Source organism: Mirounga angustirostris, unplaced genomic scaffold, assembly GCF_029215605.1.
Source record: "Mirounga angustirostris isolate CCGP_5_RB_7025 unplaced genomic scaffold, mMirAng1.0.hap1 SCAF_15, whole genome shotgun sequence".
In the NCBI taxonomy this organism is placed as follows: Eukaryota; Metazoa; Chordata; class Mammalia; order Carnivora; family Phocidae; genus Mirounga; species Mirounga angustirostris.
In genome coordinates, this window is record NW_026991723.1 from 23,725,947 (window position 1) to 23,870,125 (window position 144,179).

Below are 144,179 nucleotides of genomic sequence, written 5' to 3' on the forward strand. Positions count from 1 at the left end.
GCCCAGCTCAGTGCTTGCTCATTCTCTCTCTCTCTCTTTCTCTCTCTTTCAGTGGAGGCTCAATTAGTAAGAGGATGATTGACCCCAAACTCTGTGCTCCCAGACATTATTCTATACTGCCATTCATGTGACCTGCTCCTCCATCCTTGCTGAGCCAGCCTGAGCTAATGGCCACCTCCAGTAGAGTGGTGCAGATAATTCAGGGTCCTTGCTCAAATGCACCATAACCTAGGACTCTCTCTGATCCTGTCATACACAGCAGGAGACACAGAAAGCTGCTTGTCATGAATGTTCAACATTTCGTTGTATTCAGGATTATCTTCCCCTTGAATGGAATCAAATTTTCATAGTTGCCAGCAACTGTGGCCCTCTAAAATATGTTCTTTCATGATGAAATCACCTTTAACCACTTAGACCTGCCCTTCCCACATATACTAAATGCAATCCAATTTAATGAGAACATGTCTAGCCAATCCAGGTCATAAATGAATAAGTCTTTACTCTGGGTGCATTTGACATAATAGAAATTATTCTCAGAGGAGGGTTATCAATTTAAAATATACAATTTGGGTAGATATGCCACCGATTTTACTGCTGCGCTGTTCTTTCCAACACAGTCAAATGTGTCTTTTCAAAAAGCAGGGCTTCACATTGCAGTCAGGGCGTGGATAGATGAGGTCCTAGAATAATCAGAAAGCCACCCGGTTATGCAGGTTTTCATTCTCTCATTCGGTCATTGTCTTCCCTTCAGCCTTTCAGAAGAAGAAAAATATTATTCCCCATGGCAACGTCTAAAAAAATTACATTGGGCCCATTTACACAGGAGTTCCAGAATGAAAGCAGTATTTTTTTTTTTTTTTAAGTAGTGGCAAGATAACTCTGAAGTGCTCTGTCATGGAAAAAATTTAAGGGTAGAAAGAGTTGTAGGCTTAAGGTTTACAAGAGACAAATTGTTATCATCCCTTCCTACCCATCCCATTATCCTCACCACCTTTTTGTCTACTGTTTATTCTTTTTACCCTTTGTTTCTTCATTTATTCCTTCCTTTCATAAACTTTTGCTGTGTATCTCCTATATTCTAGACCCTAAGGAGATGGGCATACACCCCCACCTTCACATGGGACTGCATGTAGGAAACACAGACCATTGTAGGATAGAAAAGGGAGAGTGGGGAGGCTCCAGGGCAGTGGTTCTCAACCACGGCTGTAATTAGAATCACCTGGAAACTTTAAAAAACAAAAAACAGAACAAAACAAACAAACAAAAACAATGCTAGGGATGCACCCCAGAACATCTGAATCAGAATTTCTGGAGAATGGTGGATGGTTTTTTTTTCAGGATTCAGAACTATTGCTTTCTATGGAGAATACAAAAGGAAAGAGGAGTTCAGTAAGTAGGGTTAGGGAGCCATTTGATGTCTTTAACTTGCCTATGTTTTATGCAGGTAGCCTAATAGCCCCTGGCAGATCAAGAGAAGTTAGCCACACAAATATCAGTGGCTTTCCTAAAATTAACAAGAAAAAATACCTTTAATTCTTCTACCAATTGACACTGTGGTGATTACAAAGCAATCTACCGACCTTTGGAATTGTTTACAGTCCCTGAGCTTGCTGACTTCTACTATGGTGGCTGTCCTCTAGATGAGGAAGCAAGGCTCACCCGACATCTCCTCTCAATTTGGGCAGCCCACTTGCTTTACAGAACCCCAACTTTTGCTTTATGAAGTTCAAATTGTAAGGAGTGAGCCTTATAGAGAAAAGCAAAGGGAATTGAGGGAAGAGCACGTTTCCCTTCTATGGATAATGGAACTTCAGGTATTAGTCAGAAAATATTGCCACGACAAAGAGTATCCAGCCCATTTTGTGGTGGAGGAAATCGAAGCAGAGTTTAAGTGACTTACAGTACTCCCACTGTTCTTGTCTAAGACTTCCCAAAACTCAGTTCTCTAGGTTCCATGTCCCTATTTCAGTGCCATGATGCATACTTATGGAACAAACTATGTTTTGAATAAATGACCAGTATCAATCATGAAAATAAAGAAGGAAATCTCTCCATGAACAAGAAAAACCATATTTATGGAGTAAAGACACTATTAATAATAGGCCCTCAAGCTGAAGGCATGAATTTGGAGTCAGGGAAGCAGAATATTTGCTTGGCATCCCTGCCCCCAGCCCAAAAGAAAAGAAAGAAAAGGGGGAAAAAAGCAATAGTAGTAGTATTGTGGACTGTCAACAACCCCAAGGTGGTTTTGTGGAGCTATGTTTTTTGTGAAAATGACCACAGGTCTCAAATCACAGCATGGCAAATGCCAGCACAGTAGAGCCATGTTTACACATGAACCACAGATACCATTCCTCACAGGATACATGAGGTGTTAGCTGAGAAACTCTGCACTTCATTCAATAATAGAAATTGTTGGATATGGCTGAGCTGGAGTCAAGACCATGAAATTTCCTTGCTATTTTGGGGCAGGGCAGTGGGAGGAAAGGGAAGGGAGGAGATGTGAAAGAGTGGCTAATGTGGACAACTATCTCTTGGCTCCTATAAATTTATAGTGCTAGTTTTTGTGGAGTTGGTTTTGTTCTTTGTTGAGCAGATAATTACAGGAGATGAGGCAGGTAAGCATTGGAGGAAGATGCTGCTGATGTGATTTTTATGTCTTGCTTGGAAGGCAGACTGTTTAAATGTTTTGGATTTCTAGCCTGACTTGGGTTGCTCTTGTGATATTTAAGATAAAATAATCTGGAACATATTGGTGTTGAACTGCATTGGTCTATGTCAATGTCTTAGTGGGGCTATAAAGCAAGACCCCACTTCATTTGGCACAGGTAGAGTTTTACGTCATGGGAATGGTCAATCATTATTGTCAGTCAACTGGGAATAGATCATTACAGGGCCAGGAATACGGCCTGGAATAAGTCCTTAATCTAACAAAGAAAGATACTCTTCCCCTCTCTGGAATATGACATGGATGGTCTTGGACTCTAAAGCCTAGGTACTCAAAATATTCCTGCTGAAATGGGTGAACTGATCTCTACTGGGTGGGAAGAAATTATAGACTAGAAAGGAAGTGACCTTCTGGATGAACCAGAATATTTCCTTTCCATCATCCTTGCTGTTTAATGAAATCATTTAAAATCTTACAATCTGGATTTAAAGATACTCTGGAGAATTAAGGAAAGAGCATGCTTTATACATCAGACAATGAAGGCAGATGGAGGTTTGCAGCACCCCCTCTAAAGATACAGTGGTGTAGCAGAAACAGACACTCTTAAGGATGTCAATATCCAGCATAGGGGTGGTCCTGTCACAAGGGGACAGTGAGAGCAGAATTAGAGGACATAAGCCAAAGGACATGAGAGTCCTGATTCTGAATATCAAAGAAGCAGCAGTGGTAACTCAGAGAGAACTGGTAGACAATGTGCAAGTGGGGGCTCTGAGTAAATTACAATTTGGAGATATAAATAAATGGATAATATAACTTCAATTAGAGCTAAATTGGTGACGTTTGTACTCTGACTGGCAAATATCCTTAAGAGATGCAAGAGAAGCAAGTATTGTGAATACATTGCCAAACATTGTCATCTGTTGTCCTTACAAGCCAAGCCTGATAGTAAAAACTGCTAACAAACCTGTATTACATGTTTCTTCTGTGTCACATACAGTGCTAATACTTTAAAATTCTTAGGATAACATTTTGAGTTTCATATCACAAGCTTTCTTTTGTCAGTGAGGAATCTGTGGCTTTAAAAGTTTAAATAAATTGCCCCAAATCAACAGCTAGTAAATGGTGGAGGTGGGAATCAAAAAGAGATCACTTCTTCCAAAGCCTGAGCTCTTGACCACCACACTATGCTATCCATTAGGAACCAAAGATGAAGGCATGGGAGTGGTGGGGATGGGAGGAGCAAGATGGATGGAACTAATATAATTACACAATTTTAGGATATATCAATATAATCAGTTTTTCAGGAAAAGAAAGAATAAAACATTTAAACTGTGTCAATTATAAGATACTCTTGCTTTCAGAAATATTGAAGTAAGAAAAACAAATATTATGCAATATGGGAAATATGGTACATCAAGTGCTTCCCATGTTCTAAGGCTCTTGTGTATTATCTTATTTAATGTTCATAATGATCCTCAGAGAAGTAAATGACTTGTTCAAAGTTAAATAATGGGTCAGCAACAGCACCAGAATTTAAACCCATACCTGCCTGCATATCAACTCAATATTTAGAGAGTACAAAGCTTCAGTTCCTAATTTTTCCTCCCAAGACAGGATCCCACAATTCCACACTTGAAAGAATGGCCTTAGATGTGGTTTCCATAATTGCTGCTCCTGAAAGCAATGTAGGTGAGAGTTCTACAATCACCTTCAGCCATTTTGGATGCATTAGAGAAAATGGTAATGGCTTTTGCACTCTACCTAGTAACCACCACTTTCAGGAGCTCTACTTTAGAGCCAAGTTACTTATGTGATTTTGAGCCAGTTTACTTTGGAATCTAACACTGAGGTGGTTCAAGGCATCATACATGAAGGGTTATTATTATTTCTTACCTAGAAAAATATAAATATATTCCAGTGCGTCAGTTTCTTTCAGTGTGCAATAGTCTTTGTGCTGTATACACATTTGGAAACTGCAACAAATGCTTTTGGAAAAATTAATTTAAGCTGATATTTATTACCCTTCTCGTTAAATGAATTAAATATAAATTCCTAAAAGTTTCCTGCTTATAATTGAAGACAATACAAGGAGCATTTGTCTCACTGAGTAACAGAATTCTGAAAAATTCAATTACCACAGAAGAGTACTTACAATAGGAAGTCCAACTGGATTGTTGGAGATTGACTATATCATCATACACACACACACACGCACACACACACACACGAGTATGTCTCCATGTACATGGATGTGTACACTACCCACATATACATATGCCCTTGGAGGAATCATTTGACCTCTAAAAAAGGTAATGGATATAAAAATATCTCTAGATAAATACATTCACACATCTCAGGCATAAACACACATACTCGAATGTATACATGTGCATATACACGCACTCCTCATTGAAGATAGTCCTGAAAAATTGTGAATTGAATTTTTCTTTAAATAGATTTTAATTAACTTGATGAGCCAATATTTAACTGAATGCTTTTCAATAAAATTTGTTCTTGCTCTCTCTTTTGTTTTATATATTTAAATTTTTAATTTGCATTTATTTTAATTTTTAAATTGAGGTGTAATTGACAAAATGACTTCTTTTTTAAAAGTGAAAATTCCTGGGCGCCTGGGTGGCTCAGTTGGTTAAGCGACTGCCTTCGGCTCAGGTCATGATCCCGGAGTCCCGGGATCGAGTCCCGCATCGGGCTCCCTGCTCGGCGGGGAGTCTGCTTCTCCCTCTGACCCTCCTCCCTCTCATGCTCTCTGTCTCTCATTCTCTCTCTCTCAAATAAATAAATAAAATCTTTAAAAAAAAATGAAAATTCCTTAGGCGGTTTATATGATTTACAAAAGAGAAGTATACACTCTTCTCAAACAAGTTGTCCATATTTTAAATATATACATATATTGCATTTGTTCCATCAATGTCAGTCCACTCAATGCACCTACTGTGAACATAGCATTCTGCCAGGTGCTGAAGAAGCCATGTATTATGTGTGTGCGCAACACACACACACAATTAACGTATGAATTTGTAACCAGAAACTTATTGAAATAATAAAAATTCTTTGGTCTCCCCCGCAGTCTACTGGTCCTTGGGAAGCTATTAACTGCATATGGAACCGAGCTCTCCTGGGCACTATTAGCAACACAGTCTGTCCTTAATCTCAGTCTTTTAGTCTAGACCAGACATTTACACTTGATTCCCATATGCAAATCCAAGCCCACAGCCAGATAGTCCAATATATTCATTTTAAAGTCCATTCTACAACTTCAAAGTCAACAACAGATTGAGAACATTAGTCCAAGCAGAAAAATACACATTCAGATCCTTAAACTCTTCACTGCTTGTAGGCTGTGTGGGAAAGCAAAGGGTAGCTGAAGCAAGGACACCTGATGGGGAGAGCATTTCGGTGTAGTTCAGCAACCGTTTGTGAGTCCAGGTTGGTGTGCTGTTGAAAATCCTTCAACAGTTATGTAATACCAAGAAATTGGCCCCCTCAAGCAATAAATTGCTTTTATATTCACCACAACACAACAACAAACTGGCTGTCAAGTTTGGCAACCATTTGAAAAGAGGCGGACCTCCTCTCTGAACTCTGAATGGAAATATTATTTTTCCTCCACTAGAAGCCATCATCACTCTTTCACCATAAGGAAGGTCACCCCATCTTTCACAAAAGATTTGCCTGCTTGTAATTACTGCCTGCAGCATACAGAAAAATGCAATCTTTTAAAATGCTAACTGTGTTATACTTAGACCCAAGGGAGCCGGGGTACCAATGTAACGCGGCCTTACCAGTTTGTCTTAGCAAGACCGTACAGTGCTGATTGAAAACAGCTGAACTAAATCAACAGTTACCTTGAGCCAGGGGCCTTTGGAGAGCAATTAGAGTCAAGGCTTGGGTTTTGAACCCAATATGCTCTGTCAGTCTCAATGATTTGTGTTTGTTGTACTCAGTCTCATTTCCTGCATGAAATATGAGGCTGTATAAAGAGGAAAAATTCCCAAGATTAAAAAATATTTGACCTCAGTGCATTTGTGAGCATAGAAGTACACATGTCTAAATGACCATTTGGGTTTGTAGTACAAAGTTCTATTGATGTTGGCAGCCTGAGCTTCCCCGTCTCAAAGCCACATGAATGGTTTCGAGTTTCAGCCAAAAAATGTTTTCCACATGCTTTAGTGTGGGCCAATTTACACAGTAGATTTCGTGGAGACTGCGGCCAAGTGCTTCATAAAGGGCTGCCTTCTCTGGGATCAGGGAAACCACAACAGACACATTGCTAATGCAATCTAATTATCTGCTTGAATATTTTTCCAGATGTATCCAATGTCTAAAAATACTGCAATAAAAAAGGTATTATTTGGCTCCCTTGACTGAAACAGTGGCATAAAGAACCTGTTTGTCTAGAGGGAAAGTTATGACATTGTACCTCTCTGACTGCATTTAAATCAGTCAAACAAAACAGTACCCACAGGGTGGGCCATGCTCTCTGTTTGAGTGAGCCTTCCAAACTGAGACCTTCGTATAAGAGATCATTTCTTTGTATAAAGGGGTGACCCTCTCACTTATAAGTTAATTCCTCTCATTTGTGGCTTCCTAATTTGATTGAGGTTGGTTAGTGTAATTCATGACAAAAAGAATCCATGCTTTTTCCACTAAGCTCACGGTACGCCTCACACAACGGGACAGCAGACCATTTCCTTCCTGTCAGGGGAGAAAAATCTTTTGACTAATAAGTTGAGATTTTTACTCTATCCCCATAGAAAAACTGGCTGTTCTGAAGGTCTTAATGTTTCCCTTTTGTTTTCCTTCAGCAGGATTTATTTTTGTATAGCAAGCCCCATACTTCAGCCTAGTTTCCTTTGTGTCCTTTGGATCTCAGCTAGTCCAGCAGATACATGATGTTATGCCAGGTTATTGTTCAAGTTGTTGGCAACAATGCTCATTCCTAACACATCCAACTGCCTAGGAGAATACAAGCGCATTCAGTAGGAATTTGTTGAACTAAATTGAGAGGTCAGTTTTACCAACCTGTGTTTTTACACACGCCTTTAACAAAGACTTTAGAAGGAACTATAAAATTCCAAATAAATAACTAAGGCTAGGCAAAACATACACACACACACATGCACACACACATACACACACAGTCACGTTTTCCCAAGAAACTGAAAAACTTTATGAAAAATCTGTATCTTTGTCTTTTTTTTTTTTTAAGATTTTATTTATTTGCGAGAGAGACAATGAGAGACAGAGAGCATGAGAGGGAGGAGGGTCAGAGGGAGAAGCAGACTCCCCGCTGAGCAGGGAGCCCGATGTGGGACTCGATCCCGGGACTCCAGGATCATGACCTGAGCCAAAGGCAGTCACCTAACCAACTGAGCCACCCAGGCGCCCTGTCTTTTTTTTTTTTTCAATCCTCCTTCAAGCACCAAGGGTGGGAGAGGGATGCATTCTGTATTAAACCTTTCAAGACGTAATAAATCAGAGGCAAGATGTTACCTTCACTATTTTAATTTGTCTCAGTCACTACCACAAAACACTGTGCCAGCTTCTCTGATTTCCATACTGTACCACTAGAGTGAGAGAGATGCCCAACATGGAGATAACTTTAAACAGTTATATACCGAAGTTGTGGCTGAAACTAACAAAAAAAGGAAGCGGCGTGCCAAGGACTGCTGTGAGCTAATGATGAGGAAGGGAGTCCCCCCAGGCCGGGTCATTCCATCTTTCTTAACTGAGCTCTTCTCCTTGCAAGGAACGTTCTTACTGATTGATTTGACTCTATTGTTTCTTGTGAAATCTTGAAACCGTATTTTCATTCTCTCCATTGTTGGTTTGTGTTTTTTTTTTTCCCCTCAGCTGGGATATGGTTTCAAAATCTGTTCATGTTCCCTGAAAGATATCCGTAGGGAGTGAGGTCACCTGGGTTTTCCAATTAGAAAAAAATAAACAGTTAATTCCTCTGGCAATCCTTTTTTATTAGATGACCTCCCCTCCCAGCAATGTATGATTATCCTATTTCCATGTATCATCAAGATATTCTCAGGGAAGTGGGGGCAGACAAGACAACAATGAGATGCTAGTCACTTTGGCAAATAGAGAATATTTTATTTAAAAATTCATTGTGTTTGGTATCATCAGAAAGAATGCCTCGTGATCAAAATAATTAGTGCTAAGTTATGAATAACCTCATAATCATCTCAGGCTATTTGCATTTTAAGGAAGCATGTAAATTAATCCCAAATAATATTTAACTTGTTTATTTCAGGCAATGTGATAAAATTGAAAAAAATCAAAAACTTGGGGAAAACAAGATTTGATATCTGGATCTCAGCTCACAAGCCAGCCTGCCCAGCTTACAGCTTTGCTCTTGATGTAAGTGTTCTGAGTTTTCACATATGATTCTCTCTCTAAAGCTCTAGAGAGAATGCACTCTTTTAGGGATTCCCCCTTTTAAGGAAGCTGGTTCCCTTCACTAACTTCCTTTGTCTGACAGTATTGTTAGTACATAGGATAATTGTAAGCCCAAGAGTTACTGTAGCACAAAATAAAGTGGAGCTCTGAGATCTAAATTTAGGTTTTAGAAAATGCTGTCCATAACCTTCATAATTGTTTTGGACAAATAAAGCCAAAATACATTTTTTTTTTAAACTTGTCAAAGAGCAGGTTAAGAAATGAGCCACTTTGAACTGAATTGCTAGGAATTAGACTTTCATGGCTCCTAAAGTTGGCTACTATGGTTTTGGAAGTTTTGGTTTTGGTTTTCATGGTTTTGAAGATCACAGCATGACATAAAGCAGTGTTTCTCAAAGTGTAGTCCATAAATCATTTGTGTCCTCTGGCAGTTTTTTAGCAGAGTTTAGAACATTCAGAGGAAAAAGAAATTAAAACAAACTTTGTTCCCAGGTATTTAACAAATTTAAAATGTAAGATTAAATTCTCATTGAGGTCTCTGATGTTCTTAAGTCATTAACATCTTAAAGGTAGCCACTCATTGAAAGGACTCTGATGATCAGACATCAGCTTCCAGTCAGTTAATTGGATGCAATGCATTTAGGTTAACTTATTTTCAGATTATTTGCATGTTACTTGTTTGTATTTGTTTACTTTTGCCTTTTTAAAAATTATTATTGAGGTGTATTATTAGATTTCTAATTTTATTAAAGAAGCAATTACGTACACAAGTAGTTTATGCAAACATAAAATGGTTATAAAAGTAGAGACAGAAATACACCACCACCATAATCATTTTTGGTGACCAGTTTCAGAGTGAATGTAGAATGGGATTGCATATATGCTGAAACAAGGGGAAAGCAGCTAGAAGCAGCCAGATATAAAAAGTGAAAATAGGAAATCCAAAAATAAACAATGGAAAATTTTATTTAAGAAGGCTAGCAATCATTTTGACCCTGGTGTGTAGTGTGTGTAGTAAATTGCCTTTCATAAAACTTGGTTAAATAGTGGCATGAAGCCATCAAACTTTGCATGTAAGTACTACGTACCTCTCTGGTTTAAAAAATGATATTTTTCTATAGAAATATTTCCCAGTTTTAAATTGCTGGATTTTATCACTGAAGGAAAGGGAGATATCAAAACTACAGAGGCATAATTCAGAAGTTACATTTCATGTACCAAAAACAGGTATAGGTGCAAGTCATACTTTTTCAACGTAACTGTAAAACTAGCTACAAAGCTAATAACAAATAATGAGCTCAAAGTGAAAGCATAATAAGAATTGGCAAGACTTCCCTATCATATGAAAATTGCATATCATGGAACATTAATGGCATGTAATGTGTGTGGTCTAGGAGATATTTTGCTTTCAGTTGGCGGTGTGTGTGTAAGGTATGAATCAGGTCTTGGCTAATACGTGATATGTGTGCAGAGGAGAAGTGTTTGGTGATTTTTATTTTGTTCCGTTAACCATTCAAAATTTGTGGTGGAGAACATTAGTAATGTCGTTGTGTTTCTGAAGCATGATGTGCATTGGGAAAAGAGTATTGGTACTGTTCCTAACAAGGCATCATGCATGTGCACCACAAGGAACAGGATTGCTACACGATACAATGTGTGACAAAACTGCCAATGTGCATGCATTGCAATTAAGAGTGAATGGCTGGTGATCAACAATATGCCTCCTGATCTTGGTACTGTGTTGAAGGAAATACAGAAATTTGTGGATAATATCAGATGGCAATATATGTCTTGTTAGCATAGTCTGGGAAATGAGATTTTTCTTTTCCATGCTGAAGTATGCTAGCTCCCAAGAGGAAATTTCCATAACTTTTAAAATGATGAACTATAACACACACAGAGGAAAAGGTACAAAACACATAAATGTACAATATAATGAATCATTAGAAATCTTTTTAACTACCACTTAAATAAAGAAATAGAATCTTGTTGACACTGAGGAAGTACCCTTCTCAATCACATTTCGTTCATTCTCTTAGATATGTATAATGATTTCTCCTTTGATACTCTCTGTATTTCTGTTACTCTTGTATGTGCCATAAATAAAATGGCTAATATTGACTGGTTTTAAACTTTATATAAAGGCATAGTTTAAAAGAATTTCTTTCGATAATATGTTTGTAAGATTCAGTTAGGTTGTTGTACAAAGCTCTAGTTGGTTCACTTCAATTATGGCACAAAATTCCAGTATATTAACAAGCATGAGTTATTTATCTATCCTAACATCCTTACTTCCTGATGGATATCACAGTTGTTTTCAGCTGTGACAAAAATTGTTGCCGTGAACTTTTATTTACAGGTTTCCTTACACACATGTGGATGTACTTCTCTAGGTATATACCCAGGAATGGAATTGTTTGCTATTATTTGGTCACAGAATATTGTTTTGTTTTGTCACAGATATGTATGGGAAAAGACAGTATTAAAGTGGTTGAAACAATTTTCACTCGCGTTAGCTCTGTATGAGAGTTTCTTGTTCATTTTTTCACCAGCACTTGGTATGGTCAGACTTTTAAATTTGCCCAAGCTCATGGATGTATAGAAAGACATCCTTATAGTTTTAATTTGCACTTGAAGGAGAGAATTATTTATTGGAATCTTTGACATAATAAATGAAATTTTAAAATATCTTCATAAAATTAGTAATACCAGTAAATTTTTCAGAAAAAGCAGTGATCACACTTACTCCAAAGAACCTTTAAATGGTCTATCAATGGTCAACATTTGATAAACACTGGCATGGTATAAAGTGCCAGTGACTAAGAGCTAATGACAAGGATTCTAGGACTGCCTTGGCATTGCAGCTTTGACAATCTGGAAGAATTATTAATACTTCTGAGTTTCTGTTCCTTCATCTGGAAACTATATCTCATACAGCTGCATTGATTTGCTCATACTGTTTTGTCTAAATGAGATAATATGAAAACATATCTTAAAAACCATTCTGCTGCCAGTTATGATGGGGTAGCTGGTATCAGACTCAGTGAAAAACTTTGGAAGCTAGGTACAATGCAATAACAAAAATGAAAACAAAACAAAAAAAAAGGGGGTTTTGAAGGTACTAGAGAACAACCAAAATAATGAGGATATGAGTGGCTAAGATTCTAGGTGAATTTACATTTTGCAATTTCCCTTCAAGGCATTTTCTGACCACTAATCAGTATTTGAACAGGGAATGGTGCTGAGAAAATAAATATAAAGCAATAACTAAGCTAAGCAGAGATTATCACAGCTTCAGGATTGTCTAAAGAGGAGGGGTTTTAATAAACACCTCAGAACCCTGAACCCTGAACACCTACTCTCCAGGAGTAATAGCAAGACAGAAGTAGACTAGTCTTTACTGAATCAAGGTGATATACCCATATTCTATATGCCTGACAGATGAAACCTAAATCCTCTTTGGAGGAGATAACATTATTCAGCAGCACTAGCTTAATTCATATACATCATTTAGCATTTACTCAGAAATTACCAGTCATGCCAAGAAACATAACCAAAGCTGCAAAAATCAAGAGAAAATAGAAACAAATCCATAAGTGATCCAGCATTAGAACTCGCAGACATGAACTTGAAGATTATTGTGACAAGTTAAAAAAATGGAATGGGGAAAAAATGGAATGGGGCAGGGTAGAAAATTTCATAGCAAATTAAGAAACTATACAAATAACAAAATAGAAATGTTTATAATTAATGCATTTAACAGCTGATTAGATAATTAATAAACTAGAAGATAGCTTAGTAGAAAATGTCTAGATTCAAGCAATGAGAGAGAGAAGAAAAGATAGTTTAAAAAACCATAGGAGATATTTGGGACACAGTGAAAAGATTGAATTTATGTGTAATTGGAGTCCAGAAGAAGTGAGATAGAATGGGATAGAAGCTTTTTTAAAAAATATCATGGCCTGGAATTATCCATAATTGTTGAAAGGCCCATTGATTCAAAAATATCTATAAATCAAAACCAGGGCAAAATCAAAGAACATCACACCTAGACATATCATAGTAAATCTGCTGAAAGCCAAAGACAAAGAGCTAATCCTAAAAGTATCCATAGGATAAAAAGAAATGTTACCTTCAAAGGAACATTAAAGCAATGGCTGAATTTTCAATAGTATGATTTCTTTCTTAAAAGTTTTTAAGAATTCTCCGAAGGATCTCTCTAGGCATAAAATATTCTTTGCAGGAAAGTTTTAAAGTTTTATTTGATTCATTATAGATGTAAGAAAATTACATTTTCTGTTCCTTCTGTTAATTTGGATAGTTTATTTTTAAAAAGGAATTTATTTCTTCTAAATTTTAAAATTATTAGCATAATATTTTTAAATCATATGCTCTTTTTGTTTTTTGAAGTGTACTTTCTAAGAATATCTTCTTTTATTTTCATGCTACTGGTAATTTGTGATTTATTTCTGTTTTTTTTTTTCTTTTTCTATTGCTTTTCCTAAGGGTTTATCAATTTTATTAATACTTTTAAAGAATAAACCTTGGGTTTTGTTTATTTTTCTTTACCACCTTCTGTTTTTTATTTTATTGACCACATCTCAAATATTTTATTTCTTCTACTTCTTTGATTTTATATTGCTGTTTATTTAGATGGTTGCTTACATCTTTGATTTTCAGGCTTTTTTCTTTTCTAATATAGTAATTTTGACCTATAAATTTCCCTCTAAAATTACTTTAACTCATTTTATAATGCCAGCATAATCTTAACACCAGAGGACGATCTAAGAATTTTCCTATGTGTCATAATGGCCAACTTCTCTCATTAAAATAAATGCATTTTTTTCCAAAGGAAATATTAGTAAAATCTACCCAGAAATATAAAAAAGAGTAATATATTATATCCAAGTAGGCTTTCTTCCAGTAATACAAAATTGATTTAACAATAGAAAAAATGGGGCACCTGGGTGGCTCAGTCGTTCAGCGTCTGCCTTCGGCTCAGGTCATGATCCCAGGGTCCTGGGATTGAGCCCCATATCGGACTCCTTGCTCAGGGGGAGTCTGCTTCTCCCTCTCCCACTCCCCCTGCTTGTGTTCCCTCTGTCGTGCTGTCTCTGTCAAATAAATAAATAAATAAAATTTTTAAAAAAATAGAAAAATAAATCAACATTATTCACCACACAAAAATAAACTTTTTAAAAAAGTACAATATGATCATCATAAAACATTTTTTTTAAGAAAGCATTTAGTTAGATTCTACAACCTTCAGGATAAAAACCTTTGGTATCATTAACCTGACCAAAAATGTCTACCAAAAAATCTACAATAAAAATATATTTAATGATGCAATAACTAAAGCTTTCCTCCTGAGACTGGAAGTGACAAGCATGTCCTGCTTTTACCTCATCTTCAATATCATACTGGAGGTTCTACCCAGTGTAATAAAATAAGAAAAAGTAACAAAAAGATATAAGAAACAGAAATGTACAAGTGAAATTGCCATTGTTTATAGATAACATGATTGTGCTAATAGAGAATTATCAAAAGAATCTATATATGAAGCTCTGAAATTAATAAATTTAGTAAAGTAATTGGCTATAAAATCACTATATTAATTATGGTCCTACACACTAACCACAGAAAAAAATTTTAATGAAATTTTAAAACATCATTTACTTTAATAACAAAACAGAAATTATGTAGCAAAAAATACATGAAGAAAGCTATATAAGAGCTCTAAAAATAAAAACCCTAGAAAACATTGCTGTGAGAAATTAAAGCGTAAACAAATGGAGGCTATATCAAGTTCATGGATTAGAAGACTCAAAAGTGAAGAAAGTTATTCTGTAGATTCAATAAATTACAATTAATATGTAGACGATCCCAATGGAAGGAGTAGTGAAAACTGATACACTGATTTTCAAACAGTTTTCACAGAATAAGAACAAAGTGGGAGTACTTATATTTCCAAATATCAAGGCTTATTATGAAGTAACTACAACAGTGGTATTGGTGTCAGAATAGACAAATAGAACACAACAGAGGAGCCAGAGAGAACCATATGTTTATAGTCACCTGGTTCCTCTTTGCAGTATAGTGGGGGGAAAGAATGCTCTTTTCAATAGGTACAGTTGGATCAATTGAATATCTTTTTTTTTTAAAGATTTTATTTATTTATTTGAGAGAGAGAGAATGAGAGACAGAGAGCACGAGAGGGAAGAGGGTCAGAGGGAGAAGCAGACCCCCTGCTGAGCAGGGAGCCCGACGTGGGACTTGATCCTAGGACTCCAGGATCATGACCTGAGCCGAAGGCAGTTGCTTAACCAACTGAGTCACCCAGGCGCCCCTAAAAGAATATCTTCATTGTCTTGGGGGTATGCAAAAAATTCTTTTAAACACTAACCATATAGAAGTACAGAAACAGTAACCATAATACAGAAGATTGATAAATTCTTTTTGATTGAATTTAAGAACTTCTCTTAATAAACTTAACAGATACTACTAAGTAATGAAAATTCAATCACAGAGTAGAATTATGTTCACAATAATAGAGCCAAAAATAAGGAAATCCTGCAAATTAACAAGAAAAAAAACCCAGAAAATATTATGTAAGAAAGACAAATGACAAAGAAAGACAAACTGAGCCTGGGTGGCTCAGTTAAGCATCTGCCTTCAGCTCAGGTCATGACCCCAGGGGCCTGGGATCAAGTCCCATGTGGGGCTCCCTGCTTCACAGGAAGTCTGCTTCTCCCTCTGCCCCCTCCCCACTCGTTCTCTCTCTCTCTTTTAAGTAAATACATAAACTCTTTTAAAAAAATGGACAAACATTTCCTAAACAGGTAATAAGCACATGAAAGGGTAATCAGTATCATTAGCCACTAGGATAATACAAATTAAAACTACAATGAGATATCACTACATGACCACTATAATGTATAAAATTTAAGGGGAAAAAAAGATCAAACCAAGTGTAGAGGAGAATACAGAGCAACAGAAACTCATTCACTGCTAAAGGGAGTATAAACTTCTGTCTGGCAGTCTGACATATGACCATATGATACAGCAATTCCATTTCTAAGTACCAATGAAAAAGCATACATATATGCAGCAAAAGATATGTATAAGAGGGATCATAGCAATATTATCCAACATAAAAATGAAAATCAATCTAAATGCTCAATAATAAAATGAATAATAAATTGTGCTATATTGTACAATAGCATACTAGCAGTAATGAAAAACAACAAGCTACTGCTACATGCAACATGGGTGAACATGACAGGTACAATGTTGAATGATAGAGCAGAGACAAAAGACTACATATTTAATTCTATTTATATAAAATTCTAATACAGGCAAAACTAATACATTGTGATAGAAGTCAAAATAGCAGTTGTATTTGGTGAGAAAGTCATGATTGGGAGGGTGCATGAGAGAGACTTCTGGAAGTTGGTAAATTTGATCTGAGTCATGGTTAACAACTGTGTACATAAGTAAAATTTATTGAGCTGGATTTGTGTATCTTATAGTATGTATGCTATACCTCACTACTAAAGTAAACAAACCAACAAATAAATGAATAACTTAAACAAAAGAGAAAATTGAGGAATGCTTATTCATTCTTCTCCTATCTCAGCTGATGAGATGGAACATCTTGGCTGATTATAGGGACATTACAATTTTATGTCTCATACTTAATGTTTTCATGACGTTCCTAAAATAAGAAAATGAGACTCTCCAATCCAGACCAAAGAGCATGGTGGGGCAAAGGAGAACTCAGTGTGTTGCTAAAGGAGAGAAAATGATCTCTGAGTGGAGCTTACAGAGGGGGATTGTCTCTTACATTATGTTGCATGATCCTTAATGGTAGTGATAGTAAAATACTCATCTCAGCACACCCAAGTGTGTATGTAGCAAAGTACCTAGAACATAGTAATAATTTAAGCTGATATTTATTCAGGGCTTACTCTGTGCTCTGTGCAGGATTCTTATAAGTATGATCTCAATTAATTCTCACAAAAACCTGTGAGGTAGCTAAGATTTTGTCCCCATTTTAAAGCTGATAAAACTGAGACTTATGGTAACTACTTCACATGCCAAATCATCCAGTTTTTGTGAGTGATGCGCCTGGTTGGCTCAGTTGGTTAAGCATCTGCCTTGGGCTCAGTCGTGATCCCAAGGTCCTGGGATCAAGCCCCATATCAGGCTCCCTGCTTAGCGGGAAGTCTGCTTCTCCCCCTCCCTCTGCTGCTCCCTCTGCTTGTGCTCTCTCTCTTAAAAGAATAAATCAAATCTTAAAAATAAACAAACAAATAAATAAATAAATAAGAAAATCCAAGGCATTACAAATCTTGAGACTATGTGTATAACTATCATACTTCTAAGAAAGCAGTTGGGTATATGAGGCAGGAATCTTCTCTATATCTCCCAATTATAGAATTGAAAACAATCCATTTATTTATTAAGTTTAAACTCTGGAATTCCTCCTCCCTAGGCTGTAAGATCCTTGAGGCAGGGATAATATTTTATTCATCAATGAGTCCCCATTTTCTACCACAGTGCGTGGCTCATAATAGATGATGAATCTAATAAAGATTTGTTCAGTGAGGTAGCTCGATTTGCCATGGTTCTAAGGTTACTATAGAATCTATCCATTCCTGTACATGTGTTTGTAAGTAAAATGGAAATTGCCTCTCACAGGGAACTTTACAAGGTAATATGAATATTCACAGAGTCCTGATGCAAATTGTGGGAACTTGATGGTATCTGCTAAATCCAAAATTAACAACTGCTCCAGAAAGAAAAGAAAGAAGAGGAAAGGAGAGAGGAGAGGAGAGGAGAAGAGAGGAGAGGAGAGAGAAGAGGAGAGAGAGAGAAGGAAGGAAGGAAGGAAGGAAGGAAGGACGGAAGGAAGGAAGGAAAAGGAAAGGGAAAAGGAAAGAAGAGAATAGAAGAGAAGAGAAGAGAAGAGAAGAGAAGAGAAGAGAAGAGAAGAGAAGAGAAGAGAAGAGAAGAGAAGTGACCTAGTGATTGCTTGAGAATGTAACTGAAAGTATTTTTATATAGTCTGCGGCGTAAAAGCAAACTTTAAGATTCTGAACAAAATTCCTTCACTCTGTTACCACATTTTCCACTTTCTCATTGGAGTGATGATTTCTTAATGCAGTGTTTTTGTGTTTCCTGGACACTCTTTGTGTTCTGAAGATAAGCTGTCAACACAATCTCAGAGAGTCTTTTGGAAAGGAAAGAATACTTGGGGATACTACCTCTGCCTAGAACCCTGCCAGGAGATACATGCCCTAAAAATGTCTCTTTTCCACCAACTCTGTCCTTGGAGAGGAACCAATTTTTCTTGCTTTTAGAATGCATAAGTTATACAGAGATGCCTGGATGAAGACTTTAGCACATCATCCCAGGAATACCTTGGTCTTTGGTTTGGCAAAACATCATCACTGGAGGTGGTAACAGCTGTGCAACAATTTATGGGCGTGGCATGGGGTCTGGCAGCTGCTTTTATTTTTTCCTATTCTGGAAGCTTGTTTCCTTTGAGTCATTTTTTTATTGTGATGGATTTATTTTCTGTTGTGTATTCATTCCAAAGATCTTGGGCAATCTTTTTTCAAGATTCATGAAAACAAAGATTCATGGTCAGATGAAAAAGGGTGTTTAACATCTGTCAGAACCTATGTTCCTACACATTTTTATGGCACACATTTGGCATTCTAAAAAGTTATGTAATATCTATGATGACACAGAAATCTCTAAATTATAGCATTCAATGGCTGATCCATTCATAGGTAAAATTTTAATGTACTAGAAGATTCAGATTATCCTCTCCTGTATTGGTATGATTATTTAAATGAAACCTGTTACTTCTTCAATATGAAGAAGTACTGCAAAAAAGGGAATATATAACTTAAGGAATAATTATTTATTTTCTAATATTAACAAATATGGAGCATGATTTCAGGTTAAAATTAAAACCTTCCTCATCTCAGGGAACCAGTAAGACTTCAAGATAGGACATGTCCTGTTCACTTCTACCTGTGAGTTATTGTGGGAGAGTCATTTTTTTTTTAATAATAGTTGCTTCTAAGTAGGTTACTGAATTTTTTCTTTTCTGAAATTCTATATAAAAAATTCAAAATATTTTTACCTCGGTAGATCTGTTTATTAATAGCAATTTATAAGAATTAATTCACAGAATTCCTCTCTCTTTATCATGAAAAATGTAGATGTAATGTGAGAAAGGGGCTAGGAAAACGTAGCTAACAACTTACCCCCCGCCACCACCACCACCATGTTGTGAGTTAGGTCAGGTTTGCTTTTGACACTCTTTCATTTTCCCTTTGATTCCCTCAGTAATAGTTAAGTTTTTTAGTTGTAAGCAATAGAGAAGACCCTAACATAAATAGCAAAGAGCTGATTAGGATATAAACATAAGGCATAATGTAAGGGAGTGATACCAAGAAACCCCCATTAGAAGGTTATGAAGAATGGGCAAAGCATGAGGAAGTCTGCTGAACTAGCAAGAAAAGGACAAAAACTAGGTAATTTCAAATAGTCTCTGTATCAGGAACTAAAGAAGAGTGTTTAGGGAACAGCAGACTGCTGAGGCTGAGGGCAGTTCTAGCTATTTATCAGTGGTTTGTGATTTGGGGGAAGAGATATGAGTGGTCTAGATTGGGTCACATGCCACCCATTGATCAGGGTAAGGCAGAAAATCTTGACTGACATAAAGAATCAAACAACTATTACAAGGGAAGCAGACCACTCCAGAATTCAACAGCTTGAAATCGTAGTCATTTATTTCCTCAGGCATCTACAGACAGGCTGGGGGTCAGCTGATCTAAGCTGGGCCTAGCTGTGTGGCTCTGCTTAAAGACTGGGTTAGGTGGCAAAGATAACATCACATATATTCCTTCAGGGGCCCAGATAAGGGGCAGGAGCTATATGGAAGAGGTTCTTCTCACAGGAAAGTACAAAAGTGCAAGTCCTACCATATGAGCAGTGTTGAAGTCTCCACTCACATCATATCTGCTAACATTCCATTGGACAAAGCAAGTCATGTGGCCAAACCCAATGTCAAATGATGGAAAAGTACACTCTGCTTTTTGTGGGAGTGACAGCCAAATCAACTGACAACAGGGATGCAAAAAAAAGGGTGCAAAAAGGAGTCAATAATTAAATTGGGCTAATTACCCAAGAATCAAAAAAATAATTACCATAAAAGAAATCTGTTTTTACCAAAAAAAAAAAAAAAAAAAAAAAAGGATGCTTGATAGCAAAAAGAAATGAGCCCAACAAATGACTAATTCTGAAAGGTCTTGTTTTCACCTGGTTCTTACAAATTGCAGTTTTAGGTGGTTCCTCTCATTTCACCTTCATACACCAATAAGACTCCAAGAACCAACAAAATCGTGGCAGTGATGTGACCAGTACTTTAAGATATAAGTAGAAGTGGTCAAATCACTGCTAGATAATGTGCCTCCTTTCAGGAACAACTTTGCAAGTAATTGTGATTTCAATCAATACATTGTGAAAGTTGCCTAGTTCAGCACTAGCCACTTCTAAAGGATGGCTGGGTAACAATGGGTGTTACTGTTCTGTGCTTTACCTTGCCTGGGGAGTGCTAATGGAACTTGGACATCAGATTTTAGTGAATCAAAGGGTCCCCTAATGCTGGTCCTCAAATCTAGGCTGGGGTGGCTACATCAAATCATATATTCAGATTCTAGGGCTCCATTCCTAATTAAGTATCCTAATTAAGTATGTCTCGTGTTAAAGCCCCTAATATTGATTTTTCTTCTGACATTCCAGAACTCTCTCAAGTGATTTCAAGGTTTATCCAGGTTGAGAATCCACTTAGTCCAATGCTTTAAGTATGAAAAAAACTGATATCGAGTGGATGTCAGTATGACTTTCTTTCCTATGTCATACAAGCTGGTTTGTCTATTGTCAGAACTTAGACTAGTACTTGCTCTACTCTCCTGTCTCCCCGTCCAGTGCTCATTCCTCTACACCCTGCTGTCTCCTTCACGGGAACACCCAGAATACATCATGCTGATCTGAACTTCTGGAGAGTGAACCCCATCCCCTCCCCATTCTCAGGCACATCAATTCCTTTCACTCTGAAGCTCATGTAGATGTAGATATGCTTGCATACTTATGTAGACTTCATTGCTCGTGGTTGCTAGAGAAGTGAGCTAAGACCATTTTTAAATGAAACCTCCAAATCTTTTTTGCCCCATAGGCACAGATTATAAGCTAAAGGTCACTGTGATAAGGGAGACAGCAGCAGGTCCATGGAAAAAACCTCCAGAGCAAAATCATCAACCCTTAATGGAATGTGAATTGAAAGCCAAGAACTGCTAGTGCAAAGAAAGAGATGGAAAGTAGATGAAAGAAGGACAGAGGGGAGTGAGCATGAGGTGACAGTGCAGAGGGCTTGTGGTAGGCCCGGGCAGCCTGTCAGCCAACAGGTCAGGACTCATAGCCTGGCATACAGGATAAGATAGGGGTGAGAGACAGCCACCGCAAAGGAAGAAAGATGGTCTTCAGGAAGGGAAGATATGCTTAAAATTAAACACAGGGGAGGAAAAGGGTGTTTACAGTTTTCTGAGATGAGATTCAAGGCTGAAGTCATCGTTTGGCAGCCAAACCAAAGAAATTTGGTTTCCCTCTGAAAGATTTATGTCTTCTAGGGTTGAGAAATATGTCTGGCTGCCAATATTTCATAAAGCAACATAGAAAGAAATACTACTACTTTAGTGTTTGGTTTGGGACTTTTCACCTTTGTTTGGCAAGATATTTTTCATTTTGAAAGAGAGAGAACAATTCAAGTCAGCTTCCTATGAAGATCTCAATGCTCTGCCTAAATTATCTGGTGGTTCATAATGTTTTACCTACCTACATACAAATATTTTAAATGGTGAATTAAACCTGTTGATGTGCATTCACAGAATCTGTAAAACTCGTAACCTCTCTGTTCCAAAATGCTTTGCGATAATATCACCTTCAAAGAGAATGAAAACAAATGTAACCAAACCCTTTGGGAATTCTGTATAGTAGTTGGGGGAAACAAAACTCAGAGCCAGCTCTGCCATTTGCTATTTGTGTGACCTTGAGCAGTTACTCAACCTCACTGTGCCACAGATTCCTTATCTGGCCAGTGAAAATAATAAAAGAATCTACTTCATAGGGTTGCTGAGGGGATGAAATGACTTCAGCGCTTAGAACAATGCTTGGCACTCAAAAAGGATTCATTGTTATTATTACATATTCTGGAATTTCTGAGAACTCCCAATTTCAAATATTCTCTGTCACTGCAGTCATATATCATGGAAAAATCCTAAAAATGCCAACTAACTACACTTTTAGATTACCTTTTTTGCTTAGTGGCAGACTACTGAAACAATGGGGAGAGGAAAATTTTCTGCAATCTTCTCCAGCCCTAAACCATGTCACCCCCATTGTTGTAATCATTGAACTACAACCAACTCTTTGTATATAGCCACCCGGAGTTTTATATCCCCCTTTTTTTTTCTTCATTCTCAGGGACATTTTTCTCTGGGATAGTCATCTGCATGCTCTAGCTACAATTTCCCCCACAGCCTGTGTCTGCCAGCTTATCTTTCCTTCTTCTGCCTCTTTCTCCCTTCCTTTCCCATCCCCTCTCCCTCTTTCTCTTTCCTTATTTCTTTCCCACCCTTCCTTTCTCTCTCCTCTCCTTCCTTCCAGAAGTCTTTGGGTCCCTGGTCTCCTCTAGGCTCTATTCATTTTCTTTCCAATTCCCCAGTGTTAACCTATATTCAGGTATTATCCAGATAGATGTTAATTTCTCCTCCCCGCCTGCTCTTTAAATATTCCTTCATGCTCTCAATGTCCTTGCCATCCAGCCCTTCTGCTGTGCTCTGCCTCTAGTTCTTTCTCAAAAGTTTTCTCTATTTCCCAGGCAAATAGACAAGTATATGTAGTCAATAGATGGTACTTGAACAACTGACAAGCAATCTAGGTTCTTCTCTTGGTTCTTTTATTTGCCATCTGAGTGACCTTGGCCAAGGCACTTAAACCACCTGTGCTTCATTCTCCACATAGGTTCATTCTGTGCTTTGAGTACTCATGGAGATGCTAAAGGCTCATATGAGGCAGAATAAGTCAAGCAATATGTTCAAGTGCCATATATTATTATTTATCTAATGTCACCATTGTCCCATTCCTCCTGGTAGTCTAGATATCCTATTCACTTGCAACTGATAGAAGTGGTAGTTTCTACTTTTAGCCCTATTATCATTCCTGTTGGTAATGATGGCACCCTGATCTTTTTCCCCCAACCCCAAAACCTGTTTCTTCCCCCACATATTGTTTACACCAATACTTTCAAATCACTCAGTTTGACAAGCTGCTTCTTATTCTTATGTTTATGACCCCTCCTCACGTGCTGTTATTGCTGCTTTCCATCTGTCTGGTGACCATTTATTATACTTCAGAACCCAGCTCAGGTATCTTATGTGAAATCCTCTCTGTGAGTGACATATATCTATTGTCATCTATTTCATTTCAGTTCGAAATTGTTTACCTTCATATCTGTCACTCCTACTAAACTTTGCCCTTCTCAGAAGAGGCCTGTTATCCTGACGTCCCAGCACATTACAGTATGTCTCTCACTTTGTTGAATTGAAGTATAAGTTTAAGTTATCTTTTTCTGATCATGTGAATATGGACTTACACTGGTTTTGGAATTCTACAACTTGGATTCAGGCTCTGGCCAGCCATGGATATTGGCTGCCTGACCATGACCAAGTCATTTAACCATTAAGAAAGCCAGTTTTCTTTTGTGTAAATGGGGACAGTGACACCCCTATTTACTGAACGCTCACCTTTTGCTGGAACTGTGTGTTTGCTCATTTATCTTATCTCATTCAGTTCTTAAAATTGCCCTGTCATGTACCTATTATTGTTCCCATTTTACAAATAAGAAAGCTGAGCCTGGACAACTAAAATAATCACATAACTAGAATCCTTGCTTCCACTCATTGTTCTTCAATATACTTTGTTACAGGGGCACCTGGGTGGCTCAGTTGGTTAAGCGACTGCGTTCGGTTCAGGTCATGATCCTGGAGTCCCAGGATCGAGTCCCACATCAGGCTCCCTGCTCAGCAGGGAGTCTGCTTCTCCCTCTGACCCTCCTCCCTCTCATGCTCTCTGTCTCTCATTCTCTCTCTCTCAAATAAATAAATAAAATCTTAAAAAAAAAATTTTAAAAATATATATATACTTTGTTACAGTATCAAGGGTGATCTTTTAAAATCATCAAATAAATAATGTTACGCTCCTCGCAAAAAAAAAACCCTCCTCTGGCTTAATTGCATTTAGAGAGAAAAAAAAAAAAAGAAATCTAAATGTCCTCCTCTGTTCTGTAAGTCTCACAAATGATCTGGATTCTAATTACCTCTTGGATTTCATGCTCTACTTTCCCCCTCCTTCACAGCACTCAGGACACTGGCTGAGTCACTTTTCCTGGAACAGGGAAGCTCTTTCCCATCATAGAGCGGTTGCATGTGCTGTTTCTCCTGCCCCAGCAGAAGATCTCAGCTCCCTTCCAGTAGATCCTTACATGGCTGACTCCTTCTTCTCAATCAAGTCTTAGCTCAAATGGTACTTCCTTCGAGTAGTTTTTCCTAAAACCCGATCCCATGTAGCCCCACCTCCATTACTCTCCACTTCATTACCCTATTTGATTTTCCTCAGAGCACTCATGCAATCTAAAAATCATCATTAACTTTATTGCCTGCCTCCTGTATTTTCAGTGACTAGCATAGCAGATTCAAAATGTATTTGTTAAAAGAATGAACTGCCCAAAGCCAACTCAGCCAAGAGGGGTGGAACTAGGATTTGAACCCAAGACTGTCTGACTCTGACATTCATATGCTTAACCAGTGTATTCTTTCCCTGCCTCAGCCATAAGGTTATCCAGAAGAAACAGTAGGCTAATATAGGAGACATGCTTTGTAAATTCCAAGGGTTATGCCATTATGAGTGGCAGAGTTGTGGTATTCTGTCCTTCAGTATCTTTTGCTGGATGCCACACATATTCAGACTCTTCATTCTCAAGAGTCATCACCAATGTGAGGAAAAAAGGCTATTGGCTACAAGAAGCCCTTCTACTGATATACCTTTATGAATTGCTGGTGACATATATGGGAATGTCTTTTACTTTTACTTTTCTTTTACTTTCACTCTTGGCCAGACCCTTGCTAATCCTACCCTTGTCTTCTACACTCTTGACCTTGCCTTCCTTTATGCCATTAAGGGAAAATTTACTGAAACACCTTCCATTTATTCTTCAATCCATATCTAACACATTCTATTTTCATAGACATTGTAGGTCTCTGTTCAATCCCTGACTATGCCATATCCCTGCAGAGGGCTTAGAGAAACAAATCAATCCAAGTTAGAGTTAGAATGAACAGTGGGGAGTCCTAATCCTTAAGGCCCCCATCTCCCATTAGAAAACTGAAGCATATAGGTTAGTTCACCTGAAATCAACAACACAGCTAGCTGATGGTGGAGCCAAAATAAAAACCTGGTCCTCAAGAGCTCCTTCGCTGAAACCAGTTTAGTTTATTTATTTATTTTGATAGAATATCATTTTATAAATTTCCATTTTGATTATGATTTATTGAAGAAAAATTATTTTTACATCCAAATTATTATTATAATATATAGTAGCAACCCATATACTTTATCTTTGTATTTATAAAAGCCACCAAATTTCAAAAGCAAATAATTTGTTTTAATATTAGTGGCATGAATTAATGTCCCTTCACTATATTCCTTTGAATTCTTAAGCTACAATAAGTGTCATTTTAGGATTTGCTAAGATCAAAAGTTTTTAGAATAACCTAATACTTAGATACTTGAATAATTCTGTTGTTTTCCAAGCAAAATATGGAGTATGCCTTTTAAAACCTACTAATTGCAAAATGTATATTTTTATTTATTTTGAAGTTGTGAATATTTTTGGAAATAGGCCGTAGCTTCCTCGTGCTTTGAAACTTTGGGCTCTGCCTTGCTAGTGACTGTCTTTAAAGGATGAAAACAGTGGGAAGAAACCAGAGAGGGAGACAACCCATGAGAGACTCTGGACCCCAGGAAACAAACTGCAGGAAGGGGGGTGGGGATGGGGTAACCGGGTGATGGGTATTAAGGAAGGCACGTGCTATGTAGAGCACTGGGTGTTATATGCAACTAATGAATCATTGAACACTACATCAAAAACTAATATGTTGGCTAACTGAACATAATAAAAACAAAAGACGAAAACACTGAAACAAGGATGACATATGTAGTCAAAGCATAAAGTATTACTCTTTAGAAATACAGTTGTTTCAGCAATTAGATCATAGAACTTAAAAATAAAATTTGCGGGGGCCTAGGTGGCTCAGTCTGTTAATCATCTGCCTTAGGTGCAGGTCATGATCTCAGCACCCTGGGATCAAGCCCAGCCTCCTGGGATTGAGCCCCGCATAGGGCTCCCTGCTCAGCGGACAGTGTGCTTCTCCCTCCCCATGCTCTTGTACTCTTGCTCATGCTCTCTCTCTCTCCCTCTCAAATAAATAAATAAAATCTTAAAAAAAAAAAAAAAGATTTGTGAAGGTTTCCTTATCTGAATGTCCAAATCATTTTTCTCTCATTCAGAGAAAACAAGTTCTTGTCCATACAGCAAATATATTGAGTGGTGGAGACTGAAAAAGGGAAAGAAAAAATTCCCTGGCCTTCCAAATCTCCTTTCAAGACATTCCTTTCTGGCATAGGTATACTGTGTTAGTCTGCACACACCCACCAAACTTTCCACAAGTACTGATAAGGAAGTTTTGAACTTCACCAAGCTCTTTCCTTATATTGAAAAAAAATTGTTTTTTATTTTTTTCCCCATCATTTTTAGTCAATGAAACTACTTTCTCCTCTCTATAGGAAGTAGATCATTATGTTTGAGTCATAGATCATTGCTATTACTAATACATAATGTCATTTGGAACATACTCACGGCCTAGAAAGTGTCCAAGTTTATAATGTCTACTTGAATTTTTCCAGAGAACATTTGTCATTTCATTCAAGAGCAGGCCTATGGGTAATCATTTAATCAAAACTACTGCAGTGATTGCTACTTGTGCAGAAAATTATAAAGCTACAGCAGGAGTAAAGCCCAGATTGCCAAGTTTAAATGGGCACTGCTTTTTTGTTAAGTGTTGGGTTAGAATGAATACCACATCCTTAAATTTGGAGGAAACTGAAGAAAGAGAATCATTCTTTGGTCAGAACCACATTTCCTAATTTTCATTTCCTCTATTTTATTTACACAAAAATACATAATGAAAATTCATAGAAGGCACATACAGAGAACATCTAATTTTGATTCATGCATTTAAAGAAAAGTCTTTTTCCAGCCTTGAGGCCTCTGATATATCCTTTTTTTTTAAGCCAAGACGCAAAAAAATTGAAAAACATTGAATGGGATTTTTATGCCTCATTATGATTTCATACATACTAACCATTAAGTGAAAAAAATAAGTTGAGATGATAGTTTATGAGATATTCAATCCTAATATGTGAACAAGAACTTATTGGGTAGCAGATTAGTATGGAAATAATTGCTCTTCTGGAAGGAAGCTTTGTTTTGTGTTAAAAACTCTGTAACTTATGCTTTTATATATATAATTCTTTCATTGTCTCTAATGGACATAAAGTTTAATATATTGTTAACTCAGAGAATAGTTGGTTATATATACTGGAGAAAGTAAACACAGTTCCTTAAAGGGTAATACAGTGAGGTCATACTCTCTAAAGAAACTTTAACAATAACTGTTTGGACCTACTATTTATTTTCTTTTCCAATAGCATTCTTTAAAAAATGAACTCAACTTTTAAGTTAGAAAGTGGCTTTCTCAAATGCTGATCTAAAAAGCACGTCAAGGGATACCTGGGTGGCTCAGTCGGTTAAGCGTCTGCCTTGGGCTCAGGTCATGATCCCGGGGTCCTGGGATGGAGTCCACATTGGGCTCCCTGCTGAGAGGGTAGCCTGCTTCTCCCTCTGCCTGCTGCTCCCCCTGCTTGTGTGTGCACTTGCTCTCTTGCTCTCTGACAAATAAATAAAATCTTTTAAAAAAAATAAATAAAAAGCAGGTCAAAATTGGTACCCACAAAAGAGGAATTCAGCTCTCATTTATGATTAATGAAATGATGGGTGATATATGATTGACACTGGATCTTATAACAGCAACATATATTTTCTGTTTGGAAATAAAGCATGTAAGATTCTACTGCTATCTCACATTGGCAGAAGAGATGGAAGCTTTAAATCTGTGGCATTTCTTGGTGAGTGATGAAAGACGACATGAATGGGTAGATTTTGGAGGAGCTAACCCACTCTGGGATGATGCAAGCATGTTGATAAAACCTCACGGGCCCACTGCACCAAGACTAGCAGTAAACAAGACTTCCCATGGAGCACATTTCACCACCACAAGAAAGGATTTGTTTCTGACAGGAAATCGTCCTAACAAGTTTCTTGTCTAAATTTAAATATAGGTCTTCGGGCTTTAAGGCCATGCTGCTAAAATTTAGTCTGTGTGAATTTCCATACAGCAGTAAAGAAGTTCTCTGTATCCATCATCTGGATGGATATTTGATCTGTGTAGCTCAAAGCTGAAGAAGTAGACTCAAACTTATTCTGACCATGGGCAGCAGGAGAACCAAGCTGATCAGAGGGCAGAGACCTGCAGTTCAGCTAAGTTGAAGACCTATTTGCCAGGAATATAGTTCACTGACACCACAAATTATATCCAGGAGAACAGCTAAATCAGGGAAGAGTAAGCAAGAAATGTGGAGCTAAACAAGCTAGAGGTTAAGTACTTGAAATCAGCAAAAAGAGAAAGGAAAATGGAAGTACCATTGTATGATGGTTGAAAGTCAAACAGAGCTGGATTCAAACTTTAGCCCTGCCTCTCTCTGGCTGAGAGAATTTGGACAACTGTGATTACATTATTTGCTGAAAATATTAGCTGTCCTTCTCTATTAGGTACCCCCTTGTGAGGTCCCTCCTTGTAGGAGGAGTCCCCTCTACACCCACTGATGTCAGGGTTGGCCTTGTGACTTGCTTGGACAATAGAATATGAACAGAAGTGAAGAAAATCATGTCCAAATAGAAGATTTAGGATCAGTTCCATGCTTTTTCTTCACTGTTCTTTTCCCTCTGCCATGAGAAGGGTATGTTGCAGATAGGGTCTGCTCCTTTAGCCTGGATCCCAGAATAAGGATGGCTTGTGGGGAGAGACAGCCAAATCAGAGACCTACAGCTGACATTTATTGTGAATCTGTGCTGTTAGCCACTGAAATTTGAAGTAGCTTGTCACTGTAGCATAACCTGGCAAAAACTGACTAACATAGCAAGTCAGGCAGGGTCCTCATCTGTGAAATCAGGAGATAGTTATTGTGAAGAGAAAATGGGATGATATTTGGATATTTTGTGTTTTCTTGGCAGCATCTCATAAATAGTGGTTGCTATTATTCTAGGAGGCCCAGGCCAGGAATCCGGAACAAAGGATCAGGAATCCAGAAGAACTAGGCAGGAATTGATGAAGACCACAGGTCAAGGATCTACATGAGATGTTGGAATTTAGCTGGAGGCACAAGTAACAGACTCTGGGAGGTGGAGTAGAGGGTTATTGGAGCAGAAAGTATAGCACCTGATGATGAGCCAACTGCCTTCTGAGGCACACACTTTGTAAGGGTTCCATGAAGACCAAAGCCACCTGGAGAGCATAGTCAAATCCAGGCCATCTGGTGGAGACAAATATCAGATAGTAGGCACTTGCTGACGTGAGTTTTACATGAGGCATATCTTTACAAAATAAACTTCTTATTTGTTCCCAAATATGTTTTTTCACTCTTAGTGTTATTTGGTTATATTATGGTTATGTCTGAAGTTCAACAATAACAAAATCCTCTCCTTATGGATTGAATTATCATTTTTATGAAAGCTACATCATTTATATATCTAAAATTATTTTTAAAATAGTAAACAAATTTTAAATCTATTAACACTGAAACTTACATACTTACCGTGATTGATATGGTTGGTTTTGATGGTAATGAAGAAGTATTGTGTTGCTGGTGGATACTGCATCAATCATGCGGGTTTCTTCCCATAAATTATTTAGAGGGGAAAAACTTATCAGCTCTTTCCCCTTGACATAGGACAACTGATACAGGACAATGAGGCTCAACTAGGCCTAATGTGTTTTTTGGGGTAGGGCACATTTTACCACTAGAATGATTTTGTGGAGCCAGAGGGCAAAAGCCAGGAGTCCAAATCAGTCATCCATTGAAAGTGTTTCAGTTGGTTTTCAGTACTGGCCTCACGTTAGAATCACCTGGGGCAATTAAAACTGATACTCAGACTACTCCCAATTAATAAAAAACAAAACCAAAAAACCTCTTGGGGTGGGGACTAGCCATCACAAATACAAAACAAAATTCCCCAGGCGATTCTAATATGCACCCAAGGTTGAGAACCATTGAGTTAGAGGTGGTGAAGTCCAAAGATAGTTGAGAAATAAGGATGTTTAGAGGAAGAGAGAGACAAGACTACTGACTGGTTCTTCCCAAACTTCAACATGCATAAGAATCACCTGGGTGTCTTGTTAAAATGCAGATTCTGATTCAGTAGGACTGAGGTAGGGTCTGAGCATCTGCAGTTCCTAACAAGCAACAAGGAGAAGCTGCCAGCCTCACGACCATACATGGAGTAATAAGAAATTTGAGGAGACAAGTGGGAATTGTTTTGATTGAATCCTAGGCAACTCAAGCATGAGTGACTCCTTCAGGGCTGTATAGGCGAGCTAGTGTTGGGTAAAACATGCTGTCAGGTGCCCAATAGAAAGAATATAGGGATTTCTCATAAATAAAAGGATGGTTGCCATAGCTTGAATTTATTCTAAGAATTTTGTCTGGGGTGCCTGGCTTGCTAAATTGGAAGAGCATGTGACTCGATCTCGGGGTGATGAGTTCGAGCCCCATTTTGGGCGTAAAGATTACTAAAAAAAATAAACTCTCAAAAAAAAAAAGAATTTTGTTGGTAACTTTGTAGCCAATGATGCACATGGAACTAGAAATTAAACATAAATAGGAACCTTGCATACAAGGTAGGTGCTTTATAAAAACCATTCACTCTAAGATTAGCTAAAGTCGAGGAAGCATAGTGGTACTGATAGACAACCATGACAGGAACCAATTCAGAAAGCAAAATTAAATGATTTTAAATGGCATTTCCAAAACACTGATGTTACTGAGGTCATTTTAGCTGGTCAGACTAAAATGATAAAGACATGATGATAAATTATATTGAATCCCAGAGTAATATTATTTCCTTTTTAACTTTCTTTCAATCCTTTTTATTAGCTTCAGGGGGAAAAAGTATTAGTTCAGATTATATATCTTTAGTAATTTTCTCACACCTGCTAATTACCTATTTTAACAAAAGGAGAGCATTTCCCAAGCTCAAAACTATAGCAGGCAAAAAATACAATTGGTTTATTTTTGTTATAATTGTATGGTTACTTTCTACTTTCAGCAAGTGATAGTTTTTGGTTTTGTTTCTGGTAGTGATACATAGTTTTCTTTCAGTATAAATTTTAGTAAATAAAGTTAATTTCTAAAATATTAGTAATACTACAACAGTGTACAGATACGACAAAAATCATGAAGGTGCTATTTAAATAGTTGAAATTTGGAAAAATCTGGCTTGGAATAAAAATGAAACTACATAGAAATCTGTGCTGTTTACAAACTTAGATCCTAACAAAATATTTGCATTGATTTATTTAGCAAAAACTGCACATTGAATAGGCTCATAAAGACAAACCATATTTAATCAACAAATATTTATGGACACAAAAGAGCAAATTTTAAAATTCAAAATGTTTCCCTGATTTTATCTATTTATTTTTTCTGCATATAAACAGTTTTGTGGGTTCAGTTGAATATATCAAACAATTTATTAATTAAAAGATTTAGCAAATATAAGGACTGTTTTCTAAAAGTGGTTTTTTTTTTCTGTTTTGAGGCCCTGTGTACATTTAAAGAAAAAGTAGAAACTTCTTTTTCTTTTTAAGATTTTATTTATTCATTTGAGACAGAGAGATACAGAAAGAGAGAGCATGAGCAAGGGGAGAGGCAGAGGGAGAGGGAGAAGCAGACTCCCCGCTGAGCAGAGAGCCTGACTTGGGGCTCAGTTCCCAGACCCAGAGATCATGACCTGAGCTGGAAGCAGATGCTCAACCATCTGAGCCACGCAGGCACCCCAGAATTTATTTTTCTTTATTATATTATTCAAAATAGTATAGGTACCTCAGTCAGTTAAGCATCTGACTCGATTTCTGCTCAGGTCATGATCTCCACAGTGGGCATGGAGCCTGCTTAAGATTCTTTCTCCCTCTCTCTACCCCTCTCCCCCACCCCCACTCATGCTCATTCTTTCTCTCTCTCAAAAAAAAGATAAAAGGTAATTTTCATCTTAATTATTTTGTGTCTAGCCATCAGGCATTATCACAGTCATTTTCTTGATACACAGGTATGATGTTGGAAATATGCCCCTACCCAGTAACCTAGAAAGCTATGTTTGGTTTCAGGGAACCCACATGGTCTTGATAAAATTAATGCAAATAATTAGATCACAGATTCATGAGACAGAATAGTCCTTAAGAAATGAGTTTCTGCTTATATTCAGTTGGGCTGTTTTTTGTCTGTTTGTTTTTACTTTTAGTTCCCTATTGCCATATATACCACACCACAAAATGCACACAATTAATTATACAGTTTCTCCAACTTCCCAAGCTTTACCTCCTGCTATGATCTGAATGTTTGTGTCGCCTGCAAAATTCATGTGTTGAAATCCTAATTCCTAATGTGATGGTATTAGGCCCCTCATGGATCAGATTAAGGTTCTTATAAAAGAATCCCCACAAAGATCTCTGCCCCTTTCACTGTGTGAGGACACAGTGAGAAATTGGCAGTCAGCACCATGGAAGAGGGCCTTTACCAGACCATGCTAGCACTCTGATTCTGGATTTCCAGCCTCCAGAACTGTGAGAAATAAATTTCTGTTGTTTATAAGCCATTCAGTTTATGGTATTTTTGTAATAGCTGCCTGAATGGACAGACACTTCAGAGTTTCATTCCAGATCATCAGAATTGTATCTGGAGTACTTTGAGAAATGAATCCTCTAGGGCCTCCTTTCCATCCCCTCAACTGATGATAATAAAGATATGGATTAGTAAAGATAGAACTGTAACAAGATGGGAACCTAGTCCCTTAAAGGTTTCTGGAATCTGAAAATGTCTGAACACGTTGGGCAGGCTGGCGCTTGGGCCCATCAGATCCATTTGCATGAGTCAACTCACCTGAAGATGTTCTGATAGGAGTAGAAAAGAGCTGGAGTCAGAGTGCATTGGTTTCCTCTTGTTGCTATAACAATTGTCACAAACTGAGTGGTTTAAAACAAGGCAAATTTATTATTTTATAGTTTTCGAGGTCAGAAGTCTAAAATGGGTCTCACTGGGCTAAAATTAAGGTGATGGCAGTAGTGCATTCTTGCTGGAGGATCTAGAAGAGAATTCATTTCCTTGCCTTTTCCAGTTTCTAGAAGCTGCCCACAGCCCTTGCTTCGTGGCACTCGGCCATCTCCAAAGCCAGCAATTGTATCGCTCAAGTTCTGCTTTCATCCTCATATCTCCTTATCTGATTCTCTTTTCTTTTCTCCTTCCATGTATAACAGCCCATCAAGATAATTCAGGATAATCTCCCTATGTTAAAATGAACTAATCAGCAACCTTCATTCCATTCCCAACCTTAATTTCCCCTTGGCATGTAACATAACATATTCATAGGTTCTGGGAGTTAGGGTGTGGACATTTTGTTTTGTTTTGTTTTGTTTTAAAGATTTCAGTTAGTTATTTGAGAGAGAGAAAGAGATCACTAGCGGGGAGGGGGGGAGGGGGGCGGGGGATGGGTAGAGGGAGAAGCAGACTCCCCGCTGAGCAGAGAGCCTGATGTGGGACATGATCCCAGGACTCTGGGATCATGACCTCAGCCAAAGGCAAATGCTTAACGACGTACTGAGCCACCCAGGTGCCCCAGGGCGTGGACATTTTGGAGGGCTATTATTTTGCCTACCACACAAAGGTAGAGAAAGGATGGGAAGAGACACAGGGTTGGTCTTAGAGTTCATTCTTTTCTTTTCTTTTTTTTTTTTTTAAAGATTTTATTTATTTATTTGAGAGAGCAAGAATGAGAGAGAGAGAGAGAGAGAGAGAGTACATGAGAGGGGGAGGGTCAGAGGGAGAAGCAGGCTTCCCGCTGAGCAGGGAGCCCGACGTGGGACTCGATCCTAGGACTCCAGGATCATGACCTGAGCCGAAGGCAGTTGCTTAACCAACTGAGCCACCCAGGCGCCCCGAGTTCATTCTTTCCTAAGTGGCCATGAGTGACCTCTCAGTGGTCATAAGTGGTAATGGGAAGAAAAGGAAGGCAAAGCACTGTGTTCTGAGATGCATGGATGCAGGAGTAACACTATTTTCATTCCAATCATATAGGAGGACACAAAGTGGGGCAATACACCTTGTTTCTCCTTCTGCAGGGAATATAGTGGGAAGCGTGAAGACCTCCAGAGACTAGATTGCCATCTCTGATTGATGCATCACTGGTATCCACTAGGGGCAGTAGAACAGCAGTGACTGTAGAACAGCCGGCCTCAGAAGCAGTGATAAGCTACTTCACTGGTTTTCACAAGTGCTGGGGAGGCTTAGCCATAGACCCCACCAGAACACACTAGAAAATAAAGCAAGAATACAAATTAGATTTATTTATGAGATACTTCTGGAACCTTCCAGAAATAACTATAAGACTATTTCAGGGAACTCAAAGACAAAGACGAAAACAAAACATTGACAACAACAACAAAAAACAGGCAGCGGGAAACCTGTAAATTTGTACTTATTATATTAATATGGTCCCATTTTTCACAGTATCTTGGGGCATCCCGAGGAAACTTAGATTGCATTCAGGAGGAAGGCTCAAACAGATGGCTGGAGAAAAGAGACATGTTCCATTTCAGCCGAGTCATGCCAGTGGGTGAATCAAGGGCCACGCCTGTTAATCTGTGCCTCTGATTGTGGTTTCATTTTAATTTACTGTCAATTAACTTGACAATTTAACTCTTGCCTCCCTGCCCAGGTGCTTGATTTACTGACTTATATCACTCCTAAAATTTTTTTTTTCCAAAACTGAGGTCTTAAATCTATGGTTCTGTGCTTAAGGCATTTCAAGGAGTTCGGCTATCTTGGTGGGCATTGTTGTGGCTTTCCCAGGTGCCCCCTTCAAGACCATGGCATTCATTTCACCAGTTTCCTGGTTGCCTGCCCTCTGTGGAGAGGATCTGCTTCACCCAAGATTATGTTTCCTCCTTGGAAACAGCCCATATTCACTGACTGGTCACTGTGGAGGTACAAAAGCCTGCTGCCCTGCCCCTGTGAGATCTGTGAAGGGCTATCCCAGCTGCAGAACACCCCTTGGCTCTGGTTGAGGTCTCTGTTGTGACTCTATCTTGGTTCAGCATCTCCCTCTGCCCAGTCCTTATTCCCTCAGAGGGGCTGTTCCTAAGAGCAGGCATTTCCTGCATGTGGATCTCCGTCTCTGAGAATCTGTTTCCTAGAGGACTTAAATTAAGACACTTGATGTGAGAATTGGCCTAAGGAGGCAGATTCTAAAATGAGACTTGGGAGCTGGATCACTTATTGGCCAGCTGGCAGTGAGAACCCGAGGCTGGTCATAGGTGGAGTCCTGGGAGCACTGGCATGGAGTAGTTGTACCAATATTAAACCTTTCACTGGTGATGACCTGAGATAGGATATGAATATAATGAAATGCTCTGGTGGGCTCAGTGTCCTCAGGCATTTGAGAGGTTCAGAGGAAATGATAATTAGAAGGACAATGAAATTGGATGGCTGTCGCTAAGTACCACGTATGCAGCTGGGAAAGACAATGAAAGATGGAGGTGATCAATCACTAATTTAAGGCAAATTGTGAGAAGTTAGAGAGTCTCCATGGCAGCATTTAAAAAGGGCTCTCCTGAAGTTGGAGAGTGGAAAAGGTGAAGTCTGGGCTCAGTATTTAATTGTAAGGATAGCAGACATAATTCCAGGAAAGATTAAATTGCCAGGCCCTGCAAGACTTGAGCACAAAGGTCAGGGCCCTAGTAGAGAAGGAATAGGATTCTAAAGTTTCAGAGGGGACATCTGGGTCAATGCACTAGAAAACCTTGAAACCCCAACCCCTGAACCCTCTGGGCCCACAGAGCAGCCTACTGCTCTGTCTTAAGGTCCAGCACTCCCCTCCCCAGGACTTAGCTCTACTTCCTCTCCTCATCACCAGACATTAGAGTCTTGGAAAGAAACAAACAAGACACATGAACACTAGTAGGTGGGAGATATTCCATATAAAAATACTGTTCATCATGTAAAGTTTGGGGAGATATCAAGTTCTCAAGGGCATGCTGCAACTCTTCCTTCACTGTAAAGGATAAATCATTACATCCTCTACTACTAATGAGGAGGGACCCCCTGCTAGACCCCCTCCAGGTCTGGAGGCAGCATATTTTACATTTAGCAATTACAGTTTTGACTCATGTACTAGGAGACATGAAAGGCTGCCAGTTTTGAGTAGGTCTCAGAGCAGGAAGACCTTTGCAAGAGGTCCATGCTGTGATCCAAGCAGCCCTACTTCTTAGGCCCTAGGACCTGGTAAATCCGATGGAACTAGAAACATTTTTGGTGGAAAAGAAGCTATGTGGAGTTTATGACAAGTCTTGGTGGGAGACTCATAACATAGCTAAGGTTCTGGAACAAGAACATGCCATATGCAACATGGAATTATATGTAATTCAAAAAACAGCTCTTAGGGTTCAATAGGACTCTGGTAGAAATAGAGCATCTGACTCTGAGACATCAAGTAAAAATGTGTCTAAAACTGCTCATTATGAATTGAATTTTGTCAGACCAATAAATTCATAGTATTAGGTATGTCTAGCAGTAATGCTTTGTAAAACAGTATTGTATATCTGAGACGGGGCCACAGTAGGGCTGAGGGGCACAAGTAAGCCACATAAGCAGGTGGTGCATAACCCCATGTAATATACCGGTTTCATTGCTGCCTTTCCGTTAGCTGATATCTATGAGCACATTAGGGGAGGGTCACTTATACATAGTTGTTGGGAGAGGAAAATGGTCAAGACTGTTCTCAGGTGGGTGGTTTTACCAAATGAAAATGAACTGCTTTCATACTCTAGCCCCACTCAGGGGTGGCCCTGAAAGGCAGTGGTGAGAGAAAATCCTCCCAGTGGGCAGAACTTTGAGTGATTTACTGGGTTATCTACTTGGTATTTCCTATTTGAATTGATTTCTACTCATTATTTCTTTCTGTTTGCTTACTTCTGATTTAACTTGCTCATCTTTTCTGATTCTTAGGATGAAAGTGTACATATCATTGATTTGAGAACTTCCTTTTTTAAAATATAAACATCTAATACTAGTTTAAATGTCCCCTTAAGCACTACTTTAGCTGCATCCTACAAATTTTGATATGTATGTTTGTATTTTCATTCAGTTCAAAATTTTGAATTTTCTTTATGATTTCTTTTTTGACCCAGGACTTAAAAGTATGTTGTGTAGTTTCCAAATATTTGGGAACTTTCCAGATATCTTTCTGTTATTGATTGCTAGTTTAACTCACCGTAGACAGATAACATACATTGTATGCTTTCAATTCTCTTAAATTTATTGAGACTTACTTTATGACTCATAGTCTACTTTGATGAATGTTCCATGTATATTCCATTGTTAATGGAATCCTAAATAAATGTTAATTAAGTCATTTTATAATTGTTTAAAGTCTTCTATACTGATCTTATTTCTCCTTGTTCTATCAGTTATGCAAGAGGAGTACTGAAATCTCCAACTATTATTGTGCATTTGTCTATTTTTCCTTTCAATTCTCTTTTGTTTCATGTATTTTGAGAATTGTTAGGTCCTCCTGATAAAGTTATCCTTTTGTCTTTATGCAGTACCCTCTTAAATCTGTCATATTCCTTGCTGTAAAATCTATTTTGTCTAATATTAATATAGCCTCTCCTACTTTCTTTATATTAGCATTAGCATGGAGTATCTTTTTCTATCCCTTACTTTGAACCTGTTTAGGTCTTTATATTTAAAGTGGGTATCTTTTGGGCGTCTGGGTGGCTCAGATGGTTGAGCGTCTGCCTTCGGCTCAGGTCATGATCCCAGAGTCCTGGGATCGAGTCCCGCATCGGGCTCTCTGCTCCTTGGGAGCCTGCTTCTCCCTCTGCCTCTCTTTCTCTCTGTCTCTCATGAATAAATAAATAAAAATCTTTAAAAAAAAAATAAAGTGGGTATCTTTTAGATGGCATGTAGTTGGGTATTGCTTTTTATCCAATATGATAGGTTTTTTCTAAATGATTTTTTTTTTTTTAAGATTTTATTTATCTACTTGACACAGAGAGAGAGATAGCGAGAGCAGGAACGCAAGCAGGGGAAATGGGAGAGGGAGAAGCAGGCTTCCCACTGAGCAGGGAGCCTGATGTGGGACTCGATCCCAGGACTCTGGGATTATGACCTGAGCCGAAGGCAGACGATTAACGACTGAGCCACCCAGGCACCCCTAAATGATGTTTTTAAACTATGTAATTTAATTGTTGATATGGATTGATATAATACTACCATATTGCTATTTGTCTTCAATTATTCTCATCTGCTCTTTGTTCCTTTCTCTCCTTTTCTGACTTATTTTGGATTAGCTGAAATTTTTCTTTAATGATTCTATTTTAGCTCTACTCTTGACTTATTAGTTATCTCTTTGGATTTTATTGTTATTTTAATTTTGTTTTATTTTTACTATGGGTTGCCCTCTTTATCATATTCTACCTTCAAGCTACAGCACATAGAATTTCAGAAAGCTATAACAATAAACTTTCACTCCTCCAATCATCTGTTATTCTGATTATACATTTTACATCTACCTGTATATTAAACCCCACAATTCATTGTTACTACTTTTGCTTTCAACAACTATTATCTTTTAAAATGAGAAAAAAAATATCTCTTATATTTAACCACATATTTACCATTTTTGGCACTTTTCATTTCCTTATCTAAATTTCTATGCAATGTCATTTTCTTCTGCCTAAAGAACTAACCGTTAACATTTTTTGTAGTAAAGATATAACGGCGATGAATTCTTTCAGAATTGTTTGTCTGAGAAAGTATTTTGCCCTCAATTTTGAAGATATTTACAGTGAGTAAAGAATTTCAGATTGACTTTTTTTTTTTTCTTCAGTGCTTATGGATGTCTCTCCACTGTTTTCTGGCTTACATGGTTTCTAATAAGAATATGCTATAATTTTTATCTTCATTTCTCCATATGTAATATATATTTTTAAAGATGCTTTTTTAAATTAACTTTTTAAAAATTAGTTTTAGATATATAGAATAGTTACAAAGATAGGACAGAGAGTTCCCATACACCTTACCCAGTTTCCCTTTATCATTAACATTACTGTGGTACTTCTGTCACAACTAATGAACCAATATTGTTTCATAATTATTAACTAAACTTCATACTTATTCAGATTTGATTAGTTTTTCCCTAATGTCTTATGTTTCAGAATCTATCCATAATACTAATTTATGTACTGTCATCATGTTTCTTTAGCTTTCTCTGGATTGTAACAATTTCATAAACTTTCCTTGTTTTTAGTTATCTTAAGTAGTACTGGTCAGGACCTTTTGTAGAATGTCCCTCAATTTGGGTTTGTCTGATGAGCTTATTATTGTTAGACTGGTGTTATGGGTTTTTGAAAGGAAGACAGCAGAAGTACATGCCATTGTTACTACATCATACCAAGGTTATAGGCTATGAACATGACTTATCCCTAATGATATTAATCTTCATTGTTTGGCTGAAGTACTGTTTGCCTTAGGATATTAATAGTGTTAAGCTACTCCCTCCCTAATACTCTGTTCTTTAGAAGCAAGTTACTAAGCATAGTCAATACTTAAGGGGTGGATAATTAAGCAGCACCCCTTTGTGGGGGCAGTAGCTACGTAAATTATTTGGAATTCTTCTTTATAAGAGATTTGTCTATTCTCCAACATTTATTTATTCAATCACTTATTTATATCAGTAGCAACTCACGGATATTTAATTTATACTTTGGGTTATAATCCAAAACTACATTATTTATTTTTTTGCTCAAATAATTCCAGCTCTGACCTTTGGAAGCTTTTTTCAGTTTGGCCCCCATGTCCCTTTAGCATACATCTATTTTTTTAAATACTTATGACAACCCTCAGCATGATTTCTTTAACTGTTTATTCTTAATGGGGTTTATTAAGATTCTTGGGTCTTTGGGTATATGAATTTCCTAGGACTGCAATAACAAATTACCACAACTTGTGTGTCTTAAAACAACAGAAATTTATTCTCTCACAGTTATGAAGTCTAGAAATCCAGAATCAAGGTGTTGATAGGGCCATGATCTTTCCAAAGGATCTAAGGAAGAATTCTTTCTTGACCCTTCTAGGTTCTGGTGGTGCCAGCAACCCTTAGTGTTCTTTGACTTATAGATGCATCACCCCAATCTCTACTTCTATCTTCACATGGCCTTCCCACCTGTGTCTGTGTACAAATTTCCCTCTTTTTATAGGGACATAAATCATTGGATTAGGCTACATCCTAATCCCGTATGACCTCATCTTGATTACATCTGTAAAGACCTGATTTCCAAATTAGGTCACATTCACAGGTTCTGGGTAGACATGAATTTGGGCATGGTGGTATTGAACACTGTTCAACCCAGTACAGTGGGATTTGTAGTTTTCATCAAGTTTGGAAAATGTTCAGCCATTATTCTTCTAGTATTTTTTTTATTCCCTTTTCCTCCCAAAACTCCAATTATAGAAATGTTAGACTATTTGATATTCTCTCAGTTTACTGAATCTCTGTTCATTTTTTTTGTCCTTTTGTACTCTGTACTTCATTTTATTTTTTCATATCTTTCAGTTAACTGATCTTTTCTTTTATACTGTCTGATCTACTTTTAATCCCATCCAGGTTTTTTGCCCCATATATCAAATATCTTTTATTTTATGATGTCTATTTTTCATCTACCTTCTTAAACACATTGAATATACTTCAAGTGGCTTTTTCAAATGTCTTTATCTCCCAATTCCATCATCTCTGACCCTTTAAGGTCTATTTCTGTTATGTGATTTTTTTTCTTCTGGTTTTGGAATAATTTTCCTCCTTTGAGAAATGGATCATTCTTGATTGGCTGCCAGATATTGTGAATTTTTTATTGCTGTTTGCTAGATTTGGTTGTTTTCTCTTAAATCATGTTGGATTTTATTCTGGCATGAAGTCAAGTTACTTGGGATCAGTTGGATCCTTTCAAGTCTTTGCTTTGAATTTTGTTAGGTCAGGTCCAGAGCAGTCTTAGTTTAGAGCTAATGTTGCTTCAGTACTAAGGCAATATTCTTCTGACTCTACTTGATACCTAAGTATTACAAGACCTTTCATTATGACTGATGGAAACACAAACTATTTACAGCCCCTACTTGAACTCCTAGAACTGTTCTCAAATTACCTATCACCCAGCACTTTAGTATGTTTCATCCTTGACTTTTTTTTTAACACTTATTACTATCTCATAAATTATATACTTATCTAAATTTTATTGTTATTTCTTTCTGTTTTAGAGGAAAGAATTTTATTGTGTTATTCATTGCTGTTTAACTAGCTTCCAGAAAAAGCTTGACTCATTATAGTCACTTGATAAATATTTGCTGTATTAGTGAATTAATCAATGAATTATCTTTTAATTAGACATACTTTTTAATTTTCTATTTCTTCCGGTCCCTAATATCTAATTTAATAAATTACTATTGATAAATAGTGGTAATAGTGTTGCTCATGAGGCTCCTTTCAAGCATGATTATCCCAAGATGAGGACTTCTGGTCTTCATCATGATAGGTTGCAAATAGTACACTGCACAAAACTATATGGTGACATTCATGTTTGTGGCCATCTTAGATTAAGATATTTATTATTCTAATTTTCCAACAGATGGCAGTAAATACCTTGGAGACTAATTTGCCCATTTTTAATAGTGGCAGGTCTGTTACCAATGAGGAAACATTCATATCTTATAAGACCCTCAAACTTCCCTTTCCATTTTTGGTGGGTTTCAGGATATTTCTTATACTTCTGTTTTCTGTTATAACTGTTGTTGAAGAATATTAAAGTAGGCTGAAGAATGTCCATTCACACTTCTGCTTTTGATTCAGTAGCTAGAAGAAGCACTCAATTACAATGATTCAGTAACTAAAGAGTTCCAGAATACCACAGGGCAGGGATTCCCAAAGACCTGTGGAATATGCTGTCTTCTTCACAAAGCCTCCTTCCCTGTAGGGCTACCTTGCACAGACAGTGCCTGAAAATTACGGGCATTTATTGAGTCAGTACACCATAAGCCGAGGGCAGAGTTCAGTTTCCGTTTAGGGAATGGCTTACCAAAAAGATTATGGACTTTGAGGCCAGAAAGACCTAGTTTCAAATCTTGGATCTAATCTATGCTAGCAAATTATATTGCTAGTCATTTATTTAGTAACTCCAATTCTGTTTCTTCATCTGATAAATGAAGATAAGTGCCTCACAGAATTGTTAAGACCTAAATGAAGGAACACAGAGAACATACAACTCTTGATAGGTGCACAGTAAATGCTATTTCCTATTCACCTTCCAGTGTAAGTATACATAGGCTAAATCAACCATCAAAAAGTTGGTAAAGTCATAGAATTATACAGTATAAAAAACTGGTCACATGTATTTGGTCCAATGCAACTTTTGTAATGCTACAGTTTCCTCCACAGCATCCACATCAACTTGCATCCAGTCTCAAGTTAAGCATGCCAATGATAGGAATGCCCCCTCCCTTCTAAGGGAAGTAACCGCTGGAAAATTCTGTTACAGAAAGAAATTGGACATAGTAAGGAAGACTCAACCATTGGTCCTGGCTCTGCTTCCTGTGACCTTATGGAACAATATTAATCCCTCATCTAAAGGGTCCCTCCAGATTTATGCATGAAGCTATTAGGATCCTTTTGAGTCACCTCATTAACACATAGACCATTTATACTCCCTTGACCTGCACATGTGACATAATATTGATCCCTGTTACCATGGTGTTGGAACTCTCCAATCTGTCTTTGGGCTTCCATCATCATTTCTGTATACCCACTGCTGTCTTGTTATTAATTTATTGCCCCTTTATCAAAACTGATCTGTATCATTTCTTATTTCTTCAGTCTCTGAAATATTAGTATTGACACATTTATAAATATTTGTATCTTGGCAATCTTTAGTTTCTTACCTAAGAAAATGAGTAATCTCATTACCTAAGAGAATTTTAGGGACGGTGTAAAAGCCGGTAAGGGAGGCCCTGCTAGCAATGATACTCTTGATATCTGTACCTTTTTTTTTTTTTTTTTGGTGTCTGTATCATAACATGGAGTTCTGTGTGTTCAATTTCAATAAACTGTCCCTGGCTGATAACTATTTCCATGGGCATATCTGTGTGTTTGTGTTGAAGCACAAGCAGGCAAGAGGGAGGCAAAGGTGTGTGCTAAGGAAAGAGAGTTAGGCACCATGATTACTTTTTATTAAAGAGGAGATTTCATATAGGACTGTCTCAGGATATTAATAAAACCGGAAGCCAATGAATATACCTTTATCCTAAAAGCCTATAAACAGGCATTAGCATTAAAATAACTTCCTGAGTTGAGCTAGTGATTGTCATCAACATTTCTTCCAAGGATCAAACTAATATATTGTGGGTTAAATAGCATTGACCTTTAATACTTTTTAATCCCATTGATTTTCCTCATTCTTGCTTTTGAGTTTACATTTTTAAGTGACATTTAAAGATGCATGTACTTAACTGCATTTAATTTTAAAAGAATATCAGGGGACAATTTTATAATAAAATAGTGCCAAAAGTAAAAAATGAAAGGGAAAGGGTGTTTGGTATTTTAAAAGTAAGTGACAATATTATGGTAGAGGGCTGCAGGGGTGGTAGGAGTAGTCTGAACATTAAAGACAGCTTAGGCTTTAAATGAAGAGTACAGACTCATATAGTGAGTCATAGTGATCTTGTGCATTCTAACTGATTTGCCAGCCTGGACACAGTCTTTAGGAGCTGGAGTAGATTGATATTCATCTGCTGTCTACACTGGATCCAAATCACAGGACTAGTATCCATGCTCAGCTAGATGTAAGACATATCAAGATTTAGCTTTGTGCTCCATTTCAGCACACTTTCACCCCAGACCTGCAAGCATCTTGGAAACATTGCTTCATTCATCTCTACAACATTCCGTCTGGGGAGTTAAATTACAAATATTATGAGGCCTGTTCTCCAGTTGAGAAAGCTAAATTACAGGAAGGTTAAGAGGCTTGCTTGAGGTCAGAAATTGGTAATAGAGATCAAGTGTAGGCTGGAGGGGACCCAGCAATAGTTCCCAGGATACCTTGGCTGTGTCACTCTAAAATCCTTTCAGTGATTTCTCTATGTTATTCCCCAGGGCAGCAAATTCACAAGTGTTAATAGAAAGCTTCTGTGAGGCAATTGTATAGGCAGAATTCTTTCTCTAGGAGACAGATACTATGCTGTTACTTTAGACCCTTCTCCTATATTTTCAAAGGCGCAGAATTAATGACTGAATTAGTCTAACACTGGATACACCTCACATTTAAAGTCACAGACACCACCTTGCAATACAGACATCCACAGTTCAGAAAGGCTTCTTGAAGAAATTCATTGCAATGCAAGAAAACTCTTGGGCTTTCCAAAGCCACAGCCTAGATATAGTTTCTTTTCCTTCAAAGAGGAAACTTGAGAGGGAACGTTTAGAATACCTTCACAATCAGTCCTTTCTGTGAACAAGCTTTGGCTTGAAAAACTTCAAAATGTTGTCTTCATTCTGTGCTTATCTTCATCTCCAAGTAAATCTCTAGAGCTGCATATGCAGAGGTTTGAGGCATTTTTGTGGTTTCTTATACTTTGGCTTTATTACTAACTGAAATCCAATGGGTTCACAAGAAGTGGAGGAAATGGGAAGGAAAATTGAAATTGAGTAGTTACTCTCATAGGTGAGGCCCATACCTCTGATGGTGGCCACACTTGCCTTACTGGGGAGTAGCAAGTTTAAGACTTTTGAATATGTTTTCTAGGGTGAAAAGAAGATTAGAAATTATCCCCAGATTTCTGATCCAATAATTTACAATGAAGGTGACACTATTTTCCAATATTTTTAACTTTTGATGTGAGCTAAGTTTTAGGTATATCTTTATAGCCACAACAGGTTTTTTGGATAATATATAGCAAAGCATAAACTTCTTCCCAAAGATAAGAAATATTTTATTTCCTGAATCACTCAAGAATATACATTCTCTTTGGACACTGTGCTGCCTTGAATATTTACAACTTTATGCATATAATAAGAAAATCAACAATAATTACTGTTTATTAAGCAGCATATTGCCTAGCTATACAAGTATATATGTAAAGTATTTATGTATGCATTTACATATATGTACACATATAAAATCTATTCTAATAATTCAACAACCCTTCATTGTAATTACCATCACTTTTGTTTTACCTATGAGGAAAAGGAGACTAAAAAAGACTCATGGTCTCATAACTATATATTGCTGACAGAAATTTTTTACATGAAAGCACGAATTTAATTTAAAACAAACCAAAAATAAGAAAGATGCAAGATGTTATCTATATACTCCTCCATACAATTAAATCTGGAAAGAGAAAAGTACTAGGAAAGAAAATCATTATCTAATTGCACTGTCAGAATAATCTATGTGGTAGGCTAGAGCTATTAGACCCAATTTTCTGATGATGACTGTGAGGCTCCTAAGATTGCAAACTGATGCCTGCGAGTTGTTTAATATCAACCAGGTGTTCAGTAGCACACTCAGAACTGTGGGAATCTGTTCACTAAGTGCTTTTCTTTATTGCTTAAAATTCACATAGAAAATCATCTCATTCTGACCATAGGCCCTAAAATCAGGTTAGAGTTTTCTTAGAATGTGCCATTTGTACTCCCACAATAAGATGGTATAAAACCTATCCAAGTGGATATATACAAGTGGTGGGTCTAGGAGGTGCACAAATATCCACAGAAATCCGAGGAATAGAATCACAGTTGATGGGTCAGAAGTGTCAAACATGTAAATTGTAGCAGTTAAACTCTGCAGAGTTCAGGAAACATTTTCTGCATCCTCAATCCTCAGGGCTTTGGAAATTTGGAGTTTGGATGACTCTTAAGCCAAAATTAGCAACTATATTCCTCCTGATTCCATTACATATTTGGAGTCAGCTTTCGCTGAAACACTCCATTTCCTTTACAGGCTAGTTTGTCTCCCTTGTGTCTACTCACCTGTAGATGGTATGGTAGAGCTGCTGAATATCTTTCTGTATATTAGGTAGATAGGTAGATAGGTAAGGTAAGTAGATAGGTGATAGATAGATACGTAGATAGATGGATAGATAGATCACACTTCTGGATCTGATATTGAGTTGCTATAATATTGATTTTTCTACCCTGATAGACTCTTAGCAGCTAATGCCTTTTCTTACTCTGCTCATTGGTTCTCTCACAGCAAGGCTTCCATAGCAAGAGGGTTTTAGAAATCCCTATTTACCACCATTTGGATTATCTACATTTCACCTGGCTTCTCCACTCAAATGCAGTTTTAGGCCAAGCGCCCAGCAGTGTTATTCTTTTAATTTTATATGCCCACAGAGCTGAAACATTTGAAGTGCAAGCGTGGGACTGTATACTTTTCAATTAGATGTTGGCACATGCAAACCCTAACAGACACTAACTGGCACAGACCAACTACCATTCACTTAACTTAATGGATACTCTACTGGCATGGCCAATGGTAGAGCAATTTTGGAGCCTTGAGAAATCTAGAAGCAGTGGAAATTATAGTCCACAGCATGACAAGAAGTCCTTTATAAAGGTTTTACACAATTAGCTTATTTCAGAAATAAAGAATGCCAATCAGATTAATCTCCCAAATCTTGGCAGGACAATGATACCAATTGCCTTTTGTAACTATTTACTTACTTCTCTGTTTCCTTAGGTATAGGGGACCAGACAAAGTATTGCTCCTTACATTTGTGTTGATGCCTTTTTACTTGAGAAAGCACAGGACAGTGAGTCCTCCTTCACCCTTTCCCTATTGAACCCTATGAATTTTCAAACTTCAAGTCCTTTTTTTTTTTCCCCCACATTTAGTTTCTCATTAAATATTCTGGGTCTATGTTTGGATTGAGATTTCTTTGTTTGTAGCTTATAAATACAAATCAAAATTTTATCTATTAGCATTATTATTATTTGCAAATTTCTAGTAGTCATTTTTATAGTCTACAACTATGGGTGTTATTGTTCCCTATCCATTCTATAATTTCAACTAAATCGAGCAATGAAAATTTTATAGTGCATCCCTAATTGTGCACCAGACTGGAACTGTTCATACAAATTCCAAGCAATTTATAAGGCTTTCTGGGAAACACTGGCAGCAAACACTGGATTAAATGTTTATAACAGCAAGCCAGATGGGAAACAGAGATAAGGAAAATCTCATGGAAACTTATTTTTTTCCCAGACCAAAACACTATTTTAAATTAACCTAGCCAAGGGAAAGCATTTTCACATTGCTGACCAATAAATAGCTTTTGGTAAGTAATAACAGTTAAATTGTGGGAATAATTTTACATGGACATAACTCTTTGTGTCAGCTGTGACTGATGTTACAAACAGATACTAAATAGAGTTGATGACTGAGACTCCAGTGATGTATTAGCTCCAATTTAAATAGTGGATACTTCAAAGTTAAAAAAAAAAATGTGCTTCATATTATATTGAAGGTGGAAGAAAATCACATGGAAATATTTAGCTGTACTTGAAAATATTTGACGTGGAGACTGTGGTGCATATATAGTCAACTTCCTCATGCTAAAAATACTTTTATTGCTTGAGAACTCAGAGTGAAGACTGCCATTTTTGTAGATAAATCTGTCTCTTAATGGAATTGGGCAATAAGCTACTCTCACCAACTTGAACTCATGCTTGCTTCTTCCGATTTGACTAAAATGTTGTGAAAGTTATAAAGGTAGATTTGTAAGGAAACTAATAACACTAAAGGTTCAAGTCCCCTTACTTGCATGGGTACCTTCCCTGGAATGATTCCTAACAATATGTTCACATGCTCATACATTTTTTGAAGTTTGTGAGGGAAGATATTTTAAATGTAATTGGTTAAGACCACTGTCTCTTTCCATTCTGATTTTCCCTCCATCACACTTCCTTTTTGTTAGGCGGCATTGGAGTGGCCATGAGCATTTTCAGATTATGGCTAGGTGAGTGTTAAATTTAGGAGACATTTATTGGGTTTAGTCATATATATTTATGTGAGATGCAGTCAATTCCATGTAGTTAAGTTAGGGCTACTTAGAAGCTTAGACAGAGCTTCTGGGAATAGTTTACTACCCACTATGCCTAGTCACTTGTTATGGAAACATGAAGGTACAGCCCAGAAGAGCTATTAACAGGTCCTACCTCGCCTGACATGCCTAGTGGAGGAGAAATAAGGTTTAAAATGCGTACAGCAAGGAGCTGGTTTATAGAACATTTTTTCAAACAACAAATATGTAAAAGATATTCATACTTAAAACAGGAGTAAAATGACTTAAGAACTCTAGGTTATATTTTCTAGGAATTGGGAAAAGAATACAAACATAAACAAGCCACAAGCATTTATTCAGAAAGTTGTAAGGCTCAAAGACAACCTTTTAACTGCTAGCCGGGAAGATGTTTTAGAGTATTTAAGTGAAACAAATGAGAAATTATGGACTTCTGGTTTGGACATACATATGTGAAGATGTTTTCTTTTGCCACCATTAATTCTATTTATCAAAGGTATTGAGAAAATATTAATATAAAAATTAATGCAATATGAAACATAAGGGATAAAGTGAGTATAATCAATAGAAATTATTCTTAAGAGAATTTGACAAATATTTTTATACCACACTGAAAATAATTTGTTAAGTTGAAGAGAAACATTTTGAGTAGAAGACAAATCAGGCCCTGGGCTTGTTGTGAATCCAATAATGAAAAAAATGAATTATATGAATGCATTTGGGAAACCACTAAAACTTCCTGCTAGATTAATTAGCTTTTGCTGTATAACAAACTTGCCCTAAACTTAATGGCTTACACTATATCATATGGGCCAAATGAGGCCCATGGCTTCTTTTGTTGTTGTTGTTGGTTTGGGTTTTTTTGTTTGTTTTTTAAAGAAGAAGAAGAAATGCCACAGAGACTTTCAAGTGGCCTGCACAAAGCCTAAAATATTTACTACCTGGTTCTTACAGAAAAAAGTCTGCCAAACTCTGGCTTAAAACAACTTACTTAACTTCCTATTCACCACATTAGTGATCTGGGCTGGGCTCAGTTGGGCACTCCTTCTGCTGCTCTGGGCTGACCTCATTCATTGTTTTACAGTATCCAGTAGGTCCCCTAAAGCCTAGTGATCGGCATTTCCTCCCTTCCAGGTTTGGCAGTTGGCTGGCAGTCAACTGGGATGATGGGGCAACAGCCTCTCATTATTTAGCAGACAAGTCAGGGCTTGTTCTTATGGTGGTAGTTGCACTGTTTCCAACAACAGCAAGCCCAAATTCAAATGTTGGTTTGCATCACGTTTGGTAATGTTCCAATAAAGTAAGTCACAAGGCTAAATCTCTAGAGTTATTAAGGGGGAGGGATACTACCAAAAGGCATAGATGAAGAAAAGGGGAAAAATTGTGGGGATACCTTTCCTCAGTAGGTAGAGCATGTGGCTCTTAATCCCAGGGTTGTAAGTTCAAGCCCCATCTTGGCATGGAGCCTACTTAAAAAAAAAAATTATGGCCATTTTCACAATCATCCATACTTGATGTGACATAAAATAATGACAATAACAAAGATAATGTATAACTAATAATATGCCATTACTATGAGGACATTGATGACAAACTCTTAAATAAGTGATGTCATTTCAATAAGTATTTAAGATTAGTAGCTACACAGGAAATTTTAAAAGCTGTGAAATTTTTTTGTTCATATATGAAAGAAATCTGATAGATATTTTCTCCAGTCGACAATAATCCTCAAATTTTACATGGAATTATCAATACAAATTATGAACTTGAATGAATATTTACTAAACTATCAATAATAAAAGCACTTGATTAATCATTAATAGAAACTCAATGATCATTATATTCTTTTTTTTTTGAAAAGATGCAAAATCATTGTCATATGAGTATGAAAGGTATAATCAGCCAAAAAATGTAGGAGATAAGTATTATAGAAAAGCAGCAGGCATTTCACTTAAAAGCATATTTTTCTGGATTTGTGAGGGGTGTGGTATTTTCAGTTTTTTATTCTCATGAATATAGATGCAAAAATCCTCAACAAAATATTAGCAAACCAAATCCAACAATACATTAAAATATCATACACCACAATCAAGTGGGGTTTATTCCCAGGATGCAATAGTGGTTCAATATCTGCAAAACAGTCAATATGATATGTCACATCGATAAGAGAAAGGATAAAAACCATATGATCATTTCAATAGATGCAGAAAAAGCATTTGACAAAGTACAACGTCCATTCATGATAAAAACCCTCTGCAAAGTAGTTCTAGAAGGAACATACCTCAACATAATGAAGGCCTTATATGAAAAACCCACAGCCAACATCATACTCAGTGGTGAAAATATGAGAGCTTTTCCCCTAAGGTCAGGAACAAAACGCAGATGTCCACTCTCACCACTGTTATTTAACATAGTACTAGAAATCCTAGCCACACGCAATTGGAAAACATAAAGAAATAAAAGGTATCCAAATTGATAAAAAGAAGTGAAACTCTATTTGCAGATGACATGGTAGTATATGTAGAAAACCGTAAAGACTACCAAAAAACTACTAAAACTGATAAATGAATTCAGTAAAGTCACAGGATATAAAATCAATATACAGAAATCTGTTGCATTCCTATAGACTAATACTGAAACAGCAGAAAGTGAAATTAAGAAAACAATCCCATTTACAATTGCACCAAAAACAATAAAATATCTAGGAATACACTTAACCAAAGAGGTGAAAGACCTGTACTCTGAAAAACTATAAAACACTGATGAAAGAAATTCAAGGCAACACAAAAAATGGAAAGACATCCCATGCTCATGGGTTGGAAGAACAAATATTGTTAAAATGTCTATACTACATAGCAGTCTACAGATTGAATGCAATCCCTATCAAAATACCAGGAACATTTTTCACAGAACTAGAATAAACAATCCTAAAATTTGTATGGAGCCATAAAAGACCTTGACTAGCCAAAGAAATCTTGAAAAACAAAAATAAATTAGAGGTTTCACAATTCTAGACTTCAGGTTATATTATAAAGTGGTAGTAATTAAAACAGTATGGTACTAGCATAAAAAGCAGACACACTGATTAACGGAATAGAACAGAAAACCCAGAAATAAACCCACAGTTATATGGTCAATTAATCTTCCACAAAGGAAGAATGAATATACAATGGAAAAATACAGTCTCTTCAACAAATCTGTTGGCAAAACTGGACAGCCACACACAAAAGAATGAAACTGGACCAATTTCTTAACATAGGACTACGCATACAGAAGATATGTAGTGGATCATAATTAGGATCAAATAAAGTCTCAGTTTCTATAGATGTATTTCTCATCAATTTAGAGAGGCAGGCCCTATGCATTGGGAGGTTGAAGGCAAGAAAAATGGATGGGAAAAGAATAGTTCTTGGCAACAGATATATATATAATGGAATATTATTTAGCCATAAAAAAGAATGAAATCTTGCCATTTGCAATGACATGGATGGAGCTAGAGAGTATAACACTAAGTGAAATAAGCCAGTCAGAGAAAGACAAATACCATATGATATCACTCATATGTGGAACTGAAGAAACAAAACAAATGAGCAAAGGAAAAAGAAAGAGACAAATCAAGAAACAGACTCTTAACTATAGAGAACAAACTGATGGTTACCAGAGGGGAGGTGGGTGGGGGATGGGATTAAAGAATACACTTATCTTGATGAAATAAAATAAAAATTTTACAATTTGTTAAAATTTCTTATTCTAAAACATACTTTCATGCCTAATTTTAGATACATACTTTTTTTAAAAAAATTCTTTTCCTTCTATAGGACTTCCAAAATGTTCTAGGTTTCAGACCCTGTGAAACCTGGGTCCACGTAGGGAAGGATCAGTTAAGCATTCCTGCTCTGGAGAATTAAGCCTGGGCAGGAAAGCAGCTGGTACAAAGAAACAAGAAAGGAGAGTTCCAGCTTTTGGGGGGGGGGGGGCCGGGGAGGTGGGTAATTTGTAATCCTGAATCTTTTTGTCAGCTCCAATTTTATTTGAAAGCCTTTAATAATTCTTTCTGCTCATAATCAGATGCAATCTATCAACTGCAGGGTGATGAAAACCCCATAGTTTTTAAAGCCTGCTAAGTTGCTATATTAAATACCTGCTCCTCTTTGTTACTCCCATTCCTATTTGCCTGGCAATTTTTACCCTTCTTGAGAGGGTGTTTGACTGACATCAGAAGGGGGTTTCATTTAGGAAATGGAGGGAAAAGCCTCTAAGAGATCAAATAATTTGCCCATGGACATACAGTTCATTGGGGAGCCTAGGATTGCAAACAGTGTATATCTGTTGCCAAGAACTATTCTTTTCCCATCCATCTTTCTTGCCTTCAACCTCCCAATGCATAGGGCCTGCCTCTCTAAATTGATGAGAAATACATCTATAGAAACTGAGACTTTATTTGATCCTAATTATGATCCACTACCTATCTTCTGTATGCATAGTCCTATGTTAAGTGCCAGAAATCCTGGGGAAACAGAGAAAATAAAAAATAGATATATTATAAGGTAGCACATGTTAAGTGTCTAGTAAGTGATATATAATTTGTCATACGTGAAATTCAGGTAGATGGCCTTGAAGGGAATATATGGTATACAAGTAAAGATGCACTGGTAGGGCTAACTAAGAAAGGAAGAAGGAACACTGACTGGCTTTATTCAGGGATATGACTTTATTTAATAGATTACATGATACCTCTCATAAACATAGAGTTGCAGAACCAAAAGTCTTTTAGAAATCATCTAGTACAAATTTTCACCATTTACATCAGAGGTACTTGATTTTCTTTTTTTTTTAAAGATTTTATTTATTTATTTCAGAGAGAGAAAGAGCTCGCGGGGGGGAGGGGCAGAGGGAGAGGGACAAGCAGAGTCCTCGCTTAGTAGGGAGCCCAATGTGGGGCCCTGAGATCATGATCTGAGCCGAAGGCAGCTGCATAATGAGTGAGCCACTCAGGTGCCCCAGTACTTGATTTTCTACAACCTCTACTAACCTAACTGACTTGTCCAGAATTGCCCAGTCAACCCATAGAGCCAGGGTTTTTAGTCATGTTTCCTCAGCATTCTCTTGACTGAACTACCAAGACCAACCATGATATTACTTGAAGCCAATAGGTGTTCTCGAAAGCCATCTCTAGACTAATTCAGATCCTTAAAGTTACTTCTGTTATTTACTGTAGTGTGCCCTGATATTTTTCAGATTTTATTCCAAGGCTGAAGTCTCTGATCTTTATTCTTCATTTCTACTTTGTTGTTTACTTTCATTTTCCCTTTGTATTGTTGGAGTATCCTAGAGAAAGTAATTGAATGCAGAGAATAATTCTTATAATAATGAATTGGATTCTTCCCATTCCAAATTTGAAGGCACTATCAAGGAAACTAGGTAATAAGTCCTTTTATATTTAGGTATGGTCTTCTATAAAAGCAAGTGAATTCCAGGTATCTTATCTTTTTTGTAAGTGTCAAGCATTTGTAAGAAACTTCACATACATTTGATAATATGAATTATAGGATCTCCAGCCAGTGACTCCACACTTCCCTTATAGCTTCTAGTTATCACTATCCTTATTGTTAAATGACTAGATTTTGATCCTGGCTGGATAGAAGCAAGATTGAGGTAAGCTATTTCCAAATGTTTCTTAATGCACTAGGAAAAAAGTAATATTAATAGATTAAACATATTTAGCAATGCAATTTTTTGTCTTTTAAAAATTATCTCAAGTGATCATTCTAAGAACTCAAAGTAAGTAAAATAGCTATTATTACCATTTTATAGTGGAAGAAATTAAGGTACAGAGACATCAAATGATGAGTTCAAGGTTACAGTAAGGGCAGAACTGGGATTAAGCACAGATGCTAACCTAGGTCCCATGGCTCTTTCCTCTCACTATACCATCCATCTTTCTCAACTATGTATCACCATCCTAATACCCTCTTCCACATCTACTCCAGATACAAAGACATAATATTTTTGGTTTCCAATATTGTTCAGTATTTTTTGTTATTCAGTGAATGGCCCAACGCTTCTTTATAATCACTAGACAAGACCACCACACAAAGCCATTCTACATAAAAAGATTTTTTGAGAAATCTTTAAATCAACCTAAACATTTCCCCAAGACTAGAGGGAGAAAGTGGACAAGAGTTGTTCCACCATTCTTGCAACCATTTTCTTTAATTGTGAAATCCATATACTTGGGATCAAAGAGCAAATGCTTGTGGATTCAAGACACAGCCCGTAATTTTAATGATTAAAATATATGTCCAAAAAGTAAAACCTAGGTATTATATTTATTATCTTCTTGGTTAACATGCCCAGAGCCCAATGCCACAGTGGTGAGTCAGAGCTACCACACAATTTATTTTACTTTATATTTCTAGATAAAATAGCAAAATTACACTTATTACAAACACCACATCATTTTAACCTTCAGTTACTTCCCACACCTAGTCTTCCCAGGGTCATTATGTCATCTGACATGAGTCCAGGGCCTCTGAGAAGAAAGCCCACAGCAAGCGTACAGAAGCTGTGAGGAAATCTGGATAAGCACGTAAGCAGGTCTTAATGGCTGTTCTTTGGCCTAGTTTACAAAGTCCTCTTTCTATACTTTAGAATTCAGAGGTTTCAGAAACAAAGTTTAAATGGTGCCACAACCAAATCATAGATGCAAGTCCAAATGCTATATAATTGCTCCATCACCCCTATGAGACATTCTGATTAAAATGAGTCACGTTGACTTTCGATGACATGGCCTTAGGGGCAATTATTCCCCAAGAGACTTAATTAAATGCAATTAGGCCAGTGAGAGTACATTTAACAAGGCCCCTTGCAATACCTATGTTTCCAATTTATTTTTCCAGCAACTTTCACTAATGATTTGATTCACTCAACGTCCATCAATGGATAATGATTGGATACTCACTACTATAAGGTGACAGTAGGATACCTGGATCCCATGATTCAGAAATTAGAAAAGACAGACATGTGACAAATTAAACAGTGTTTTCCAGATTTATCTGATAATTGTGTCCTAGATGTATGGAAAATAGTAGGGACTGACACAGGCCTATACTAGGCCAATATTAATTATAACAAGAGCCTCACATAGGAACAATGATTTCTGGCAATAATATGAGAAGCCGAAAGCATTGTGGAAATGATTCTGGACAAGGGAGGAACAATGTCAAATATGACTCCTAGGCTTAAAGCATGGATGTCAGGAGGCAGCAGGCTGTAGTGGGCGTCAGAGATGGGAACCAGAGTCTAATAAAGCAGAAGGGTCATGAAGACCCTGAGAGGAAAAAGGTGTGGTCTAGGATCAGAGAGTCCTGAGAAGGTCCAGGAGTGCACCGTCAGGAATGAGCTAGGGTCTAGAAAAACAGAAACTGAGGTGAACCTGGGCACTTCAGATCTGAGCAAGGCCATGGCTTGGAATGAGCAGACTACTGGGGGCCAGGAAGGCTCAGACACTGAAAGGAAAGGGGCCGCCTGCCCAGGCCAAGAAATCTGTAATAAACTCTAGTATCATAACCCAGACCAGGAGCCTAAGCAGCAGCAAACAAAGAGAGTCGGATACACAGCATTAAGGAACACTACCAACTGGAGGCCCTGGAAGGCAGATGAACAGTTTTCTTAGGGTGTCTGCAAATCTGGAGAAGCTCTAATAAAGAAAAGAAGAAACAAGTGGAAATTAAATTTTAAAAAAATATATAGATGTAATCATCACAGAAAAAAAAAGAACACTGTAGGATTCCTAACATAATAGTTTTGATTTATGGGGACAGAGAATGTGCATGGAAGTAGAACATGAAGTTGTCAGTGAGGCTAAATATATTTCTCTGGTTCTGCTGAAAACTGAGGAAACTTTTGCTCCAACCAGGAAGTTGCTGAGATGTTTCCTTGTTTGTTAGTTAGGGACTGTCTTACCCCAGAATTGCAGTAGAGGTAAGGTCATGTGCAGTCCTACTTACAGAGAACAGTATGGAAAGGGAGTTTACCCAGATCTGATTTAGTTCTAGAAGAAGAAAAAAGGTGTGTGTAGCGGGGTTAATATCAGGAGAATCAGCTGGTTTCCAGGAGGAATGTTGAGTTGTGCGGATGTGGAGCTCACAGCAGGACATTGCAGGAAAAGTCTCTACTAGCCAGCTGAAGGAAGATTAGAGCTGAAGTGTAGACTTTGGAGTCATACATAGAACTGATAAATGAAGGTGGGTAGGGGAGGCATTGTTGCTTCTCAACAAGTCACATCATCTGTTATTTACATGAAATTATTTTTGTTACCTCCATTTTTTTATTATTTATTTTTTTGATGTAGTGTTTCATGATTCATTATTTGCATATAACACCCAGTGCTCCATGCAGAACATGCCCTCTTTAATACCCATCACCAGGCTAACCCATCCTCCCACCCCCCTCCCCTCTAGAACCCTCAGTTTGTTTTTCAGAGTCCATCGTCTCTCATGGTTCATCTCCCCCTCCGATTTCCCCCCCTTCATTCTTCCCCTCCTGCTATCTTCTTCTTTTTCTTTTTTTTTTTCAACATATAATGTATTATTTGTTTCAGAGGTACAGATCTGTGATTCAACAGTCTTGCACACTTCACAGTGCTCACCATAGCAATACCCTCCCCAATGTCTATCCCCCAGCTGCCCCATCCCTCCCACCCCCCACCACTCCAGCAACCCTCAGTTTGTTTCCTGAGATTAAGAACTCCTCATATCAGTGAGGTCATATGATATATGTCTTTCTCTGATTGACTTATTTCACTCAGCATAACACTCTCCAGTTCTATCCACGTCATTGCAAATGTCAAGATTTCATTCCTTTTGATGGCTGCATAATATTCCATTGTATATATATACCACATCTTTATCCATTCATCTGTCGATGGACATCTTCTGTTACCTCCATTTTTAAGGTGCTGATGCATTTCACATAAACAAGAGTATGACTGGTGTTGTAGACCTTGACCCCAGTTGGACATGATCTTAATTAGATGGACAGCAGTGGAAGTTTGTGAATTGCAAACATATCTGGAGGTGCAGTTTAAAAAGGTATCTGCTGCAAAGAGGTGACAGAGCAGAGCCTAGGGGCTGGCTGATCATCAGCAACCATTGGGCATATGCTTAATAAAGCAGGGTTTATAGTTCCATCAGTCACTTGAGTTAAGACTGGCTCATTTCAGCATTTGAAAAATCATGGGATATGTGCTAAAAAAGACTCTCTTGAGGTTTCAATTATTCTCTGGTTGCTATCATAGCATCCTTATTCTGGCCCTTCACATGGCATCCTGGAACTTCTACCCCTATTCCAGCCTAAACTTCAAAGCCAAAATCAAAATAAAAAGTAAAATAAACCCAAACAAAAATATTCTGTGGGGGAAACTGCTTTTGAATAAAGGTTCTTCCTTATTTATATGCATTGGTGTCTAAAGTATCTTAACTTAGAGTATAGTGGCCAAACACTTCAGGTACTCATTTTTTCACTGAGCCAGCTTTAGTGCCATTAACTATGGGTGAACGTTGGGGTGGGTATGATACTCTATGTGCAGAGACAGGTCAGGGTCCAGTGGCTTGGTGATAGCAAGGACAAGTGTGTTCCATGCCAACTCTATTGAAACACACCCAATTTTGGAACAACAAATGAATATAAGCAGTCAAACATGGACTTAGTCCAACCTTAAATGTCCTACTAAAACTGTGTGATGGCTCATAAAGATAGCTCTGTCTCTAGGAATTTTATGGACCAAAACAATGTGTTGAAGTGATAAATAGCATCCCCAGTACTTCCATTAAGAGCTATGCCTGTATTGCTTTGGACCACCATGCAGCAGAGAAATGTCAAGCAGAGGGGAATTAAGAATGAAGCCTGCATTTTCCTTTTCCTTCTTAAGCTGTACTTATGACTTCGTTTTTTTCTAATCTTCAAAATGGAAAAAAGAAAATTCTAAGTATAACCAACTGAAGGAATACCATGGTGCTCCATTGTTTTGAAAAGACTTCTTCCACTGCGTCATTAATGTCCCTTTTGTAACAATCCATGATCCCAGATACGTTTCTTTCAGAATTTACCACCATGCACACATACTTCTTTAACATCTTTAAATTTAAATGCAAATAATGAGAATTGTATGACACATGGGGTTTCCCTTTTTACACTAGTTGCTAGGGAGCTCAGAGTAAAAATCAGTGCTGAATTTCTTGTCCCAAGCATTTAAATACAATGATTTTCTTCCTTCTTTATCTGCATCCACCCTCTTTTTAAAAATCTCTATTGTAAGTATAGTTTGGCATGTTTTTAATCTCTCAATATTTTGGAGGGGATGCAATTTTGTGGGGGCATAAAATTAAAGAATAGCAAGAAATATAATTAGCTCTTTATTATCCATGCTTTGCATGCTCATTATGACCTGAGATATTTCTCCCAACACAGCCTGGCTTCGTTGAGGGATAATGTTAATGCATATCATATTATCTTGCCACTGAGCTTCCTATGGGATCTTGTTTATTACACTCCAAACTAGGAAGGGTGGACTTAAGATGGAAGGATAGAAGAGATGAGGTGAAGGAGTAGCAAGGGAAGAATACATAATTTCGTGAACAAGTGAGTGAGAATAAAGGTATGTTTGAGTAATTTTTATAAAATACTTTGAAATTCTTTTTCTCTCTGGAATTGTAGATATTTCCCCACCATTAGCATGAATTATTGAGAGGTTATTATAATGGCAGTGCTTTATATGGCATCAACAGAAAGAATGAGTACATGTAAAATTTTGATCATACAGAAGACCCATTGAGATAAATGCCAAAATTTTCCTGTAGAATGTATTAAATGTATTTTGACTTTACATCTGATCTTAGATACTGAAATGTTTTATCCAAATCCTTTTGGCCTTGGCAATTGGAAATCAATATAATGTGTTCTGTGCTATCTTAAGATATCATCAACTCTGAGATTTATAACTGCTAATGAAATCATAGGGTACCCAACAAAATGAACTTCTGGATTGGGCTTTATCTGATAATTTAGGATGCGAATTTCTCAGAGAAATTGTGAATGAATTCATTCAATGAGAGAAAGAAATCTCCAAAATATGCTAATTCTTCTGGATGCCTGAAGACTAAAATCTTATTCATATCCTCAACAAAGTTAGAAAAACCTATATTCTTTGGCTGAAATTAGAAGTGGAAATTGTAGATGTATTAGGATTATTTAATGAGATCTCTTACATAAAATGAACAAGGTGATGGTCAAGAAACTAATTTTTCATTTTGAAATACATGTACACTAGGGACGCCTGGGTGGCTCAGTTGATTAAGTGTCTGCCTTTGGCTCAGGTCATGATCCCAGAGTCCTGGGATCAAGTCCCGCATCAGGCTCCCTGCTTGGTGGGAAGCCTGCTTCTCCCTCTGCCTGCCTCTCCCCCTGCTTGTGCTCTCTCTATCTCTCTGATAAATAAATAAAATCTTAAACATAATATGTGTACACTAAGGAATAACAAGGCACCCACACCTTAACTTAATAGCAACTTCTATTTTTTATTAGACTGATAAGAAAAATTCAGTAGGAAAGATGATAGGATGTTGGTGCTTATGCCAATAGTTGCATTTCTTCTTCATTGAGAGTTTCTTCATCTTTTCACTGCTGGAACACTGTAATCCCCCCTGATTCCTAACACAGACTGAGTCTACATTGGGCTACAGGATCTCTTCATTCTTACTGAATTAACCTTTGAATTTATCAAATAAACAGGCTCTGTTTCTGTTAATTGGCCATTTTATTGACTATACTGATTGATTTAAGCATTTTTTCAGGTCACTTAAAAATGTATACCTGCAGTATACATGATCTCTGTAGATTCAACAGGTCTTATTGAAATCTAATGCTTGAAAACAAAAATGGCCATCTCTAAGGAGCATAGGAAACTGATACAAAGCCAATTCATTTTTAAAATTTCTTTTTAATTCACTTATTCAGCAGAAACTTTTTGAATAGTAATGGGAACTGCCATGCACCAGTCAGACCTATTCTTTCTTTTGTCCCTAGAGCTTATGGCTAGGGATATAGTGTCCTCAGTGCAAAGCTAGGAGTTAGTGCAGGGTGCCATGGGAGAACATGGGCAGGACACATAACCCTGCTGGAGGTGGGGTGGGAGCAGAGAACAGACTAAGCTTCCCAGAGGAAATGACCAAAGCAGCTAAAAGGGGTGATGAGGAGACTGATGCACTAAGAGGCAAGAAATACATGACCTATTTTTCATTGTATCAAAAGAAAAGAAGAAAAAGATGAATGTGGAAAACTTGTGATTTCAATGGCAAGAATCTGCCAGGATTCTCTTTGTGATTTTCTTTGTGAAATGAGACAGGGAGTACAATTATAAGGAAGAAAGAAAGAGGAAGAAAAATCAGGTAGGATAATATAGGCAGGGAGAGTTGTGCAAGGGAGATAGAAGGTTTGAGAAAAGTAAAGAATATAATAGGATTGCCAACAGCATTGAGAGGCCAGTTAAGATGAGTTCATGACTTTTTAGAGACATCATTTCTCATAGTTCTGTGATATCAACCAGCAGGACTCCACTGATCAGGTATAGATACAGAGGAAATGGAGAGATGGATGCCTGAGGGTAATGGTTTTGTTAAGCTGGAGTGTTAGAATAATCACAGACAAAGAGTGAGTTTCAAGACATAAACCGTCCAGTCTCACGTGAATAGGAAAAGCAGTGAAGTGTGGATGAAGCTGATAGAGAGGTTCAAGGTATTAGGAGTCTCAGTGGGTTCAAAGAACAAATCTCAAGAGTGACTCATTAAGAGGGCTCAAAGATAAGGTCAGGGCCAGCACTGGGGGGAGCAGTTCCAGATGATGACACAGTGCAGTGTGTCTCTAAATGAACAGATGGCTGAAGTGAAGTAAAGTTAAAGGTCTCTGGAGGAGAAGCCCTGGGTGACAAGAGAGCATCCATGCAGGTGTGGGAGTTGCATAGGAGGATGTTAGAATATGAGGAATGATGGAAGACTCTGAACCATGTGTTAGGCTCACTAACAAACTGAAAACAGGATAGTGGGCATTTCATAGAAGCAGAGTTTTTAAAAGATCCTGGAGTAGTTCTAGCATGGGGAACAGGATAAACACCAACTAGATAAACTCCTGCCCCAAGCTGGGAAAGTGAGCAGCTTCTCCTAGAGAAGGTGTCAATAACTTTTTGGGAAGAAAGATGAAGAGCTGAGGATTTAGACACAAAGAGATGCCATGACTTGCCCAAAGTCACCAAATAAGAAACTCAGGTTTTATGAATATCCCTTGGTACTTAAGGTTCTAATACTTGCCATAGGCTTCCTACTGCAAGTACTTGCAACTCTCTGCCAAGGGCTTTCTATGGCTGCATAGCAAACAGAATGGGCAGGAGAGGACTTGTGCACCGGGACCAACACTTAACAAATAATGGAAGAAGATGGTGGATACATGCCCAGGTTCCTTTGCGCCCAGATAGGACAACTCTAAGGTATGTTCTATACAGTTTCCCAAAGTCCCCAGAGGGACTAAGCTACAGTTGTCCACACCTGCTCATTAATGCATCCTGCATTGGTCTTTCCTTGTTCGTCTTTTGCCCACCCCCCGCCCATTAGCTTCCTGGGATTGTGTTGCCTAATCAAATGCAGGATGCCCATCTATACTTGAGTTTCATATAAACATTTATTTTATTTTATTATGTTATGTTAATCACCATACATTACATCATTAGTTTTTGATACAGTGTTCCATGATTCATTGTTTGCGTATAACACCCAGTGCTCCATTCAGTATGTGCCCTCTTTAATACCCATCACCAGGCTAACCCATCCCTCCACCCCCTCCCCTCTAGAACCCTCAGTTTGTTTCTCAGAGTCCATAGTCTTTCATGGTTCTAAATAACATTTTTTTAGTGTAAGTATATCCCAAATATTGCATAGGACATAACTTATACTAAAAATTTTTTTGTTGTTTATTTGAACTTCAAGTTTAGCTGAGTTCCTGCATATTTATTTGCTAAATCTGGCAACCCTATTTGGGATTGCCTTTCAAATAATCTATGTGTATTCCTATCCTTGCCTCAAGATCTGCTTCTGATGGAGCTCAAAGTAAGACAGTCAGCAATTATTCCAGAAGGATAAACTTTGAAGAAGAAAACAAACTTGAGAAGCAGCATTCAAATAAGACTGAATTATAAATGACTGTCCTTCTATTGCCAACTCTAAAGTTACTAAACCAGCCTCAGCACATTTAGCTTGATTTGTAAAAGCCATCACCTCATCAGAAAAGCACCTGTTGGGACGCCTGGGTGGCTCAGTTGGTTAAGCGACTGCCTTTGGCTCAGGTCATGATCCTGGAGTCCCGGGATCAAGTCCCACATCGGGCTCTCTGCTCAGCAGGGAGTCTGCTTCTCCCTCTGACCCTCCCCCCTCTCATGCTCTCTCTATCTCATTCTCTCTCTCAAATAAATAAATAAAATCTTAAAAAAAAAAAAAAAGAAAAGAAAAGCACCTGTTATCCAGTCACCTTTGTTAAACTCAATGCCAAGTATCAGTACAACAATGCTATGATGATGTGTATTCATTCCATCACCAAATGTCCTAAATGTCTATCACTGGAGAACAGCCTCTGTTTCAATAAAATAATGTAACTGAATAGGAAAAGGGGAAGCCATGCATCCCTGGTGATCTCCTTGACCCACCACTTCCTAGCAGTAAGTTGGGCTTGATTACATCAACACTGGGGATCCCAGATGCATTATTATTAATGAACTTTCAAACTGAGGCTTGTTTGTTAATAATTTAATTAAAACCCCAAGTGTTTACTTGTTGCTGTTCCTCCCAAGAGATCCCTCTGCAAATTCTGCATAGGAGCTGTTTCACTCATCTACCCCAACAGCATCGCCAACATTTTCCAAGCTGATATTCACTATACCCTAATTCCTTATTTCCATGAAAACATCCAAGCCTTGATGGTGTGTGGTTTCATTTCCCGTCAGTGTAAAACTAGGCCTTTCAGACTATCTGCATTTCCCCAACATGTCTGGTGATTCCTGTGTCTTGAATTTCAATAGCAGAAGTTCAGTTGTTTATCACTTTTGTTCATGTGCAGTGAATACAAATCATTGGTGCTAATGCAAAGTTGTGTTCAATTCAGGTATAAAATTTGTTCAAGTATTGAACAAAATTGTTGGTTTAATGAATATGTGGTAACTTCTCTAAATATTTAAAATGATATCCCATCAGTGCAATTTAATTTGGGCATCCACACTATCATTTATTTCTCTATTTTTTTTTATTTAAACTATTTAAATTAAAATGAAACAAAAAAACTCAGCTCACCCATTTCTCTCAACCTCTCACCCCTGCCTCTGGCAAGCATCAATCTGTTCTGTTCTCTATATCTATGACCTTGTTTTCTTTGTTATAAATTCTACATATAAGAGATAATACAGTATTTGTCTTTCTCTGTCTGACTTATTTCACTTAGCATAATGCTCTTGAGGTTCATATTGTCACAATGGCAAGATTTCCTTGATCATATGGTAGTTCTATTTTTAATTTTTTGAGAAAACTCCATACTGTTTCCCATAGTGGCTGCACCAATTTACATTCGCACAAAGGTTCTCTTTTCTCCACATCCTCGCCAACACTTGTTATTTCTTGCCTTTTTGATACTAGCCATTCTGCCAGGTGCAAGGTGTTATCTCACTGTGGTTTTGATTCGCATTCCATGATGATTAATGCTCCTGAGCATCTTTTCATGTACCTTTTGGCCATCTGTATGTCTTCTTTGGAAAAATGTCTATTTGGATTGCCATTATTTTCATGTAATACTGGGCTCTTTTATCTCACCAATGGATAGTACCAATCTGTGGCAGTGTCAGCAAACCTCAGGGCTGCTAACAGCACTTGAGTCACTGGGGAATGCTAGTGAAGTTCACTTTAAAGAAAATAATTCTCACTTTCATATGCATTCTGCAGACTTCCTTTTGATTTCCATGGTGAGCCAATTGACTTCAAAGTGTCCTTTCGGGATCACTTAGAAGGCCAGAGACTCATCGTGTCCTGATTCATTGACTTTGCTCCATGCTCAGCACTTGTTTGAAATCTGTGGGGTTCTGTCTAAAAGAAGCTCAATAGGCAGCAGAGAGAGGCGAGTGTCTAGTCTCAAACCTCCCTTGTAAAATGATTACAAAACCAAGTGGAGACTGGGGAACTGGGTATCATCTTGACAATGAGTCATCTTCTGAAAATGAGTACTCAGATCCAGCATGGCAGGAGAATGGCTACAAAGGAAGGCACTTTATAAAGGGGCTCACATCTTCCTCCCCTGCCTGTGCAAACTTCACCATTTTGAAATCTCAAGAAGTTGGTCCTACACCAGAGTCTGAAGGCAAATGATCTCCTGATTCACAAATCATTAAATTGTTTGAATATAAATGGAAATCAAGATGGTCGAAGATAACTATCTTCATTTACTTTCATCACACACTCCTAATTGTAGTTCAGGATTTTTCCTATAGAATGAATGAATGGCAGAAAGCCTGCCCAGGAGAATTCTAAGGGTTCCACAACAATGCACAGAATTGCACTGAGCTTCCTCCTATCTGCTTCTTTCTGAGGTCAGCATTGTTCTAATAATAAGGATCAGATGGTTTTTCTATTAATGGCAACTTAGGGCAATATATACTTCATAAGACCAGTCTGAAGAATCATAGTGCTGCTGTCCCCTTTCCTTGCTCCATGTGGTTGATCCTACACGATATTTGAACATGACACAGTAACATAGATCGATTGTGTGGCGGGCATCAATGACCAGGCATCCCAGGCTTTGCACCTCACCCATGACCGAGGGCTCCCCACCCACTCAGACTCTAATTCAACTTTGTAATTTTATTTAACTATTAAACACATTCTGAGTGATTTTTACATCATTTAGTGTCTAGACTATGCTCATATGACATCAGATGAAGTGGCTGCAACATGCAAAAATTCACACAAAGTGGGAATTTATCTTTCTGTGAGATTAAGCCACTTAGCTGTTTCATGGAATTCAACACTTCATTTTTAAAAATGACTTTTCTTTATCACTTGAACTTAGCTGGGCATACCAGTGTTTGCCAAGAAGAAAGCTTTTTCAAAATGCTCATGTCTTCAGACCACACATTTGTATCCTTCATGCTGTCTCACCTTCATAGGAATTTGGAAAGACCGGAGTTGAAAAATCAAAATTCATACGCATCTCCCCCAAAACTTTTTTTTTTTAGCCACTGTTTGTAAAGCACACCTCAGAGTCTTCTGGGAGCCTGTTGTTACTACACAGTTTTCCCAAAGACCCAGGGCAAGGGCCACATCATTTTAATCTGGGAAATGACTCTTTTGAGCAAGTACCAGATAAAGTTAGTGATTTACGAAAGCTTTTATCAGCCTCCTGATGGCTTTTACAGAGTGGAACACTACATGACCCATGTGATTTGTTTTCATTTACAAAGGTGCAGAGGCTTTGAATTTAAAAATGGAACGTTTTCTTCTCGTGCCAAATGTAAACAATTTAACATCCATTTCCCATCCAGCTATTTTACCAGTTCAAAAGAGTTTATATGAATCTTATCTGTATTATATTTCCTGCTGATTGGCAGCACCTCCTACTTCAGCTGGGAAGCCAAATATGTGCTGGCTCAGATTTGAACAGGAAAGGAATAACAAAGAAAACTGGGAAATAAATGTAATGAGTGGTTACAGGGTGCTGAAAACTATACTTATCGTTTCTTATTCTCGCAGAGTTGGTGCTGCCATATTGATTTATGCCTGGGAAGTCTTTTATGGAAACACACAACAAAAGCTTCAGATTATTTTGTCAACAAGAAAACACAGTTTACCTTATCTTCAAAGTCCCCGTCTATTCCTGATTTGAGCAGTTCCATATTCCTTGCTTGCTGAGATCTCTGTGAGCCCCGGAGGAGATCTGCATTGGATACAGTAATTCACCATAAGAGATAAAAGCCCCCAGAATGTCACAGAGCTGGTTTTCTAGGCCACCGGAATAATTCTGGGGGCACCACGAACAGTCTAGAGAACAAAAAGAATTGTGCTCTTCCAGGCCGACTTAGAGTCCGTTTACTGAGCCCCAGAGACCCTTTTTTTTTTTCCTTCCAGAATGCAAAAGACATTTATTTGGCGTATTGTTTGAGGGTCTTAAGTTTCTTTCTCACATTCAAGGCCTGGACAATTGGAAAGGAGAAGAGGGAAAGAACAAAAACAGCCGTCTAGACATTTCCTAGTGGAGTATCATGTCTATAAACCCTTTTCCTTGCCTTGTCCTAACAATACATTATGAACTGAGATAAAATACTAGATCATAAGCGTGGACTCTATTGTAAGGATGACAGGCAAGGGTTATCGTTTTCTTTCCAAAATTGAACTTTTTTTTAAGATCACATGACCAACAATTTTCTATTAAAATTCTTCTACCCACCATCCCAGAAATGTTCTCACTTGCCATTGGCTTCACCACCCCACATTCCCTTACACGCTCTACCCTACCCTCTACGCACAATTTTCACTCCACTCTCAAGCTTCAATTTAATTGGACTTAATAAATACATGGGGGGGTATGTTATTTTTCAATAAATACCCTGCCTTTCCTGTCAATAAACATCATGACTATCACTACTATCTAACAAATGGATGCTCATATTAAAGATAAGACATAATGTAAGGGAACTTTAGGACTAATTAAAGAAGGATAGATGTAGATGTGCTTTCTGAGGCTCTCTAGGCAAGATGTATTTGGCAGACAGTATTATAGGTGTCCCAGGTTCCAGTCCTTGAATAAGACATGTAACCTCTTTGACCCTCTACTTTAATCACCAATTAAATGGGGGTATGGAGCTGGTAACTTGGAAAGTCTCTGATTCCTGAAAGGTTTTTTTTTAAGCTTTTTAAGCTTTGTGTTTCCAGGAAGCTATGTCCTCGAAAACTACTTCCTGGGTATTAGATGTCCTTGCTATGAGGAGCGCAAAGTGTTTTACTAGAATACACATGTACTGATCTTCATATTAACATTTTACATCATTGAGGGCTACTGGCTCACCAAGCGTTCACCCAGCAGATAACTTCTCGTTCGTTAGCCAACACACCGGTGCCATGGGTAACAGTATGAAGTGCCACCGTCAGTACGGGGACATTCTGCGGAGCAAACAGGATGGTGCATATGATGGACAAGTCACTGGTAAACTACGGTTCACCAGCCAGAAGTTGTAACTGACATTTAACAGCAGTTTCCTAGTCTCCTGTTCTTTTCTTCACACCATGATACATGCTTTCTTTTTCTTTCTCCATACAAAGAAATACACTGATTTCCCGTCCCTGTATTTACATATGGTTTTCATTTGAAAGGTCATCGGTTATTTGGACAATGATAACAAGATATTTCATTAAAAAGTAATCTTCAAATATTGAGCAACTCCAGGGATGGAATACTCTCATTAAGTTCATTGGATGATATGCAGTGTATGTATGCAGTTAAAATTGAAGGAGGAGGCATACCATTTCCCCAGCCTCAAAAACCCAGCCTCAGATAGAACACCTTGAAATAAGATTATGTTTCAGGAAAGTACAAGTTCATTTAAAAGATATACCCCAACTCGGGGGCCTGGGGGGCTCAGTTGGTTAAGCATCTGCCTTTGGCTCAGGTCATGATCAGCCCTGCATCAGAGCTCCCCTGCTCAACGGGAGTCTGCTTCTCCCTCTTCTTCTCCCCCTCCCCCCACTCGTGCTCTCTCTCTCTCTTTCTCTCTCTCTCTAATAAATCTTTAAAGAAAAAAAAAAGATATACCCAAACTGTACATTTTGCTTCTTACCAAGACACTAGTCCTTTGAGCAGTAAGTTCAAATTAGATGCTGAGATATTTTTTATATTTAACAGTCTGTTAAAACAATGAATGGGTAAGTGAATAAGTTGTCTCTGTATTAATATACAGTTGACCCTTGAACAACACAGGTTTGAACTGCACAGGTCCACTTATATGTGGATTTTTAATATAGTACAGTACTGTAAGGGTATTTTTTCTTCCCTATGATTTTCCTAATATTTTCTTTTCTCTAGCTCATTTTATTGTCAGAATACAGCATATAGTACATGTGACATACAAATATGTGTTAATCAACTGTTTATGTTATCATAAAGCTTCCAGTCAACAGTGGGCTATTAATAAAGTCTTGGTGCAGTCCAAAATTATACATGGATTTTTGACTGTGAAGGGGGTCGGTGCCGCTAACTTCCTCATTGTTCAAGGGTCAACTGTATATTGCCCTGGTCACTGACTAGCAGGTGGTGGTTATTATGTAGCCTATTTCACCAGAGTTGGAGAAGTAATATTAGTACGTCTCATATGATTTTTTCTCAATGTTTGTTTTCTTCTCCAAGGGGAAACCATTAGGCTTATCAGGTATACACATTATTTAGGCATTTTTGAGATTTAAAACTACACAGAGCTTTCTTAAAGTGCCACTGTGTTAGATAATCTGATGCCTCATTCACACCTGATGGAGACAACTATTAGGTTCATTTATGCCAGTTACTTGCTGGACTAGTGCCATAGAGCTAATTACTTGGTTTTTCTTGATGTAAATGAGGGAATGGGGCCCACGTGATCTCCCGGTTCCCTCATGGCATTAATATCCTGTGGTTCTATGAAAGCGGCAACTGTGCTGACAGAATGGCCTTTGTTCACTGTAATATGTGATGGGGAAAAAAGGATAGCATTTATCCATGGTTACCTTTGAGTAGTGGGATTATCGGTAATGTTTAACTTATTATTTAAATATTTTGGTCAGAACTTTTTTACAGTGAACATTCATGATTTTATAACCAAATGAGACAAACTTTATTTTGTTTCACTTTAAGGAAAAAAAAAAAAACCCTAACTCAAGGAAGAAAAATAAAAGGCAATAATAACAAAATATTAGTTTCCCTATCCAGGTCTAGAGCCACGTTTTTCAGACTTTTGTGGACCCCATCCTGGAGGTTCTGATTCAGTAACTCAGAATGAGGCCTGAGCACTTGCATTTTAGCAAGCTCCAGAATCACACTTTGAGGAGCCTGGGTCTAATAGGGAAGCATCATATGGATATAGTGCTTTGAGTCAATCATACTAAAAATTATTCCTTATCTGTGACTATCAGACATAAGGAAAAATTTCTGCATCAAAAAGTATTTAACTGGGAGCACCTGGGTGGCATAGTCAGTTAAGTTTCTGACTCTTGGTTTCAGCTTAGGTCGTGATCTCAGGGTTGTGAGATCAAGCCCCAAGTCAGGCTCCGTGCTCAGCTCAGAGTCTGCTTGGGATTCTCTCCCTCTCCCTCTGCCCATCCCCACCCCTGTGTTCTTTCTCTCAAATAAATAAATAAATAAAGGCAACCTAAGAATCATCTAGGGCTAAAGAATGATCAAAAGACTCAGATCCACTGGAAAATGGTGGTTCCACCCCAGATGGCACTTAAATAACCCAAAATGGCCAGCTCACTATTCCAGTTTATTCCATTTCGGTCCTGGAGCCCCAACACTAAGAAAACACAGACTGATATTTAAATTCAGAGGTTAGTGGTTTGGAACAGGATCTTTTTCTGGAGCTTTGGTACTAGAACATGCTCTCAGTAACGAAATTATGGGTCATCCCTCAGCAGTGGATTAGCTGGTCAGTGAACTGAAGTGACTGTTTCATCATCAGGTTTCACCTGAAATGACAAGAAAGAAAAACTCACAGGGAAAGAGAGAGAGAAAGGAAATGGCTCCCTAGAGCCCTCAGTATTAACTTATTAAGGGTTAAATTTTGTGTGAAGTATATGCATTAAAAGAATAACAACTGAAAATGAATGCTGACTTAATTATGATTTTGTTGATTTGACCACATTGCTGAGGTCTAAATGACAGAAGAAAAAAAAATGGACCTTCCAGCCACAGAATGCTTTCAGTTTATAAGTCCTCATTTCAGAAGCAGCAAAAATACTAATATTTATTGTTTGTTCAGTACTTAATGATCAGAATGTTTGTGTCTCCCTAAAGCTCATATGTTGAAGCCCTAACTAATCTCCATTGTGATGGTATTTGGAGATGGAACCTTTGGGAGGTAAATAAGGATAGGTGAGGCCATGAGGGTGGAGTCCTCATAATGGGATTAGTGGCCTTAGAAGAAGAGGCAGAGATCAGTCTCTCCCTGCTCAGGCACTGAAGAAAGGCCATGTAAGGACAGAGGGAGAAGGCTCTCAGGAAGAGAGCACTTACCAGGAACCACATCAGAAGACCCCTTGATCTTAGATTTCCCGGTCTCCAGAATGTTGAGAAATAAATTTCTGCTATTTAAGCCACCCGACCTGTGATATTTTGTTATGGCAGCCTGCATGCAGTGGCTGATTTAGTCATCCCCACATGGTCACTTTAAAGAAGAAACCCCAAATCACCAAAATCTTTTACTGTTTTCAGGTCAGTGTCACTTTGGCAACAGTGTTCTTTTATATTTTGCTGTAGGCTAGCAGCTGAAGAATCTTGTTACATATTTTACACTTGTGTATGTGTGTGCCAGTACCCACATGCTTAAATAGGACATGTAAGGGCCTTTGTAAGCACCCATGCCTGCAGTGGGGTGGACGCTGGATCCAATTTATTGAGCCGCTAATTCCCTCCCATTTTCCTCTAAGTTTTCTGTCTCCACATTATTCCCAGAGGGGAAAAAGGAAGGATGCAGGAAGAGGGAGAAAGGAGGAGAAAAGAAAACCAAGAATGAAAAGAGAGGGGCACCTGGGTGGCTCGGTGAGTTAACCATCCAACTCTTGATTTCACCTCAGGTCATGATCCTCAGGGTCATGAGATGGAGCCCCCCACCCAGACTCTACACTCAGCGAGAAGTCTGCTTAAGATTTTCTCTCTCCCTCTCACTCTGCCTCTCCCCACAGCTCACATGCTCTTTCCCTCTCAAAAAAAAAAAGAAAGAAAGAAAGAGGGAGGTAAGAGGCTTTACCCTCTCAAAAAAAAGAGAGAGCGAGAGAGAAGAGAGAAAATGATATGAAAGAACAAATAAGGGAGTGGCATTTAAAAGGAAGAAATGGAGGACTGACTTTGAGGATCCCTCCTTTCCCCCCACCCTACCCTCTGCTCTGTCCCCAAATTCCCAGGCTGCTACCACACCCACACCCACACCTCTTGGATCCATTCCTTAACCCTGGGCTTGCTGAAGATGTGACCTCCCTCTCTGAGTTCTGCCCCCAGCACTCCAGCTAGAATCAGAAATAAAAGAAAATTTCTGTTGCACCAAGAGGCTAATTAAAGAAAACACAAAAACCTACAAGAGATTTCTGACACTTTCCAATTCTTTTAAAACCACAGCTCCTTACAGCCCTTCATGAGGTGGCCCTCCACCACGTCTTCCCTCCCAGCTCTGGAGACCTTCTTAAATCTATGCAGAATGGATACCAGGAGCCCTCTTCAGATTGAATTCCAATCTGCCCATTACACGCCACCCCATTATGCATTCCATTCCTTGCAGGTTTTATTAGGGGGATGTACATCGCTGAGGAAAGAGAGGCCTTTAGGGTACAGCATATTTCAAAACACAATTAAACTCTTGATGTGGAGATGTAAAAGGCATTTGTATTCTATTAAAGCCTTTGGCCTTAACAACTGCAGAGTGCTCCATAACAAGGTCATTAGGAACCAGCCTTACACAATGGGCAACAGGCATCAGCTGCACAAAAACAAACAGGGGCCCCAAACACCACAATAACTTCCCGTACCTGTTCTTGTTTGCTTGCTGAGCCCTCAAACATTGGGAGTTGCTGAAATACATGAAAGCGTAACAGCTTGAGTCAATATTTACCAGCCTAAGTGAGTGATTTTATTTAGCGAGATGACTGAACCCCTTTGAATAAATACACCTTGCAGAGAACAATCCCAGGCAGGCAGTGGAGGAAGGGCTAAGGCAGAACTAGTTCTGTCCTCAGGCTGGGGCTCTGAGACTGTAGAGGGACCTCCTCTGGCCACTCGCCTGCATTTCTCTGCCACCTAGGGCAAGGGGTCCAGTCCAGGGACGAGTTGGGAGAACTCACCCCTCCAGCCTGCCCTGGCATCTGGATTCATGGTTTTCCTCATGTCACCAGACGGCTTCATAAACACTTGTTCCTGGGCCCAGAGTTGCTGATTCAGTAAGTGTGGGGTGGGGCCTGAGGATCTGCATTTCTAACAAGTTCCCAGCTGATGCTGATGCTGCTGGTTCTGGGACCACACCGAGAACCCCTGGTCTAAGCCCAGTTCTGTGTGATAGAAATGTAATGCAAGCCACATGTGTAGTTTGAAATTTTCCAGTAGGCATGTTAAAAAAAAAAAAAGCAAACATAAACAGATGAAATTAAGTTTAATAATATATCCAAAATATAATTAATTCAAAATATAATCAATATAAAGTGACTGAAATATTTTATGCTATTTTTTTTGTACTAAGTCTTCCAATTCCAGTATGTATTTTACACTTGCTCACATCTCAGTTTGGACTAGCCACATTTCAGCAGCTCCATAGCCACATGTGGCTAATGGTTGTTTTATGACACAGCACAGTTCTAGACTATACACTGGGTATACAGAACCTAGGATTTCCTGGACCTACAGCCGTAAGCCTACCTCCAGAGCCTGAGTGTCCCCACAAGTGTGTGTCTTGCTGTTGGACTACAGTGCAGGCTCAAAGTTTGTCTTGGTGCTGGGTATGAGTCGAACAGGTGAAGAGTATTGGAATAAACTTGGACATAAGGGCTGGTGTGTCTATGCATATGAACACGAGACCCTTTGAGGTGTGGGACAGAGTTGAGGGGGTGGAGAAGTGGGGCAAGCTGAGACAGAGGGAGGGAGGGAGAGGGGAGAGAAGAAAAGGCAGAGAGAGAAAGAAAGGGAGACAGGCAGAGAGAGAAGGAGAGAGAACTATGATTCTATTCCAGGCTCCCTTCAGTTACAGAACAATCCGTTCCCGTGACACAGCCTCAGTGAATTTTGCAGAAAGTTCTGGTTACCACTACACCAGCACTGTCTCACCTGTCTTTAGGCCACTTCAGGACTCATAAGAGGAGATACCTCGTATGCCTTCCTGCTGCAGGGCTCCCCTTCCTGGCTTTTGTCCTCTCTTTTACAAATGGCTTGGGGTCTAACTTGAAGGAGTGATCATAAAGAGAGTGATTACTTTTACCCTGGCTGCAATGAGGAGAGGATTCTGTGAGGAGGGATTTATACATGAAAATCAATACCAGCATCAGAAAGCATCCCCTTTTGCCCATATAAGTGCTGCCCACAGGGTCAATAGCTGGAATTAACCTGGATCCTTTTTTTATTATTACTATTTTTAATAAAGCTGCTTTATGATAGACTCTGATGTGAGCTCCCACTCTGCAGCTGCACCAATGTGAAGGGAAAGAGCCAACAGTTTCATTTAAGAATTATCTTTTTTCCCACTGGGTCCCATACCCCACTTCCACCTCCCTCCCCCTCCAAGTCTCTAGAAAGTCGGAAGGAGAATGAAATTAAGCTTTTTATGAGCATAAACTGATACCAACATAAAAGAGAATGAGCTCATTGCCCTGATTTTATAGGTTGTTTAATCTGTGATATACAATAATAAAAATTAGCTTTTGTAGGGACAGCTATACTGACTGCTTACTGTAGGCCAGACTCCATGCTTGGTGCTATATTTACTTCATTAATTTTTTTCAACAATCCTATCAGAAGAAATGAGACCCAGGATGGGCTAATGTCTTAAGGAAGGAATAAGTGGTTGATAGCATTTCTCTTACCAGTCTTTTTGACTCCCCAAACTGTGCCATTTGCTGGATCAGAAAGATTGAATGGCTGAATGCTCCTTATTGGCTAGAAGAGGTGGCAGAAGCCTCATGTATCTGTGTATCTTATTCGGGCAAACGTCTGCCATTCTTTATGTTATAGCGTCCAAAGATGGTGTAGTAGAAATTGCTTTTGTGATAACCCTAGAGTCAGTCCTTGTCCCTCCATCTTTCTCACACCTCACAACCAGTTCATTGGCGAATCCTGTTAGTTCTACATTTAAAAATATATCAGAATCTGGGGGCGCCCGGGTGGCCCAGTCGGTTGAGCATCTGGCTCTTGGTTTTGGCTCAGGTCATGATCTCGGGGTCGTGGGATCAAGCCCCACGTCAGGCAGGGAGTGTGCTTGAGAGTCTCTCTCTCTTCCTCTGCCCTCCCCGCCACGTGCATGTGCCCGTGCTCTCTCTCTAAAATAAATAACCTTTAAAAAAATAAAATAAATCAGACTCTAAGAATGGTTCACTTCCACTAGTTTCACCTCCACTGGTCATTAACTTCCACTCTCATCCCCATATAGACTCCGCTCCACACAGCAGCCAAAGTGAAACTTCAGTAAGTTAGGTCCTACCAGGTCTGTGTTTAAGATCTTCCAGTGGCTTTCCATATTATTCAGAGTAACAACCAAATTCCTTGCAATGGCCTATGAGGCCCTACATGTTCTTCACACACACAAACACACACACTTCTGATTTCATCTTCTTCCACTTCCTTCCTTGCTCACACCCCTCCAGCTACACTGTCTCGATGCAGTTCTACAAAGTCACCAAACACCCTCCAGCATCCGGGCCTTTGCACTGACTATTCCCTCGGCCTAGAACATATTTTCCTTGGTTAATAAAATGGCTCACTCCCTCACTTCTATCTAGTTTCTACCCAAATGTTTTCTTATCAGAGAGAATCCTGCCCTGACTACTGTGTAAGAAATGGCAGTCTCTCATTCCTTATCATCATCTCTGAGCTGCATTTCTCTATAGCACTTTCCACTGCCCGACATTTAAATATTTATTTGTTTCCGGTCTTTGTCTTTCTTATACTCCATCTTTCTCATCAAGATATTAGTTCCATCAAGGTTTATTTGATTCACTACCAAAACAGTTTCTGGAATAGTTTCTAACAGGCAGAAGGTGCTCTGTAAATATTTGCTGGATGAATGAATGACAACCATTTGGGAAAACCAGATACAGGAAAAGGGGCAATAAAATGAATTTTAGGACAACCATTGGGTGCCCAGACAGTAAGAGCCTCCCCCTTAGGAGCCAGTCCTGATAGAATCCCTCAAATGCAAACTCTGGGGGGTTTTCAGCACCACTTCTGATCAGGAGGTCAAGCAACACTTTGTAAGCTTTTGTACGTGGCATCCATGGCATTTGAATAAAGCAAGAGCACTGCAGTTAACAATCCAAATTGTTTCTCATGATCCTTTATATTGCTCAGACCTTAGAGGATAAGTTGGTGTCAGAGTGGGACTTTGGGCATGGGTGGTCATTCCTCTTTCCATTAGCTATGCTGTCTCATCTGTCTGAATCCTTTGGGGGCAAAGATATCAAGAAGAACTATTGGACGTTTGTAAGTTTAACCAAGTTTTTGTACCAAATGGGTCCTTCAAGGTGACTTTCCACACCTTGAGCTGGGTGGGCTCATGGATTGGGCATTGAGGCGTAAAGCAGAGTTGGAGAAAGCTGGTCTGCCACTCAGGGGATAGTCTGAACAGGGTTCAACATATGATTCACCTCCTTCTACTCTGCTATCTGATGTGGACCTAGCAGTCCTAAGGATGATAATGTTGCAGAAAGCCTCGGCCCTTCAAAATGGAACACTGACCAATTCAAATTGACACTTGCCAGCTGGCAAACTAAAAGCAGTGTTTACCTGCACAGACTCAGTCCCAGGCAATGTGGTAATTCCCGTCTCTCTCTTTAATGTTCTCTGGCTTTGGGGATCTTGCCCTCCATGCTGGGCTATCATTATTGGTTCAATTAACCAGTAATTTTTAAACCTCCGTGTCATCTTGTTTGGTGCAGACACAGTCTCACTGCAGGTATGTGTGCCTCGTGGGTCTGAAACAACAGCCTGTATCAGGAAAGCCTAGGAGAAAGGCTCCAGCCTCCCGGCAGTATTGGAGTGTGTCTTTGGCTGCCATAGCAGAAGAATAGTTCACAAAGGTAATATATTCTGGGGTCCTGCTGGAACGCTCAACTGACAAGAGCTCTGTTGAGATGATGTTCATTCCCCCGGGAGCTTTTCTGTTTACATGTGCCTTTACTCATCTTTCAGCTGAATCAGAAAGCTGAATGGAAACTGCACTGTTTGAGAACACAAAATGGATTTTGATGCTTAAAAGGACTTTCATACAGAGAAACCCAGACTTAACAATCTTCACATGTAGTTCTAAAACCCTAGAATTTGGGAGTTGTCTGGGACTATAGAGCGCGCTTCCTATGTAGTCCAATATGGTAGTCACCAGTGGTTTGGCTATTTACATTGCAATTTAAAATAATTTATTTCAAGTGAAATTAAAAATGCAGGAAAAAAGTCTTCAGTCACACCAGCTAGTCACAAGTCACATATAGTTAGTGCCTACCATATTGGACAGCACAAATATAGAACACTTCCATAATCTTAGGCAGCACTAGTTAGACTACTCCCCTCATTTTATAGAAAAGAAAACAAAGGCTTATAATGATCAGGGTCAAGTGTCTTGCTTTCTTATCTTAAAGATAGTAGCTTGGCTGCAATTAGAGAAGATCCAGTTTGTCTTATTCTGTCCTTTCATACAGGCCATCTCCCATCTCTGGTGATAGGATCAAATGTTATTCTAATAACATCCAGCACAAATACAAATGAAGGAAAGCAGGCTGGTGACACAGTTAGCCTATAAATGTCCGAGTATGAGTGATTACAAAGTGAAATTAAAATAGAGTCAGGAAATCCTGTCTTTTCCATGAAACTCTGCAAGACTAATATGAAGAGAAGAGACAGTTTCCCCAATAGCGCTGTGCTTATGCCCACAGCTCACAGGGCTGTGTTGGTTACTACAGGACTGCATTACTTATATAATTAACAAATGCTTTTTATCGTGTTTCTTCGATTGTGTATAATGAATGTCATGGGGGATTTTAATTGCTTAAGTAATTCCAAGAAATCTTCCCTGTACAATATATACAGGGCACATTTAGGAACATTTTGGCCATACCAACCAATAAGCAATAATGTCTACTCTTAGCTTGTATACAGTAGAAACTATTTTCAATTACCCTGTGATTCAAAGTTTGCAGTACAGCCTAAGGTGTCAAAATTGAGTGGGCTGTGGTTCTGTGGTTAATGACTCTCCACACAAAGAAACCTGGAAAATCCTGTGGAGCCTGGATCGTGTCTACATACAAGAATCTCTTTCTAGTCATTTGACTAGATTTCCCTAGGCACCACATTTAGGCCAAAGGATTTCAAGCTAATACTACCTTTTTTAGGATTGATGTAGACTTCAGGAAACTTCTAGAGCTCCTGAGGGTTAGGAACACTATCTTTGTTCATCTATATCACTTAACACTATGCCTGGAACACAGTGTGTGTTCAGCTACTGTCTGGAAGGAAGGAAGGAAGGAAGGAAGGAAGGAAGGAAGGAAGGAAGGAAGGAAGGAAGGAAGGAGAGAAGGAAAAGATGATATCTTTAGAATCCCATCTAGTCTCTCAAGTGGAAGTGGAAATATATCGTGGAGAAACTTAATTGTCCTAATTTGGTCCCCTTTCTTCACATATATGGCCAAAGGCAATAATACTTCTGAAGTGAACACCTCCTGTTTTTGCCTGCTCAACACCCCTCATATTAAGAGAACCTATCTCTTCCTTTAGCCACTATTTCCCTTCAGGCCATATGCTTCAGCTGGAATTGATCCTACTCTTGGCTCCAGGAATGGATACTAGACCTGGGCCTGGCCAAAGAGATTAGTTGATATGTGAGCAAACTACTTAGAATAATCTCCAGAGATATCAAGAAAAATAAACACTCTGCTGGTGTTTTTAAGTTGGAAGAAAGTAATCCTGGAGCTGTTACTAGCCATCTTTGGTCTCTCATTAGCCAACTCAGAGCAAAAAGCAGAGGCAAAAGATGGAGAAGGACAGATGCCTAATGTCATAGCTTGGGCATCTAGACCCAGTCTTGAACTTTTCAGTTACCTGAATTGATAAATTATTCTTTCTTCCCCCCATCCCCCAGCTCTTTTTGAGCCTGTCTTAGTTTGGTTTCTGTTCTTTGGAACAGAAAGAGTAATGATTAATACGAACACCAATTCCCAAAAATCTCTTTTGAAAATCTCTTTTGAAAGATTACTACCATGATTCTTGCAGCTATTAGCCTGAGTGGTGACTTCCTCAGGCTAGAGAATGCTCTGGAAAGTACAGCTTTCCTCACATTTCCAGGCATGTCTGGCTTTCCTGATGGAGATCCATTTCCAAGTAGATGTCCTCTGATCCCCACACGCTATCTCCTCTGCTTTACCCCACTCTCAAGCTCACAAATCACACTTTTATAATTTTCTGTGCAAGCCTTCTGCACTTACATTTCCCAGGCTTTAATTTTCAAACTCATCTCATGAGTCAGCTCAGCCCAGAAGCAAGCAATGGGAAACAAAGATTTATGTGGCACAGTGTATTTTATATTTAATAACTGATCTGTCATGGCATTTATCTACATAAAAAGTTGGCTAATTCATGAGTGGGCTGGCAACCACGGCCTCCAGTGAGTAATGTTTCCTGCCCTACCTCATGAAGATCGACAGCTTGGTAGATACCAACTCTCAGGTGCTCAGAAATCTTCAAATATACTCAATACTTTTCTGTGGAAAAAATCAAAAGTAGCCTTACCAGGCAACAGTGGCCCACAGGAGCACGCCGTATGATGATCACTCAGAAAGTACATATTAGCTGCTTCCTGCCTTGAATAGAGAAAAACAGGAAGGAAGTGTTTTGCCCTCAGGGCTTTCCTGGCAGGATCAGTTCTCCAGAGATGTATGTCAAGTGAAGAAGAGTAGCTTGGAACCCTGGTAGTTCCTTCTACTTCTGAGTCACTCCTACCTCCAAGGGTGATGCAGGGTAACACAGCAAACCATGTTTAACAGAGCTGCAGTCCAAGGAGTAGTTGCTTTTCAACAATAGTGCCCAAAGAGAGAGCACCCTCTGGAGGCTTCCAGATAGAAGTCCAGCATCTTTGCTCTAGCCTTTTTTCCCATGGGTAGCCATATCTGGGAGTAGCTTTAGCTCAAGGATTTCAGCGGTTTCTGGAAGAAAGACATACCTGGGCAAAGCAAGGCAGCCATTATTAAAACAACTTAGGTACTGCATTTGTCACATTCTAAATGGTTCAGGAGGAATTGGCTTGAAGGTCTGTCCAGGCATCTTCACCCTCTCATGAATGAGGAACAGGAAGCTGCAGGCAGTAGTTTTACTTCTTGAGAGCAAGTCCACGGTCTGGAATTTCTACAGTCCTATGTTTTCCCACTTAACAGAGGATGCTGTTCCTTAATCCAACCAGAAGATTAGTTATCCTGCTGTCAGAATATTTGTTGCACTTGCCTTGGGGGTACATTTTACAAGCAAGCTGTTTGTCAGGATAAGGAGCAGGAATACCAGTAAGCTTCCGAGAAATGGATATGTGACTGCTCTTGTACCCACTTGCTAATGAATTATGGAAGTATGACAGAATTCCTTCTTAGGACTTGATTTTGTTGATAAATACAATCTGTGAGGAGACATTAGTCCCATCTATCTATAACAGAAGCCACTGATGAATACCAAAATAACTAAAAAATGCTGAATGGGCAAACTGGCTTAAATCAAGTCTGCAATACCACCCACCCCCATTTTTTAACCCTAAATATGAGTTCAGCTTACTGGCTCTGTAATTACGATCAAGTTGCTTAATACTATCTGAGCCCATTTATAAACTCATTCATTTATCCATTTAGCTTTTCTTCATTCACCAAGTATTTATTGAAAACCTACTATGTGTTAGTAACTGCATTAGGTGTTATAAAAGGGCTAGTGATACAACTTCACATAGCAATTTCAAAGGTTAAGTGAGACAAGTTAGAAAAGCTCCTAGCACAGAGGGATAGTGAATAAACTTCAACCATATACAAATTTGAAAACAAAAAATATTAGAGGGTTAGGGAGAGAAAAGCCTATTCAAGCTCCAGCTAGGTACTTAAAGCTCATGTATTATTGCTAAAGACTTTGAAGGTGTATTTTTTTCCCTCAAGCATGGAGATATTAGTCTGTAATTGCCCAAAGGCCTGATAAAATGAAGTTTAAGATCAGTATCTACCCATGCACAAGTATTTCCCTACTTTTCTCTGGAACCCAGTGCATTATATGAATTATATTATGGTAGAACCTTCTTATAAGGAAGGCTAGCCTTTAGGGAGCATGCTGAGAGGTGCTGTAACCTCAGGTTAACAAGAGGGCTTCCCAGGCAACCTCTCTGTAACAGTCCTGAGTGATTGTGCACACCCAGCATTCTGTGTACACCCCGCTCCACAAAGGCTCCCTTCCTACTTCTCCCCAGTCGGTAGTTCAGTTTAGACCAAATGGATGGTCCAGCAGTGCTGTTGGGTTAGTTCAAGAAATTATTTATTTCTGTGCTGTCTGTACTCTGAAAACTTAAGAGTACAACTGGGATAAAAATTTTCAAAATACCAAAAAGTGGGTGGATATCCTAGGGTCACAATGAAAAGCCCAAAATTTCTTACTGGTTGTTTTGCTTGGTGAATCAATGGGGGTTAATTAAATGTCCTACTGAGAATGGGGAATCTGGTATGTTTTATAAGGCTGAATAATCCTTCAGTAGGGCAAAGTGAAGGTTTGTCTTATAGGAAGCTGCTGACTAATGTGAGGTGAGTGAACTCTTTGGAAAAGCCCTGAGCAAATGCAGCTGGTATGCAAGTGAGGAGCCATTTATTAACCAGCACCCTAGGTGCCCTGGTGAGGGCAGATAAATTTAGGGCAACTATGCATTTTTCTTACTCTGCTCCCCCAAGAGTAAGGCCTTGCAGCATTGTTGAAAATAGAAGTGTTAGAGAATTCTGTATTGTAATCAGATGCACATAATCCTGCATTGTGCCAAAATAGAAACAGTATTCTCTTTTTAAAAGTTTTTATTTTAGTTAGTTAACATACAGTGTTATATTAGTATCAGGTGTACAATATAGTGATTCAACAATTTCATACATCACCAAGTGCTCATCACAAGTGCACTCCCCATCACCTATTTAACCCATCCCCATCCCCTTGTCTCAGGGACTCCCTCCCTCCTAAAGCAAGAGTGAGTAAGAATGGTTACTAAATAACCATCAGTTTGTTCTCTAAAATTAAGAGTCTATTTCTTGATTGAGACAATATTCTATAAATGAAAAGCTTTGTGTTCTTTTTTGACCTCATAGTGAATCTTCAGAAATATATCCCCCACTCTGCTATTTGCCTCATCTGGCCTGTTTGCATGACCTTGTGAACATAGATAGTTTTAGATCTTTGCTTTTTCTTCTTCAATAGAACTTGGCTTCCCAAAAAGATAAAGGGGGATGCTTCCAGGACCATGACTCTTCTTATCATTTCTTTTTGTCTTTGAACAATGGCTTGAAAGAAAGATACTTTATTAAATGCAAAGCAAAGGAAAATTTCTTGATCAAATTCAGCAGTTTTTATTTTTCCTTTTAGAAGTCAAATACATAAAATTCTGCAAAAGATCTTTGGAAGACATTTTCAAGGAGAGTGAATTATGGAAACATTTGTTTAGAACTCATTTTTAGAAAGGTTAAGAAGAATTTGGCTCCATCCAGGGTTTGGGAAGGATAGAATAAAGTCATCTTCATTCATTTAGAAAAATATAATCAAAGATAGTCAAACAATAATAGGACAGAAGTTCCAAAATTCACCAATTTTAAAAGTTAGTAATACGTCTAAAGTCAGTCTCCAGGTTTACTATGAGTGCAGTGGGGCTATAATTATGAAGTAATTAGTAGCAAGTTAAATGCTGATAAGAATTATAATGCTAGAAAGCTACTGTGGCTCATGTTTGCTCTAAAAAAAGAGAAGCGTTAGCAAATCCAAATAAGGAACTGTCATTCCAATACATTCATTTTTTTTTTTATTTTGAAAACCATTTTTGAACCAGTTTTAAAAGTCTAAAAATTTGGAATTTACTTTTAGAAATAATAATTCATGTGGTCTACATGCAATAGACAAGATCAGTTCCAAAAGCAGCTTCTTAAAATAGAGCTACAGACTTCTTGGGGCACCCAGACAGCTCAGTTGGTTAAGCATTTGACTCTTGATTTCAGCTCATGTCATGATCTCGGAGTCATAGGATTGAGCCTGTGTTGGGCTCCATGCTCAGTGTGGCATCTACTTGTCCCTCTCCCTCTGTTCCTCTCCCTTCTCTCCCTCTCTCTCTCTTTCTCGCTCTCTTAAATAAATAAATAAATAAATAAATAAATAAATAAATAAATAATAGCACTTCAGACTTCTCAAGTGATACTAGCAAAATGGTGAACTAGGAATTTCCAAACTCTTATTCCCTGACTATAATATTGAAAAAAAAGAAGAAGGAAAAAAACAAGCAGAAATATCTGAACTAACCTTACCAGAACTGTGGAAAACAAAGGCTTATAGCTACCAAACCAATACCTATCAAAAAAAAAAAAAAATCGAAAAGAAGAAAAAGAAAAAACCATCTTGAGAAGGGTAAGAAAGTAATTTTGTGGGGGCGCCTGGGTGGCTCAGTCGTTAAGCGTCTGCCTTCAGCTCAGGTCATGGTCCCAGGGTCCTGGGATCGAGCCCCGCATCGGGCTCCCAGCTCGGCGGGAGGCCGCTTCTCCCTGTCCCACCCCCCTGCTTGTGTTCCCTCTCTTGCTGTGTCTCTCTCTGTCAAATAAATAAATAAAATCTTTAAAAAAAAAAAGTAGTTTTGTGGCATTCTTACTCACTCTTGCCTTAGGAGGGAGGGAGTCCCTGGCATAGCAGTGGTTTGGGTCTTCATGCAGTAGTATTTTGATTCTCAGCTCCCTACAGCAAGCCTCAAAGCAGAATTTATTTGTAAATTATTGTGTATGTTTGTTCGAACCTTTCTGAGAGATATCTGAAGGACTGATACAATGTGCTTGTCTCTGTTTTGCCCACACTGGAACTTGGGCAGGAAAAGTGACAAGCTCTGCTCATAAAAGCTACAATGTAACTATAGACCTGCAGATGGCTGGGGCATGGGATTATAGGTGGAAACATACAGAAGACTACCTAAGGGCTGGAGGAGAGGCTGGGGTGAGACTGTTTGTGGGGAATTAACACACTGAAGGCATATGAGGGAATTTAAAGCTACACACATATCCAGCCAAGATGCATGCTCAAAAAATACCTGAGAAGACCTTAAAGCTTAACCTCAGGATTATCCCTAGACTTAGAACAAGCCTAGCTAAATTTTGACAGATTATCCCAGAACTGACCCAATCTGCAAAGACTGGGAGACTTCTTGGCATTCAAGGAAATCTCTCAAAACATTTGCTGAATGCAGAGACTTAAGTGATCACACATGACAAAGAATAGGGTTTGCTTATAAAATAGTTTGGGAAAGTCTCAAAAAAAAAAAGTATTACAGCCTTCAACAATTTAAACAAACAAAAAACCTGGGGCAAGGGAGAAACTGATTTCCAGAGTTTTACATACTATAATATCCAAATGCCCAATTTGCAACAACAACAACAAAAAGAACAAAGAACAAAACAAATTGACAGAAAATGTCTCTGAGGAAACCCAGATACCAAACTCACTAGATAGACTTTTAAAAAGCTGCATTAAATATGTACAAAAAGCTAAAGGAAAACATGAGCAAAAGCTAAATGAAATCAAGAAAACAATGTATAAACAAAATAAGAATATCAACAAGGAACAAAACAAAAATTCTGGAGCTGAAAAGTATAATAACTAAAATGAAAAATTCACTAGAGGGGCTCAACAGCAGATTTGAATAGGCAGAAGAAGTAATCAGCTAACTTGAAGATAGGAAAATTGAAATTACTGAGTCTGAGAAACAAAAATAAAAAGAATAAAAAGATGTGAACAGAGCCTAAGGGACTTATACGTCAATATCAAGTGTGGGCCAACATACATGTTATGGGAGTCCCAGAAGGAGAAGAGAGAGAGAGAACAGAGCAGAAAGAAGATTTCAAGAAATAACGAGCAAACCTTATGAAGTTGGATGATATACATGAATCTATAAATCCAGAAGCTATAATTTTAAGTATGATAAACTCAGAGACCCACAATGAAACAATTATAATCAACCTTTCAAAACCAAAAGGCAAAAAAGAAAACCCTGATAGCAGGAGACTGTTATGAGACACTTATTAATGAAGAGGTCAATTAATTAAGAAGATATCACAATTATAAACATATATACCAAACAGCAGAGCTCCAAAATATGTGAAGGAAACATTAACAGAATCAAAGGGAGAAGTATACAATGCCACATTTCCCCCAATTCATACTTTTATGTTGTCCACTCCCATCCTGTTCTGGTCTGGCCATGTATAACCAACAGAATGATACAGAGGTGACTCCACATGATTTCTGAGTCCAGGTCATGAGAAATCATGCACCTCCACTTTAATAGCTTGAACTGCCTGCTTCAGTGCCACCGACCCTGTAGGAAATTTGACTACCATTAGGACCTCCAATCTCTGAGAAGGCCCAAGATTGCCACATGGAAAGCTCATGAGGAGAGAGGGATGTGGAAAGACCAGTCCCAGATGTTCTAACCATCCTCTCCTGGATGCCAGTGTAAGAACTATCTTAGACATTTTAGTCCCATAAGATGCTGTATGGAAAAGAACCAAGACCCCAGACATATGGCCTCAAGCATGTGATCTACCCAGGTAAGGCCCAGGTATCATGTTAGAGACAAGCCATCCCCACTGTGCCCTGTCCAAATTCCTGATGGATAAAATTGGCAGCATAAGAAAATGGTTGTGTTTTATGCCACTAAAATTTGGGGAGGTTTATTATATTCTCAGAGCAATACTATTAAGTGTTTGAAAACAGTCTTGTTATTTTATGATCAGAAATTCACCAAGGTGTGTATTTATGGAGCACCTAAAAAAGTTTTGCCTTGCAGTTCTGCCACATAGGAAACGCATGTGATTCTTTTATCCTCCATTTTTATTGTATGTGAAATGGGATAATGGATAATGTCTAAATTACAAGGTGTTCGTGAACATAAAATAAAATACTACATGTGAAAACAGTAAACTCTGAACTACTATACAAAATTTCTAGTTGCAGTGGTGATATGGGGTTATATATGCAATGATGATGGCAGTGATTTTGGTTAAAAATTAACCACGTGTCAGTCATTGCTGTCTGAACAAACTACATCTACAAGGACATTCTTGGGTCTTGGGATTGAAAAGTGCTCTGTGAGGTACAGAAGTATGTGACAGCCCTTACCCTTAAAAAAAAATGACAATATCATTGGGAAGATAGTATTTAGCTGCATTAAACATTAATATATATTTAATAAAACAATAAAATTTTAAAAATTAGATCCTTAGAGTGTAAACCTCAATTTGCTCTGGGAGTTCAGAGTTGAGAAAAATCCATATAGCATTATAGAAGAAGTAGGTTTTTCCCTGGAAATGGGATGGATACTCTCACTATTGTCCTGGTTGCAGGGAAGAGGGGGGCTCTCAGAGGAAATGGGAGATGCATAAATAAGGGAGACACTAAAGTGAGGATTTGGGAGCAGATATGCTTCAAGTTCCATCCAACTGAAAGCGAGAGTGTTACCAGGGACACTGCATGTTCCAGGGTCAACTGCCTGCTCTGCATAGCATTCATGTGGAACCCTCTTTGATTTGGTTCCAGAGACTCAGTTGGCCCTGTGTCTGAAACAAAGCAACAGACACCAGTCATCTTTCTATACTCAGGTGGGCAGAATTAACTATCATCTTTCTGAGAAGGGCTTCCATTCCAGAAATTCATTTTTTGATCAGTAGGGAAATTAAAAAATGGAGAAGTCAGAAAATGCCCCCCAACCCCCAAAAAAGCATTACAAATAGTGCTTGCATTTCTAGGCTTCCTTCATGGAAATTGTACAGAATCCAGCCAATATGGCTTATCACTGGTGATTTGGGGGGAAATAACTTACAGATTCTATTTAGAATGTTTGTGTCCTTTCTCTTCCCAGGTCAGGAGAAGGGATGATAGCAGCAGAACTCTCCATATTCCTCCTGATCAGCCTATCCTCACCACTGACCTTGCTGATTCTTCTCCATTTAATGACAGTTGTCAGAGAATTTTAGGAGCCCCTAGCCCAAGTACATTTAACGAGACCTCAAGTAAGAGAGACTTCTGGGTCATCCCTTTCCTTTTTCACTCACTTCTAGAGAGTTGTCCTGCTGGTCTCTCTTTCAACCCGACTGTTCATGATTTCAGATCATAACCGACTCTCTCAGACCAGGCAGGGCCTGCTTCTCCCTCTCCTCACTTCTCTGAAAATGATACACAGCCTTTCTATGGTTTTCTAAGAGTTTCTATTCCTACCACAAGGGAAAGCAGAAGGAAGGGGCCAGAAAACAGGAAGATGAAGCAGTCTCAACAAGTCACTTAAGCACTGTCTTTTCTAATTATGGGGTCATAAATAAAGCCTGCCCTTTTTATTCACTAGGTTTCAGCCCCACCTGTGCTGGACATGCCAGAAAGATTCACCACTTTCTCTTTTTCCTAGAAAGAACTCTGGGTTCCATTTATACTAAAATGCTGTGTCTGCATTACCTCTGACTCATTCCTCTTTGCATTTTCTCTGTCCTCCAAGTGACACAGAGAAGGACTCTGCCTTAAAGCTACCTCCAAGGAAGAGTTGGCAATAATCATAATCAGAGCTGCCATTGGCTGATTGAGTGTCTACTATGCTGGGAACTATACTAGGTTTAAACTTATTAAAACAGGTGATGTCTCATTTAATAGTCCAACAACCCCTAATGTAGAAATGCTCATTCCTACTCTGCATGTGAGGCAACTGAAGGTCAGAGAGTAAGTGGCTTGTCCAAAATTCCATGGGACCCAGCCTCTCTGAGACCAAGACCCATCCTTTCTCCTCCAGGTACAGTGGGAGCCCTTTCAAGCCTGATGCTCTGCTCTTTCCCAGGAAGTTCTCTCAAAGAAGGCATGGCATCACAGCTCTGTCCCCACGGTAACAGTTAATTCTTCCTTCCTTTCTCCCTGCCCCAGACCATCACAGGGATATGCCCCTCTCCCTGCCAAACACAGACATGAAGATTGGGAGAAGTGCAGGTCCAGGCTCTGTTGGGGGTGGGGTTTCTCAGGTTACAGATGGGTCTTAGTAATTGGTGAAGAGGATAAAAAGAAGAGGAGGATATTTTCTGTTGGTAGATTAGAAGATGGGCATGTCACGGTGCTCTGACTGCCATGGAAAGAGTCATCAAGAAGAACAAATAAGATAATAGGTGTGGAAAGCTTTTTAAATTCTCAAGCGACATAGAGGCATAATAATACCATATATACCATATTTCCTCAACTTTAAAATGTTTTTCATATTTTAAATTTCTGAAAACAAAATGCATCTTACAATTAATAAATGCATTAACTGTAGTGAGATATTTCCTCCCACACCACCCAAAGGTGCTGCTAATTCAGAGGTGGATTTTATGGTAGACAGCTTTTTAGAATCCAGGACATTCCACATAGGTTAGTTTGACATCTGCAATTCAGGGACTGAAGATGAGATTAAGGGGTGTTTTTTTTGCTCAAGGAGCCCCTCTCCCAACCTCTTCTCACTCCAGCTCAGTCCTGTAAAGGAAAACTCTTCACATGTATATATGCACCCACACTGTACCCACTTGTCTCCAGTAGTCATCATTTAGCCACGCCTCTAGCCTAAGTGTGCTATACCACTGGCATGGTCTACCCTTGAAGAGCTCTGATGAAGGGGTTCACACAGGCTCTGAACGCATGCTCAGGGCCCTTTGGGTAGAGAACTCCAGAATCCCAGTACTTGAAGCATAGTTTAGAGGCCAAACCATAGAACAGGGGGTAATATGGGCATATCCCCCACACCCTGAGAGTTTAGAGAGCACAGTCCAGATGATTGCCTTTATTTCTGACACCAAGTGTAAGTTCATGGGTCTTGAAGACACCCTCAGTATTTTAATAATTTACTAGAACCACTCTTAGAACTCACTGAAAGCTGTTATGGTTATGGTTTATTACAGAGGAAGGATACAGATTAAAATCATCGAAGGGGAAGAGAGGCATGGGGCAGGGTCTAGGAGTTTTCCAAATGCAGAGTTTTCAGTCTCCCAGGGGAATCATAGGCACCATCAACTCCTCTTCATCCAATGTGTGAAAATATGCATAGAGTAATTGCCATCCAGGGAAGCTACTCCAAGCTCTGGTGTCCAGAGTTTTTACTGGGGCTCAATCACGTTTATGGTTGAGTTCCCACATGACTGAGTTTAGTGTCAAGTTCCTCCAGAGTTCAAACTGATGCCTTTAGCCTCCATACCCTCTGGTGATAGAGCAGATAGCATATGGCCCAAATATCTCTTCATAAATCACTGTCTAATGTGATTAGACTATCTAATGTGTGGTCCAGGACCCCCAGATAAACAGTGACACTCTTCCTAGAGATCACTTCCCAGGATACATGGCAAAGGCCAAGCATTTCACTGAGTAAGATTAATTCTTTGTTATACAGCCCCATATTTTTGGGTCATGAGGAGCAGGATTACCAGAAAAGACATAGGGCACCCAGTTAAATTTGACTTTGGGATAAACAATGGATAATTTTTAGTATATGTATGCCCCATAGAATATTTGGGACACACATATACCAAAAAGTTATTCATTGTTTATCTGAAATTAGAACTTAACTGGGTATCTTATATTTTCATTAGCCAAATCTGGCAACCCCAGTGGGCAGGGACAAGGCTAGGGCCAGAATAGTACCTTCTAAAGAAAGCATGGGCCTCTGAGTAGGGCCCAGTTGTCTGGACTTAAGGGCTAGAGTAGGCAGCATACCACATCCTCCCCGCAAGCCTAAATCGGACATGAGGATACACAGGGGTCATTACTAGGGTGTCTAGCCAGAGATGACAATTCAGAGAAGGAAGAGTTAAGAACATATCTGTGGCCAAAATTAGCACCTTGACAAGGAGAAAAGGACCGCAGGACCAGAGTGGGATTGATCACTCCAGACACAGCACGCTGCCAGAAGTCTGTTACCATGAGTCAGTTTTGGATATCCCAGGCTCACCCTTGCCAACAAACCTCTGCCTGAGTCTGACTCTGTGGACTCAGGCATATTTGGTTTTCATCCCAGTTTTACTAATTAGCTGCTGTCCTTGGGGAGGTTATTTTATTCCTTTGAAACTGCAGTTTCCTCTTCTATAAATTGAGAATACAACATGTTTCACAATTCTTAACTTCCTGAAAATGTTTTAAAATAATGCAGAACAATTATATATAGCAATGGCCTTAGAAATTTAAACCCTTCAAACATTTAACTCTTTAGCATTAATATGCACAAATGCTATTACAGAGGACAGGGAGGGGGTGGAAAAAGGCAGATTACAGTCTCCACAGAGATTAGAGTTTCAACAGTGTTACTTACAAATTATATTCCATCAATTTTATTTACTGATCTAGGCAGACAGAGGATGGAAGGATATATGATGTGGAGTAAACACATTCATACTGGGATGAGGAGTGCTGGCATGAGATAATTTATATAAGCTTAATTTATATAAAACATCTTGCATGTAATAGTTGCTCAAGAAAATTTACTTCCATTTACTCCATTTTTTTTTCTGGAGTAAACATTTATTTTATTATAAAGATCTCCAACTTTAAGACTCCATCAAGAGAAACTAAGTGGTGAAATGGACTGAAATTTTTTTGTTATTTTTTATTTTTTTACTAAGGGAATCAAACACTAGTTGCTTATATTCTCCATCTCAGTTCCAAGTCCTCTAATTTGCAGCCTCTATGGGCTTGAAAGGGAACACTCACAAGCATAGAGAAAACCATATCCATATGAAAAAAAGTCATCAACATCCCACATGTAATTGTGTTTCTTAGAAACCACTCCCCAAAACACCAACCATTTAATATTGTTTGCACTGTGGCCTTTGTTCCCAAGCAAGAAATGAATTCTAAAAGTTCACATGTTCTTCATCAAGAGTAATCTTCAGGCCCAAAGGGAAAGATCTCAAAAGCACTTGAGTTAATACATTCCCCTTGCTAAGGTAACCAAAATATTCCGATGTTTTCCCTTAATACTCTCAATTTACAACTAGCAGACAGATGCTTCTTCTCAAAGGCCTTCATAAATCTTCCCATATGAGATGAAAATGAAGGATTTATTTTTGCCCATCTTTTAATTTTACTCAACATTCAATGAGTTATTCTTACAGCTGACATTTCAAATGTATTAGTAGAATTTATCACTCAAAGGCTTATGCAAGGACTAAATTACACTAATGAATTGACTATGAATGTGAAGCCTAACATGAGGCCAAATATTTTCTGGCTTCATTTCTGTATCTCAGCAAATGGCTTAATTTGCTCCCTACTTATCCATTACTGCTAAATTGTCTCGCTATTATTATAGTAAATGGCTGCAAACCCTGGCTTGCCCTAAGGCTCAGGCTGAGTGGAGTGGAATGAGGACATTTACTGTAGACAGGAAAGGTAAAAACCTGCCATCCACTCATTTTTGCTGAGCTCGAGGAGGGAGGACGGAATCATGGTCCAACCCACCTTTTCCAGTACCTCTCACAGTCACAGACTATGCTTAACAGTTGGTATTTCCAATGTATTAATGGAATTTATCATTGAAAGACATATGGAAAGGTTAAATTACACTAATGAACTGACTTTGCATTTGAAGTTGAACATGAAGCCAAATATGTTCTGGCTAAGGGTTTTTTTGTTTGTTTGTTTTTTGGTTTTTTGTTTTTTTGTATCTTAGCAAACTACTTAATTTTCTTCCTACTCACCCATTATCACTAAATTGTCTTGCTATTATAACAATGCCTGCTAACAGTGTTATAGTTAAGAGTCTGCATGTTTTCATTACAAGTGCGTATTTTCTGAGATTCCAACTATATAGGGAACTACGGAAATCTCACAGGGTTCTCAAACTTTGCTGGAATTGCTCCAGCCTTAGAATTTTCCTTTTGTGCACATCAACAATCAGGCCTTTTGAGGGAGAGGGACCAGGATTTTCCAAAACAGTTGAATTTTTGCCCACTTCCAATTGTGTGCGAGCGTAATTTTAGATGGCAATTTTGTGGATGTTTATTTTAGCATCTTTCCACGTTCTTTCTCATTTTCATTGCTCTTTTGTATTTTAGTGAAGACTCTTGTACCTCATATATGAATGTGAAGATTTTGTTCCCTGATAATCAGTCACTGAACAAGATTTAATTACTAAAAGGGGGAGGAGATTTTTTTTTTAAGTTTCCATCTGTGACATGAATGAACAAGTGAAACTTATATAAAGCGTTCTGTACTTTTGTGGGAAACGCAACTGTTTCTGATGGACATGTAAAGGAGTTGAATCAAATGATCAACGACAATCCCTTAAATTATATAACATATGCAGTGAAAAGATTAAAATCCTTGGAATTCAGATTTAAGTTTGGGAGGGAGGAGAGAACCAGGAAAAAAAAAAGAGAGAGAGAGAGAGAGAACCCATTGCCTTTGCTCAAACTTCCAGAAGTTTCAATGCTCTGTGAATCTCTATTCCTGTATTCTCACCTTTCATGCCATAGTGGGCCTCATAGAGTCCTCAGTGCTGCTAATCTTCCATCTGGACATAAGGGGCACCTATTTCTGTCCCCTTTCTCCACAAGGCAAGCTCAGCCAGAGATCCCCAGATATGGCCTAAACCCAGGTCTTCCTCAGCTGCTACAGAACAACTTTCCCAAGCAAAAGGCTGAAAGATGGAGGTTGCATCTTCACAGATTCCCCTCACTGGGAGATTCTGAAGCTTGGATCCAGTGTCTCACCCCTATGACTCAACTCTCACAGGAGTTGTATTTTTGTGGGGTGTTTTCAAAGTATTTCCTAACCCTCTGGGTCAAACACATTTTCTTGAACTTTCTACCACATGCAGTAGAACACATTCAGGCACTTCTTCCTCCTGCTAATTGGCCCTTATTCAACCATCTGGCCATTTACCCCCTCAAAAAAACCTCACATACAAGCCATATTTCTTTCTTGTAATTTATACTCTGTGTTGTGAATAGTTAAGGAGGAATGAGAAAATCAATTATCCTATGACATCCAGAGGTTCTCTTCATGTAATGCCAAGGGTCTAGTTGTGCTGGATGGGAAGCAAGATCTTCTCCATGGTGCCCGAACCACTCTGTAGTTGCATGTGATGCTCTTGGCTTCCACTGATTTCTCTCTGAACACTCCCCAAGACACTGAAAATTATTCTGTTTAGGATTCACCAGCATTTACCCATGAATCTACCCAGCCAATTGGTTTTCCTTTTGATAACCTTGACTCTCAGACTAACCTCACAATTCCAGTTGCTCCAGGATCCCAGCCCAGGGATCTTTCTAATTCCCAGATATCAGGTGCTGCTTCATCTTCACCTTTAGCTGAGAGACCTACCCAGCAGCATTCACAGCAGCTTCACCTTGCGTATGAGGACAATGGAAGGTTCTATCCATTTACTTTGCTCTATACTCACATCTTTTGTTTTGCCTTTTTTTTTTTTTACATATGAGGGGAAGAATAACTTTTCTTCTGTTAGGGTAAATTAAACAGATGGCATAGTGTGCCCATCTCAAGTACAAAACGATTCCACATTTACATGTACCAAGAACGAAAGGCAAATGCAAGCATGTCTACAGAGTCCTCTGGAACCAGGAGAAAGCTCCCAAACTCATGATTTCTCAGAGGTGCTGGCTGAGTAGAGGCATTCGTAGTAAAACTAAGCTAAGGAAGCCCCAAAGGCCCTCTTTTTTAAAAAATTCTAAGTTTATTTTAAAATTGTAATTCCTTGCTAGAGCCTACCTATGTCTGGAATATTTTCTTTCTTTCTTTTTTTTTTAAAGATTTTATTTATTTGTTTGACAGAGAGATAGAGAGAGAACACAAGTAGGCAGAGGGAGAGGGAGAAGCAGGCTCCCCGCAGAGCAGGGAGCCCAATGCGGGACTCGATCCCAGGACGCTGGGATCATGACCTGAGCCGAAGGCAGCCGCTTAACCGACTAAGCCACCCAGGCGCCCGTCTGGAATATTTTCAAGGTGAAAGACCAACTGTGTTCTTTGGGTCTGTTTAATTCTCATAATTTGTCTCCTTACTTTTTTTGAGAAACAGAATCGTGCCATCTGATCCTGACCCGTATGGCAGTTGGATAAAACTCCAAAGGTATACGCAGCAGGGAAGAGCCAGAGGGTCAGAGGTGATAAACTATAACCAGTGAACTCTCCTTTAAACGCGAGCTGGGTTTTTTTTTTTTTTTCAAGGCAAGTTAACTCAGCAATTTGAAGATGTATTAGAGAGAAAAGCTGCCAACTGTCATTCTTTTTAGCCACTTATACAAAGATTAAAAAATAATATTTTTGCATTCCCATTCAATGAAATGGCATCCCCTAATTCCAATGGCACCCTATGCCAAGGTACACAAGGTACCAAGCCATGCTCATGCAAAAGACATAATGCCACAACAGACCAACATAAAACATACATTTGAGGTATAGATTAATCCAAAGGGAAGCTAACATTCAAACTTTGTTTTTCGGGTTTTTGCTTCTTTCTTCAGTGGGCTCGAGTTCATTCCCTGGGATATCATTGCCACACTGCATATGCATTGATAGCAAAATATTCTGGACCACACACCAGCAAAAGTGAACCTTCCTGCTTTAGTTCTTCTCCAGACAAATGTGTTAACCATCCAAATTGTACACACACACACACACACACACACACGGTTGCCAGTATGACTGAGCAACTGAGAGGTTTTGCTTGATAGATGATTGGTGAACAGTTCAGGATGCTACACTCAGAGGAATTAAATGAGATGGGAGGCATTCCTGCAGAGATAACCGTGTCCAGATTTCCTATGCAAGACCCTAAAATTCCTGACCTCATACCTTTGTTCCTACTCTCTCTTCTTCCTAGATTTCTCTTCCCCCTTCTCCCTTTATACCAGTCTTGCAGAACACAGACCCAGTGCTACTTTTTAATCCTCCATCCTCTCCTAAGTCTAAAGTATCTGATCCTCTACTGAATATTCATAGCATCTACACATATAAAGAGACATTGGAAAAGAGTAAAAGTATGGTGATTGTGAGCAGAGGCTCTTAAGACCTAAACATCCGAGCTTAAGTTCTCTTTCTCACTATTACAGCTGTGTAACCCCTGGAAAATTCTTTAGTCTCTATAAGCCTTGATTTTCTCCTCTGTAAAACAGGAAATAATTTGAATATCGTGATGGTGTTAAGATGGTAACGTGAGATAATACATGTAAAGCATTTAACCATGTTAAATTTCCAGCCAAAGGGAATATGCAAAAAATGCTGACTGTTGGTATTATATCAAAGCAACTGCCACTTCTTCCTAAACTCTATATGTAGCTGTATATCCATCTGAGCCACCACCACCACCACCCCCCACCCCAACACTAGATTCTTAATTGGCCCAGACTGGGAATCAGGTCTCCTGCACCTGTGTCTTTTCCAGAGATCCTAGGACAATGCTTTGCACTAGATACATTTGTTAAACGAATGCTGGAGATTTTGAGCTAACAACTTGTATTTGGCTCTTAAAAGCCCGATCTCTTCAGAATATCCTGGTAAGGCTTATGGGAAATAGGCATCATGTTTCAAAATGCCTATGAGGAGACCGAAGAACTGCAGTGGTCAAGTGATGGGACTAAGCACCTTCCAGAAGACAATGACATGTATTTCTTCATTGATCTATAAGGTCTCAAAAAATAAAAATAAGACAGAATCTCAATTTTGAAAAAAGACTGTACTGGATCTGTGAAAACCAAACTGCAAATCAATCTAGCTGACTCAGTGGAACAATTTTTAAATTGTCAATATTTTATGTTGGTTGTTGATGGAATTGGCCATTGTAAGAATTAGTTGTCAGTCAGCTCTTGGATACCCACACACTAGGCTCTATTTGAACCTTTGGATTAATTGCTATAGCTAAATTCCTAGACACAATTTTCTCATTATTTCAAATTCTGAGCTTGAACAAAAAGTGTATGTAATTTTAAAAAGATGATAATAAGTACATACTTGAGTTATTTTATTTACAGATAAAATTAGGTGATGGCCATTTCATAGTTTTTATAATGTAAGATGGTGTTAAAATTCTACCTTTCGAGATCTCTAGGCTTCAGAGAATTCTCATCTCAGTGGAATGTGAAAACTGAATTTTTCTTAGTATTTAACATTCATAGGACTTGTAAGAAACACACCGTAGTACCCTGACTTTTAATTTCCTCATGGCTTATGTAAATATGAGGCTGTCTACAGCTGAGTGTGTGTGAATTTTTTTCTTCACTCTATCTCTCTCTAAGAGAATTGTTTTTGAAAAATCATCTTTAATTTAGAGAAGCATTGTACATAAAAGAGTGTATACATTGCCATCTGCTAAAAAGTGTCAGAAGGCTCCCCATGGTGAAGCTTGCAGCATCCTGTAGTTTTCAACTCATTACTTGAGGGATTCAGTGAGGTTTCTCCTAAACACTGTCAAGGCTTTGCTGAACATTTGGCAGCACTGAGAGTACTTTAAGCAGCTCATTTTGGTTAGAGTCTGAAAAGATTTCCTGTTTTTATGAGGTAGTCCTCTTTCTAAGGGGACTACTTGAGAAGTTCTGGAAGGTGAGATACCCTGTTTTAAAGGACATTACCCAGGAGCAAGGCAGCTTTTGAGATTCACCTGGTAATGGACTAAACTCAAGAGAAAGGTGAACAGAGTAGAAGTTAGAACTACTGGTTTTATTTCCTGAATTTTCCCACCAACATCTGCTTTAACAGGAAGATTACAGACTGAGTCACCACCTGGACCTGTGGACCTGTGGACACACACACACACACACACACACAGAGACGCAGATTCAGACACACATACATCACGTATAGCTAGAATAATCTTCCTTAAACATTACATTTCAGTTTTTGTTCAAAACCTTTCAATGGTGTAAGTTTTCAAACCAAAACCTTCCAAGTTATTCATTCAACTTTTTCTCAATTTATTCCCGACACCCACCCTCTTTCCACCATCTCATTATTCCCAAACATGGTAGCTCCGCTTAGCGTCCAACTAATCCATCTGTACATACGCCCTTTGCCATGTATCTCGTGCCTATCTATTTTATAACCCAGTCGTTTTCACATTTTTAAACCTGCAAATCCTCTCAGAAAATGGGATTTTAGATGGAAATTGATTATGTAAAACTGGTCAAAGCAGAGCTGTTGTATTCAAACAGGAATGGCTCTCATCGGTGCCTCCCGAGGTCCCCCTTGTCCTCCTTGCCATTTTGAAGTGATACCCGAGTCACCTCCGTGAAGGTTTAGGTTCTGCCAGACGCATTTGAAAACCACTAATCTAATGTTTTTTTCTTTGGTAGCCTTTCCATACGCAGGCCTCAGTTAACGTCCTCCTCACCTACATCTGTGGATTCATATTGCCCCTGGACTCTGCATTTCCTCAGCATCTATTGGTCTGCTCCGTAGGACAGCACACTGCGTGGAGAATGGGTGTCTTGATATCAAACACCCCAAGGATGGAAATAGCTTCACTTTACTCCTCCCACTCATCTCCAACTCTTGGAACATGCCCAGAAGCCAGCATAACAGTCGTGCTCCATTGACCAAAGAGCTGTGGAAGTTCCTCTGTCTCTGAGGTTTCAGTTTACACATTTTCACGGTTGTGAGCAATGCTATACGTCAAAGGCATAGCTCTTCCTATCACCATGAGATGGCTATGCCAGTCATGTTCAGACTTTTTTTTAAGAGAGGGAGAGAGAGGAGGGGGAGGGGCAGAGGGAGAGGAGAGAGAGAATCTTAAGCAGGCTCCATGCCCAGCGCAAAGCCCAACCTGGGGCTCAATCTCACAACCCAGAGATCATGACCTGAGCCGAAATCAAGAGTCGGATGCTTAACCAACTGAGACACCCAGGTACCCCATTCATGTTCAGACATTTAAATCTTGACCACTGTCTTGATCCTAAGGAAGTATCCTGCTATAGACGAATGCAAAAGCATGTTTCATACCACTTTTCAGTTATCCTTAGGAGCTGACATCTGAAGTCCAAAGCTAAAGACAAGAGCACTAACAACCCCACATTTTAAAGAGAGCCACCAACAATTGGGCCACCCACTTACCAGGGCTCTTTAAAAGTCAGCTTAAAAATACTGGGTGCTACCCATCCTTCATCTCAGCTTTTATTGTCCTATATGCAATAGAAGCAGAAGTCTGGGGGAGGGAACAGAGAGAAAGTTCTGAGAATCTGAGTGGTAGTAACAGCTTTGTTGACATATAGTGTTTTTGTGTTACTTTTTTTGTTGTTGTACTTCCTTAAAGCCAAATGAGAGGCCCTTCCAGAGAAACCCATAACAAATGGGGGTGCCTGCAAGAATGAGACCTCACACATCATTCTCCTTTTGGACCTGGCTCAGGTAGTGGACTTACTGCTCTGCCCTTCATTTCTATAAACTAGAGAGGAGTGAATTGAGTGGTCGCAGGATGAAGAGAAGTAGACATAGGGGAGCAGCCTGACTTTCCACTATTGGGCTTGGCAAGGAGGCTTGGATTTCCTGTGGGTTTAGTGAGCACTGGAACAAGGTATCTGGACTGGGGCCATCTTGCTAGGCAAGAAGTCTGCCAACCAGGCAATGGAATACCAGAAGCAAGGAGCTGCAGGGTGTACAATCAACAACAGGAACTTGTTGGTGGGTGGAAGATGGAGGAAGACTTGGAGATGGAGGTGGAGTTGGATCCTCACTGCAGCAGGGAACTGCTCGGGGGAAGCTCAAAGGGCCGTATGAAAACTCACATGTGCACCCTCTATATTTGGATGACTACACACTGAGGCCTCCCATAGCCACAGAGTGTTGCCCAGAGAAGCAGCAACAACCCACAGAGAAAGGACCATAGCCATGGATGGTTAAGTCAAGAGATGGTTGCCATTTCTCCCCCCATGTTCTTCCCGTACTTCATCGTCATAGGAATCTGGCCTCGATAAGAGAAGGGCAGGTTCAAATTCAAATTAGGGTGTCAGTGCCAGAGGTAACACTAAGGTTAGGGGTGGAAATAAAATGAAAATGAAATATAAGAGGAGACTTGTACACTGGACTTAGATGAAAGGGCTTGGAAAGTCACCAATATTTCCCAAATGTCGTTAACAGATGTTCAGGGGCATTGGGATAGAACATGGTTAAGCAGTGGTTGGAAAAATTAAAGTGTTTCAAGTTATCCCCACTGAGTCCAGGCTGCTCAATAAACAGTTACTTTATTCATTTATAGTGAGAAGAAGAAAGCCAAACTGTAAACATCTTCACATAAAAATTTTAAGAGAATTTGAAAGAAACAGGAATCTGTATTTAGAGTTCCTATAGGCGATCTGCCTTGACAGTCTGTGTACATGTTGGTCACCTGTATAAGGTCACTTTGGACTCAGGTACAAATGGCCTTCTTGAAAATTAACTTGTTTTGTATTTATTTATTTATAAAGATTTATTTATTTTAGAGAGAGAGAATGTGTGTGAGTGGGGGGAGGGGCAGAGGGAGAGAATCTTCAGGCAGACTCCCTGCTGAGCATGGAACCAACCCTGCATGGGGCTCAGTCTCCCCACCCATGAGATCATGACCTGAGCCAAACCAAGAGTCAGACGCTTAAGCAACTGAGCCAGCCAGGCATCCCGAAAATTAACTTGTTTTTAAAGAGAAGTGCTTACTTCAGAATGCACAGTAAATTCTTATTGATTAACGTTATTTTTGAACTCAGTTTTTAAATTTATAAAAACATAAATTTAATTATTTAAAAAAATGATTTGATGAGTTCTATTTCATGTATTTTATGAGTTGTAAATTACAAGTCCGGCAGCTCAGCTGGCTAAGGCAAAGAGTTAAAGTCCCATCCTGCCACATGTTCGCTCTGTATATGTAACAGTTTCTTGTTTATGTTTCCAGAAATTCCCGTGCCTCTGGGAGTCATGTAAACATATGGATATTTGTCTTCTTTTTAGCAAAAGTGGCGTGTACTAAACACAATCTTTTACAACTTGCTTTTTTTCACCAAAAATGTGTCTCAAACGTGCGTTTCTGTCAGTACACGCCGATCCACTTCATCCCTTTTAAGCACTGCCTAATATTCCACTTTATTTTTACCTCATACTTTAAAGCATTTCTCCATTAATGGGCTTCTAGCTCAATGACATTTTTAAGAATGTGCTATCATGTAATAAATTGATGATTATCCTGATATACATGTTTGTCTATTTCTAAAAGGAAAGCCTCATTTAATTGTAAATTTTCAAACTGATGGTACAATAATATTGTCCAGAATACAGAATCTGAAGTGTTACATGATATTAAAATACTCCGAATAACCAGAGAAGATTAAATTTTGCTCAGTATAGTTGATAATATTAAGTAATTTTAAAACATTACATTCCAACCCTCAAAGTTGGCGTTTATATATGGTAAAAGCAACCAGACTTATATAACAGTGCACTGCATAGCAACATGCTTGATAACAATGTACTGAGTATATACACATACCTTCTTAACCAGCGATATGGTGAGAATTAATAGGGTAACATATGCAATCTCCTAGAGACAGGTGATTGAAGAAGCTAACATAAACAGTGTGACTATTTCCTTTCTGGTTCACTCAGGCTCCATACAAGACAAAACAAAGGCACTGCTACAAGGTTTATCTTCCATTTGTTTGTCATTCTTCAAAGTAGTCTCAACCTTTCCCAGTTTATCTGAGGTCAAAACATCTGTTTTAACAAACCAGGGTAAAGGGCAGAGAACACTACTACGGAGGTGTGTCTGCACTGTCTTTAATAACTGAGACCGTGTATTTTTTTTTTCCCTAAGATAAATGTTTCTGTCAGCACAACACTCTTTTTTCTGGTTTTAAGCCACTCACTACTCCATTACTGTTGCTCCTGCCCACACAATATGACTGTCCACCCGGGACCTGGACCAGCCCCCACCAGAAGCCCCAGCCCTCCCTGGAGATAACTGAGTCTGAAAATGGGTCTTATCCCAGGGCTGTTTATACTCAGTAGTCTAAGTTGAGAAACCTCATAACAGAAGCCCCTCTTCTGAGAGGTGTGTCTGTATGAGCATACGTGTATGTATAAAAAGACATTTCAGTTTTCAATAAACTGTTTACTGTTCAAACATTAAATAAATGTAGAACTGTTTTAATCAGCTGAACAAATATTTAATGTACACTCCAGCATAAGAGCTATGTTTAAAAATATCCTCTATACTGCTAAGATACAGGGAATTTATGGAAACCAGTGACCTGAAAGGTAAAACAAACATTCAGGAGAAAAAAAAAAATGAAGTATATAATTTTAAGTTTAAACTTATCCCTCTTCTATTAGCATCCAGTAGTATTTGTGTGTGTGTGTGTCTGGGGGGGGGGCGGGAAATACTGGTTGGATTATACTTATATTTTCTAGAACAGCTAATGGTTGGGTGACTCCCAAATTAATTTCCAGTAAATTGTTATGAGAAGGTAAAACATGGCAAAGCTCATGCTCTGTCCAGAACTGTGTTTCTTGGTAGAGTGTTTGTTTGCTCTTTCAGTTCTAAACACTGGAGGTCATTCATGGCAGCAGTAGCCGGGTTTCTGTCCACAGCTGCTAGAAGGGGTTGTCTAAAACTCCAACAGGAAATGCTAAGTTCTTGGAAAACACTTAATCCTCAGTAGATTCTGTGTAAATATCATAGAAAGTTGGCAGAAAGTATGTAGTTTTAGAAAAATAACCTCTTACAAAGATATATGGGAGACACTTCTAATAAAATGGATGCCATCCTCTTTACACTAATTGCATTCTTAATTGTATTTGCAAAGAAAAATGAAAAAAATAAGGGTCTTAAAGTGGCCATGTGTTCTCTTACTGTCCTGCTAATTTAATTCGGTGAGCAGACCTCTAATCAAGGTCATCTCTCTCTTCCTGAATTGTGAGGTTATCTGCAGTACTTGGTTGTTTGTGGTCTTTAATTCTCTTAGCATTTGGTGGTGGTTGAGATACAACAGTACGAGGAGGCCGTGTTATCACGTGGCCACAGACTCATCTGCCATTTCGATCAAACAGTACGCCCACCCCACGTCATCAAGAGAGTCTTTGGGGGCACCTGGGTAGCACAGTGGGTTAAGCAACCAACTTGGTTTCGGTTCAGGTCGTCATCTCAGGGTTGGCAGATCAACTGAGCCCTGCATGGGGCTCTGTGCTCAGCACGGAGTCTGCTTGAGATTCTCTCCCTCTCCCTCTGCCCCTCCCACTTGTGCTCTCTCTCAAATAAATAAATCTTAAAAAAAGAAGTCTTTAACAGTAGCTTTTTACCCACTTGATCAGATTATCAATGTCATCAATTTGATTTAGCATTCAGCAATTTAAAGATTTTATTTATTTGACAGAGACACAGTGAGAGAGGGAACACAAGCAGGGGGAGTGGGAGAGGGAGAAGCAGGCTCCCCACAGAGCAGGGACCCCGATGCGGGGCTCGATCCCAGGACCCTGGGATCATGACCTGAGCCAAAGGCAGATGCTTAACAACTGAGCCACCCAGGTGCCCCAATATTCAGTGATTTAAAACACCAGGTTTATTGGCTTTCAAATACATGCCTTTATTAATGTGGATCTAATGTTTGAGTTTCTCTCTGGTTTACAAAAGATATTTGTTCAATGAAGAACTTGAAGTTTTCAGTCATTTTGTTTCACCACTTCTTTTGGGACATAGCACCATTGATATGTTTACTAAGAAAGTAGCCTGTGATTGGTTCAAAGAAGAAACGCTTCAATTTTAGTTGGAGCCCACGTCATTTCTGGCTCCCTCCAGCGCAGTGACAATCCATCCTTCTGTCCATAATCGCTGAAAAGTCTTCATGTTTCTGAGAACACCAGGAAAATAGCACTTCAGAGCCTAAGTTCAGCTGTTCATAACCATAATGAAGAGGAACTGGAAGCTGAGAATTAAAAAGAGAAGAAAGGAAAGGAAGCTACTTAGCAATCAGAAGAAATACAGTGTTTATGAGATCATTAGGAACCCATTTGAAGTGCTTTTTCCTAACCAGCTTTAGCGAAAAGGAAGTTGTCAACTTAAGTCAATGAATATAACCCACCCTATATCCACATGGCTATGAAGCAATTAATGCACCTCAATGCCATAATGAAATGGTTCGAAACTATAAAAGGCCTCTTCCAAATTGGGGGCTGCTTTTCCACGAGGGGGCTTTGATGTCTGTGTCGCCAGGCAAAACTAGCTCGTGTGTCAACAGCAAGACGCTGTGCTTGGCAACAGATCCAGAGGCAGAACGCAAATATACCTGCCCTCCTTCTCAGTGCCCTCTGACGTAACTACTGTGTTTGAGCTGGTAAAAAAAAAAAAAAAAAGGGAAATTAGAATGTTTGCTTCTTTAGCTTCAGGTAGAGCTTTGGCTATAGCAATCTCCGAAGCACCATGAAAAATGCATGGTATTTCCCACTGCACTCTTAGACACACATAAACACAGAGATAGCAATGAAAGGGTCTCCATACGGATGTGGCTTCATTCAGGCTCTTTTCCTCTCACTATCGGCTAGCTATACCTGACTTGAGGGTATGGTATTAACATACCATCCACATAATGAGGGCTTACCTGGACTGAGTAAGAAACTTAAAGGTAGATCCCCACATGCTTTTCAGACCTTGGACTTTCTCTATACCAGCCTAGAGAGTAGAATTAGATCCTATTCAACATGTATATGAGCAGTTTCCTGATTCTGAAATTCATGGCAAAACAATAGCTTCTTCAGTTTTTCCCCTGCCCTGCTACCTACCTGCTGTTTTTATTTAGTGTTGTCCTTTCACTTCCTCTCCGTACCCGTATGGTAAGCATAGGTGTGAGACAGCCTATTCATGTATTAACAGCTATTATCCATTACAAATGTTATTTCCCTTGGTTCCTTATTTTTTAATCAGACTTGAACTTCAGGTGAGCCAGAGCACAAAGGGGTGGGAGGAGCTGCTATGCATCAGGCATGCTCACATCACCCAGCAGATGGCCTTTCCTTCCCGGCAGGTAGGCAGGTTTATTCTGGAAGACAAGTGACTCACCTGAGCCTCCCAGGAGATTAAAGCCACTGTGTTCACCTCGGGAGCAGCATCTGGGAATCTTAACCCTGCCCGCTCAGAAAGCTAAGCAATGACCCTGGAGGTTGGGGGAGACCAGCCTTAGCCTTCCTAACCACTTCTTAGTCTATAACCCAGCATGTTACAGATAAAGATATTCTTTCTGACACTCCAGGCATTCTGGCAACAAGTCTGGGAAGCTGTGTAAATAACAGCCCTTTCCCAGGACTGTCCCGGGAAGGCTCGCCGACGCAGGAGGCCTCTTGTCTTGGCCCTTCCGTGGTCCTGGAGATTCATACCTACACACTCCACTGCCTGCGGTCAGGTTTACTCAGTGGAAGCCCTACTACCCAAACAGAGTGGGTTTCTGGTCAGAAACAAGCCTTGCCACACACTGGTAAACACAAACGAATCACCCTACAGAGCCCCTTTCTTTTAAAGGGTGGTGCAAATCCAAGGGTCAGCGGTCAGGAGGAATATCACCAAACAAACGGAAGCTGTGTTTGCTCCACCATGAAACACGAGCAGCACATGTCTCCAGGAGGATCTACTGTAGCATGTCCAAAGTAAACGGACACGGGTGAGCGGGGGGGGGGGGGGGGCTTCCTACTTCAAAGTCTCCCTCCAGCTACTCCTGAGAAAGAGACTCCTTCCGGATTTCTCCCCACAAGAAAGCACTTCTGAGACTGCCATTTCTGGATGAACTGCCTTTATCTGTTTGAAACCGAAAGAGATGGCAGCCCTTCTGTTTGTTTTCTGTTGATGTTAAACAGATGCACAGCCCTATTACAGCCACACGGGCCTAATTCAAGATGATGCTGTGATAGGAATGTTGTCGCTGTTGGGCCAATGTGAGGAGGATGGATTTGCCTGTTATTGCATATGTGTTCAATATTTTCATTTGCTTTAATGCCCCAGGCTCCCCCATGGATCACACTGCACCTGCCTACTCTTGGCTGTTTTCAGAAGAAAAGAGGTCTCCTCCACACACTAGGACACAGCCTTCAGAAATTCACTAGGATTTCAAGATCAGCTGTCATTTCTTCAGTAGGTCAGATCAAGGCTGCAATTATTTATTTTCTCAAATCATGAGCTGTTGGTGAAAGGTGGTGAAGTAAAGGAAAAAAGAGCAGGGGAAAGGAGAGAAGGGGGAAAAGCCGATAGTGGGTCGAGCTTTAATTATTTATTTATTTGTAAATTTTGAACCTCATTTGAACCAGTTTGGATCCTCTGGCCTTCCTGAGGGCTGGGCATCACAGTGAGCAAACCTGCCCTCCACATCAGAAAATCCTAACATTTTCTAAGAAGGATATAAATGCCTGTTTTACAGCTCTGCTTTCAGAGTAAGATGCAATGAAAAGTGAATCAAGGGCATTTGAGTTTAGAGAATTTTTATGCTTTTTTTTCCTTGTGCAAAATAAGATTTTTGCAGACATTAGGGGTCTCAGATAGCTTTTGGAAGTGAATAGGGGACAGGATAAAAACAAATTAAATTAGTGATACGGTGAAAACCTTGATTCAAAAGCCTCTGTGAAGTTTTCCCAGATAACATTACCTCAAAGTCTTTCTCTGGGGGAGAAGCAATTATCAGAGGGACTGCAAAAAGAGAGCAGACCTATCCCATCAAGTAGAGGGCAACCGGAGCCTGGCCCATCAATACCCACATGGAAAGTCATTTGGAAGACCCAACTCTGAAGAGTCAAATCTACCTGAAGATTCCAGGAACAGATGTCAAAACAGGGCAGGCTTCTGGAGACAAGAAAACTCAGTCTGCTCCAGTCTTCAGACCCCTTTAAAGCCACTGACCTCCTACTGCACTGAGTAGGGTAGTCAGTCTGTCTTAAAAGCATCCAGCGTTATCATTGTCTGCAGGTTGTTTCCCTGACCTCCACTTCTTGCCAGGTGATATTTTCATCCAGGTAGAGACATGTACTCAGATTTTACTATAGAGATCTGTACACAGTTTGGGAACCACTTTAGGCGGAAGCTCTATATGTCCTAAATGGCAAAGTTATTGGTCATGAAAGTGTTCATTAACGGAACACCATGCATTTAGGTTTGTTTCGTTGGTTGGTTGCTTTGTACATTTCTCAAGACCTGTGACTTCAATCACCTAGTCATCATCCACCAATAAATACTGTAATGACGGATACATAATGAGAACCAATCATCTTACAAAATGAAATATACTAATTTGAATATTGAGACAAGGAGAGCCAGTCCAGCATCCCACAATAAACGTACCTGATGTATTCCAGTCCTCTTGTTCCCTCAGCATATGTATAATTGTTCTTTTCTTTGCAACAGATCCTGTGCTGAAATGGCTAAATTCTAAAAAACCTTTTCCTTTTCTATCATTAAAAGATGTTAAAATGTCTCTAAATCTCTAAAACCTCAAGCTTGCCAGTTGCATCTATAATTAACAATTCCCCCCATAACCAATACAAATATTTAGGTACAATCATATTAAACATTTAATGTTAACGGCTTATTCATAAAAGCCTGTGGTCTAGAAAGATGGTCATGACTACAGTCTCTCCTCTGTATGCTTTAGATTCACATGAGAGATTGTATTTGATTCTGGTACCAAATTCTCATAGAAATAAAAGTAAACTTAAGTCTACACAGAGGATTATAACAAGATAACAATGAAATTTCAAGCTTTGCATCAAGAGTCAGTTGAAAGGACTGTATTTTTAGCCTAAAATAACATGAAAAGCATCTAGCTGCTTCTTACGATTTAAAATCCATCATGTGGAAGATGAATTCGACTTATCCTGAATGTTCCCAAGTGATACACCTACCCTAGGTAGTAAAAGTTGCAAAGTGATAAAATTTGGCTCAATTTAGGGAAGAATTTTCTAAGATTCAAATAGTTCCCATCAAGCTTATGGCAGACAACAATCTGATAGAGACTTGGTGAGTTATATTCAAATGTCACATGATTGGTTGAAAGGATATATAGAAAAGGCCACTGGAGCCCTAGGATCCTGTGATCCTATGATAGCCAATATAAGCCAGGTTTTGTTTTTTGTTTTCCTTTAGCTAATTTTTTTTCCCATTCTAACAGATGATTCATGGAAAATATCAGATAAGTCATTCTTTGAAATTTTACACCTTGAATCATGTATGTTACACCCTATTATTCATGTACAAATAGAAACATCGACTAATCACTTCTTAATATTTGTACTATAAATGAAGGCAAAAAAATCTTCTTGATATTGACAGCCTTTGAAAATACCCCATAGGTCTGGAATAGAAGCAGGGCCCTTGGAAAGATCAGAAGGCAATGTCCTACAGTGAGAAAATTGATACCATGAAATAGCAATTCTCTTTGAAGCTCAGAGAAAAGGTCTACTGAGAAAAGTTAAATACACAAAAGTCAAGATTTGCCAACAATGGAAAAAAATATCAGCATCTGAAACCATTTCAAGCAAAAGTGTAATTTCTAGCAGTGGTAAATTGTCAAGTGTAGGCTAAAGAAAACTAAGACCATGCTTTCCTCCCCAAATCTCTTCTCTTAAACAATTCTCATAGCAACTGGTTAGTAGGATTGGAGGACCCTACAGGCCAAAGGGCATATATCTGAGCATCTGTGGGGTTCACCGAATGTGTTATCTTTGGAAACTACCCAATGGCATGGCATGGACAGAATTTGCTGGACTTAATTTCATGGAGATACTAAAACACTAACAACAAGTTAAAGTAAACTTTACAAATGTGTTTTTATAAAGGAGCCTATTAGTCTGAGATTTCATTTACAAAATCATCTGGACAAACAGTCCTGGCACAATCCCCTCTTACTACCTCCCCCTAACACCCAAATCTTTTGATTTTTAATTCATTTAACATCAAATTAATCACTTTACAGTGAAAATTTCAGAGGCATTTAGTACATTCAGTGTTGAGCAACCACAATCTTTATTTAGCTCCCATGCATTCTCATCACCCCAAAAGGAAATCTCATAGCCAGTAAGCAGTCACTCCCCATCTCTTTCCCTCAGCCCCTGGCAAATACCTATCTGCTTAATCTCTTGATTGATTTATCTATTCTGGATATTTCAAATAAATTGAATAATACCATATGTGACCTTTCATATCTGGCTTCTTTCATTTAACCAAATTTTATATTTTATACTGTTTATATTTTTTACCATGCTTTACTTTGTGGTTCAAAGTGCCTTATTTTGGATGTCAGTACCTTTGTGTAGATCTCTACAAAGTATGTTTACTCCCCTCATATATGATTTGAACCTCACAACAATCTTATAAAGTTGGCAGGCATGACCTTATTAGGACCATTTTACAGGTGAGAATATTGAGACAAGGAGAGCCAGTCCAGCATCCCACAATAAACGTACCTGATGTATTCTAGTCCTCTTGTTCCATTGACTTTTCTAAGGTACTGCATGGATTTCTGTCAGAGCTATTACAAACACAGAACACTTACCAGCATCAATATTTTTAAATTCTCAAAAGCATATTTTAAATGAATAGAATAAGTGAAAAATCACTTTTGGACACAGTATTACTATTTGCACTCAGTAGAGAGCTGCTTTGGACACCTAACAGTTACATAGGACTGGGAGTAATCTGCACACAAGACTATATTCTGTCCCAATTCCAAATCTCCATTTGGACTCATCTGAAAGCCAGCTCAACCACTAAGTCCTCAGGCCTTGTACAGTGTCTAAGTCTTGGCTCTGTTGTCTGTACAGTAAGAAGGTGAGACAAAAATGACCCTTATGTTCTCTTCCAGATCAGAATTGTATAATGCTCAGCCAAGCCAGAGCCCAAACTCAACACTGAACTCGTCAGCTCCATCTACACAAGGTTAGTACAACTATTTGAAAGATGAGTCCATCCAAAGTTTTATTCATAACTAATGTCAATGGTCATTCCTTCTTGTTGACATTTTTTCAAGAAATTGTGGAATGTTCTTTATCCACCTATCCCACTGAGGTTTTATTGACTAAATGATTTCTACATAAATAGGCAATATGGGGGCGCCTGGGTGGCTCAGTCATTAAGCGTCTGCCTTTGGCTCAGGTCATGATCCCAGGGTCCTGGGATCGAGTCCCACATCGGGCTCCCTGCTCGGCAGGAAGCCTGCTTCTCCCTCTCCCACTCCCCCTGCTTGTGTTCCTGCTCTCGCTGTCTCTCTCTCTGTCAAATAAATAAAAATAAAATCTTTAAAAAAAAAATAGGCAATATGTAAGGAGGTCTTAGTAATTTGGTGATGCCCAGGTTTGTGCCTTTCTGGTGTAGAACACTATTTCAGACATTTCTCTATATTTAGGCCACTCATTCCATGGTAGAGCTACCCATATACATCACTTTTGAATTTTGCACAAATTAGAACTGCCAAACATTATTTTTTGCATGTTCATAGACACATATTTTTTTCAACCTTGTGCTCAAACCCAACCACTTATTTGCATCAACCAAAAATTAATATCTGAATCTTGCTATGCCCTCTCCATAGATTTTCTTTAGTCAGTTTTTATTTTTAGCTGTGATTTCAGCGATTCACTCAAGATTGGGGAGTAGTCAAATTTAGCAGGGCTAGACTGCCATCTAGAGACCAGAATTTGATTTCCAACATCCTGGTCCTCAGTGAGCTTGCTCTTTAACAAAAAGTAGCAATCTGCCAAATAAAGAAGCTTTGAGTTTGCTTTGGCAAGTTGGGTCTCGAGACACCCACTGAATCTAGAAAGGAGAGATTCCAGAGCGAGGAGCTTAAGGTGGCTCTAGTTCTGAAAGTCCTCTGATTACTGGAGATAAGGTGACAGGAAATAGGAATGACAATGAGTAGGCAGAATTCTGCCCCCAGGTGCAAAAGTGAGTCTTCTTTAACTTGCTGTTACCAACAATGCCATTTGCTTCCACTCCAGGACAAGTAGGGTTTTCCAACTTGTAACATGAGCCAGAAAGGAAGGAGTCCTCTACAGGACAGTCAAAGTGCAAAAGTCTCTCATTTATGTGAGAATCCAATCTCCATAGTCATCCTAAACTTAAACCTGGCTTCCATTTTTCTGCTTGAGCACAAAGTTTCTATATCCTGGGCACATTTGATACCATCTTTGCTTATTGTGCCTGCAGTTTAGAAGAAGCAGTAGTCTCTAAGTTTTTAGAATTTAGATCTGAGGATCATATTGTTTCTAGTGTTTCCATGGGAAGTGCAGAGTTTGGGAATCCCTCCCCCATTCTTTTCCCCCAAAGCTGTCCTACGGGGCTGTGTGCTGAGGCCATCTGTTCCATCAGACAGTCCTTTGATGGATGTGAAGAGGCTGGCTGGAGGGGTACAGCACTGGGACTGAAGTGGCTGGGAATTAATTAACTGCATATCCATTTGGTAACTGTGCCCAGAAGTTCAGCTACAGGAATGTTTTATAAATCAAAAATAACAACTATTATCGTTAACCTCAAAATCATAGGCCACAAGAATTCCTACTTTGCTGGTGCTAATTAAATGGTCGAGTCTGTCCAATAGAATGTCATCCAGGAGTCTTTCAGTTGAGAGAGACCAAAAAAAAAAATGTACTATCTTGGAAATTTTTATAAATATAGGATGAAGTGTACCATACCTATCCAAAGTTCCAGTGAAGTCATTTTTGGCTAGACCTCATGTGTCTTAGGAATTTTAAAAGCCCCAAATTACTTTTGTTGGAGGTATTAAATAGGGTCTGGAAACAGACACTTTGATACAGTATGGTATAAAAAAACTTGAGATTTTTAGTCCAAGCAACTGAGCTTTGGCTCTCTGCTCTTTTACTCATCAGAGACCCTGGGCAAGTTTCAATATGCTCATCTATAAAAACTGGGGGAAATGACATGAAAAGTTATTTTGTAAGGATTAAACAGAATAATGTATTTGAAAGCACCCTGCACATAGTAGGGTCTTAATAAATGCTTGTATGATTTCTTTAAAGTTTTGCATCTGCTTTCTTCACTCTAGTGATGTTCTGCAGCTGGAAACAGGATGTTGATAATAATATTGGTCTGAGAATTTTGTTTCATCCCTAGAATGATAAATCTCTAAATCAATACTGCTTAAGTTTGACTGTACATGTGAAATCATCTGGGGATTTTGTTAAAATTCGGTAGGTCTGGAGTGAGGCCTGAGAATCTGCATTCTAACAAGCTCCCTGGGGATCCTGCTGGTGTGGGATCATATTTTGAGTAGCAAGGCTCTAAACCAGGAGTTGGCAAACTATTTACTGTCCATGGGTGAAGCTCATGTGTTTGTGAATACAGTTTTATTGGAACACGGCCACACACATTCATTTACATAGTGTCTAAGGCTGTTTTCCCGCTACAATGGCTGAATTTACTATCTGGCCCCTACAGGTCACTGACCCCAGCTCTAAACCACTCTCTTCCTTGTTCCAGACATCTAAGCTGTGTTAATCATTGGCAGGAACTTACAGAGGGCCGGGAGAGGTCCAGAGGACAAGAAAGATGGAGGGTAGCTACCTGTTACCCTCCTATTGCTGCCATTACAGATTGCCCCAAAACACATATTTATTGTCTTACAGCTCTGTAGGTTAGAAGTCTGACAAGGAGCCTCACTGGGCTAAAATCAAGACATCAGCAGAGCTGCATTCCTTCTGGAGGTTCCAGGGGAGAATCCATTTCGCTGCCTTTTCCAGCTCCTGGAGGCCACCAGCATTCCTGGGCTCAAGGTCCTTGCCTCCATCTTAAAGCCAGCAACACTGTGTCTCTCTGACTCCATGGCTGTCATCACATCTCTCTCCAACCACAGCTGGGAGAAGTCCTCTCTTTTAAGGACCCATGTGATCACATTAGGCCTACCCAGACTCAGATAATCCAGCTAAATCTCCCCATCTCTAAGTCCCTAACTTAATCACATTTCCATGTGAGGTAACATTCAGAGGTTCCAAGGATTAGGGGTGTGGACATCTTTGGAGACTCTGCCTACCATACTACCTCAAAGTACATTCTTCAAAATGACACTTTCCCAATCATTTCTCTATAGTAATAATATGTTATCATGGTTGTCTTTGCATTATGATGAAAACATGTCTGATGAAGCCATAAGACAGAAAGACCATGAAGCTCATAGAGACAGTAGACAAAGGACTTCTCTTTTATGTGCTTCTTTTCCCACCAAACCAGAGTACAGGCTCACTACCCAAGGATACATCTGTGCAGGTAGTACACTGCATAACTCCAGAGGATGCCCTAACGTTGCCCAGTGCATAAAACTCACAAGCATACAGAGCAGCCCAGAATTTGTCTACACTTCTAGCTATTGATCATAATTAAACTGAATTCTTTGGAAATAGTTGCTTTAGCTCACACTGTACATGAAATATTTGCCCACATTAATGGTTTGTGACAAAATTAATCTCTGATGAAGTCAAATCAATCTAAACAAAAGTGTAGGAAAACACATTTTAATAGCTATGGAGTGAGTGAGACACTTGAGTAGCAAGAAGCTTAAAAGTAAACACCAGTCATTTCAACCTTGTGCCCATACACAGTGTCATTTCCACAAGAACCCAAGACTGCAGGAGGGCAGGGCATGTTAGCCCATGGTACTGGGGCAAGAAGGCAAGGAATGCAATAAGCAGAAGGGAAGGGAGCTCTCCCAGGAATATTTTTCCATTGCACCTGAAGCCCAACGAGGAAGGTTTCAAATATGAATCACAGACAACTGCCTGCTAGACTGTTAGGCTTAATCCTTCATATTTGAGTATGTCATGGCACTCCATAAAAAAAGCTTATTGCTTAAGCCATTCTCACTCTCTTAAGCTTATTCTCTTCAACAATGCCAGAAATATAATAACAGGTAAGTGACCAAGAAAATATATGTGACCCAACCATTGTATAAGATTTCATTTTGCTAAAGGCCAAGAAAAATTATCATGAAATCCTTAGAGATACTGTTACATGGTTCCTGGGGACAAAAGGTTTCCTTTCAGAAGAGCTTCTAAGAAGCAGAGAGAGGGTGCTGTGTTTCAATCCTCAGCTAACTTTTAGTTAATGACTCTTGCCTTTTCTCCTACCAGCTCTGCTTATTAAAAGGAGAATGCAGTCTGGAGTGTGTGCTGTCAGAATGAACAGCAGGGTCAGTCACTAATCCCAAATTGTATGCCCCCAGGATGCCCGCTACGAAATGAGGAAATGCTTATGTTTGATTAACCCTCCAGGTAGAGAAAGGGAGACAGCCAGGGGTCTGCAGCTACATGACATGGTATAATAGTAGTTTTAAAATATGGCATTCCTAGGGGGATGCAAGGGAAGTCACAGCACAGGGTGCTGACTTAGTGTAACAAATGAAGATTGTGTCTACATAATAGCAAGAGCCTTTGGGGGAACAACATCACCAAACTGGGCATTCATTTTCTTCAAAATATTTGTTACAGTGCGATAATCCCTTATGTCTATATGGTGCTTTATGGGGTGCATAATGCTTCAAGGGCACCACCCCATTTGATCTTCACCACTATCCTTTGTGTCAAAGGGTTAGAATTGAAGAGCACTTTCTGAGTTAAAAAAAAAAAAAAAATCCCCATTAGCTGTCAATGCACTTTCTTCTTGCCCTGGCCTTTTCTTTAACACTTTCTTTAGGTACAAACAATGAAGAGTGAAGAAACACCTTTGGGTGGGGAAGGGGGATGTTGGGTCAGTTAGGGGATAGATAAAACCATGCAGTTTGGAAAGACATCTCCTGAAAACATGGATCAAAGAAAGCACAAGATCGCTTCTATTTCTGGGGCTCCATGTACAATAAGAAAAAAAAATCTATCAGCGTTATGAAGGTGCTTTAATCCTATTGTTAAATGTGACATTATTTAGCTGTTAAGTCAAAAGCTGAAATTTGACATTTTGGTGAATATGAGGCCCAGGCCAGTTGCCCCCCTTGATGCTCAGCAGTCCAGGCTACATTCAGCATGCTACGAAGAGAGGACAATGGACTAATTACAGGCAGCATTTATGCATCTTATATGTGTGTTTTATGGGTGCTCTTTTGTATTTATTGCCCCTTAGCTATTGGCTCCATTTCCATACATTGGACAAAATCCTACTTGTCCTTCAAGACCAAGTTTGTATACCATATTCACCAAGAGGTCTTCCCAGACAATATTGTCTGTTCTGTTTTCTAGTGTGTCAGTTATAGGATTATCATGTTATAAGTCATCGAGAGCATGTTTAATATGCTCTCCTTCCTACTAGGCAATGAGTTCCAAGTATCCCCCAAGCAGGGATAGTAAAATACCTAGCACCTTGTAGATACTGTTATGTTTGCAGATTAAATGAATGAATAAAATAAAGAAACCAAGAGTGACTATAAAATAATCAAACACAGTGATGCCAGGTTTGATCAACTGCCTGTTGGGAAACTTAGGAAATATACATTTATTCTGGGCATTTTTCAGACACAATCGTTCCTGACTCTTTAACTCAAAAGTTGTCATCATTAGCTTGATTTGATCAATTTGCCAGACCTAATGAAGGTGATTAGATAATGCACATTTTTATAATTGTTTACTCCATCCAGCTGTGCCTGATCTATAAAATAGAATTTCTTCATTCTGAGCAAAATCTGATGAGAGCAGTAGCAGCTTAAAAGCCTCATATTCCACAGGCTAGTACCAAAAAGGTGTATATCCCAGTAATTCCTTTTCCACTTTAGAATCAAAGGCACCTTGGGACTTTCACAACTGGGCTCATTAAGCCCATGAAGCTCTGAATTCTCACCCACTTACCAGCAGCATCTTAACCCCATGAAAACAGATGAAAATCTATTCTTTTCTACCTTGTTTACTCAGCTCAGGCATGCACTGCTTAAAGCCACCTTTAGTCAGAGAAAGAACTAAGAATGTACCTTGTTGGTGCTGGATTCGATTTTCCAAACCTAATGAAAAAAATGTCTGTGATTACAAACCAAACCTTCATGCAAAAATGCAGCAAGAATCGGTCTTCTTTTAGGAGTTGCAGATTCCTTTGTGTGAGAGCCTTAGTTTAATAAAATATGCCCAAATAGACTTCGTTCTAGACAGAAAGCAACTGTGATAATAAATAGTAGTGGGCACTTTTGCTTGAGTTGAGGTTGTAATTTCAAATGGAAATACGGCACTGAATTCTTTGGAAAGGGGAACTTGCTGGAACCTTAACTTTTCAGTCAGGGCATTTCTGGACATTTGTCTTTATCTCTAATTTTCTGCTCAGCTATTTGTTACCCTGATAACAGTGTGTTTTATGACTGCTCTCCACTAGCCAGTGCTATAGTTTTATGAGCCATGCAGAGAAAGTGAAGGAGGAGCTCAACCTCCTTGGGAGTGTCATTTTGCTGTTGTTGGTTTTCAAAGGAATTCAGACAATCACCTTTGTTCAGTTGAAGTGGGAAGGGGAGTGTTTTATTATTGGCGAACGCCAAAATACAGCAGTTGGCTGGACTCAAGCCATGTCTTAAGTTTGAAAGAGATGATAAAAAGCAGTCTTAGCTATCTAAATAACTGTGAAATCTTCATGACTTATTTCTCGAAAGAAAAGAAAGGTGAAAAAATAAGCACATGGCATAGTATTGTTCCTTTCCTTTAAAAAAAAAAAGCCTTGAAATATGTTTTAAAATATTTTATGAGGTCACACTAAAAAAAGAGTAATTGGAAGAAAAATTCTGCTTGTCTAAGCGAAGAGCACATTTGTAGCGGTAGGGTAAATGTTTTATCGATTGAGAAGCTGGGAAACTCAAGTCATTACTCACCATGGGCTAAAGAATAATTGCTAATGCTCTGGCGGAAAGATTAAAAACAGTTTCTGGAAGTATTTCTTACAATGATCAATGGTGTATCATCCCAGGCCATTGGATCTTCAATAACATTTTTCCCTTTTGGGATACAATCAATTTTTATAATATGATTCATTTGCCAGTGGGCATGCTTTCTTCATACGATGAAAAGGCACTTATGCATCTTATATTGTTGAAAAGTAATCTTATACAGCCAAAGATCAGGCTGCGGTATAGAAGACTCGCTTGAATCCATCTCTATTTTAAATGGGTTTGGGAAATCATCTGGGGTGGGGAAGTGGGGGGTTGGGGAGACAGTTGCTAGCTGCTTTGTTATTGCTTTTTAACCCTTTAAGACTGCATTTAGCACACTCTGACAGGAGTCATAATCATCATAACACAAGGGGAGTGATGGAGGAGGGTGCTCTTTGAGATTTGAGCATATGCCACGGTGAGCTTGACTCATTCGCAACACTAATTACCGCAGCAGCCCTCTCAGGTCTAGGGTTGCCTCACAGCTGTCTACTGGCTGCACACATCTGACAGGGTCTTCAGCATCCTGTGGCAGAGCTCAGCTTTGGTCCACTGCTGCTGAATCCATCAATTCATCTCTGCTTTAATAAGTAACAGCTTCAGTCACAGGAGGATGTGCTCATTCCAGAATGTCTCCCAGGAGAGAAGGCACTGAAAGCTTGGGCACGGTGACCTCTCAGGCTCCACTTTGCCACTGGACTTGTGATAAGGGAAATGCAGGACCCCATCACCAGGATCTGCCAAATGAAGAGGCACGAGAGAGAGAGAGAGAGAATAATAGAGCCAAGCTCAGGAAGTGGTCAAATGTTCCATTGAAGGGTGACATGTACCCCAACCTGGAATTTTGTTTGGGAATCTGGGAACAGTGGCTTTTATGAAATTACATAAAGGTTAATCCTCTTTCTGCCTATGACACAGTTTCCTCGCTCAACACCCTGGCTGTGCACCCAAGAAACTGAACATCCTGAATTTAAAAAAACAATTTAATTTAATTAAAAAAACTAAAAGTGGGGCGCCTGGGTGGCTCAGTCGTTAAGCGTCTGCCTTCGGCTCAGGTCATGATCCCAGGGTCCTGGGATCGAGCCCCACATCGGGCTCCCTGCTCCGTGGGAGGCCTGCTTCTCCCTCTCCCACTCCCCCTGCTTGTGTTCCCTCTCTCTGTGTGTCTCTCTCTGTCAAATAAATAAATAAAAATCTTTTAAAAAAATAAATAAAAATAAATAAATAAATAAAGTAAAAAACAAAAATTTGAAAATAGGGTTTAGATTGCCTATACTTTAAATATCTCCTTGTTTGGTGCTAAGATTTTACACCCAACCTGTTCCTGATCCCCCCCCCTCAAAAAGTGTTTTCATTTGAATGTTTAGCACTGTATAGACAGTATTTTTCATTTTTACATAATTCTAGTATATTTATTTGGTGAACAAAGTCATTAGGTTTCCTATCTCTTTTTTTCAAAGGAAAAAAATTTAATCTTAAGAAAAACAAAAATTAGGAGAAAAATATCTAAAAATGAGTTAGAGATTTTACTAAGTAAAAAAGCCCTTGCATTCCTTAATAATGTCACTTCAAGAGTAGTCTTCCTGAAAGGAGCATTTAAATCACCCTTCTCATCATCATAAAAATTGAATTGAGCACTTACTCTTGGCCAGGCACTAAATAAAAGCTAAATATATGTATTTCTAACAACTACTCCATGAGATAGGCTAGTCTTATTATCTACATTTCTTACAAAAGAAGAAATTGAGACCTAAAGAGGTTAAGTAACACTAAACAACCATAGCTTATAAAGTGAGGTCATGGTTGGAGGGGCTAAGAATAGAGCCAGATCTGTCTACTTTGAAAACAGAGCTCTTAGCTATCTTACTGTTCCATGATCATAAATCTTATTAGCCCCCAATTTGTTAAGAGTATGGGTATAATCATGTGAGTTAATTTACACATCTAAATCTAGAACTCAAGACCTTCTGTAATCTATTCCCAGCGAACCACCTTTCCAGTGTTACCTTTGGTAACTGATAGTCTGTGAATCTTACATTCCTACCAAAATGCTCTTTTTGTTACTTGGTCTACTAATGCCTATTATCTTTCCAACTTACTTCTGCTATTGCAAATATCACATCCCAAATTGGCCAGAAGTTCCTTGTCACTATTCCTAACTTTTACTTCACTTGTTTTCTGCTACCCTCAGAGTACTTTATGTTTCCTTATATTATAATCATTTAAATGTGTCATATATTTTATTGTATATTTGAATCCTTGGTGCCTAGCACGATGCAAGGTTCACAGTAAGTTCTGACTTAAAGTTTGCTGAATGAGTGAATAAAAAGTATACATAACAATATCAGTTCAAGGAATAATTGATTCCTGATGGGAAAAGTCCATTTTAAACTATTTCTAGATGTGTAGTGGATGGGATTGCACATTTAGAAATGGTGGACAAAGTCCAATTTAACCCATATCTAGATGTGCAAATCATTTCTATAAAAAAATTTTAGATATTTTTAAAAGATTTTATTTGAGAGTGAGAGCACAAGCATGAGGAGGGGCAGAGGGAGAGGGAGAAGCACACTCCCCACTGAGCAGGGAGCCTGACATGGGGCTCGATCCCAGGACCCTGAGATCACGACCTGAGCAGAAGGTAGACGCTTAACCGACTGAGCCACCCAGGTGCCCCAAATTTTAGATTTTTAACCTAGTTGAGTCTTAATCTGACTTTGGTCTTTGAGTAGTGTGTTAGTTTGCTAAGGCTGCCATAACAAAAATGCAGTCCAGGTGGCTTAAGTAAGAGAAATTTACTTTCTCATATTTTTGGAGGATAGAAGTCCAAGATATTCTGAGGCCTTCTTCTGAGGCCTCTCTGCTTGGCTAGCAGATGGCTGTTTTCTTGTATCCTCACAGGATTTTTTTCTCTATGCATGCACATTCTTGGTGTCTTCTTGTGTAGCCGAATTTCCTCTTCTTATAAGATCACCAGTCAGGCTGGATCAGGTTCTTTAATAACAGCCTCATTTTAACTTAATCACTTCTTCAGAGGCCCCATCTCCAAACACAGTCACATTCTGAGACATGGGGTTGTCTCAGGGTGGTGATTAAGGCTTCAACAGATGAATTTGGGGGAGAAACTATTCAGCCCATAGCATATAGCTTTTGGGAAAAGACAGAAGGCACTACATTAGGATAAAAGTATTAATAAGTCAAAAATGGTTACTTCTCAAATTGGCTGACATCCTAAACACACAAATGCTTTAGAATTCCTGGTCCTATAATGCAGCCTTAGCTTTAAAGAGCAGGCCATTTTGTTTGATGGTGAATCTGTCAGCAAATTTAAATGCCTGAATTATACAATTTATAGTGAACAAAGTGAAAACCCAAGGCGATTTCAATTATAGGGCAATTCATCAACTATAAGGAAGAGTCTCAGAACACAGATTAAATTATGGTGAGCAGGGTAGTGTATGCAAAATTCTTCCTCCAGTGTAAACTTAGGAGGGTCTCTGCAGAATGGTATAACAAAGCATGGCTATTTCCATAATTGCATTTGCTCCGGCTCTTGGGTCAGCACACTACCGATGCTCCAACGAAGTAGAAAAGAGCTCATAGATTTTCAAGGCTGCAACTCAAGCCAGAGGTATGCTGTTAACAGTTCAAGACAGGAGAAAATTGTAATATATGGCCTCCAAATTTATACTCTTCCTGACCCAGGTGATGAAACATGAACCACACATCCAGCTTTTGATAAAGTAGTGCTCACTTGGGCAGTGAGGAACTGCAGGTAGATATTTATTTCTTTGGCTGCCATCCTAACTTGTCCTTGACTGGGAAGGTGTTCACATTACCCCTTTTCTCAGAAGATTCTGAGGAAGTTGGCTCCTGCTGATGAAATCTTGCTGCATTTACCACCCATCCTTCAGGTTTCCATTTGCTTGCAATTATCCCAGGCCTGTGTTCCTGTTTGCTATTGCTGCTGTTACAATGATACCATCTTGTTGAGTGATTACAAACAGCCCAGGGAAGAGAGGGAGGCAATTTCTGCAGTATATTCAGTCAGCCTCCAGTAAGCAAAAAGTAGGTTGTCAGAATTTCCCATCTTATAGATGTGCCTGACCTTCTGGGTGAACCTAGATTGAGCCACCATTCCTCTTTGCACATTACATGATAACGTGGAAAATTCACTGACCCAGTTTTTGAGAATTAAGAGAATGATGACTGCAAAGCGATATAAAATAGAAAGTTTTAGAAATACTAAATAACCATGACCATCATTAATGGAGCATGGCAATAAAATATTACTCACTGGATCAGAAGAAAGAAGTCATGGTGGGTGGAGGAAGTGAGAAGGGAAGAAAAAGAAGGGGAAAGAGCAAAGGAGAGTCTGATGATGGATATTGGCAATGACATACCAGATCTTCAGAAATCTTGAACAGGTGGGACTAGCATAAAAATATTCCTGTAGTGTGAGCTTGAAAGTGAAACATACGACTTAGCTCCAAGGAAGAATGAGGGTGTGTGTGTGTGTGTTAAAAATGGGATGGATAAGGGTGTGACTTTTGGGATCAATATCTGAAGGAGTGGAACTTAAAGGAGGGGCTCCATACTGGGTGCCTTTGGGGGAATAATGAATGAGGCCTGACACTCACCTCTTCATGGAAGGGGGTACTGGTATAGAAACAAAAAGAATGAAAACCAGTGACAGCCCAAAGAATGATGGAGTAGTTTAATCTTCTAGGAGAAGAAAGTTTGTGACTTTGGAAAGCCCAGTGGCTTAGCCTCTGGGGAGGCTGCTTATCCAGGAGCTGGAGGGTGCATCTTAAAGAAATTGCATGTGGGAGCCTACAGTTCTAACTGGGGTGGCACAGAGGCAGCAGATGAAGCTGGGCAGCACCTCAGCACCTCGGCAACTAGAAGAAAAAAAGACCATGGAAGGTGGGGGCAGATTCCAGGCTCACTGTCTGTCTTCTGCCACAGAAGCTAAAGGGAGGGCTTGGGGGATTCCCAGGAAATGAGCAGAGGGTTTGTGGTAGGTAGAATGGGTTTTGTCACCATCAGTGCCCCCTGGCTAGGTAAAGTCATGTTAGAATCCACCTAACACAGGGTTGCTCAAGAGACCCAAAGCATCTAAGAAAAACCAGTAGTATCACATGGAACATAGAAGTACAAAATCAGGGCCTAATTCAGTGACTAACCAATGTGTGGGTTTAGGTCTGTTATGTAACTTCTCTGATCCTTACAGTATTCACGTGCAGTGGGAATAATAAGAATTGCCTCAGAGAACTTTTGAAATGATATAAATGAAAGCATAACACAAATATATGTTGAGCAACTATTATGTGCCTGGAACTGAATATGAACTGCAGATTCAACCATGAAAAAGGAAGTCAAAGCCATGGCCCTAATGAGGTTCAGAAGCTTATCCTGGAGTAAAGGCATGTGCTATTTAGTGCTCAACAATACGTATTTGCCTAGTTCCCCTCACAGTTAGGTTGGGGCAATGGGACTGGGTTCTGACAATGGGATATAGGTGGATGCAATGTGAGGTACTTCTAGGCTTGGCCCTGAGAAAATATCCTACATGACCATGCAGCCCTTTCTTCCCTTCCACTGTGATTATGGAGGCCGTGTGTTCCAAATAGTATAGCTATAGTAGATACGTAAGTGCTACTTGACCTGTATCTGACTGTGGTGGGAGCCAAAAATAAACTTTATCATGGTGAGCCACTGAGTTTTTTTTTAAGATTTTATTTATTTATTTTTGAGAGAGAGAGAAAGAGAGAGAGAGCATGAGCTGGGGGGAGGGGCAGAGGGAGAAGCAGGCTCCCTGCTGAGCAGGGGAGCCCGATGCAGGGCTCCATCCCAAGACCCTGGGATCATGACCTGAGCCGAAGGCAGATGCTTAACTGGCTGAGCCACCCAGACGCCACCTCCAGTTGAGTCTTGAGATTACTGTAGCCCTGGCTGACACCTTGATTGTAGCCTGTTGAGAGACCCTGAGCCAGAGATACCCAGCCAAGCTGTACTCATATTCCTGACCCACAAGAACTGAGATAATAAATGTTTTACTCTTTTAAGTTTCTAAGTTTGGGGGGTCATTTGTTACACAGCATAGAAACACAGCTGTCCCTCAATAGGTGAATGGATAAACAAACTGGTATATCCATTCAATGGAACACACCTCGGCAATAAAAGAGAATGAACTGTTGAACTACAACATGGATGAATCTCAAAATAATAATTAAATAATCAGAAGTGAGACCAAAAAAGTACATGAAAGGTTCAGTTGATATAAAACCTAGAAAATCAAACTAATCTAGAGTGGAAGAAAGCAGACTACCTGGGAATGGGGGTGGGTGGGACAAGAAGGAGTAGGGAGCACACAAAAGATTACAAAGGGGCATGAGAAAACTTTGTAGAGTTCACTATCTTGATTGTGGTGATGGCTTCACAGGAGTAAACAGGCCAAAACTTAAAGTATATCCTCTAAATATCTGTAGTTTATTTTATGCTAATTATAATTCAATAAAACTGTTAAAAAATACCTTTGTCCAGCTATACAACTCTAAAGTCATTGATTTTGGGGACACCCGGGTGGTTCAGTTGGTTAAGCATCCAACTTTTGACTTGGGCTCAGGTCATGATCTCAGGGTCATGGGATTGAGCCCCATGTGGGGCTCCCCACTCAGCAGGAGTCTGCTTGAGATTCTTTCTCTCCCTCTCCCTCTGTCCATCCCCCCACCCCGCTCTCTCTCTCAAATAAATAAATTAAATAAATAAATACATAATAAATAAATAAAATACAAGTAAATAAAATAAAATAAAAATAAAATCATTGATTTTGTTTAAAGATGTGATTTTTGTTTCAGCACTTTGAAAATCGAACGGTGCACTCTTCCCCTAGCCTTGCATTTACACAAACCAGCACCCTCGTAATCTTGTATACGTGTTCACTTACTTATGTCTCCCTGTTAAAGAGGCACCCTCAAATATAAAACCTACTTCCTTTCAAAATAATGACCAGTTAAAAGTGATTGTCAATCCACCGGCCCAGGTTCATGGGTATTTCATTTACTCTTATGGCATTGATCTTCCCCTTCACAGTCCTACCTCCAAAGCAAGACTAGAGGCTCCTAGGCTTGTGCATTCCCAACCCAGACACAGCCAAGGAAGCTTGTCAGAGGGTAAACAGATGAGAGTTTGTTCAACCAAGTTTATTAGCAATATAAAGAAGAATCAAGCAAGACTGCATTCTGTACATTATAGGGCCTACAGGGGAAAAAAAAAACCAAACCTCTCAGAAACCTCAGCCCACGGTACTCTAAATCAGGCAGCATGTCCCTCAGCTTTTCATACCTCTTCATTATGGCTTGTTGGTTAGTTTGCTGAGTTTATTTCTAGTTATTCTATTTATTCTATATATTATTCTATATATGATGTTCTAGTTATTCCCCCACTCACTTCTAACTTACCCACACCTTTGCCAGCTATATGAAGAGTCACCATGCTAGAAAGCCTACATGATGTGAGCATGAGGCATAAAAGCAGCTAAAATTCTGATATGACCTTAACACCTTCCAAATTATATATTCAAGCACCTGAAACCTTTAGTGGCTGACTAAGCTTCTAGAAGCCATAACTTAGAAGATACTCAATGCATTTTAAGTTAGAGGATCACTTGATTTCAGCAGAGCTAAACACCATTCAGTGGTTTCAATTATGTTGTGATTAAAGAAACTACATTTATTATTTGTAGGATTTGCCAAGGAAAGGGTGCCAAATAACATTTTTATCGATGATTGATACAAATAAACACACACATTATAGACATAGCAGTTGACGAATCGTTATTTAATTGTATACTTTTGATGATGAAAGTCCTATTACAAGGTTGTCAGCAAACCCTGTTAAATGTCACTCCTTGAAAAAGACTTGCTGGGAGTCCTTTGAATGTTTTGAGATGCACAGGATATCTGGGTAACAGTATGCCTTTCTGATACTATCACGTTCTTTCTCCCCCAATTTGGAGAGTGAGAATTGAAGATACAGTATATCCAACTCATCAGTGGTTGCCCCCTGACATCTACCTCATCTGTTTACTTTTCTCTCCTTCCTCTTGCCATCTAACACCATAGAAACTGCCGTTAGTTCTTCAGGGCCCTCCTGGTTTTAATGAGACTGAAAGGACTGTGGCAGGCCAGAGGTGAAATGCACAATCCCATGGTTTTCTCTAGTATCAGTCTCATTTGAAAAACAGAAAACATTTCAAGTTGGAGCCACATGGGAATTAAGGACTGAGGACTTGATGACTCAGAGGGCAGAAGTCCACTAGAACAGCGTGTGTAGATAAGTGGTGCGGCTCTGAAGTTAGAATCAAAGTTGATGGGCGCCTGGGTGGCTCAGTTGGTTGAGCGACTGCCTTTGGCTCAGGTCATGATCCTGGAGTCCCGGGATCGAGTCCCGCATCAGGCTCCCTGCTCAGCGGGGAGTCTGCTTCTCCCTCTGACCCTCCTCCCTCTCATGCTCTCTGTCTCTCATTCTCTCTCTCGCAAATAAATAAAATCTTAAAAAAAAAAAAAAGAATCAAAGTTGATGAGAAGAGAAGGGAACTGGTTCCTAGGAAAGAGAAAATGAAGGGCTGCTGCTCCATGCTGGGTACATTATGAAAAAAAGTAAATGAAGTCTGAATTCTGGCTCCACTGTTGGAAGCTATGTGACCTCACCGTCTCAATTTCCTCATCTACCAAAAAAAGATAATAATATTTACCTTATAGTATCCACTGCTGCCCCAAATCTGTCATGTTATAAATAATGTAAAGTGTGTAAATATTTTAGAATAGTCCCCAACACATAATAACTGCTTAAAAAATGATGTGGTACTTCTGTAGTATTTTCCAAAGTATACTAAGAGGAAAATGTATTTTGTGGGGCATTATGTGAAAAATAGTTCTATGGTCAAATTAATTATAATACATGGAGTCAAACAATTTTAAATTGTTTTTTTATTAATTTTGGGCCTCTGAAAACATTTAATAGCCTAATATCTTTTGGAGAGCTATTATATTTGGCATTTCCCAAATTTATTGGATCAAAGGACAATTTTGGCTACATTCTATGGAAAATTCATTGGCAGTGGTTAATTACCTAATGGAAGACAAAGAATTTACTTAGGGCACTGGCAAATGAGAAAGTTTAGCTTCAATGAGTGTGTTCATTTCTAAAAAGAAGTTAGTTTTAATTTTAGCTTACATGTACTTTCTATTTTAATGTCTAATATTACTTTGTTACATAGCTTTATTATGTAATAAATGTGAAATAAATATTAGAGGCACCATAATCTTCCCAATGCTCAGGACTTCTAAAAGGTCTTTGAGAAAAACTGGTCTAGTATGGCTTGAATTTACCTTCATAGAATTAGTAAATAAGAGGACCTAGTAAATAAATAGTAAGTATCATTCATAGGAATTAGAGAACTCTGAGCAGTAATGGACTTTTATAATAATAAAGGGTCAATTCACCAAGAAAACATAGCAACCCAACATGTGTATATACTCAGAAGAGCTGGAAGGGAGGGCTGCCACTCTAGTGGGCCCATAGAGGAATTTTGCCTTATGATGAATCAAACCTGGAATCTCCCCCATACTTGATTTAGATAATATTTAAATGAGATTTCAGACTTAGAGTGAATGCTGGAATGTGTTAAGACTTTTGGGGCTACTGAATGCATTTTGTACATGAGAAGTCCATGGATTTGGGGGAGCCAGAGGGAGGAGTGTTATGGGTTGTGAACCCCCAAAATTCCTATGTTGAAGACCTAACCCGCAGTACCTCAGAATGTGCCCATAGAGATAGGGTCTTTAAAGAGATAATTAAAGTTAAACGAGGTCATTTGGATGGAACCTAATCCAATATGACCAGCGCCTTTACAAGAGGAAAGTAAGACATCCATAAACCATTCATAAGCCCAAGAGAAAGGCCTCAAAAAGAAAAATTCTGCCAACACCTTGATCTTGGCCTTTTAGCCTAGAGAACTGTGAGAAAATACCTTTCTGTTATTTAAGCCCTCAGTCTGCGGTACTGACTAGCAAACTAATATAAATCCAAAATATATAAAGTAAAACTGACAGAACTAAAAAGAGAAATGGGCAATCCACAATTAGAGCTGCAGACTTCAACACTTTTAGTAATGGATAGAACTAGTCAACAGAAAACCAGTAAGGATATAGAAGAATCGAATAATATTATCAACTACCTAGATGTAATTGACATTTATACTGTAATTTGTCATTGTGCTTAAGAATTAATATGTACAAAATGCCACCAAACAATAGCAGAATACATGTTCTTTCTAAGTGCACATGGAATATGCACCAAAATAGATCATATTATGTGTCACAAAACAAACATTAATACATTTCAAAGAACTGAAGTCATAAAAAGTGTGTTTTCTGATCATAATGGAATTAAACTGGAAATCAATAACAGAGATAACAGAAAAGTCTCTAAACTGCTGGTTAAACAATCTTCTAAACAATCTATGAGTCAAAGAAGAAGTATCAAGGGTAATTAAAAAAATATGTTGAACTGAATAGATACAAATATAATAAATAAAAATACAATGCATAAAATATTTTTAGAATGCAGCTATATCAATGCTTAGAAGGTATTTTTAAATAACAGTAAGTACTTATATAACAAAGAATAAGGATCTCAAATCAACAATGTTAGCTTCTACCTTAAGAAACTAGACACAAAAAAGTAAATTAAACCCAAATCAAGTACCAGGAAAGAAACAATAACATTAGCAGCAGGAATCAATAAAATTAAAAACAACAGTAAAATCAATGAAACTAAAATCTTGTTTTTTTAAAAAAATAATAAAATTGAACAATACAGTCAAATTAAAAAAAGAAAAACACAAATTAACAGTAACACGAATGATATAGGAGATATAAAGAAAGAATAATAAGGGAATACTACAACAACCCTACAAACATAATTCAACAACTTAGATGAAGTGGACAAATTCCTCAAAAACCATAAAGGAGCAAAATTCTCTGAAGATGAATTAGATAACAGTTCTTAACTATTAAAGAATTTGAATTTGTAGTTTAAAATATCCAAAAAAGAAATCTGCACTCCCATATTATCTTATTAGCGAACCCTATTAAACATTTACGAGGAATTAACACCAGTTCTAAATAATATCATTCAGAAAATAGAAGACTGTGAAAGTGAAAGACTGACTACCACCAAAATTAGGACCAAGGTGAGGATGTCCACTCAATACCACTATTTAACATTATACTGGAAGGCCTTGCCATTGCAAAAGACAAATATATATATATTAAAGAGTTACAGATATCAGAGAGGAAAAATTAAAATTGTCCCTATGTAGAGATGACATGATTATCTCACAGAATCTACAAAAAAGACAAAATAAAACTCTAAAACTAAAGGTGAGTTTAGTGATTATACACATAGTCAATACAGACATAAGAATTTATTTGTATTTTTATATACTGACAATCTACAATTGGAAACTGAAATTTAAAAAATTTTAAAAACTGAAATTCTAAAGAAAGAAATTTTCATGATCTGGAGGTAGGCAAAGAGTTCTTAGATGTGGCACCAAAAGCATGAGCTATAAAAGAATAAGTTGATAAATTGGATGTATAAAAATTAAAAATTTATGCTCAATCAAAAACATTGTTATAAGAATGGAAAGACAAGCTACAGACAAGGATAAAATATTTGCAGTTCACATACCTGAAAAAGGACATGTATCTAGAATATATAAATAACTCTCAAACCTCAACAGTAAGAAAACTAGCAACCCAATAAAAAAATATTCAAGACTTGAACAGATAGCAAAGGGGGATCTGGATGAAAAATAAATACATGAAAATATATTCAGCATCATTAGCCATTAGAGAAATTGAAATTCGAACCAGAATGATGCATTCCTACATATCTATTGGAATGGTTAAAGTAATACTAATAATAGCAAATGCTATCAAAGATGAGGAGCACCTGGAACTTTCATACATTGCTGTTGGTAATATAAAATGGCACAACCATGGGGCGCCTGGGTGACTCAGTCTGTTGAGTATCCAAATCTTGATTTTGGCTCAGATCATGATCTCAGGGTCAAGAGATCTAGCCCCATGTTGGGCTCCCCACTCAGCGCAGAGTCTGCTTATCCCTCTCCCTCCTCCTCTGTCCCTCCCCGTTCTATCTACCTAACCTAAATAAATAAATAAATAAATAAATAAATAAATAAATAAATAAATAAATAAATATTTATATATACATATATGCACATACACACACACACACACATACAAACGAAATCTTCAAAATGGTACAACCACTATGCAAAACAATTTGGCGTTTTCTCATAAAATCAAATACATATTTATTATATGACCCAGATAGTTCACTCTTGGGTATTCACTCATGTTTTTCCTTTCCTAAAACAGTGAACATAAAGGACTGAGTTGTTGAATATGGCAGGACCAGAGACAGGAGGAGATGATAGTTGTGATACTCATAAACCAATGAGCAAACAGAAGTTTGGATAGGCTAACAACTTGCCTGAGGTCACATAGACAGTAAGTGGCAAAAGTGTATTCAAATCTGAGTCATTTATTTTAAATTCTTTGACTTTTCCATTGTATTTTAGTGAGATGGGAAGGAAGTTCTTCTGTTAGAGAACTTCTCCTGCAGTGTCAGAGGAGGAGGGGCACATTATGATTTTCAGGGCCCCTTCTTTCATAATATTAATTTTAAACCTTACTTTTGATATAACATTTAAAAAAAATTTTTTAAGATTTTATTTTTTTAAGTACTCTCTACACCCAATGTGGAGCCCAAATCCACAACCCTGAGATCTAGAGTCCCAAGCTCTACCAACTAACCGAGCCAACCAGGCACCCAGCTTTTGATGTAACTTTAAATACTTCAAATGTTTTCCTACGTTAGGCAAAACTTAGTAGATTTTTTCAAGGGCCCTAAAATTTTCATTTTCTTTAAATTTTCATTTGAAGAAAATGAAACTTTTTCTTCAATTCCAGAAGTTTGTTTTTTCTCCTGATTTTAAAAGAAATTAAAAATTTTTTTGTGGCACCCTAATGTGTTGAGTGATCAGCAATATGCCTACTGTGTCGAATGGATAAATTGACCCTGCAGGCAATCTAAACATTGAGAAAATCCTATATACATTTCTTAGAGGAAGGGCATGATAGTGGCATTACAAAAATGATAATGCTTCTCACTCCAGTTGGCTTAAATCAAACCTTCAGGGAAAGGGTTAACACATAGTTATTATGTTGCTATAAGCAAATGCATTTGAATCTGTGGATCTTTATATTTTCTTTCCAGTAAAACAATTCAAATTCATTCGCTTCATCCACACTCATATACTATAAATTGCCAAGTGATAGTGAAGAGAGAACAAATAATGAAGGGAGCAGACCCTAGGCTTCTAGGAAACTGTCAATCAATTATACAGCTTCCTTTCTCTGTTGTTGTAACTATTGGACCAACTGAGCTCCCTGAGCTGCAGTAATCAGCAGTAGCTGGGTGGGCACATCATTACTTGCATCCCCTACAGGGCAAAGCAAAGCTGATATTTTCCACTTTCAGACATCACTACTCTTTATCAAGGCTATAGCACACCTCTAATTGGGAATGCTACCATGAATCAACCTTTGGTCACATCTCTCAAATATCATATGAATTTATTTAATTTGTAGCTCTCTTTAGTAATTTTCTCTATTTCCCACTTGTGTGCCTTTATTCACGTGTTCTTTCTGCCTCAGGTACTCTTTTCCCTCTTCCATTTATCAGCCTTCGTGGCCAACCTTCAAGATCCAGGCTTCAAAGCCACCTATTTTTTGGCTGCTTTCCAGACGCTTGCTCTGAGAGTTAATATGTCTTTTCCTTCTATGTAAATTCTAGTTATCTCTGCCTCTACTCTAAAACACATATTGTAGTTAACTGTGTTGTGTCCTTCCCAAGTCCAAGAAGAGTGTACCTTTCCTATTTTTCTATCTTCCTTTCTGCCTAGAAAGTATTCAAAAGCAATTGTTGAATTTGGGGATTGAGTTGAAGATCTTTAAGTTCATCATTGCTATAATTCTTCCCATTTGAATCTCCCAGGTATCTTGATTTGAAAGATGCAAAATATGCAACCTTTGGGCATCTGAAGAGCTAATGCATGTTGCTAAGCACTTCAGACAATCCTCAATGTCTCTGAAATGTTATACTTCAAATAATCTGTAAGGATTCAGGAAGAAGTCACTCAGTTAAGTCCCCATGCATTAGATCAAGTAGTTCATCAGAAACCACCAGTGACACCTTAAAGCAAGATCCCAAGTTACCTTTGATCACAAAGTCCTTAGCAGCTGCCTGTGTGCTCAGGAAGAAATGCCTGTATTTCCCCAAGTCCAAGCTCTCAAAGGGAATATCTGCATTGAATCTACTTCCCACCTTCATCATTCCAACTTCCTCCAGGGTTATTACTAAATAACTTATGCAACTGTAATAACTACCATTTCCCAAATGTTGACTGTATTTCAGGCACTATTTGGTTAAACACACATTGTGTCACGTTCCCTTAAAATATCCCATAAAGTGGAGATCACTATTTCCATTACAAATAAATTCAGATTGGACCAAAACTGCTCAAGCACAATCCCACTGGTGGTCAGAAGACCATATCTCTTTCTTCTAGCAAGTCTGTAGCATAAAGGGGAAGCAGTAGAGATGTGGTGGGGTGTGGGGTTGTCTCTGGCTTGAAGTGGCCTAACCTTGTGTTCTATCACACGTCTCACACGTGCTTTGTACAAGGTAGATGCCCAAGAAATGTTGGGGCCGCCACTGCTGCTGAACATTTATATGAACTCTTGAAAATCTTGAGAATAAAAGGCCGGGGAGAAGTAGTACTTTTAACTCCACAAAAAGAGGCACGAAGTTTAGAGGCAGGAAAGACTAGAAATGAAAGATACATTCAGGGGGCGCCTGGGTGGCTCAGTCGTTAAGCGTTTGCCTTCGCTCAGGTCGTGATCCCGGGGTCCTGGGATCGAGCCCCGCATCAGGCTCCCTGCTCGGCAGGAAGCCTGCTTCTCCCTCTCCTGCTTCCCCTGCTTGTGTTCCCTCTCTCGCTGTGTCTCTCTCTGTCAAATAAATAAATAAAATCTTTAAAAAAAAAAAAAAAAAAGAAAGATACATTCAGAAGTTCATGGCTACAGTTCACCAGCCTTATACTTGAGGAGGCTTATAGATACCTGAGTGCTTCTGCTGTATGTACTTCCTACCCCTCCTTTCTAAGAAGATAAAGGGGGGAGAGAAGGGAGGCCATGCTAACTTCACAAATATACATTTGAAATTGTATAGGAGGAGGAGGAGGCAATAAAACAGATTTTTATGATACCACTAGATGTTTAGGACTTAACTCCCTTTCTGAATATCTTTAACTGGGTGAACTAAAGGAGTAATAGTGAGGACCCAGCCATAACATATCAAGAGAATACAAGAAAGATAGCGAAGGTCCTTTCTGTCCACCTAACACATGGTGGAAGGTTTCTGTGGCTCCCTTCTTTTCCTTCAAAGACTGTGTAGAGCTTCCCCAGCCCATGCACGGGTCTGTCCTAAAGCCTGGGAAGTTTCTCTTAAACATGAGGCTTCATATAACAGAAAAGGCCCAGAGCTGGATTATCAGATACTTGAGTTGAGACCAATAGTGCTACTTAAGGCAGATTTGCAGATTTGGTGGAGTCACGTGAGATCCCAAATCCCTCATCTTCAAGAGCTAGAACCTCTAACACTTATAATGCTGATAACTAACCTATCCACAGTGTTGTGAAGATTCAGTGGGATAATATATGAAGCGTATTTTGCAGTGTATTCAACATTTACTTCATATTTTTAATTATTTTTGAAATTGAAAATCTAAAAAACTGAGACCATGGTAATAAAAGAGCTCACAAAAGGGGACAAGCTTAGCATTCACTTGGGAATTAGACATAAAACAATCCTTTTAAAATGTGTTTTTATTCTATGTGGACATTGATTTATCATAAATTATTCATTATGTCTTTGAGGCTTGTTTAATCAGACAGAAACAATCAGAAAATGTGTAGGTCTAAGTGACTTTAGATATATGCCCACAGATTCACAGATTATCTTTGTTGCCTGAAACAAAAATCCTGGCATGGGGCTGGGAGTACTGAACCAGCAGGATTTCTCTTTTCTTTCCTCTTCCTTTCCTATCTTTTTTCCCCTGGGAAGTCTATGAATATCATTTTCTTCTAGTATTCTGTTACCTTTTCTGGGCTTCTAGAGGACTACATGTTTCCTACAGAATTAAACTTCAAAGGCAGCAATAAAGAAAAGTTTTGTGCAGTTTTGCAAACATAAGGGAAAAAAAACATAGATCCTGTCAGATTTGGAATCAGAATTAATTTTTCATAAACAAAGCATGATCCACTTAAAGTAGCCAACTTAGATGGCAAGAGAGATTTCCTCAATGCTACTAAAGCAATCCCCTGCCAGAGGCCTTCAGTAAGAGCATTTATAAACTGGGAAAAAAGGACTCTAGAATAACTAAAACCATTTAAAGCAGTAGGGAGAAGAAAGCCCAGTTTTTCTAAATTTCTGATTGCCAGGAAAAAAGTTCAAAAAATAAATATACATTATGACACCTAATTCAACCCCCCCATTGACTAAGGGAACCCCATCTTATGTAACATATGGCCAATTCCAGGAGAAGGTGCTTTCCGGTAAACTCGAAAGTCATACAAGATAGTAAGCCATCATCACTCTTTATTCTTTTGGAGGACTTAATAGGGATGTAATGGGAAAAAATGCTATCACACAAAAAAAATTGATTTCCATTGGAAATAGGAATTTTGCCAGTTGACTATACCATGATTGGCTTCCTCACTTATATTCTGTCTCTGCCTACTGGGAGGCACTTGGAAAGTTTGGCTGAGCATCATCATTTCAAGTTCGTTTCATACTGACAGGAGTAAAAATGATGCTTACATATATGACATTCCAAAAATTGCTTTCAAGACATCATTACTGCAATGAATATCTCAGAATGGGTTTTTTTCCTGTCTTCTTTCACCAAACAGCTTATATAGAATATTTTCCCACCTCACATCCTTTTAAGTAAAACATCAATTTAAGCCTAGCAAGACTCTAACTGGGGAGCATTTTGATTCCTTGGGTGGATATGGTGACAATGTAACTAAACTTGATGCGTGGGGGAGGGCTTCCATTTTTTAGCATTCTGAAATTCCAAAAGCAAGTCTAGCTTTGCATTTTTGCCAAATTGGAGCTTATGGAAACACTTCAGGGAGTGATTTGGGTTGCAAAGTGTGCTAGGGAAACAAGTTCCTTGACTAAGTGAGCTACCTAATGAAAAAAGATAGAAGGTAAACAGCAGCAATGACAGGGCCTATTATTATAAGGTTAGCCCAGCAAGAAAAAAGACACCAAATGTAAATACACATATTCATATTTAAAACATATAAATGCAAACCAACACTCCATGGTGCCAGGATCAAATTCATTCATTGATCCCCAAAGTTCTGGGTTCTACTGTTTGCCCTGGAGCAAGAATAGTAACGGCTCCATTTTCTCCCTGGTCTGATTGTTTTTGGAGCTGATGTCAATTGCTCCCTTCCCCTAGAAGTTCTCCATGTCTCTGTATATGTGCCTGCCATCCTAAGAAGTTAGGACTTAATGTGTTTACATGTACATGGCAAGATAGAAATACAGATATAACTCCTCGTGGCAAGTCACAAGTGGAAATCCCTAAACTCCTTGCCTACTTTAATCTTGAGTGAGATGTCAAATCTGAGGGGCAAGGCACAGGGGCAACCATTCTCTACGTGAGTATTCAGAGCATATAGGTTAGAACCCATAGTTCTAGTTGGTTCTTCGTATATTTTGGATACAAGTCTTTTATTGGATATGTCTATTTGTAAATACTTTCTCCAATGTAGCTGCTTAATTTTCATGCTCTTCACAATGTCTTTTGCAGAGTGGAAGTTTTCTGTTTTAATGAAGTTCAACTTATCAACTTTCATGGATAGTTCTTTTAGCATTGTATCTAAGAACTCATAGCCAAGGTCACTAGATTTTCTACTGTGTAATCTTCTAGAAGTTCTGTAGTTTTGTGTTTTACATTTAGGTCTGTGATTCATTTTGAAAAATTTTTGTGAAAGATGTAAAGTATATGTATAGATTCATTGCTTTTTAACTTTGTTGTTGTTTGGTTTGGTTATTTGTTTTGTTTTTTGCCTGTGGATGTCCAACTGTACCAGCACCATTTGTTATAAACACTATTGTTTCTTCGTTGGATTGCATTTGTTTGTTCATCAAAGATTAGTTGACTATATTTGTGTGGTCTGCTTTTGAGCTCTCTGTTTCATTGATCTATTTGTCTATTCTTCTGCCAATACCATGCTGTTTTGATTACTGTAGATTTACATTAAGTTTTGAGGTCAGATAGTTGTCAATCCTCCAACTTTGTTCTTCTTCAATATTATGTTGGCTATCCGGGGTCTTTTGCCTTTATATATAAACTTGTCAGTGAGTTGTGGGGTTGGTTTTTTTTTGTGATGTAAATTCAGGGTACAACCTACAGAGTCTAAGGATTACTAAACCAACATGAAAGCATATATTTCCACTTTTACATTTAGTAGAGTAAACATCGGGTGATCATTTAAAAATAAAGATGATTTGTTTGTCACAAACTCAAATGATCTTTTTCAGAGCCCCTGTCTTATAAGCTATGTTGCTAGGGGAAGATACATTTTTCCTCCTTGCTACTTGCAAGTGTCATTTGTCAGACCAAGGCAAAGAAGAACAGAAGTAATTTCTAACTGTCATACTATAGAATGTATAAAATTGTGGGTCCTGTTATGTTTCCTCCATTTTTCTTGAATGATATGGAAAATGGTACATTCCAAAGGCTAACAACTAGAAATAAAGATAGGACTTTATTTGTCCCAAAGATTACGCACAGGAAATTTGAGATACATCTTTCTCTAAAATTCAAAATCTTTTGGATCCTCTTCATTTAATGCCTTTGGCTTTTCAGGTAAAAACTCAAGTTTCCCTGTAGATTTGAAGCAACTTGGGCAATTTTGGAGAACAAAGATACTATGTGGACTATCTGTATTAGGACCAGAAATGGGTTCAAATTCTTGGAAGAGGGGCACCTGGTTGGCTCATTCAGTTAAGTAACTGCCTTCAGCTCAGGTCATGATCCCAGGGTCCTAAGATGGAGCCCCCTATCAGGCTCCCTGCTCAGTGGGGAGTCTGCTTCTCCCTCTGCCTCTTCCCCCACTCATTCTCTCTCTCTCTCTACCTAGCAAAAATAAATAAATTTTTAAAAATCTTAAAAAACCTCTTGGAAGAGTTAATGCATATGGTAGATTAAATCAATAATTGTTAACTCTCCAAAATCTTCCATCAGTTCTTAGAGCCTACTCTTCTTTCAGAGGCTTTCCCCTGAAATCTTGACTCATTCTAAAAACATCTTTGTGAGCAGCTTTTCATTAACAGGCATGTTCCACATTTATTTAGCTGCCATTCTTTCCTTCATACCTGTGTCTACTCTGTTAAATTTTGTAGGGCAAGGATGGGTATGTCAATTTGACCCCATGTAATGAGACATTAAAAGCAAATTTTCAACAAGGAATAGGATAACAATCATTTACAGGAAAGAGTACAATCAGTAAGTCTTCAATAGGAGACCAAGGTTATGCTGTAAGCATTTTATATTGTCACATGGTGGTGTTAGTATTGGGCTTAAAAAAAAAAAAAGAATCAGCAGATCTTTGCACACATGCACACATGCACACACATACACACACACACTCAATGCAAAATCAGATCTTCTTCCCATGTTATCAGCAAGGAACATCCTTCATTGTCCATTCTTCTCATTTTCTAAATAATAGGAGTCCCACCCAATGGAAGTCCTGTTTTGGAGTGACTCATCTCTTTCAGTAATATTACCAGCATTTCCACTCTGTTCCAGTTACAAGATGCAGTCGCCAGAATAATTTAATGCCCTCCTGCTAATTGCCAAGGCTAATAGAGGAACTGCTATAGCTCTTCAAATGCTTTTCATTTACATGTTGATTTCTCACTTCCCACTTGGGAAAGGTGTGTTTGGCTCTAACTGCTTTTGATCTAATGGTTCTGTAGTCTGACCTACTTTCATTTTTCTTACTGCTGACATTTATTTTATTTTCTTTATTTAAGGGCAGAAAATAACAGAAAAGGTAATCAGCATGCATTTAGGTCGTTGTAAGTGTCCCAGTTACATTTGCATTTTTCTGCTTAAAGTCTAGTGCTGCCCTTGAATGATTTACGATATTTGGACAAGGGGAAAAATAACACTTCCTTCCCATAAATCCAGAGTGAAAACAAAGAGAATACATAATCCACCTGCCTTGATTTGGGACCATGTAAGTTACAACAACTACAGTCATAGATTTTTGCCTGGGCTCCCAGATATCCCTTTAGGACCAAAATCCAGGTAAGGCAAAGAGCCTCACATTCCCCCACAGCCCTAGAGGCTTTGAAGGACCCAGCAAACAGAAGCCTACCTTTTTGATTACTGAGTTTCAAGGCAGAGTGTGATCTTTGTCCCATATAGGAGAGGTGACATCCAACAGAGGAATCCCAGAGCTCTGTCTTACTCTTTTACTACAGGGAATAATACAAGAATTATGTATGCTTCAAGGGTCATTTACATATTTCAAGAATCAGAAGGAGGTTGGTATAGACCTGTAAAATGATTAAGTAGCAATGAGGACACTGCAACTAAGAAGCAAAATTGTGCCACACTATTGGGCACAGATAGAATCACGATGATGAGTTTAGTAACAAATGGGCCCCAGAGGGGTAGGAGCTCATCTGAGCCACCAGTTAGAGGGCCTTACATCAATCAGTTTCTCAGTTATGGTTTTCTTTTACTCCTCAAGAATTCAGAGTGCAGCATTTCCCAAACTGCTTTCTACTTTGTGATAGTTGCTCCTAAGATTTCTGTAGTCAAATTAAGTTTGAGGAATGCTGGTTTACAGAAAGTTTGTTCTTTTGTTTTTTATTTACAATTTCTCTTTTTTTTTAATATGGAGATGTGTGTTATGACTCTTCCAAAAGAGAGGAAAGGTATTAAATATATTCCAAACCAATTGACCAAGGAATTCCCTTTTTGAAATGACACTATTCTGTAATTGTTACTGAAATCACATGTGCATATGGTTACAAAATCAGATTTCCAGATGAAATGGTAATGACCATTACAGTCTCTGACCCCCATTTCTGGCCACTGTATTCCTACTCCAGCAAGAAACTTCCTTTAACCAAGTCTGTTTTAAGATTTTCTGGTCATTACCTAATTTTTCTATCACACAACTTTACTGAGTTATCAACTTTTGAAATGAACTTTTGACCATCTGCTTTGATGGGCTAGGATTTTTAGTTAACTCATACCGTGTGACTACTCTGCCTCCCCCTCTTCTTAAAATAGCTGAATAATTATTTTTAGTCACTTTAATCATGAGTTTTGTAACTTTAAATGAATACACACAAAACTGTTTCTTATGCCATGTACTTTTTTTTGTCCTTTTTATTTCAAAGTAATTTTAGATTTATGGAAGATTTATAAAGATAGCACAGAGAGATTCCATATACCCTTACGTAGCTTCTCTCAATGTTAACATCTTATATGGCCATGGTGCATTCATCAAAATAAAGAAACTGACATTGGTATAATACTACTGACTACATGAGAGACATTATTTTTCTCTCAGTGTATTATTTTCCTGTTCCATGACCCAATCTTAGACAGCACATTGTATGTAGTTGTCTTGTCCCCCGACTCTCCTTTAATCTATGAGAGTTTCTTAGCCTTCCTTGTCTTTCCATCGCCCCAAACTTTCAAAGAATAATAGTCAGGTTTCTATCCAGTGTTTTATCATGACTGTACTGAAGTTATGGCTCTGGGGGAGGAATACCACAGAGGTGCCCTTCTTTTCATCTCAGGGGTATGTGACATCAGTGTGACTCATTACTGGTGATATTAACCTTGATCACTTGGATCAGAGGCCATCAGCAAAGTTTCTTCACTGTAAATTACCATTCTTCCCTTCCTGTGCACTGTTCACTAGAATAACTAAGTGCAGCTATCCCACCTCAAGGGTGGAAGAATTAAGCTCTAACTCCTGCAGTCATGAGTACCAAAGAGTTTATGGGTATATGTTAAAATCACCACAAAAAGATAATAAATTTGGGGGGGAAGATACTTTGAGACTATGCAAATCTTCCTTAAAGATTCTCCCACTAATTTAGAATTCATCGGTGGACCTTGCCTGCAGTAATTATTACTGCGGTATTCTAATGGTGATTTCCTATTTCCCTCATTACCTCTGTATTTATAAATTATCTTCTATAAGGAAGATCTGTTCTCTCTCTCCTATTTAGTCATGTATGTATATATGTATTCAAATGTTATTTATATCAGTATAGTCTCATGGATATTGAACTTCTTTCTTTGGGTTACAATTCAATAATATAATTCATTTTTCTCACTTAAATTGTTCCACTTTTAACCACTGGCAGCTCTTTCAGGTTAACTCTTACGTCCTTTTGATGTGCTACCTTTTTTTTTTAAAGGACTTTCTTACTCTCTGTCACTATGAGATAGTTCAGACTCATATTTATCCTAACCCAACCCTAAACAAGCCATTTCTCCGAGGTTTCCCTGGTTTCTTTTATTAAAGAACGTTACTTAAAAACAAGTATCTGGGGGCATCTGGGTGGCTCAGTCAGTTGGGCGTCTGCCTTCAGCTGGGGTCATGATCACAGGGTCCTGGGATTGAGTCCTGCGTCAGGCTCCCTGCTCATCAGGGTGTCTGCTTCTCTCTCTCACTCTCCCTCTGTTCTCTCCCTCTCAAATAAATAAATAAAATAAAAACCAAATATCTGGATCCTAGGTGATCACTTCTGGTGAATGGACTATCACTGCTTGTATAGCCCCTTTCAATGGACAGGGCTAGGAAATGAAGTAGGTAACATAGGTTACTATGTGTACACACATACCTATATTGATTTCTGTACGTGTGTGTGTGTGTGTGTGTGTTTAAACATGAGTTCATACTGATATCTCTGGCTCTATCTGGCATAGGTTTCAACCTAGTATTTCCAACTTGCTTATTTGTAACTTGTTTCTCTGACAGTGAAAATGGCTGGGCTCTCATAATCTACAATATGTTTATTTATTTACTGAAACTACTGTATGGATATAGTTAGTTTCAGAGTTGCTAAATCATATTCCTATAAGAAAAAAGTTTATAAACTAAAATATAATGTTTGTGTACAGTTTTTCTTTCTTTAGGCTTAGAAAATCTAACCTTACTGTTTTTCAAGAAATTTAGCTTCTTTCTTTCCTATCCCCTTCAGTGAGTTTATTGAATTCACTTGTAATAACACTGTTAATGTGGAATATTACAGATTATGGCAAAGTGATATATCCATGATCACAGTACCATATAGAAGAGTTACACTGCCCTAAAAATTGCCTTGTGTGATCCATTTGTAGTCTACTTCTCCTCTGTTCCTAATTCTGGGAACCACTAAACTGTTTTCCATCCCTGTATAATTTTGCCTTTTCCAGATTGTTTTATAAAGTAAATCATACAATATATAGACTTTGGGGTCTGATTTCTTTTACTTAGCAAAATACATTTATATTTTATCCATGTTGTTGAGTGAATTAATCATTTGTTTCTTTTTATTGCTGAGCAATATTCCAATGTATGGATGTACCTAGTTTATTTATTCACCCACTGGAAGGACATTTGGATTGTTTCCAGTTTTTGACAATTATGGGTTTTTATGAGAACATAAAATTGTAATTCCCTTGACAGCATGACTGCTGAGTCATATGGGAAGTGTGTGCTTTTAAGAAATTGCTAGACTCTTCCAAGATGGCTGTACCACTCTGCATTTCCATCAGCAATGGAATGAGAGCTCCTGTTGTTCCTCATTGTCTCTAGTGCTTGGTATTGTCAGGGTTTCATGGGGATTTCTTTTGTTTGTTTTTACTTTTAACTATTCTAAGAGTTGTGTAGTTGCATTTTATTGTAGTTTTAACTTGTATTTCCCTACAGAAATAGCCAGTGAAGCTGCATAGGCACAGAATATCCCTTTGTGGAATATTATTAATTACTTATTCAATTTATTTAATATATAGGACTATTCGAGTTATCTATTTCTTCTTAAGTGAGTTTTCATAGTGTCTTTTAAAGAATTGGTTCATTTCGGGGTGCCTGGGTGGCTCAGTTGGTTAAGCGACTGCCTTCGGCTCAGGTCATGATCCCGGAGTCCTGGGATCGAGCCCCACATCGGGCTTCCGGCTCAGCGGGGAGCCTGCTTCTCCCTCTGACCCTCTCCCCTCTCCTCTCTCATGCTGTTTCTCTCTCGCTTCCTCTCTAATAAATAAATAAATAAATAAAAAATCTTAAAAAAAAAAAAAAAGAATTGGTTCATTTCACTAAGCTTATAGAATTTATGGGCAGAGATTTATTTTTAGCAATTTCCTATTATCCTTTTAATCTTTGTTGGGGGAATAGTGATGCCCCCTCTTTCTCTCCTGATATTGGTCTTTTGTGAGCACAGTGTTGTCAGTATTGGCAATGTAAAAATAAATATATAGCTAACTTTAGAAAAGTTTCTCTTTTATTTCTCTTTCTCTTTTTTTCTCTTTTATTTCTTGGTCAGTCTGGTAGAGCTTTGTTCATTGTAATGATTTTCTCAAGAACCAGATCTGAGCCTACCAGCATTAAATAAACCTCCTGTCCTCCAAAAAAAAAAAAAAAGAACCAGGTTTAGGGTTCACTGATTTCTTTTTTTTTTCTGTTCTTAATTTCATTGATTTCTGTGCTAATCTTTATTATTTTTTTTCTTTCTGCTGTTTTAGGTTTAATTTGCCTTCTTTTTCTAGTTTCTTAATTTGATAACTTAGATTATTGGTTTTTAGATCTTTTTATTTTCTAATATAAGCATTTAATGCTATAAATTTCCCTCAGAGCATAGTTCCAGTTGTATAATACCAATTTTGATGTTTTATTTCCATTTGAATTAAGTGTGAAATATATATATTTTTTAATTTCCCTTTTGACTTCCTATTTGACTAAAAGGTAATTTACAAGCATATTGCTTAGTTTCAAAATAGTTTTTACTTTTCTCTATATCTTTCTGTTGTTGATCTCATGTTTAATTTTGTTATGAATCAAGAAGATACTTTGTATTATTTAAATTCTTTTAAATCTGTTAAATTTGCTTTTATGGATGAGGATATGGTCTATCTTGGTGAATGTTTTATGTGCACTTGAAAAGAATGTGTATTCTGCTGTTGTTAAGTAAAGGATTCCATAAGTGTCAATTAAGTCACATTGGTTGACAGTATTGTTTTAGTCATCTATAGCCTAAATTATTTTCTACTTACTTGTTTTGTCAATTGCTGAGAAGAGATTGTTGAAGTCTCCAACTATATATTGTCTATTTCCTCTTTCAAATCTAACAGTTTTTGCTTCTGTATTTTGAAGCTCTCTTATAAGGTGCAAATACAATTAGGATTTGTAGGCTTCTTGAAAAAGTGCCCTTTTATCACTATGTCATGTCCCTTGTTCCAGATTCTTCCTTGCCTGAAACTAGCTATTCCACCTTTCTTTTAATTAGTATTTGTATAATATACCTTTCTCCATCCTCTTAAAATATCTATGTTTTTTATATTTAAGTGATTTTTTTGTAGGTAACGTTTAGTTCAGTCTTGCCATTTTCACAATTTGTCTTTTAAGTGGCGTGTTTAGATCATGTACATTAAAACATTTTTTATATGGTTGGATCAACATCTGTCATCAAGCTAACAGTTTCCTATTCTTTTTTTCTTTTTTCTGCTTTTTTCTTGTGTTAATAGAGCATTTTTATGATTCTATTTTATTTCATCTCTTAGTTTATTATTTATACTTTTTTCTACCTCTTTTCTAAAGTTAGCTATATATTTATTTTTACATTGCCAATGCTGACAACATTGTGCTCAAAAATTGTAATTCTGAAGCAGTCTCCTCTACTTTGCCTATAGGTTAGGCCTAAATTTTATATTTACAACACAATGGCTATGTAATATTATTCATTGGAAAATCATAAATTGTGCAATGATTACATTTCCTTCTTCTCAGTTAAGTACATAATCCTCTGCACTACTCACAGAAAAATATCCAAAAGGTTTCCCATTTCTAACATGCCAATAAGTACTCAAAAGCATACTGCATTTTGCTGTGTAGTTGAACCATAGTTTTCTCAAGCAGTTTTATTCCTTATTTACAGTGTTTTTAATTGATGTTCTTTCTTTCTCTCTGTGAAGATGACACATATATAATAGTCACCATATCCTTATCTTGTTTGAAGTTTACATTTTTCTACTGGTAGAATCCATTCAGCTATTTTCCTTAAAGCCCACGAACTTGCCATTGCAATTCTGACCATGACGTTTTTTGCACAGTATGTTATTCTTTCGTAAGTATCTAATTATCTTTTTATTTTGTTCCCTCTTTATCACACTTTAAACTTATTTCACTGATTCATTTTTCAGGAATCCTCTGTTCTGCTCAAATTTGGATTGATTTTTCTCTAGGCCTATTGGGACATGCATTACTGCTCTCCTAGTGTGGAATAACTGTTCCTTGGATCCTATAACTTCCTCCTTCTAGAGTTGCTTACTGCTTTGCTGGAACACTTCCTTAAGAATCCTCACAGGAAAGTGTGCTTTGGGAGGAATATGGGTAAAATATTTATCCTTTACATATCTGAAAGCTGCCTTTATTCTGATCTCAAAATAATAATGATGATGATGATGGTGGTGGTGATTTGCTTAATAGAGAAATACATGTTAAAAACAATTTTTCTGTTCCAAATTAAAAACCATTGCTCCAATTTTGTCACTGAGAATTTTGATACTCTGACTCTTGATTCTTTGAAGTGATCAGTTTTTGCTCTTTGGAAGCTTATATAATATCTCTCTCTCTTTTTTTTTTTTTTTTTCTGTACTGAAATTTCACATTGGTGTGCCTAGGTATGGGTTTTGTCTTTTTTTTTTTAAGATTTTGTTTATTTATTTGACAGAGAGAAACACAGCGAGAGAGGGAACACAAGCAGAGGGAGAGGCAGAGGCAGAGGGAGAAGCAGGCTTACCGCTGAGCAGGGAGCCCAATGTGGGGCTCGATCCCAGGACCCTGGGATCATGACCTGAGCCCAAGGCAGATGCTTAACAACTGAGCCACCCAGGCGCCCCTAGGTATGGGTTTTATTACAAGTATGCTACTTGGCACTCAGAGCTTTCTTTCACAATCTATAGTCAGACGTTGTATCTCTTGGATTGACCTCTCACATTTTACAGTAATCTTTTTGTTCTACATTTTATGGAAATTTATTTACTTTATCTTCAATGACACTGTATTTTAGTAACCATAATTTTATTTTTTAAGATCTCTTATCATCTAATTGTTCCAATTTCATATCATTTGCTTGTTTTGAGGATTCATATCTTGTCAGTTTTCTTGAGTACAGTAATAAGAGGGGTGTTCGTTTTTAGTTGCTTTTTGTTTGCTTAATTTCATTTCTGTGTCCTAACTCAAGGGTCAGTTTTCTATCTGTTTATAATCTGTTTTCATCAGGGGTCAGTTCTTCTATTTGTATATGATCTGTATTTTTCCTGGTTTAGGCTGTTCTCAAATGTTTGACTAGAATTGGTTACCCAGTCATATAAGAATAAAGCAATAAAAAGAATGGGATTTATGTTATTGGAGAGGTTTTATAACTGCCAGTGATAGTTTTAAAATAAGTAAGGTGGAATGGGCCCTTCAAGTGATAGGAAATGAAGGATTTTATTCTGGGACACAATCATCTATACTAGCTACTCCAAAATCATTCAAAGCAATTTGTTCAACTCATTTTGGAGGAAAAACATCTGAGGTTCACTTGGTCTGAGATTTAAATGCCTGGCTGTCAGCCCTCTGTAACTCAATATGGGGTGGTTTATTGTTCTGCGTAGACTTCTGATTAATTATTCCCTATTGTTTTAGATCCGTCTTTCACTCATGCTCCATTGGACTTGCAAATTTGAGTTAGAAGCTTTGTCAGAGTTCTACTAGGAAAAGTCAGCTGTCTTATTCTCAGAGACTTTTGTCTGT

At 38.5% G+C, this 144,179-nt stretch overlaps 1 long non-coding RNA gene across 1 annotated transcript; it reads right to left on the reverse strand.

Annotated features, from left to right (window-relative positions):
- Positions 1 to 14,066: 14,066 nt before the first annotated feature.
- On the reverse strand, positions 14,067 to 79,851 carry LOC135362761 (uncharacterized). The gene is made up of 3 exons (XR_010407896.1): positions 79,577 to 79,851; positions 66,723 to 66,808; positions 14,067 to 14,211 (listed from the first exon to the last, which is right to left on the reverse strand). It is a non-coding gene; the product is annotated as an uncharacterized LOC135362761 (long non-coding RNA).
- Positions 79,852 to 144,179: the final 64,328 nt, after the last annotated feature.